The sequence below is a fragment of the Panthera pardus genome, unplaced genomic scaffold (assembly GCF_024362965.1).
Source record: "Panthera pardus isolate Hobbes unplaced genomic scaffold, ASM2436296v1 HiC_scaffold_25, whole genome shotgun sequence".
Taxonomy (NCBI): Eukaryota; Metazoa; Chordata; class Mammalia; order Carnivora; family Felidae; genus Panthera; species Panthera pardus.
The window spans coordinates 93,834,418-93,978,596 of NW_026526821.1; the positions used below are offsets into that span (position 1 = coordinate 93,834,418).

The window sequence follows — 144,179 nt, forward strand, 5'->3', positions numbered from 1 at the left end:
TTCAATAAATATTTGTTAATAAATAAGTGCATGTATTAATCCACCCTTTTAAATCACATTATTTTCAATTCGATAAATCAAAATGTTTCTGTGATGAAGTTAGGTATGCTCTTTTCATTTACATTAAGTTGTTTACCACTTACATTCCTTTTTCTTTATCTGATGTGTTTTATTGAATGTTTTCATTAACTTAGCCAAGACTGAGACTGCTCACCTGCAGAGTCAAGGGGCATGGCCATAATCTATGGAACATACCCTGCCCACTCCTGTTTTCTCTCTAGCCTCTGAGCTCTGCACTCAAGTTTTGAGCAGCATACTGCATGCACACATGCGAAATGAATTTACAGGGGTGCTCCAGGCCATTGGAACAAAATAAATTATGATGTTTCTCTTGGAGAAGACTTCTTTTTTCCTCCCCTTTCCTCTCCTCCTCTTCTAGAATTCCTTTCCCATCTGCCCTGTGATTGTCAACTCAACCCTGCCAAGGTATATCTTGATGAATATCATCACCCCTCCCATTGCCCAAACCTACCCACACTGTCTTTGCTCATGGGAGTCTCCTTGGACTATAGTGATCTTTGACATCTTGACTGCTTGAAAAATTTCATCTCATCAATCAAGACCCATATTAAATCCCAGTTCCACTTTAAAACTCTCCCAGGTAGTCCTACTTCATTATTTTTTGTATAGTACTTTTGTTTCAGTAATACCCATTCTCTGAGAGCTGTTTACACACATATGAAATCCTCTCTGGACCATGAGTCCCTCAGGGTCAGGAACAAGCCCCCATACCTAGCAGAGTGCCAGTTCCAATTAAGTGCATATATATTCACCTATCATTTTATCTTTGCTTATAGTTGAAATGATTTAAGACTGGACCTTCAAAGAGCATTGGTGTGTTAAATAAGAAACCTTGAAAGCAGTAAGCCTTAATCCCTGGTATAAGGGGAACTCTGCTTGATGACATCAAGACTCTTGCTAACCCACTTTCAAAGGAGGCAAATGAATGGACATTATAGACTCTTGTCTGACTTATTCGTGAGACCTTGATCCCCTCAGAACGTACAACAAAAATTTATCAGCTCCAGAAATATATTTTGGAAATCAAGAAATCCTTCTCATGAGAGTATAGTAACGTTGAAATATTTCTATATCATATACCTGGTGGGGATGAGGCACTGAAATATGGAGATTAGGTATATAAACATGACCTGATACAGACTGAAGTTAATATATTTAGGCATATGATATAAAACAAAGATCTAATTTATGCTTTTCTAAATAGACCAAAGCAATTTAATTGACTAACAAAAATATGTAACTTTTAATAAGAACTTACTATGTGTCACGTGTTTTACAAGCTGCATTTAATTTAAACTTCATTGTATGTCTAAGGTAGGTAAACAGTATTTCCATTTTATAAGTTAAGCCAGTGAGGCTTGGAAGGTTATAACTACTCCAAGGTTACATGATTAGTGACTGTCAGAGCTGGCACTCACATCCAGGCCTAATTATGTTATGTATTCATGAGAGATGAAAAAGACATTGTGCACTGATGCAGTGGAGCTGCCCCAGGTGCCAGGGCCAATAGAGCTTGGACTGGAGTGGGATCAGATACTTTTTGGAATCAGTACTTGCTAAACAATCCCCCTTACCCACTAGACAGAACTGGACTAGCCTGTCTGGGCTAAAAATGGACAGAAAATAAACATTCCATTTTCCTTCTATTGTCCTAGTGCAGGGTTTCTCAACTTTGATATTATTTACATTTTGTTGTGGGATACTGTCCTGTACATTGTGCTAAACTAATATGTAGTAGCCTCTGTTGTCTTTACCCACTCAATGCCAGCAGCACCTCTCAACCAGTTGTGACACAACCAGTTGTAACAACCAAAATGTCTCCAGACACTGCCAGATAATCCTGTAGGTGTGGGATGGGGTGGCAAAATTACCCTAGGTTGTCCTAGTAGAATAAACACTGAAATAAGACTAGAAGATCTAGATTCAAGTCCTCCCATCTAATCTTTCTCTTTTTTAATATTTTAAATTAAAGCATTTAATAATGTAAATGTTATACATTTAATATGTCAGTACTAAATATTAAATATGGAAATACTAAACAAAATACTACCGCACAAGCAGTGGGCCAAATGAGAAATCAAATGGCAAATCAAACCTTGTCTCAAAATAAAATAAAAAGAAAACACAATATTCCAAAACCTATGGGATGTAGCAAAAGCAGATATTAGAGTGAAATTTATGCTGTAAATGCTTGTATTAAGAAAAAAAAGTTCAGGAATGCCTGGGTGGCTCAGTTGGGTAAGCATCTGACTTCGGCTGAGGTCATGATCTCACAGTTCATGAGTTTAAGCCCTGCATCAGGCTCTCTGCTGTCAGCACAGAGCCTGCTTCAGATCCTCTGTCTCCCTCTCTCTCTGCCCCTCCTGCACTCTCTCATGCACACTCTTTCTAAAAAGTAAACATTTAAAAAAAAAGATTAGAAAAAAATTCAAATAAGCAACTTAACATTACTCTATCAGGAACTAGAAAACAAAGAAATGTAGCTGCAATTTAGTAGACAAAGAAAAAAAGAAAAATCAGAAATAAATAAAATAGAGATCAGAATAAACGATAACATAACATTGAAAGTAATGACCTATTTTTCCAAAAAATAAACAAAAATGGCAATGCTTTAACTACATTAAGGGGGAAAAAAAAGACTCAAAAACCAAAATGAGAAATGGAAAAGAAAACAATACAACAGATAACCACAGAAATACATAGTATGATAAGATTACTATAAACAATTATATACTACTAAATCAGATAACTTAGAAAAAAACAGATAATTCCTACATATGCACAAATTACCTCAATTCAATCATGAATCTTGAATCCAAGAAATAGGAAATCTTCTTAGACCAGTAAAAAGAATGAAAGTTGAATTAGTAATGAAAAATCTCCCACCACAGAAAAGCCCAACACCACATGGTTTCACTGGTGAATTCTACCAAACATTTAAAGAAATAATTAATGAAAATCTTTATCAAAACCTTACATATAATGGAATGGAGGGACATATTCAAAAACATTCCATGAGGCCAGTACTATCCTGATACCAAAGCAGGATTAAAAACAAGACAAGAACAAAAAAGTTTAGTTTGACCTATATAAGTAGTGCTACTCTGACTTTCTTTTGACATCCATTTGTGTGATAGATGTTTCTCTACACCCTCACGTTCAATCTGCTGGTGTCTTTAGGTCTAAATGAGTCTCTTGTAGGCAGTACATAGATGGATCTTTTTTTTTTTTAATGCATTCTAACACTCTATGCCTTTTTATTGACGTGTTTAGTCCATTTACATTAAAATAATTATTGATAGACAGGTATTTATTGCCATTTTAGTATTTGTTTTATTGTTCTTTTTGGAGATTTTCTCTGATCCTTTCTTGTCTTTGTCACTTTTGGTCTCTCCTTTGCACTCAAAAAAGAGTCCCCTTTAATATTTCTTGCAGGACTGGTTTAGCGGTCATGAACTCCTTTAGTTTTTGTTTGTCTGGGGAACTCTTAATCTCTCCTATTCTGAATGATAGCCTTGCTGGATTGACTATTCGTGGCTGAAGATTATTCCCCATTCAGCACTTTGAATATATCATGCCCCTTCCTCTGGCTTGCCAAGTTTCTGTTGAGAAATCTGCAGCTAGCTTTATGGGTTTTTCCTTGTAAGTTATGGACTTCTTTTTGTCTTGCTGCTTTTAAGATTTTTTTCCTTTATAACTGTATTTTGCAAATTTAATTGTAATGTGTCTCGGTGTTGCCCTGGTTTTGTTGATTTTAATAGAAATTCTCTGTGCCTCCTGGATCTGGATGTCAGATTCCCTCCTCCAATCTCACTTATTGCATTCTTCATCTATGATTTTAGTTCATTTTTAGCTCCTCATCTTTTTTTAAGATTTTTAAAAAAATCTCTGTTGTAAGGGTTTCACTGACGTCTTCTATTCTTTTCTCAAGCCCAGTGGATATCCTTATGATTGTTGCTTTAAATTCTCCATCAGGCATGTTACTTGCATCTGTTTTGCTTAGATTTCTGGACATGGCCTTATCTTGTTCTTTCATTTGGGGTAAATTTCTCCATCTTGGCATTTTGGTAAGTCCCTGCCTTCTTCCATGCGTTAGAAAATCCAGTTATGTCTCCTGCTCCTGAAAATAAAAGCCTTATGAAGAAGAGGTCATATAGTGCCCAGGGCCTGGTGGTTCAGGGAGTGTCTCCCATATGTGTTGTGTATTTTCATCTGTTGGGTTTTGGCTGCTCTGTCCTTCAGACCAGTTATCGGCAGAGGTATTTTTTGCCTGTTGTGGGCAGTATTTGGTCCCTGGCCTGAATGTGGTAAGATTTAACTAGGTGTGCTCACGTCTGCTTGGGACATGAGACCTGACACCAACTCCACCAGAATTGAGGCTCTGCAGAACTCTCTGGTCAGGAAACATGGTGTGGGCAGGGGTTTGTGCTGGTTTTATGGAGGAAGGACCCACTACACTGGGACTGAGGCAGGCTTGACTGAGAAGGGCAGTCCTGTCAGAGTCCTGAGGGATGAGACTTTGGTGTAAGCCAGTTAGGCAGCTAGTGTCAGTGTCACTGAGCTGCTTCCCTTAGGTGGCTCTGTGTTTATACAGAGGGGTGGGGGAAGGAAATGGCACTAACCAGCTCCTTTGTTCCCAGAAAGGCATCTCCCTGAAGGCTGCCTCTTAGTGCTTGTAGAATAAGGAATAATCTCTCCCCCATGTGCCCCAGGCATTTTTCAGATCACTGTTTCCATGCTGTCTGCCACTAGTTGGTTTGCTTGTCTTCTCTTGAGGAGTAGGGCAGTGCCCTCCAGGTTCTGTCCCAGTCAAGCTGCTGACCTTTAAAACTCCAGGCTTTAAGCCCTGCTTGTTGCAAAAATTCAAAAAATTTAGCTCCTCTCATTTTCCAAGCCAGTAGCTTTGGGGGAAACGTCTCTGTGCATTCCCCTGTGTGCTCCTCTCAATCTCCCTCTCTCACTCTATCTCACTGTCTCTCTTGCCCTTCTTTGTGACCATGGCTCTCTCCTCTCTGCAGCCCCTGTGATTCATTTTTCCCTTAAAGCATGTCTCCACACTTCCTACTACTTCAGTGTGGCATCTTCTTTTCCTTTAATTATGGAGTTTTTCTGTTAGTCTTTTCAGGCTGATTTTTGAGGTATTTAAGGATGATTTGATAATTATCTAGTTGTGTTCATGTGACAAGATGAGCCTAGGGGCCTCCTACTCTGTTGCCATCTATGATGCCTCTTTGCCTAATCTTTCTTTTTTTTTTTTTTTTTAATTTTTATTTATTAAAAAAATTATTTTTAATTTACATCCAAGTTAACATATAGTGTTATATTGATTTCAGGAATAGAATTTAGTGATTCTTCACTTACATATAACACCATCCCAACAAGTGTCCTCCTTAATACCCCTTGCCCATTTAGCCCATCCCCCTACCCAAAACCCCTCCAGCAACCCTTAGTTTGTTCTCTATATTTAAGAGTCTGTTATGTTTTTCCCCCTCCATATTTTTATATTTTTGTTTCCCTTCCCTTATGTTCATCTGTTTTGTGTCTTAAGTTCCACATATGAATGAAGTCATATATTTGTCTTTCTCTAATTTCCCTTAGCATAATATACTCTAGTTCCACCCACGTTGTTGCAAATGGCAAGATTTCATTCTTTTTGATCACTGAGTAATATTCCATTATACATACCTAACACATCTTCTTTATCCATTCATCCATCGATGGACATTTGGGCTCATTCCATACTTTGGCCATTGTTGATAGTATTGCTATAAACACTGAGGTGCATGTGCCCCTTCAAAACAGCACATCTGTATCCTTTGGCTAAATACCTACTAGTGCAATTTCTGGGTTGTAGGGTAGTTCTATTTTTAACTTTTTGAGGAACCTTCATAATGTTTTCCAGAATGGTTGTATCAGTTTGCATTCCCATCAGCAGTGCAAAAGTGTTCCTCTTTCTCTGCATCCTCACCAACATCTGTCTTTGCTTGAGTTGTTATTTTTAGCCAATCTGACAGGTGTGAGGTGTATCTCATTGGGGTTTTTATTTGTATTTCCCTAATGATAAGTGATATTGAGCATTTTTTCATGTGTCTGTTAGCATCCAGATGTCTTCTTTGGAAAAGTGTCTATTCATGTCTTTTGCCCTTTTCTTCACTGGATTATTTGTTTTTGGGTGTTGGGTTTTATAAATTCTTTAGAAATTTGGGGTACTAACCCTTTATCAGATATGTCATTTGCAAATATCTTCTCCCATTCTGTCGATTGCCTTTTAGTTTTGTTGATTATTTCTTTCACTGTGCAGAAGATTTTTATCTTGATGAGGTCCCAATAGTTCATTTTTGCTTTTGTTCCCCTTGCCTCTGGAGACATGTCAAGAAGTTGCTGCAGCCAAGCTCAAAGAGGTTGTTGCTGTTTTCTCCTTTAGGATTTTGACAGCTTCCTTTCTTATGTTTAGGTCTTTCATTCATTTTGAGTTTATTTTTGTGTATGGTGTAAGAAAGTGGTCTAGGTTCATTCTTCTGCGTGTCGCTTCCAGTTTTCCCCACACCATTTGCTGAAGAGACTGTCTTTTCTCCATTGGATATTCTTTCCTGCTTGTTAAAGGTTAGTTGGCCATACATTTGAGGGTCCATTTCCATTGGTCTATGTGTCTGTTTTTGTGCTAGTACCATACCGTATTAATGATGACAGCTTTGTAATACAGTTTGAAGTCCGGAATTGTGATGACTCTAGCTTTTTTTTTTTTTTTTTTCAAGGATTGCTTCAGCTATTCGGGGTCTTTTCTGGTTCCATACAAATTTTAGGATTGTTTTTTATAGCTCTGTGAAGAATGCTGGTATTGTTTTGATAGGGATTGCATTCAATATGTAGATTGCTTTGGGTAGTGTCAGCATTTTGGCAATATTTGTTCTTCCATTCCATGAGCATGGAATGTTTTTCCATTTTTTTGTGTGTCTTCTTCAATTTCTTTCATAAGCTTTCTATAGTTTTCAGTGTATAGATTTTTTACCCCTTTGGTTACATTTATTCCTAGGTATTTTATGGGTTTTGGTGCAATTGTAAAGGTGAACAATTCCTTGATTTCTTTCTCTGCTGCTTCATTATTAGTGTATAGAAATGCAACCAATTTTTATACACAGATTTTATAACCTGTGACTTTGCTGAATTCATGGATCAGCTCTAACAGTTTTTTGGTGGAGTCTTTTGGCTTTTCCACATAGAGTATCATGTCCTCTGCAAAGAGTGAGAATTTGACTTCCTCCTTGCCGATTTGGATGCCTTTTGTTTCTTTGTGCTGTCTGATTGCTGAGGCTAGGACCTCCAGCACTATGTTGAGTAACAGTGGTGAGAGTGGACATCCTTTGTCATGTTCCTGACCTTAGAGTGAAAACTGTCTTTTTTTTCCTATTGAGGATGATATTTATGGTGGGTCTTTCATATATGGCTTTTATGATCTTGAAGTATGATATCCCTACTCTCTTGAGGGTTTTTATCAAGAAAGGATGTTGTATTTTGTCAAATGCTTTCTCTGTATCTATTCAGAGGATCATGTGTTTATTATTCTCTCTTTTATTAATGTGATGTGTCACATTGATTGATTTGTGGATATTGAACCAGCCCTGCATACCAGGAATGAATCCCACTTGATCGTGGTGAATAATTCTTTATTGTTTAATCCTTTTGGCTAGTATCTTGTTGAGAATGTTTGCATCCATGTTCATCAGGGAAATTGGTCTGTAGTTCTCTTTTTTAGTGGTGTCTTTGTCTGGTTTTGGCTTCAAGGAAATGCTGCCTCGTAAAATGAGTTTGGAAGTTTTCCTTCCATTTCTATTTTTTGGAACAGCTTTGAAAGATTAGGTGTTAAATCTTCCTTAAGTGTTTGGTAGAATTCCCCTGGAAAGACATCCAGCCCTGGAATCTTGTTTGTTGGGAGATTTTTGATCATCTAATCTTTCTAAAATTTGGTCTCCTCACCTGAAAAAGAATATTGGTATATGTTCCATCTATACAAGACTGATGTAAGAACCAAAAATACAGAATGAAAGTGAGATGATGCCTGTTAAAGTAGCAGCAGGAAGAGTAGTATCTTAGCTCTCTCTGAATTTACAGTTTAGATGGAGTTAAAAAATGGGAAGGTCACTGGACTGGATATTGAATCCTACTCCTGTCTCTATCTCTAGCTATCTGTTTTCTTAGGCAGATCACTTATATTGAAAGTCTGTATTACTTGTATTATAATTATTGCTGTTATTAATATTAATGCCTTTGGGGCTCCTGGGTGGCTCAGTTGGTTAAGCGGCTGACTTCAGCTCATGTCATGATCTCACAGTTCGTGAGTTCAAGTCCTGCATCGGGCTCTGTGCTGACAGCTCAGAGCCTGGAACCTGCTTCATGTTCTATGCCCTCCCCCACTCATGCTGTCTCTCTCTGTCTCTCAAAAGTAAATAAACATTAAAAAAATTACAAAAAAAATATTAATGCCTTGAAACATATCTTTCTCACACAGCAGTGCCTCATTTCTTTTTGATAATTCTTTCCTTCATTAGGTGTGGTCACAGTGGGATGGTAAACCCAGGTGCCAACTAATACCGTAAAAGTCCAATAGGCAGATTCCTCCTTTCATTACCTCTGCACAGCTACGAGACCAGTATATGACCCAGGCTTGGCCTATGTGCTGCTCATGCCCAAAGCTTGACTCCTGATCAAGGGAGACATGGATGGAGGTGTTGGTTGAATCCCATTGTACCCTTCCTAAGAGAGCATCCCCTAGTTTTACCTTCTAGCCTTTCAGAGTTGCCTTTTTCCATGCCTGGTCCTCCATTTTTCCTCTCAATTCTATGTAACTACTCATATCCTTCTGTCTCAAAGCTTGCTGATTATCCCTGATGACATGTCCTTCCCTTCTTCAATAGTAATTGTAGTCCAAGTTTTAGTTTGGCACATTGCCATCCAGAATAAAACATATTTCTCAGGTTCTTTATTTAGGCAGTTATATTAGGTTGTTTGATTAAGTTCTGGCCAGTGGAATATAAGCAGAAGTGATGTGTGCAAATTCCAAAAAGTGTCCTCAAGAAGAAAGGTCATGAATTCTTTTCCTTCCTTTTCTCCACTGATTACAAGTTAGGCTTAATGCCTGGAGCTCCAATGAGCATCTTAAACCATAAGGTAATATCTGGGATGGGAGTTTTGCATGGTGGAAAGATATTGGTTCCCTGATCAGAGCACTGTGCTAGACCTGTATTGATTATTTTGAAAATTCTTGAACTTCAGAGGAAGAATAAACTTCTGTCTTTATTACTAGGGTTGGTATTTCTGATCTTTGCACTGATCCTAGAAAATGCAGTACTTTGTTTCAGTTAGCCTTGGTTACTGTTTATTGCTTATGCCTCTTTAAGGTGAAGGTGATAGAAAACTCAATTCAAACTGGCTTAAACAATAGGAAAAAAAAATATTGGCTTACAAAACTGCAAAGGCTGAGGTAGCCAGGATCCAGGCAAAATTCAATCAGCATTTCAAACAATGTCACCTAGAGACCAATTTTTTCTCCCATCCACACTTCTACATTTCAACTTCACTTTCAGTTTCTGTGTGTGATTGTCTTTTGTCTCAGGAACTTCCTATGAACTCGTGAGAATGGCTGAAACAGTTTAAGACCTTACATTTCATGCCACACCTCCTCACTGAGGGAAGACGAAGGATCTCCTGCAGTAGTCTCCAAAGAAAAGAGGACGCTTCCCTCCCTCTTTTCCTTCCTTCCTCCCTCCCTCCCTCCCTCTCTCATCCCTGTCAACGCCACTGAATAATAAGAACAACAAACCTCAGGAAATGTATCTTTATATTTCATTGGTTCTAACAAGCTTACAGGCCTATCCCTGAGCCAATTACTGTGGACAAGGGTTTAGAAATATTTATTGATTTCTATTAATCACACTCTACTCCTGAGACTGGAAAGTAGGTCATTCCCACACAAACTATGCACCTTAGAGTAGGTGAGGTGGTTCCCCACAGCAGAAGGTGGATTTATTTACCTATAAAATAGGAATAGGAGTATTTATCCTGCCTGGGAAGGTTGATATGATGATTAAATCCAGTAACTCAAATGAAGGTGTTTTGAAAATTATGAATTACTACATAAATATGAGATACTATTTTTGGTATTAGAGTGCATTGCTCTCTTTATTTTTTACCATTGAACTTTTTCAGAGTGTGAGGCACTGCTTTAAGAGCATCAGTAACCTACAATTCTATAGGCTTCCTCAATTTTTCAAGGCAAACATTTATGATATTATAATTTAATCCTTTCAACTGCAACTGAAAACATCTCTTCCATTTACTCTGATTGTAGTTTTCATAACTATAATAATGGTATGGCCTTTCTCTCCCATTAAAGTTTTAGATGTACTTCACTAAGTCAAACTTTTTGGGATAAGAATGTAGCCAGAAAATAAGAGTGAGCAAGGGGCACTGCCCTCTATTCTTTTCCCCCTTTCCTGCCCAGACTATTCATTTAAGATAAAGGTGTAGTTCTACCATACATGGAATTAAAATTCTTCAAAGACTTCCCAACACTTTGGAGGTAAATCCAAGCATGGCTCAGGTGGCCCTGTGTCCTGGGGCTCTGGCTACCACTCCACATTCATCTCCCATCTCTCTCTCCTTGCTTTCTTTTCTAAGGTCTTATTGAATTTCTCCAGGATTTTCATCTGCACCACAGTCTCTCTGTGGGCCAGAACGTTGTCTTAATATTCCTTTGTACCTGTAAAACTCATAACAACCCTACACACTTGCCACTGATTGCACTACCCACCGATTTGTTAATCCTCATACTTGTAGTCCAGCTTAAATATCATTTTCTCAAGTCAGCTTTCTCTCTGGAGCTGTAGACCTAAGTGGGTCTCCCATCTGGCCCACTAGTATATTATGCTTCTGCTTTCACAATGCTGATAGTCATTTGTTTAATTCTTATGACTCCTAACATTTTCCTAAAACTCTGAGTTCAGGGAGCATGTATTTTTCAGCAATGTATCCTCAAAGAATAGTACAATGTCCAAAACATAATGACAATAAATACACATGTATTGAATCAGCCTATTAATCAATGAATTAACGAAGCCTTAAAGAATTTATTCCTTGAAATGAAAATTGCAGAACACTACATAATAAAATGTAATATCATAAATGGCCACATACTAACAGAAAAATGAATAGAAACTTTGATAAAGATTTTAGAGTATGAGGAGTATTTGAGCATTAAGTTATAGTTCTGACACCTTCAGCTTGATGTGCTGTGTTTACATCTGTGACCTTCACCTTTTAGAATTTGAAAATGTTACAATTTGTTTGATTTCATGATGGTCTCATCTTTTAAAATGATATTTTTCTAATACAAGAGATTGAGGATTATTTCTTCTTTTGATAACATTTATCAGCATTCCCTGAGATAACTGATAACTCCCTGGGTTCAAAAAGCTCAGCACTGATATTCACTCAGCGAAATCTTAAGATATCTATAATCCAGCAAACCGAATGCAGCCCTGGGAGGTGTGGATCCATGTCTTGGTTCTTTGATCTTATACCTCTACAGGGAAGGATGGCAAAGAGATAAAGGTGGGGCTGCAGGAACAAGCAGACCAGAGCGGATCATAAAAGAAGTCTGGGCTATTAACATATCTTGAAGTTGTCATTAATTTCAGTTCAAAATAAGACAGTTTTTCTTTGTCAAAGTTTTGCCTTTAAAATGGGGTTTAAAGGTTTCTAATCCTAGGACAGAAATTCAACCATGATGGATCGATATTTTGAAAAACCATAATGAGACAATCTGAATAGTAAGGTTGACTCAGGCTAATCCTTCAAGAGTCTATTGTGACCCTTTAAATCTACTTTATAAGAGGAGCATTTTGAGTTGATTTAGTGAGATAGCTAAAACTTAATTAGTTATCAAATAACTACCTAATGGACCCTTTTTGAGATATAAGGTTGAGCCACAGCTTTAGCTGATATGCAATTAATTTTAAATTTTATAAGTTATAAAAGGTAATCACAGCCCTACGAATCAACTTAGGTAGGAAGATGTTATTTAGATGTTGCACTGACACTAAGACACCTAAAGCAGGTTAATTAGGTGGCAATTAGTAAGAAGAGTGTTAATTACCATACTAGTCTTATATTATGCAAATGAAATTGCATTTTAATTAACATTTAAGAAACCAAAAAATTCAAAATGTATAGGCACAAACTGAGGGTTGATGGGGGGAGGGGGACGGTGGGTGATGGATATTGAGGAGGGCACCTTTTGGGATGAGCACTGGGTGTTGTATGGAAACCAATTTGACAATAAATTTCATATATTGAAAAAAAATTCCTAATAACAATAAAAAAATGTATAGGCAATAATAGCAATGGTCATGTTTCACAGAAGCCAAAGAAATACTCTCCTGAGTGGGAGATTTTGACCTTGCTCTCAGTTCAGTAAGGTTATGATCACTCTCATTTCTGTGCATGGATTTAGAAGTGCAGTCCCATATTTTAGAGTTGACACCTGCCATACCAAAGGTAATTTATAACAGTATATGCTAGGATTATGTATGAAAGAAGAAACTCGTGGTTCATTTAATTCCTTCTCCCCCTTAACACCAGAGGAAACTAGGACTGAGAAAGCATAAACAACTTGGCTAAATTCAAATGGTTAATTGGGGGAAAATCGGGATAAATATTTCAAGATACTGATATGATGGAGCATTACTTGCTATAATAGAATAGTATAAGTTTTAAGAGTCTGTTTGTGGAGTTAGACCTATCTTGGTTTTTCACTTACTAGCTGTTATGACATTGGGCAAGTTACTTAATTTCTCTAAGCTTAAATTCCCTAACCTGTAAAATGAGGTTGAGTACTTCATCATTCATTTGGAAGTATTTATTGAAATAAGCTACACAGTTTGGCTCAGTGACTAGCACACTGTGACTTTCAAATCATTAGCTATTGTTATTAGCACTGGTTTCATAAAAAAAAAAAATAAGTTGGTCTAATATGAGGAACTCAGAAAAGTAATCCTTTTCCCTTCCAGGAAGTCATATTGCTCAAAATTCTCTTATTAAAGATCATTATTTTTTTACTTTTGGTTAAATGCAATGGAAGCAATGACACTTAACCTTTTTTCTAGCTAATACCTTAGTGGGAATTAAAGTTCTAGTGATAACTGAAGACAGAGGGTCCAGTGACTTCAGACTGCTAGGATAAGTGAGTCAGAGGCAAAGAAAAATGGGAAAAGGAGAAAGCTAGAAAAGAAATAGGACAGAAAGTAAATGTTACTGTCTTTATCATTTTGCCAAGGATGTCTCACTGGGAAAATCTAGGTTGAAAGCTTGCCTCTAAAGGTATAACCATTGACATAGGAATTATTGGGTTCGATTGTTTTGTTTTCAAGCTGTGTAAGTATACACAAGGATAGATAGTGATTTTTGGTTATTTTGACCACTATAAATTACTTGGCTAAAATCATACACAGTTTAGGCAAAGGGAATTAGGTTGGTCATGCTTCTGGTTTTGCCTGAATTATCAGTATAAATGCAGTTTCCACTGCTGGCAGGGGTCTGATGCATTATAAAGAACTTTGCCCATGAGTGAAAGTGACAGAGGAGAAATGAGCAGCTGAGGCTTTGCAGTGTTTTTTTCTGCACATGTAGGAAACTGGCCATTTGAAAATCTTGTAAAAACTGTGACTTACATGATTGTAACAAGGGATTAGGTTCAAGAAGGGAATGAGGGAACTTGGCACAGGAACTCCTTAAAGAGAGCAGCACAATTTGAACAATGCATGTATAACTGCATTTTCCCTTGACATTGACATTGCTCAAGGCCAAATAAAACTGGAGGTTTTAAATGTGGTTGCTTCCCTCAATTTATTCCACCTTTCAGCTTCCTTCAAATCCCACCACTTACCCTCTGTTATTCTGCAAATTCTTCAAGTGTATCTCATGCCACCTTCCTTTCTAGCACACTGTATCACATATTCAACAACTTCCCTGATTGAAACACCCGAAAGATACTATGGTGTTCCCTGCTTCCTGATACTTTTCTCCTGTGTAATCCTCTCACCTGTAGTGTGGACAGGATCTGTGATTTGCTTCTTACCGATAGGATATGGCAAATCACTTCTGTGATTATGTTAACCATCATTGTAACATTTGTTTGCTAGAAGTCTCTTTCCTTTGCTGGCTTGAAGTAAGTGGCCATGTAGGGGAGATCCATGAGGCAGACAACTGAGGGCAGTCTCCAGGCAAAAACTAGCTGAGAAGTGAGGTCAGCTTCCAATTTACAACCAACAAGAAACTGAAGCTCTCAGTTCTGTTTCACTCAAGACCTGAATCTTGCCAATGGCTGTAGGAGCTGAGAAGTAGATGTTTCCCCAGATAAGCCTTCAGATGAGAACTAGCCCTAGTTGACACATTGGTTGCAGCACTGTAGGGGACCTAGCTAAACTAACTTTCTCATGACCTACAAAAATTGTGAGATAGTACATGTGTGTTGTTTTAATCTACTGTCTGTGATAATATTGTTATGCAGCCATACATAACTAACAAAGTGATACTGAGTGAATCATTATAAAAATTACAGTTTATAATGCATTGCTGAGCTGACATAAAAATAAGAAACCCAAAGACCTGAAAAACAAAGTGGAAATAAGAACCTTAGGAGATAAACTAGCCTTAAAGCCAGATTTCACTGTAAGAAGTTATTTTATACCCTAAAAATGTTAAGTTTTGCTTTGACTGTTGCACGGGGCGTTGAGAGAAAACAAAACAAAACAAAAAATGTAGGATTATGCCACATAGAGAAATATAGTAGGACACCCTTTGGAGTAGGGGGGAGAAACTAGCAACATCTGCTATGTTAAAAGAAGAATAAAAAAGAAATAAGAAAAACAAGGATGCAATAGGAAAATTGCTTTTCTCAAACTTGGCATTTAGTGGAATGAAAACAAACAATCTCTCCTAAGAATTCATAAACACAAGTCTGTATCACATAGGTTTTAGGTTTACTTTTATGGCCTGAAAAGTCTGAAATAGACAATGTAATTTATGCAATATAGGTAGTACTACAGGAGATTGTCAGAAGTAAATGTTAATCCTGAATTAAACTTTTTTTTTAATATTTATTTATTTTTTGAGAGACATAGGGAGACAGAGCACAAGTTGGGGAGGGGCAGAGAGAGAAGGAGACAAAGAATCCAAAGCAGGCTCCAGGCTCTGAGCTGTCAGCACAGAGCCCGACACTGGGCTCGAACTCAAACCGTGAGATCATGACCTGAGCCAAAGTCAGATGCTTAACCGACTGAGCTACCCAGGCACCCCTATTAATCCTGAATTTAAGTCTAAGCATTAAGGAATTCCAATAGATAAAATTCCAAAGGAAATGAACAGTCACATTTTAAAAATTAAAAAAATCATACTAGGAAATGAAATATAGTGAGGAAGAGCCAGAGAAACAATTGCAATACAAATAGGAATACAAAAGCTTCAGATATAAATATATTTTAGTTAGAGATGTTAAGTAATGATTAATAGAGTTGTAAGACAACAGAAGAACTTGAAAATATGAACAGAGAACAAAAAATAAACAAATATATTTGAAAAATAACAAAATTGACTTTCTAGGAGTGAACCACATTAAACACATTAGATGAAGAGAGAATTCATGAACTACAAAATAGGTCTAAAGATACATTCACAATGCAATCTAGTGAAAAGAAAAAAAAAATATGAGAGTTTAGTGATCTAGAGAATAGAATTGGGTACATATTATATAAAAATAGTGGTATGCAATTAAAACTACTTTAGGGTTGCCTGAGTGGCTCAGTCAGTTAAACAACCAACTCTTGATTTTGACTCAGGTTATGATCTCACAGCTCTGAGGTCGAGCCTTGTGTTAGGCTCTGTGCTGGGCATGGAGCCTGCTTAAGATTCTCTCTCCCTATCTCTCTCTGCCCCTCCCGTGCTTGCTCTCTCTCTCTCTCTCTCTCTCTCTCAAAAGAAAAAAAAGAGAAAGAAAAGAAAAGAAAAAAAGCCACTCTGGAAAACAGTGTGGAGGTTCCTCAACAAATTAAACATAGAGCCACCCTGTGACCCAGCAAGAGCACTGCTAGGAATTTACCCAAGGGATACAGGAGTACTGATGCATAGGGGCACTTGTACCCCAATGTTTATAGCAGCACTTTCAACAATAGCCAAATTATGGAAAGAGCCTAAATGTCCATCAACTGACAAATGAATAAACAAGATGTAGTTTATATACACAAAGGAATACTACTTGGCAATGAAAAAGAATGAAATCTGACCATTTGTAGCAACGTGGATGGAACTGGAGAGTGTTATGCTAAGTGAAATAAGTCACACAGAGAGGGACAGATACCATATGTTTTCACTCCTATGTGGATCCTGAGAAACTCGACAGAAGACCATGGGGGAGGGGAAGGGGAAAAAAGTTAGAGAGGGAAGGAGGCAAACCATAAGAGACTCTTAAAGACTGAGAATAAACTGAGAGTTGATGGGGGGTGGTAGGGAGGGGAAAGTGGGTGATGGGCATTGAGGAGGGCACTGGTTGGTATGAGCACTGGGTATTATGTGGAAACCAATTTCACAGTATATTTCATATTTAAAAAAAAAGAAAAGAAAAAAACTAAAACACAAAATAAACTTTAAAAAACTACTTTAGAAACATTATGGCCTTAAACCTTAACTTATAGACAAAAAGTGTTTCAAAATTTATAAAATGATCATCTAGTATATGAAGTTTTAAAAATTACTTCACAGAAGACAGGAAATAGTAAAGATTAGAGCAGCAATCAATGCCATTGAAACCAAAACTAAAACCAAAACCAAAACCAAAACAGTAAAACAGATCAATGAAACCAGAAGCTGGTCCTTTGAAAGAGTTAACAAAATTGATAAACCCCTAGCCAGTTTGATCAAAAAGAAAAAGGAAAGGACCCAAATAAATAAAATCAAGAATGAAAGAGGAGAGATCACAACCAACACAGCAGAAAAAAAAAAAACAAACAAACAAACAAAAAAAAACAGTAATAAGAGAATATTATGACCAATTATATGCCAACAAAATGGGCATTCTGGAAGAAATGGACAAATTCCTAGAAACATATACACTAACAAAACTGAAGAACAAATAGAAAATTTGGTCAGACCCAAAATCATTAAAGAAATTGAATTAGTAATCAAAAATCTCCCAAAAAACAAGAGTCCAGGGCCAGATGGCTTTCCAGGGGAATTGTACCAAACATTTAAGGAAGAGTTAACACCTATTCTCTTGAAGCTGCTCCAAAAAAATAGAAATGGAAGGAAAACCTCCAAACTCTTTCTATGAAGCCAGCATTACCTTGATTCCAAAACCAGACAAAGACCCCACTAAAAAGGAGAACTATTGGCCAATTTCCCTGATGAACATGGATGCAAAAATCCTCAACAAGATATTAGCCAACTAGACCCAACAATGCATTAAAAAAAAAATTATTCACCACAACCAAGTGGGATTTATACCTGGGATGCAGGGCTGGTTCAATATCTGCAAACAATCAATGTGATTCATCACATCAATAAAAGAGAGGACAAGAACCACATGATCCTCTCAATAGATGCAGAGAAAACATTTGACAAAATACAACATCCTTTCTTGATAAAAACCCTCAAGAAAGTAGGGATAGAAGGATCATTCCTTGAGATCATAAAAGACATATATGAAAGACCCAATGCTAATATCATCCTCAATGGGGAAAACTGAGAGCTTTCACCCTGAAGTCAGGAACAAGACAGGGATGTCCACTCTCACCAGTGTTATTCAACATAATATTGGAAGTCTTAGCCTCAGCAATCAGATAACACAAAGAAAGAAAAGGCATCCAAATCGGACAGGAGGAGGTGAAACTTTCACTATTCACAGATGACATGATTCTCTATATGGAAAACCTAAAAGATTCCACCAAAAAACTGCTAGACCTTATCCATGAATTCAGCAAAGTTGCAGGATATAAAATCAATGCACAGAAATCGGTTGCATTCCTATACACCAACAATGAAGCAACAGAAAGAGAAATCAAGGAATTGGTCCCCTTTACAATTGCACCAAAAACCATAAAATACCTAGGAATAAATGTAACCAAAGAGGTGAAAAATCTATACACTGAAAACTGTAGAAAGCTTATGAAAGAAATCAAAAAATTTGTAAAAATATTGCATGCTCCTGGATAGGAGGAACAAATATTGTTAAAATGTCAATACTACACAAAGCCATCTATGTATTAAATGCAATCCCTATCAAAATAATACCAGCGTTCTTCACAGAGCTAGAACAAACAATCCTAAAATTTGTATGGCACCAAAAAAGACCCCAATAGCCAAAGCAATCCTTAAAAAGAACCAAAGCTGGAGGCTTCACAATTCCAGACTTCAAGCTGTATTACAAAGCTGTAATCATCAAAACAGTATGGTACTGGCACAAGAACAGACACTCAGATTGATTGAACAGAATAGAGCACCCAGAAATGGACCCACAAACATCTGGCCAACTAATCTTTGACAAAGTAGGAAAGAATATCCAATGGAGAAAAGACAGTCTCTTCAGCAAATGGTGGTGGGAAAACTGGACAGTGACATGCAGAAAAATGAACCTAGACCACTTTCTTACACCATACACAAAAACAAACTCAAAATGGATGAAGGACCTCAATGTAAGAGAGGAAGCCATCGAAATCCTCGAGGAGAAAGCAGGCAAAAACCTCCTTGGCCTTGGCTGTAGCAACTTCTTACTCAACACATCTCTGGAGGCAAGGGAAACAAAAGCAAAAATGAACTATTGGAACCTCATCAAAATAAAAAGCTTCTGCACAGCAAAGGAAATGATCAGCAAAACTAAAAGGCAACCTGTGGAATGGGAGAAGATATTTGCAAATGACGTGCCAGGTAAAGGGTTAGTATCCAAAATCTATAAAGAACTTACAAACTGAACTCCCAATAAGCAAATAACCCAGTGAAGAAATGGGGAAAAGATATGGATAGACACTTTTCCAAAGAAGACATCCAGATTGCCAACCGGTACATGAAAAAATGCTCAACATCACTCATCATCAGGGAAATACAAATCAAAACCACAAGGAGATACCCCTTCACACCTGCCAGAATGGCTACCATTAACAACTCATGCAACAACAGAAGTTGGTGAGAATGCGGAGAAAGAAGATCTCTTTTTCACTGCTGGTGGGAATGCAAACTGGTGCAACCACTCTGGAAAACAGTATGGAGGTTCCTTCAAATAGTTAAAAATAGAACCACCCTACGACCTAGCAATTGCACTACTAGGCATTTATCCAAGGGATACAGGTATGCTTTTTCGAAGGGGCACATGTACCCCCATGTTTATAGCAGCACTGTCAACAATAGCCAAACTATGGACAGAGCCCAAATGTCCATCGATGGATGAATGGATAAAGAAGATGTGGTATATATATACAATGGAGTATTACTCGGCAATCAAAAAGAATGAAATCTTGCCATTTGCAATTACTTGGATGGAACTAGAGTGTATTATGCTAAGTGAAATTAGTCAGAGAAAGACAAATATCACATGACTTCACTTATATGAGGACTTTCAGAAACAAAACGGATGAATATAAGGGAAGTGAAGCAAAAATAATATAAAAACAGGGAGATGGACAAAAACATGAGACTCTTAAATATGGAGAATAAACAGAGGGTTACTGTAGGGGTTGTAGGAGTGGGGATGGCCTAAATGTAAGGGGCATTAAGGAATCTACTCCCGAAATCATTGTTGTACTATATGCTATCTAACTTGGATGTAAGTTAAATAAATAAATAAAAATTAAAAAAAAAAAAAAAAAACTACTTCAAAATAAATCCAAAGAACATAACAGGAAAGAAAGATCAAAGTTAAAAATTAATGGCATAAAAAATAAGCATAGAAAGGATAAAAAATCTAAAAGTAGGTTGTCTTTAAGAGATAATAAGCTTGATGTTGACAAAATTAATAACCTGAGCATTGGCAAATTCCACTTAGATATATTCTTTAGAAAAAAGTATTGCATCTCATATGCCTATACCTTAGGAAAAAATCTTGCAGATGTTATCAGGTGTCATGTATAAAGAATGTCTATAGCAGCAGTGTCAATAAAAACATAAAAACTTGAGGGGCATCTGGGTGGCTCAGTTGATTAACCATCCAACTTTGGCTCAGGTAATGATCTCATGGTTCATGGGTTTGAGTCCTGTGTCGGGATTTGTGCTGATAGCTTGGAGCCTGGAGCCTGCTTCAGATTCTGTGTCTCCTCCTCTCTCTGCCCCTCCCATGCTTGTGCTCTCTCTGTCTCTCAAATACAGGTAATAAAACATTTTTAAAAATTTAAAAAAAGAAAAAAACATGAAATAATTAAAATTACCACCAGTGGTAGAATGAATAATTAGTTTGAGTATTTATTCAATGGAAAAATGAATGGACTGCTTAGTACATGCATCAACCTGGCTTAACCGTAAAAAGATGTTCATGTATAAATTTTAAACAATGTTGAGCAAAAGAAGCATATCTCAGAGTAATATAGTAAGAGATTTAAAGAGAAGCAAAAATAGAGTAAACTAAATAATATATTGGTTAAGAATACCTACATAAATGTTAAAACCTGTTAAAAGGAGTGTGAAAATGGTTAACAGAAAACTCATGATTGTGGTCGACTCTGGGAGATGGGGTAGGGGAAATAAATACACAGGAAGCTGTAAGGTACAAATAATGTTCTGTCTCTTAATCTGGATAGTCAGAACCAGATGGTCAGCTTTAAAATAATAAGACATATTTTAAACCTCTTTTGTAAGTGCAATAGATGTAAAATTTTTGGAAAGTTGTACTGTAACTGTATCTACTACCGCTAGGGACAGGTTACACTCTTACCTTCATGATCCTTTCTCTTGTACTTTCTAAGTATTCAGCTCTCTGAGAATGTAATTGGAGAGAAGTTTTGATATAATTCCAGGTACTTTGATGAGATGCCTATCTCTGGGCATTGTTGTCATTTCCCAGGAACTGATGTACTGAGGTGGATGAGCACCAAAGGTGCCTTGTAGATTTTGTTATTTTCCTATTCCTATAGTAGTGTTCTCCGAACAATATTCAAAGAATATCTTTCTCCCCTACTTACCTATACTCATCCCCTCTGAATATCCAACAGTGTTGCTTTTCCCAGTGAGATTTAGTAAAAATAACACCTGTATTTTGTGTTAACATCCTCTTCCTAGAATTAAACCCAGAATCCATGGGGTGCACCAGGGGAAATATTTCAGTCCAAAGAACTGAATTTACTCTGATTCCCCTTGACATCAGAAACATTTGTCCTTAACTGGACCATGCCTGTCTGCTTCACTCCCTTTTTCCTTGTGTTACTTTTTATTCTAGGGGATTTTAGTCTCCAAGAGGCACTTTCTTCTTCCATCAAAAATGTCCAAGGAATGGAGCACCTGAGTGGCTCAGTTGGTTAAGCATCTGACTTCAGGTCAGATCATGATCTCATGGTTCTTGAGTTGAGGCCCACATCTAGCTCTGTGCTGACAGCTCGCAGCCTGGAGCCTGCTTCAGATTCTTTGTTTCCCTTTCTCTCTACCCCTCCCCCACTCGTGCTGTGCCTCTGTCTCTCTCTCTCAAAAATAAGTAAACATCAAAAAAAATTTTTTTTAATGTCCAAGGGTGCCTGGGTGGCTCAGTCAGTTAACTGTCCGACTTCAGCTCAAGTCATGATCTCATGGTTCATGGGTTCTAGCCTCGCATCAGTCTCTGTGCTGACAGCTCAGAGCCTGGAACCTGCTTCAGATTCTGTGTCTCCCTCTCTCTCTGCCCCTACCCATTCATGCTCTGTCTCTCTCAAAAATAAATAAAACATAAAAAATGTAGGAAAAAAATGTTCAGAGCTTTCTAAATGTTGGAGAATGAATCTTTTGTTAAAAATAGAAACCTGAAATATTTGCAAAATACCTTGATCCATTATTTTCAGTATTAGAACATCAAAAATGTTCCAAACATCAAAGAATAGGGAATTAGTGAAATTAATTATGGAATATTCACATAATAGAGTTTCCACATTAATATTGGGTAGGAGAATTTAAGTAAATTAGAATATTCAGTCACACAGATTTAAGTGTAAGTACAGTTTTTATAGTATGAAATCCTATTTGTAAGGTTGTGTGGGTATATATGTGTACAGGTGTGTGTGTGCATGTTTGAAAGAATGTACACAGAGATATTAACAATGGTTATTTCTGGGTAGTAGAATTATGAGAGATAATTACTTTCTATTAAAGCATAATACTTAATTTGTTATTTTATCTTTAATTTTTCTTATAACAGTAACATTTCTTAAAGATATTAAAAGTTGAGTTGTAACTCCTACAATCTAATTTATGTATTTGGCTTTAATAAACACATAACAATTAATGCTGGTTTAAGTATAGTTCTTATATCTGACCATTTTTATTAAATGGATGAGAATAGTTGAAAGAAAAATAGATAACATAAAATTCTAAACTGCCAGTCATATTCACTCAAAGGTTTAAAAGAATATCTAATTTTGGTGTTGCTCAACATAAGAAAGATATTTTTCACTATTTAATTAAAAAACAAATAAAGACCCAGTGCAAACACTGAGATTAGAATGACAGCATCATTTTTACTTTTTCTCATATAAAGACAGGAAATCATAGCACAAAAGTATTTTACTGATTATGTAAATAACATTGATAATAAGGTGTTTTTGCCATTATCAAATATATGCAAAACTCCCCACAAAAACAAACCAGTAAATTGGAATTAAGCAAATCTCCTGTTTATCAGCCTTCCCTAACCAAGACAATGTATATTATTAATATTGCTTTTTATGTTTTTCCTTCATTCTTATTATTTTTTTTCATTTTATTCTAGCAAGATCTTAATCAAGTCAAATATAGAAAATAAGATTCTAAAGAAAAACCATGATTGCAAACTCACACCCAATCACACTGTTCTCAGGTCGAGTGGATCTAAGGAGAAATTGAAAAACCTGCAGCTATACTCGGACACATTTTGCCATTGTGCGAGAATAGAAGGTGCCAAATTAAAATAGAGGGGAAAAAAACCCAGAATTTTAGAGCTTTGAGATGTGAATTCAAGTAAATATCTACATTTTGTAGTAGTATATTAGATGCTTGAGCCAAGCAGGTGACATGTGTCCCATGATCTAGGGCAAGCCCTGCCAGAATTTCCTATTAAACTGTCAGTCACCATACACTAGATGTCAAAGAGGACGAAGCTGCACATTTTGTTTCCTAATTTGTTATTCCCCAGAATCATAGCACAAAATGTGCTCCCAAACATGTGTGTCTAGTAATCATAATAAAAAATAACTTAATTTGTCAATATGTAAGTAAATACATCAGAGGAACGCATACAATTAGGGAAATAAAGCTTTGGCTCCACCAAGTATAAATATATAAGCATTAAAGCATAAATGAATAAAAATAAATAATACTGTTCTCAGTGTCTCTTGACAGTGCAAATCATAAACTGAAATTAATTTAGTTAATAAGATATGCCCTCCTTTTAATTACCTGTTTTTAGGAAAGATGTTTTTAAAAAGAGCAAGCTGTAAGATAATTCACTTTGGATCACAGTCAATAGTTGTACAGACAAGTCATTCCATATTTACTAAGCCACTAGAAAAAGTCTTCTTCTTATCAGTCACTGTGCTGTATACTAGATACAAAATGGCTAGAAAAATAGAGAGGGTCCTTGTCCTCTATTGTAGCAGGGAAGGCAAAATATTTCCAAATCAGTTAAAGTCTGTAATAAGTGTACATAGCAGGGTGAGATCTTTTTCTTCCTCAGTTGACTCTTTCTTTTACATTCCCATTTTCACTGCTCCTCAACTCAGTCATTTTTTTTTATTTGTGAGAGAATATATTCATAAACTAGAAAAAGAACACAAAGTAATGGCATAAATATTAGGAAAGGAAACATTTCTCTTACAAATGATTCCCTCTAAAAATTTTGGACAAACTAGAACCTCCTCCTACAACCAAACCAAGGAGCTGCTGCTGTCTTGTCTCTGTGGGGACAGAAGCACAGAAAAAGGTGGGTACATAACAGATAGTATTTTGACGGGGTGGAAGCAAGGGAAAGGAGACCTTAGAATGGGACTCAGAGATACCCAGCTACAGTGTGGGCAATACAGTGAATCATCTTTGTACATTCTCTGGTTTCCATGCAATGTTATATTACAACATTGTTTCTTGGTTTTGTATCAAACATTGGAGCATACCCAAAGGCATCAAAAGCCTAATCAGAAAGTAAATAGCTAAGACTTAAATTAGTTGGTTTTAGCTAGAGAAGTCAGGGAGTGACCTTTGAGGAAGGGGTGTTTCAGCTAAGACCCGAAAATAGGAAGATTTCATTAGACAAATAGCAGTGAGTTTTCTTTTGCAAAAGCTAGAAGTGACAGAGAAGGACAAGTTGAAAAACTAAAACATGTTGGGAGTTAGGGAGATGGGCATAAGTTGTGGTCACTGAGTCAGATAGGGACAAGACCATACAGTGCCTTGAGGACTACATTCAGGACTTTATTCTTTACCCTGAAAACAATGGGAAGCCTTTGGAGATTGCACGAAGGGATGGGCCAAGATCATTGAAACAATAAATGAATATGATCATTCCACTACAGATGAAGATAACTACAGAGGGAGCTATTTGTAGAAACAGGTAGGCAAAGCAGAAGGCTATAGCATTGTCCAAGAGAGGTAATAGCCACTTGTTGGCAGTAGAGATGAAGAAAAGTAGACTCAAGAGGTTTTTTGGAGGTTACTTTGACCCAAATGAATTTGGGATATGGAGCATAAGAGAAAGGGAGGATTTGAAGATGATTCATCACTCCTGGCATGTGTATTTGGATGAATGCTGGTGCCATTGGGTAAGATGGGGAAAATGAGGCCAGAATAGATTTGACAGGAGATCTTCAAGACAAACTTAAATACACTGAGTTGAGATGCCTTTGACATAAGATACCCAAATACAAGTGTTGACTCTGAAGTAGAACAGTCAGGTCAAGGTTTATAGGTACAAAATTAAGATGTTTGAGATCAGTTTGAGATCTGGGACTTGGCTGCTGTCCAGGCAGCACCTGCATAGGCTCATGTGCAGACACCAAGTAAGAGGCCAATGGAAGAATAATGTAAGAGTTTCAATAGGTTCTGCTCACTCTCCTTACCTCTGCCATCTCCCTACAACTTCCATAACATCCTCCCTAAGCATTAAGGATTATTTGAACAGGGTTGTTTGAGACTTATAAGGCATTATTTAAAATAATAATAACAACAATTCATCCATGAAATCATCTAAAGTTAGAGGCAGAGCACATTTGCTAAATCAAAAAACAGGATCAAGTACATGTGAGAAATTCAGTTAAGGACTACAGGTAGATTAAAAGATATGATAAAAGCAAACATTTGGTTAGTCCTTCTTTGTAAGTCCCACTGTTCTGAGTATTTTATATGTAATAACTCATTTAGTCCTCAAAACTCATGAGGTAAGTAGAATTGTTCTCTTCATTTCACGGATGAGAAAATAGAGGAATAGGGTGTCTCTGTAACTTGGTCAGTTGTTCAATAGCAGATCTGATATGTGAAACCAAGCAGATTGCCTTTGGAACCCATACTTGCAATCACTGTACTATCATGTAAAATAAGACTTGATGTGTCTAATGATCTAGCTAAGAATATTATACAGAAAAAAATATAAAGGGCACAATGAATTGGAAAGCACCTAATTACTTAGATCTCGGAAGCTCAGGAGACTCATCACATGTACTGAAGCTTAAATTCTCAAATGACTAAGGATTTATCAGTCAGAATAGGCTAAGATAAGCTGCAATAGTAATCAACTCCAAAATATCAGCCACTTAACAAAGCAAATGTTTTTTTTATTATTAACAGTACATCTCCAACATGAGCATGCAGAGTTCATGTATTCATTGACGTAATCCAGAAAACCAGGCAGGCAGTGGCTACATCTTGATGTGGGTTTCCAGTCTCTCAGAAAGGTAATAGTAAGTGCAAAATCATGCATAAGCTTTTAAAACAGACACGTAGGGGCTCCTGGGTGGCTCAGTCGGTTGAATGTTTGACTTTAGCTCGGGTCATGATCTCATGGTTCACAAGTTCGAGCCTGGCATCAGACTCTATACTGAGAGCTCAGAGCCTGGAGTCTGCTTCAGATTCCATGTCTCCCTCTCTCTCTCTGCCCCTCCCCCACTCATGCTGTGTCTTTTTCTTTCTCATAAATAAATAAAAACATTAAAAAAATTTTAAACAGATGCTTAAAACAGACAAACATCACTATAAATTCTATCACATTTCGGTGGCCAAAGCCAGTTATATGGCCACACTTAACTTCACAGGGAATGGACAAGTAAGATAAATGATGTATTTGTCAATGTCCATATAGACTGCATCATTGGATTCACTATAAATTCTCATGACAGTGTCTCCCATTGCCAGATAACCCACAGTCAAAGGAGAAGATAGTGATTCCCATACATAGTATTTCCTTCCTTGTTTCCTTCTGTTGAACTCACTTCCAGCCATAGCACTTGAACAGAGTATATCAGAGAACTATCACCTGGTTTGGTGCCACTGGAAGTCCAGAACATTCATTATAAAAGAAAAGAGTACTCCAAGATGTAATATCGAATATCAATTCAAAGACAAGAATAAACGGAGAGATAGAAGCAAAAATGAATGTATTAAAATGCAGAAAACAATAATTAATGTATCTAAAAGATGCTTCTAACTGCCAGTGACAAGACTTATTTTACTGTTGCCATGGTCCTTAGGAAGTATTAGAGTAGATTTAGAAGAAGGAGAAGCCCAGCCTGATTCTAAACTTTATAACAGAAAAGTTGTATTATGCTACCATACCACTTCTCTATACTTTTCAAATCAGAGACATTGAAGGAAAGAGTCCTTCCAAACTCTTATTATCCGAGAACACCAGAGTGCACAAGGATCAGAGTTTTACTGACCATTATGGCCTGTGGATCCTTTGCCATCCAGTACCAAGAGGTCAGCAAATAACCATGAGATAACATAATTGCTACTTTGCAACTAGGAGAAAGGTTGAGTAAGACTGAGAAAGTGAAGCTTCTAATTAAGCATTTTTCAGTAAAGTTTTGGGTTCTTACTCCAGTGTAAAGGGCTATGCTAACATTTTATATAAAATTTTGTGTTGAAGTCTAACTGAATATTTAGTTACAATAATAATACTAATATAAACAAACTTCTGACAATTGTAAAGAGAAACAAATTATAAAAATAAAAGTAAAAAACAAAAATTCTGCTTTCTGTTTCCATTTATAAGGAGCTTAGAAATTGCCATTTCACCCAAACAAATAAAATCCTAAACAAAATGAAAAATCAACAACCTTATTTTAGATCTGTAAAAAAAGTGAGGTCACTGGGCAAACCACTGTCCCACAAATTGGAGAGTTAGGCAGGCAATTACAGAGAATCCAACATACCTAAACAGAAACCTCCACTTACTTTTGTGTATTTTACCTCCAGGCCTCAATCATGTTCTCAAAGTAAATATGGGAGAAAAATCTTGGTGTGCTTCTGGAAGGGAGTGGAGGAGGAACAGAACCCTTTTAACATACACCAGAGCACTCTGTTCTTCTTAACAAGGAGAAACTCATTCATTCATTCATTCATTCATTCTTTCAGGAGAAACTAATTAACCACATCCTAACCTACTGGTGTTCTTATCAGACCCTAATGATCTAAGGGAAGGGCAACACCCAAATCCAGCCCACTCTAGCCATCCTATCCCAACTAAGGGGAGAAGGAGAAAAAAAACTGAGAAGTTTGTAGTCCACAGGTAAAAATTCACTAAAAGATTGAGATCTAATCATAGGTCTATAGAACATTTTCCCTCTCCCAGCAACTAACCACCGAATTACTAAAGGCCTATTGATAGGAGAAAAAAAAGTATTTGACAAAATCCAACACCCATTCATGATTTAAAAAAAAAAAAAAAAAAAAAAAAAACAAAACCAAAAAAACCCAAAACCTCTCAGTGAAATGGGAATAGAGAATTTCCTTTACTTAATAAAGAATATCTATAAAAACCTACAGTTAATATCATACTTCATTATGAAAAACTAGAAGTTTTCCAAATAAGATCAGGAACAAGGCAGGAATGTTTCTTCTCACTACTTATTTCAGTAGTGGACTGGAATTTCTACCTATTGCAATAAGAAAAGGAAAAAAAGATGGATAAATTTAGAAGAAAGAAAACTGTCTTTGTTTACAGATGACATGAAGGTATGTAAAAAAATCCAAAAGATTGATGAAAAATCAATTCATTCTGCAACAATTATACTAAGGTTGCAAGATATGAGGTTAATATACAAGTCAAACACTTTCTAAATAACAGCAAAGAACAAATAGAATTTGAAATTAAAGGTGCAATACTATTTACATTAACACCCCTCAAAATGAAATTTGAGGTATAAATTTAATAAAATATATGTAAGAATGGATCTGTCCCACAAATTGGAGAGTTAAACAGAAATTATAGAGACTCCAACACACTTGAGCAGAAACCCCCACTCACTTTTGTGTGTTTTACCTCCAGATATCAACCAGATTCTCAGAGTAAATAGATCTTATACATATTTTCTTAAATTTATGAAAGCATGGTTCTCAGGTTCACACAGTTCTCCTTGGGCAAGTGCAGCTGTGAGCAACACCACCTGCATAAAGTAAAGATTTTGCTAGGCTTTAAAAGATGCTTTTTTCCATTCTTACTTTGATTTTTTATTTGTTTCTGTTTTGTTTTGTTTTTTGTTTTTTTAATGCTCTCTCTCCTAGTTCCATCCACCTATTCTGCAGACTCTGGCTACAAATCTACCTACCTACCCAGCAGAGACAAATAAATGATCTCAATTTCTTCACATTCCTAAGTATTTAGGGGGAAACTAGGTGAGGGGAAGGCCACTTTCCTGAAGACATCTGCAAGCAGGACAGGGCTCAGGCCTGTTTGAGGTTTATTCCTGCAGGACTATAGCGTTGCTTTGGAAGATGGTTCGACTTTGTTCTGAAGTAGTAAGACCTTGGTTTTAAATTAGAACAAAAGATCTCTAGATGGTATAGTTTTTTACTTAGAAAATGCTCAATATAAAACAGTGCAATCAGTATGGCAGTGACTAAGTAGAAAATTCAATGAGCATGGCAATGTCTAAAGTGGAAAAGTGAAAAATCCATGTTCCTTCATCCAATCTCAACCCCATAGATAGCCACTGTCAACTCTTTGTTGTGTATCCTTCTAGATTTCCACCATCATATATAAGTAAACATAGTCCAAAAAAAGAAAATATGTATAGGATGTATTTGAGAAAAACTATAAGACGTTGATGAAAGAAAACAGAGAATTAAAAAAATCAAGAATTAGTTCATGTCTATGGATTTCAGTATTTTCAAGATACCAGTTCTTTCCAAATTGACCAATAGATACAATGCTATCCCGATCAAAATCTTAGCAAGTTATTTTGTGGATATTGACAAACTGATTCTAAAGTATTTCTACAAAGGCAAAAGACCCAGAATAGCCAACATAATACTGACTAGGGAGAACAAAGTTGCAGGACGGACACTACTCAACTTTAAAACTTATTATTAAGTACACTAATCAAGGTAGTGTGATATTGGTAATATCATAGAAAAATAGATTAATGAAACTTAATACAGACTCAGAAATATAGCCAATTGAACCTGACACGTATAGCCAACTGAACGCTGGAACATATGGACATCCACATGCAAAAAAAAAAAAAAAAAAAAAAGAATTTAGATATAAAAAATTAAGTCAAAATGTATCATAGACCAAAATGTAAAACATAAAACCTAAAACTCCTAGAAGATAACATAGGAGAAAACCAAATGACCTTGACTATAGCATTGACTTTATAGACACAATGCTAAACGTATATAAATAACTTTTAAATCTAGTATAGAATTTTTTAAAAAGTATTAAAATGAAATTATAAATGTATGTGCAATACAAAAAGATCATTTGTGCTATCAGTAACAAAAAAGGCATGTCAGAGATGTCAAGTATTATAGTTCTTAGCGGTTTAAAACAGATTGTTATAAGTTTAAGATATCTTAAATAATTGCAGTAGTAATCACAAAGAAAGCATCTATAGAATATATACAAAGGTAAATAAGAAAGGAATAAAAACATATCACTACAAGAATCAATGAAATACAAAAGAAGACAGCAAGGGAGGAGAGAATGGACAAAAAAGCTATAAGACATACAGAAAGCAATTAACAAAATGTCAGTAGGAAGTCCTCTATCAGGAATTACTTAAAAAAATTTTTTAATGTTTTATTTATTTTTGAGAGAGAGAGAGAAAGAAACAGAGCTCTGCCCTGGGGAGAGGCAGAGAGAGAGCCAGACACAGAATCCAAAGCAGGTTCCAGGCTCCAAGCTGTTAGCACAGATCCCGATGCAGGGCTCAAACTCATGAACTGCGAGATCATGACCTGAGCTAAAGTCAGATTCAACCTACTGAGCCACCCTGGTGCCCCTATCTGGAATTACTTTAAACATAAATAGATTAAATGCACCAATTAAAAGGCATAGATTGGCTGAATGAATTAAAAAGTAACAAATCCAACTATATGCTGTCTATAAGAGATTCACTTTAGATCTAAGGACATACATAGGCCTAAAAGAAAGGGTGGAAAAAATTATTTAATGAAAATAGGAACCTAAAGAGAGGATCAGTGACCATAGTTATAGTTGTATCAAAGTAGACATTAAGACAAAAACTGCCACAAGACTAAAATAAGGACATTATATGATGATAAATGAGTTAATTTACCAGGAAGAATAACAATTATAAATATTTATACACCTAATGTTAGAGTTCCCAAATATATGAAGCAAACATTGACAAAACCAAAGGGAGAAATAGCAACACAATAATAAAAGGAGATTTCAATACTCCACTTGCATTTATGGATAGAAGAACCAGGTAGAATATTATAATATTCTAATATGCATAATATTATAGACCAATTGAACCTGAGAAATATACAGAACATTCTACTCAACAATAGCAGTATACAGATTATTTTCAAGTGCACATGGAACATTCTCCAAAATAGACCATATGTTAGGCCACAAAACAAATCCCAACAGATTTAAGAAAACAGAAATATTTCAAACTGTGTTCTCTGACCACAACAGGATGAAGTGAGAAATCAATAACAGAAGGAACAGAGGAATTCTCTTAAACAACCACTGGGTAAAAGAAAAAGTCACAAAGGAATTTAAAAAATATATCAAGAAAATGGAAACAAAGGCACAACATACCAAAACTTATGGGATGCAATGAAAGAAATACTAAGAAGAAAGTTTATAGCAGTAAACACATTAAATAAACAAAAGGGGGTGCGTGATGGCTGAATTGGTTGAACATCTGACTTTGGCTCAGGTCATGATCTCACAGTTTGTGGGTTCGAGCCCTGCCTCAGTCTCTGTGCTGACAGCTCAGAGCCTGAAGCCTGCTTCAGATTCTGTGTCTCCGTCTCTCTGCCCCTCCCCTGCTCACACTCTGTCTCTCTCTCTCTCTCTCTCAAAAATAAATAAATAGGGGCACCTGGGTAGCTCAGTTGGTTAAGCTCCAACTTCAGCATAGGTCATGATCTCACCCTTCTGGAGTTTGAGCCTCGTGTCAGGGTCTGTGCTGACCCTGTGCTGACCTGACAGCTCAGAGCCTGGAGCCTATTTCACATTCTGTCTCCCTCTTCCTTTCTGTCCCTCCCCCACTCATGCTCTGTCTCTCTCTTTCTCTCTCAAAAATAAAAATAAACATTTAAAAATAAATAAATATTAAAAAAATTAAAAAAGAAGGTTTCCAATCAATAGTATAACTAAACTTGCACTTTAAAAAAGTATAAAATAAAGAAAGTAAACCCAGAGTTAGCAGAAAATAAAGCTTAGAGCAAAGATAAATTAAACAGAGAATAGAAAAACAATAGAAAAGTCAATGAAGTTAAAAGTTGCTTTTTATAAAGATCAACAAAATTGAAAAAATCTTCCCTAGGCTAACAAAAACAAGAGTAAAGAGTAAAAAAAAAAAGAGAGAGAGAGAACAGTAAAATAACTAAAAATGGAAGTGAAAGAGGGAATATAACAACAAATGCCACAGAAATGAAAAGAATTATGAGACCAATATGAAAAGTATATGGCAATAAATTGGATACCTCAGAAGAAATGGATAAATTCCTAGGAACACAAGACTGAATCAGGAAGAAATAAAAACCTGAACAGACCTAAAACTATGGATATTGAAGCAGAAAAATAATGAAGTAGGAAAAACACACACACACACACACACACACACACACTTCCAAGGAAGAAAAGTCCAGGACCAAATGGCTTCACTGGAGAATTTTATCAGACATCTAGAGAATAATTAATACTTGACCCCCCTCAAATTCTTCCAAAGAATTGAAGAGGAGATAACACACCCAAACTCATTTTATGAGGCTAGAATTACCCTGACCTCAAACCCAGGTGAAGATACATAAAAGAAAACCTCAGATCAATAGCCCTGAAGAATATTGATACAAAAACCTAAACAAAATACTAGAAAACTGAAATCAAAAGCACATTTAAAGGATCATACCCCATGACCAAGTGGGATTTATGCATGGAATACAGGGATATTTCAACATATTAAATAAATCCATGTAATATACCATAATAACAGAGTGAAGGAAAAAAGTCACATGACCATCACAATTGATGCAGAAAAGGCGTTTGACAAAATTCAGCTAACTTTCATGATAAAACCTCTCAATAAACTGGGTATAGGGGAATATACCTCAGTGCAATAAAGGCCATATATGACATACCACAGCTAATATACTGAATGGTGAAAACCGCAAGCTTTTTCTCTAAATTAGGAACAAGACAAGGATGACTACTTAAAAAAATTTTTTTTAATGTTTATTTATTTTTGAGAGAGAGACAGAGACAGAGCTTGAGTGAAGGAGGGAAGAGGGAGGGAGACAAAGAATCTGAAGCAGGCTCCAGGCTCTGAGCTGTCAGCACAGAGCCCAACATGGGGTTCGAACCCACAAACCATGAGACCATGACCTGAGCCGAAATTGGATGCCCAACCAACTGAGCCACCCAGGCGCCCCTAGGATGACTACTTTTGCCAGTTTTGGTCAACATAGTACTGCAAGTCCCAACCACTACAACTAGACAAGAAAAAGAGATAAAAGACATCCAAACTGAAAAAGAAGATGTAAAGTGATCTGTATTCACAGATGACATGACTTATGTGTAGAAAGCCCTAAAGATTCCACACATCAGGGTTGCCTGGGTGTCTCGGTTAAGGGTCAAGACTTCATCTCAGGTCATGATCTCACGGTTTGTGGGTTCGTGCCCTGCGTTGGGCTGTGCTGACAGCTCAGAACCTGGAACCTGCTTCGATTCTCTGTCTCCCTCTCCCTCTGCCCCTACCCTGCTCATACTCTGTCTCTGTCTCAAAATAAATAAACATAAAAGATTAAAAAAAAAGATTCCAGGGGCGCCTGGGTGGCTCGGTCGGTTGGGCGTCCGACTTCGGCTCAGGTCATGATCTCACGGTCCGTGGGTTCAAGCCCTGCGTCAGGCTCTGTGCTGACCACTCAGAGCCTGGAGCCTGTTTCAGATTCTGTGTCTCCCTCTCTCTCTGCCCCTCCCCTGTTCATGCTCTGTCTCTCTCTGTCTCAAAAATAAATAAACGTTAAAAAAAAAAAAAAAGATTCCACACATCAAAAAAATACATTACAACTAATAAACAATTTCAGCAAAGTTGTAGGATGAAAAATGAATGCACAAAAGTTGGTTTGTTTCTACACAATAATAATAATCAAATTGAAAGGGAAATTAAGAAAATAGTCCCATTTACTACAGCATCAAAAAAGATAAAATGCTTAAGAATAAATTTCACCAGGAAAAAGAAAAACTTGTCTGAAAACTATAAAAAAATTGCTAAAACCAAAAAAAAAAAACAAAACAGTACAAATAAATGGCAGGACATATGCCTGAGGATGAGAGGACAGAATATTGTTAAAATACCCATATTACCCAAAATGATCTACAGATCCTTATCAAAATCCCAATGGCATTTTTTTCAAAAACCATTGTTTCAAAAACAGAAAAAAATATATTCTAAAATTAATATGGGACCTCAAGGAATCCCAAATAGGCAATCGATCTTTTAAAAAATCAAAGTTGGAGCAAGATACTTCCTGACTTCAAAAAATACTGCAAAGCATCAGTAATCAAGATGGTGTGGTACTGACATTAAGATACACACACCCACACACCCACACCCCCAACCCCCACACACACCCCAGTGAAACAGAGCTCAGAAATAAACCCTCATGTATATGGTAAAATGATCTCAACAAAAGTGTCAGAACTAACCAATGGGGAAAGGAGAGTCTCTTCAACAACTGGTGTTGGGAAAACTAGATATCCACATGCAAGAGAAAGAAGTTGGACCCTTATATTACACTATATACAAAAATTAACTCAAAGTGGGTTTAAGAGAAAGAAGCTGGACCCTTATATTACACTATATACAAAAATTAACCCAAAGTGGGTTAAAAGTAAGGTCTAAAACTATCAAACTCCTAGATGGAAACATAGAGGAAAAGCTTCAGGATATTGGGTTTGGCAATGATTCCTAGGATATGACACCAAAAGCAAAGGCAACAAAGTGAAAAATAACTGCATAGGGCTATATAAAACTTTTAAATTTCTGCATATCAAAGGAAGCAATTGACAGAGTGAAAGGCAACATACAGAATGAAAGAAAATAATTGCAAGTCATATATGTGATAAGGAGTTATGATCCAGAATATATAAGAAACTTCTACAACTCAATAATAGCAGCAACCACCCAATTAAAAATGGGCAAAGGAATTAACTAGACATTTTTCCAAAGAACATACATAAATAGCCAATAAGCATATGAAAAAAATGTTCAACATCATTAATGATTAGGGGAATGTAATTAAAAACCATTATGAGATGTTGCCTCCAATTCACCAGGATGGCCACTATCAAAAAAAATTGAAAATAACAAGTCTTGGCAATTATACAAAGGAGTTGGAACTTATGTGCACTGTTAGTGGGAATGTAAAATGGTGTAGTCATTATGGTAAATGATATGGTAGTTCCTCAAGAAATTAAAAATGGAATTAGCATATGATCCTGCAATTCCAGTTCTGGGTATTTATCCAAAATGGTTTAAAGCAAAATCTTGAAGAGAAATTTACATACTTAGGTTCATTGCATTATTCACAATAGCCAAGAGGTGGAAGCAACCTAAATGTCCATTGACAGATGAATGGATATAGAAAATATGGTATATGCATACAATGGAATATTATGCTGTTTTAAAAATGAAGAAAATTCTGATACATATGGATGAATCTCAAGGATACTTTGCTAAGTGAAATAAGCCAGTAATAAAAGGACAAAGACTGTATGATTCCATTCATATGAAATATTTAAAGTAGTCAAAATCATAGAAACAGAAAAAAGTAGAAGGATGGTTTGTAAGGGCTGGGAGGAGGGGTAACTAGGTTCAGTTAATGTAGAATTTCATTGTGGCAAGAGGAAAAAGTTCTAGAGATCTGTTGCACAGTAAGGTGAATATATTTAATACTGTTGAACTGAACAATTAAAAATAGTTAAGATGGTACATCTAATAGTATGTATTTTTTACCATAATAAAAAATGATGACAGAGAAGAGAAGAAAGCATAATAAAGCATACGACATGAAATTCAACAAAAATAAATTTGGAAAAGATGATGAAAAGATTATTTTTCCATATATATACATGTGTATGCTAAATATACATATGAATGTTTATATATACACATGTATACATATATAAAGTGTTAAAATATACTGCAAAGAGTTAGATATTCTGAGTGAACCAGTTACCTGGAAAGATAGTGGAAAAAAATAATCATTTTAACAACATATAAAAGAAAATCCACTCCTAGAAAGGGCTGAAGGGCAGATGACTTAATAAGCAATTGTTCTTAAAGAGCCATGGACCAAAGAATTCTCATAATACATAAATTTATCTAGAACATAAAAGGAAATAAAGCTTTCCAATTTATTTACTCAAGCTAGGTTAATAAACCTGTTTTGAAGCATAATAAAAGAAAACTATATACAAATCTCACATCCCAGTGTAGGATTTATATTTAAACACCAGTAAATCATATCTAGAAGAATACTAAGAGAAAAATATACATTACAAAGTGGAATTGATTTTTAGAAAAGGATATTTTAGCCCAAGGAAAAATGTTGATGTGATTCACATAGTATGATTCAGATCTCCAGATCTAGCCTTAGATGGGATTTCCAACACCACTTCCACCAATTATGACTTTGTGACCTTAGGCAAATTGCCTAATCATTCTGTGCCTGTTGTGAGGATTAAATGAGATAATGTATGTAAAGTACCTACCAAAATGCTTGGAAAGTCATAAATAACTAACTATTGGATAGAAAGAAATAAAAAGGGACTTGATAGCATTTAACAACCATTTCCGATTTTTTTAGATAAACTGGGAATAAAATAATAATATCAGAATATGACAAAGACTATGTCTATCTCACACCGTAAAGATTATGCTTAGCAATAAAACACTAACAAAATTCCTAATACAGTCAAGAATAAAACAAAGGTGACATTTATTACCCAGAATTAACCAAACTGCAAGGTTAAAGGCATAGTCCTCCGGATTGCTAAGTCTGCCCATTACTTCTAATACCAACAGCAAGGAGTTTGGTTCCAACTCCCAAGTTTTCAGGAAGAGTTCATATGTGATTACCATCACTTGTAACATGAAGTTCAGATGTTTCCAGAGTCTATCCTCAGTTCATATAACTTGCTAGAAGGATTCACACAGAACTCACTGAAAACTATTATACACATGGAGTATTGCTAACCAGAAAGCTTATTTAAGCTTTATGTGCAAAGTCCTTCCTGAGGTTTCATTTATCTAGGCATGATTGATTGACTGACCATGTTGTTGAGCTCAGTCTTATCTCCCCCAATCCCAAAGATGAGGCTGATATCATATGGACCAAAGGGTCCACCATGAGTCACTTCATTAGCATAAGCTATTAGTTGTGTCCAAAGGGTTCACCATGAACAACACTCCCTCTTCTCACTCAGGAAATTCTAAGGATTTAAAAATCACCTCCTAGGATTTGGGGACAAAAACTAGATTTCTCTTTTTAGGCAAGGCTACATTCTTTACCACACATCTATTTTTGCTATTAATTTTGTTCTGGACATTCCAATCAATACAGTTATTGAGACATAGTCTAAAAATATCCACCATTGGAAAAAAAAACTATTATTTATACATGCAATTATTCTCTATCTTGAAGCCGTAATAGAGTCAGTTGTAAAATTGAATCTATTTTTCAGATCACTACCAAAAAGAAGTTATGATAAGTGAAACTGGCTCAAAACAAAAAACTCCTAGGGATTATTATGTCATTCTCATTAAAAATATACATTAAGAATGAGAGAGGGGCGCCTGGGTGGCGCAGTCGGTTAAGCGTCCGACTTCAGCCAGGTCACGATCTCACGGTCCGTGAGTTCGAGCCCCGCGTCAGGCTCTGGGCTGACGGCTCAGAGCCTGGAGCCTGTTTTCGATTCTGTGTCTCCCTCTCTCTCTGCCCCTCCCCCGTTCATGCTCTGTCTCTCTCTGTCCCAAAAATAAATTAAAAAAAAAAAAAAAAAAGAATGAGAGAGCTGACATCTTTCTATCCATTCTATATGCCACTTTGCTTCATCTGTTACCTTGAAATTGGTATTTTTTTTTTATCATGCTTAGAGACTAGTTATCTCTTAATTTACAAAGCATTTTATAAAAGAATAAATGCTAGATTTTTAACAATATATTTTTGGTGGCTATTAAAATATTTTCATTTGTCATGATGAATTTTGTTAATAAATTTTATAAATATAGTTTATTATTAGATTCCTTGGGAAGAAAGAAACTTACACAGACATACTGTATGAATTTTTTTCCTGTTTGCTTTTAAGGTTTTCTGCTTATCCATCATTTTAAGCAGTTTGATTATGATGTGACTTAGTGTAGCTTTATTCATGCTCCCTATACTTTGTTCATTAGACTTCTTGGGTCCACAGATTTTCAGGTGTTTTTATCAGATTTGAAAATTTGTCTGCTGTCTGCACTATTTTTTCAAATTCTTCTGTATTCTCTTTTTTCCTTAAGGGACTTCAGCTACACATATATTAGGCTGTCTGAAGTTGTCATATTAGCTAACTGTTCTATTCATTTTTTTTTCAGTATTTTTCTCAGTGTGTTTCATTTTGGGTAGTTTCTATTACATGTCTTCAAGTTCACTAACTCTTCAGAATCATATAATCTGCTGTATATCACAGATACTATAATTTTCATCTATAGAAGTTCAATTTGGGCCTCTTTTATGTCTTCTGTGTCTCTCAATTTTTCCTCTACCTTTTTGAATATATGTTTCATATACCTTGTCTATTTTTTACTTATGTTAGACAAGAGAGAAAATGTAACCCTCATTACTAGTACATCTGTAGTAGTAGTAATTCCTGTATAATCAATTTTCATTTTTTCTGTAAAGGATCTTAGAGTTCATTTAGATGTATAATTGAGTTATAACCTCTTGATATTCATGTTCATGTTGCCATTATGAAATCAGTTTGAAATTTTACATTTTTTAATGTTCTACAACAGTGAGGATTAATATTAAAGGAACATAAATTCTCCTTAAATCAAAATGCCACTAAGTTATAGGGTGGTGCTGGAGGAAGGTTTAACAGAATTATCCTAAAATATATTTGGAAAAAAATAATATGCAAATAAATATTGAAAAGAAAATAGGAGTAAGAGTTTACCCTCCCCACAAAATAAAATATGACATAAGAATAGAAAGATCAATGAAATAGAACAGTAAGTCCAGAAACATTTCCTAGTAAGGTAATAATATAGGGCATGGAAAATATAAATAGGTAAAGGATGGATCTTTTAATAAATGTCACTGTAATGAACAGTTAACAATAACAAAACTATTATTGCTCTACTACATACCACTAATCAAAATATATTCCAGAATGAATTATATAAGTAAATTAAAAATTAAAACATAAACTGGTAAAAAGTTCAGATGATTGCCATGTGTTATAGTGATGAATAAAACTCTAATTATAAACTCAAAACATGCAAATAATAATGGAAAATGTTAGTAGATTTGAAAACATTAAAAAGTATTTTCTCCACTTGGAAGAATACATAAATAAGATTAAAAGGCAAACTGTAAAAAATTATAAAAATGAAAGAAAAAAGAATTCTTATAATAAAAGAGAGCTCTTATAAAATCAGTTTAAATAAACTAATAAAATTATCGAAAACTCAATGTAAAAAATGTGGGCAATGTATATTTTCAACAATGCTTATAAAAACCCAAAATAATAAACATAGAGTATTTATTGTACTAGTAATACAAAATAAGAACTATAAATCAAAAAGTACATTATGACCTCAAAAGTTATAAAGCTTAAAAGAAAAATCTCAGGGTGGTGAAGGTAATAGAAAAAGTCATTCTTATATTGTTGGTGGACATAATGTTTTTAAGTTGGGGGTAGTAACTTAGCAATATGTCTATTAAGAACCTTAACAATGTTGCATCATTTAGCAAATGAAAATTATGTTCCTAAAGTCCATATAAGGAAATAGAACACTCATAATATAGTTTAAATAAAAAGACAATTTAATAAAATGCATGTGCTATTTAACATACCAATTCAATAAGAAAATATAACAGAGTGTAGATGGTGGTTGTCTCCACATGAGGGAAGTGTGGCCGATTTTTATGAAATAATAATTTTTTTTCGTCATAAAATGATCCAACATTTGTTAGTCTTTTTTTTTTACTTGTTAATCTTTAATTTATTATTTATTCTCATTATAAGGCAAGCACTCTACTGAGGTGGTGATGGGGTCTCTGTTCTGTAAGAGAAGAATACAGTAACCACTCTTCAGAATGCTGGTGCCCATTCTGGAATGACAAAAACTCTCTAAAGATATCTGAGGCTGAAATAATTTCTTTCTCTCCCCCTCTCTCTCTAAGTCTGTCACTGTGAAGTTTAATCCTTCTGCTGATAGTCAGGCAATTTCAGCACTAACTTCTTAAAGCTGGACAGGGGCGGGGGATAGCATGCTTTTTCTGGACATATGTTCCTCATTATGTCAGTCCCTTTATAGCTAGCACTTCAGGGTGACCTTGAAAGGAAACACCCTGCAGAGCCAGAAGTTGGGTAATGGTCACTGGAGAATCATGTTACAGTATTCAGTGGGCTAGGAGGAGCTATTTTATTTCTCAGAGGTGGTACTGCAACTCTGTGCCTATAAAATGAGTAGAAATACTTCTCTGTACATAAACCTTCAAAAGAAGCCCCACCACTGCAGAAAAGTGTATCAACTTCATGTGGTTCTCAAAAGTATATAGGTTAAATGCTCAGTAAATAACTGCTAAATAGATAGAATGGAGAATGAATGAAGTCCTGCAATATCCTTTACCTGGTACCTATTTCAAAGCTTTTAAACTTCATTTCCTTTAGCATCATCACTTGGTGAGATTTTTAAAAAATGTGTACGATTTTCCAGATACCTTCAGAAACATAACTGCATCTGGTTTGAATAGAGATCTATCAGGGCCTCCACTGACAGCTGTATAGGCTACTCACCGAACAAGGATGCTAAGGCGTGGAGGCAAGTGGAATCTGAAATTCAGCCTAGGCTTTTAGAGTAGGCTAAATTTGCTGAGGAAGGGATACTTTTTTTTTTTCCTAATTCACACAAAGGTGTGCCTGATGAGCAGGCCATCAGAATCCAGGGATGCATCTTCTCAGAGGTACTACCTTTTTCTATTCATATAATGATGCGGTATAAACTCTTATAGCCCTGGGTTCAGGCATCAGGATTTTGTTTAAAATTTCTCAGGTAAAACCAATAAATAATTATGGTTAAAAACCATAGCACCCCATCAGCTGTTGCCAGCACTGAGCTCAAATTCTCTGCAGTCTGGTTCCTCTGACCAGATTGTAACTGTTGCTCTCTGACCTCTGAGTCTCCCCTCCACCTGTGCTCCTCCTCCACTTGCAGATAATCCCACCACCATCCTCTGCCCACATTTTTCCTGTGAACTGTAGTTCTATAGTTTCTATATAGTAATCAAGTTCAGTGTTTTGAATAACATATTACATAGTACAACTTGCAGGAAACTGGACCACCAAGCTGCAGAAAGTTGGGATCAGGAAGGCTGTGGCTTCCCGCCAGCCCCATATTTGTCACAACATGAATGGTAGTTATCCTGGGGAGGGTAATGGGCAAAGAATCTGTTGTCACATGGCTTTTAAAAAATATTTCATTGTCCATTAAAATTAGGTAATGTCATTCAGTTCAGTCCAACCAAATATAACATATTTTTGATAATCTCCTATGTGTTAGGAAATCTGGGTAATAAAAATGGTAGGAAGACATAGCCCTTACAACAAGATCCGTACAATGTAGAGGTGCTAAAGATTAATTAAAGACATGCGAGATGCCCCATTAAGCCCCTCCCCCCCATCAGTTTCTCAGCACTATTCCTGGGAAAACCTGGGGAAAAAAAGATAATTCAAAAGCCGGGAGAAATATGCATGAAATTTAAGATATATGGAAGAGGAAATCCTCACAGAAAGTAATCCAGAAGGAATAATGATAGTACAGAAAATTATCCCTTGAATAATGTCTCAAAAGATGAAGACAGAAACAAGAAGCAGTGTGGTGGTTGTAAATACTGGACAATACATATCCAAAACTCACTTTAATAAAAGTGAAAGAAAGAAAAGAAAAATAATCCCTCCATCACGTATGAGTTGCCAAATGTGTTTCTTCCAAACAGTGGACTTGAGTTAAGAGCTGTGCATACCTACCTCGGATATACATGCATCCATGTGTATTGTTGAAGATGTCTTGTGTTTACCTGGACAACTCAGCAATTTGGCTTCCTACCCCAAGGAAAGAAGGTGATCTAGATGGATTTATTTGTAAATACATGCTCACTTTCTGGGATTAAAAAAAAGTTACGTTTATTTTTTGACAGAGAAAGAGCGAGTAAGCTAGGGAGGGGCGGTGTGGTTGGGGGAGGTGGAGACGCAGAATCCCAAGCAGGCTCTGCACTGTCAGCACAGAGCCTGACATGGGGCTCAAACTCACAAACTGTGAGATCATGACCTGAACCAAAATCAGGAGTTGGAAGTCCAACCAACTGAGCTACCCAGGCACCCCTCTGGGATTTTGTTTTAAACCATGGGGGTGGTGGGAAACACCTCCCCAGTTGAAAGTAAACAAAAAAGGAACTGATTAGATTGCTTCTGAATTCAAGATGAGCATATGGAAGTTTAAAAATAAATTAAAACACAACAAAAGCCGATATGTGAATATTAAACAAAATAGTGTGAATCAGAGAAATGAAACATATAGGAAATATAGGAAACAGATGAAATACAGGAAACAAATGAAATATAGGAAACAGAAGAGAAACACAACAATGAGATAAACACACACTCATTATACTGGCTAAAGTTAAAAGTCTTGATAAGAATGTGGCACACCCAGAATTCTCATACATTATTAGGGGGAGTATAAAGTGGTACAACCACTTTGGCAACAGACCTGGTAGTTTCTTCTAATTTAAAACATGTAATTGCCATATGACTCAGCCCTTCCACTCCTACATCTTTAATCCAGAGGAATGAGAACATATTTATTTATTTTTTCAGTTTATTATTTTTGAGAGAGAGTGGGGGGGGGGGGGCAGAGAGCACGTGCATGACCAGGGGAGGGGCAGAGACAGAGGGAAAGAGAGAGAATCCCAAGCAGGTTCTGCATCATCAATGCAGAGCCTGATGTGGGCTTGAACTCACAAACAGTGAGATCATGACCTGAGCTGAAATCAAGAGTCAGATGCTTAACCAGTTAAACCACCCAGGCACCTCAAATGAGAACATATTTCTGTAAAAAGGGTTGCATGAGAGTGTTGATGACAGTTTCTTCATAATAGCTGAAAACAACCCAAATGTCTATCAATAGGTTAATAGAGTTTTAAAAATCATGGTATAGTTATATAGAGGGAGACTACTCAGCAACAAAAAGGAACAAACTGCTCATAAATGTAACTAATAGGTGAATCTCATAAACAATACTCTAAGTGAAAGTAGCCTTGCAGAAACAGTATATGCTGTATGGTTCAATTTGTATTAATTTCTTGACCATTTGTATTAATTATATTTGTGCCATTTGTATTAATTTTGTGTGATGAAAAAATCAGAATAAAAGTTGTGTCTGGGATGGAGCAGAAATTGACTAGGAAGAGCTATGGGGGAACTTTTTAGGTAGATAATAGGGATTTAGATCACTTGGTATATGTATTAGTCAAAATTCAATGAGTGGCTTAAGACTTGTGCATTTTATTGTATGTAAGCTTAGCCTCAGAAAAACAGAAAACAAATATAGGGGTGCCAAGGTGGCTCAGCCAATTAAGTGTCCAACTCTTGATTTTGGCTTAGGCCATGATCTCAGGGTCATGGGATCAAGCCTTGAGTCAGGCTCTGCACTGAGTGTGAAACCTGCTTGGGATTTTCTGTTTGTCTGTCTGTCTGTCTCTGCCCCTTCCCCACTTGCACTGTCTCTCTCAAAATAAATAAATAAACATTAAAAAAAGAAAAATATTGAATTCTTAATTTTCTAATTAGTTCTAAGCATGCTGAAGTCTTTAAGGATAAAATATTGTATTAGCTATCTATTGCTCTGTAAAAAATTACCCCAAAACATGGTGCCTTAAAACAACAAATATTTATTGTAGTTTCTATAGGTGAAGAATTTGAGAGCAATTTAGCTGGGTGGCTTTGGCTCAGGCTCTCTCAGGGAGTTGCAAATCAAGATAATAGGAGAAGCTATATCTCCTGAACATAGCTGAATATAGTCAAGCACCTGAATGCTTGACTGACATTGGGAAATCCTCTTCCAGGCCACTCACATGTCTGTTGGCAGGAGTCTTCTGTTCCTCATTATGTGGGTCTTTCTACAGTGCTGCTCATGACATGATAGCTGGCTTCCCCTAGAGTGAAAAAGCCAAGGAAGATTGCAAAGCAGAAAGCTTGGTGCCCGTCACAGTCTAGCCTTAGCAGTCACACACCATCACTTCTGCTATATATTTTTCTACAGACCAACCCTGATACAATGTAGAAGGGGACTCACTTTAAATGTATCCAATAAAGACAGACTGATAGATGGATAGATGAATAAATATATTGATAGACATGAAATAAAGCATATATTGCAAAATATTAACAATCCGGAATCTGCATGGTAGGTATATGTATGCTTACTGTACAACTCTTTAACTTTTGTATATGTTTGAAAATTTTCATAATAAAGTAAGATGTTGGGGAAAACCACTTAATTCTAAACAGATGTGGGAAGACTAGCCTCCTCTAGATAGAAAAGTTGGGGCGCCTGGGTGGCTCAGTCGGTTAAGCGGCCGACTTCAGCTCAGGTCACGATCTTGCGGTCCGTGAGTTCGAGCCCCGCGTCGGGCTCTGTGCTGACCGCTCAGAGCCTGGAGCCTGTTTCAGATCCTGTGTCTCCCTCTCTCTCTGATCCTCCCCTGTTCATGCTCTATCTCTCTCTGTCTCAAAAATAAATAAACGTTAAAAAAAAAATTAAAAAAAAAAAAAGAAAAGGTAATCTATAAGAAGAACTCAGTCTAATTTGAAGGCAAAGATACTGAAGAGTGATTGCTGAAGTAAGACATGGATACTATTCCAGGGCTGGAATGGAAGAAATATTTACATTGGGTGACCAGCAGACAAGCCTGAGAAGCATCAGAATGGACATTCCCATCTAACCCAAATGTCATGGGAGACAGCAAGATGTTTCCCATGTGTGTAGGTGACACAGATTGTAGCAAAATGGAAGCTGCTGTAGGGCTGAGACTCATGAGGACAGCAATGGTCTGTGTCACTGAAAACTGACATCTGAAGACCAGATAGGAACAGGGCATTTTAATGGATGCTGATGCAGATTAATAACAAACATCTGGGAGTGCCTGGGTGGCTTTAATTCGGTTAAGCAGCCAACTCTTGATTTTGGTTCAGGTCATGATCTCACTGTGTCTGGAATCCAGCACAGAGCTGACAGCACAGAGACTGCTTAGGTTTCTCTCTGTCTCTCTTCTCTCTCTGTCTCTCTCTGCCTCTCCCCTACTCACACAGATGTGTGCATGCACTCTCTCAAAATAAGTAAACAAAACAATTATGTGAAAAATAGTAGAGGCACCTGGGTGGTTCAGTCAGTTAAGTGTCTGACTTGGGCTCAGGTCATGATCTCACAGTTTGTGGGTTTCCAGCCCTATGTCCAGCCCCACTGTGCTGACAGTGCAGAACCTGGAACCTACTTCAGATTCTGTGTTTTCCTCTCTCTCTGCCTCTCCCCCACTCGTATTCTGTCTCTCTTTCTCTCAAAAATAAATAAGCATTGGGGTGCCTGGGTGGCTTGGTCGGTTAAGCGTCCGACTTCGGCTCAGGTCATGATCTCACGGTCCGTGAGTTCGAGCCCCGCGTCGGGCTCTGTGCTGACAGCTCAGAGCCTGGAGCCTGTTTTGGATTCTGTGTCTCCCTCTCTCTCTGACCCTCCCCTGTTCATGCTCTGTCTCTCTCTGTCTCAAAAATAAATAAACGTTAAAAAAAAAAAAAAAAGCATTAATTTTTTTTTTTTTAAATAACACATGTCTAAATTAGATACAAACCCATACTCACTCCTGGATGTGAGTGAGGGGGTGAGGAAGACTGACTAGAAACAGAAACTCATAAATAATAATTAGTGGTTTTCTCTGGGCATTGTTGTCTTAAATATTTGTATGAGTCTTTCAAACTTCCAAAGGAGATAAAATTATTTTTTTATAATTGGCATTGATAATAATTTAATTAATTTTAAAGACCTGATGGGAAAAAAAAATCATACAGATAGAGAAGTATCTTTACTTGGAAATTACTATTGGTGTTATCACAACCATAGGTTTTTTTTAAAGGTAATACGCCTTTTCTCAAAGGATACATTTCAAAGGATTTTCCTGGGAGCAAAACTGTTCATACATAAAACACAACAAACAATGAAGTGCAACTCCAAGGTCTATATTTGACTCTGAGTGCCTATTATAAAAAAAGAAAGTAACATGAATCATTCCATATGATTAAACCACATATTAATAGAGACAAACAGAAGCTCAAAGCACGTGCACCCACACACAGGCTCAGAGTTTGAAATGGGAAGAAAAACAGCAAGCCCAGAATTGGTGAGAAATGGGGAGCCACAGACACAAGCTAAAGAGAGTGCTTGAGCTTTTGTTCTCTGCTCTGCCCCCATGGCCTCTCCAGATAGTCTAGATGACAGATCTTGGGGACAGACAGCAGAAGGAACCATATGTAGACGGAGCCATTCAGAAGAATATGTTCAGGACAGTGTGGAGACTTGAACTGCCCCACCCCTGTAATTGTTAGCAACTTAGATGAAACATCATGAATCTGGGGTGATGTTGGTTGGGGTGAATGATGGCTCACCTACCTCTAAGAGGCCAAGCCCAGCTGCCAGAGGTCTGTCTCTCACTTTTCAAGCAGGATTGCCCATCTTGATCTGATGTATTTTAGGGAAAGTTTAAGCATAAAATGAAAAACAACCACTGAGTCTATGTTAAAGCCATGGTTTACTTTTTGAATTTTGTTCATAAAATATTTTACTTCTCTTTCTACTTTCACTTTTATTCTTGGTCAGAGGGCCTGCATAATCTCTTTTTGAACAAGTAATGGAACCTCAGGGGTTATCTTTTTCGTGTATTACCCTTGATAAAATGCATAGCGAGATGAAGAGGGGGTCAGCCTGGTACTGACCAGGGAGCAGTGTGCCCATACAGCTGAGAGAAAATTCAGCCTCCAGCTGGATTTGTTGTTCTGCTCATAATCTGAAGCCCTGTAAAGACAACATGTCAAGGTGTGGCAGAATTTCCTGGAGCTCAGTGAGCATGTCGCCAGAATAACTGAGAAAAAAATAAACCCTTACTAATGAAATTATTCTATGGAAATTTAAAGAGGTGCACTATTCTAGGAATCTCATTTGTTTAATTAAAAAAGTAGATTCTTCTTGTAACATAAGAGACAGTTTGCACATTAACATTCTCTGGTTTTCAGATGCTAGGATTTCTTAAAGCAGGGCCTACCTGTTTTTAATGATGCTGGTTGCTACAGGCAAATCCCACCTCCTCACACCAAGACAAGAACAAGATCTCCTGAGGAACATCCTAGCTTAGAACTCTAGTGTCTAAGGACACATTAAGGCAGCTGTCTGTTCAGAAGACAAGCAATAAAATATTCTATAAAGATACCCAGTTAAATTTCCAATTAAAATGATTTAGTGCCTTCATTTTTTAAGTTTTCCCAAGGTTTCCCGATGACTAAAATTATGTAATGAAGCTTTCAAGGTTTTAAATCTGCTAATTAATCTCTGCACCTTTACAATAACCCAGAGCAATAAAAGGCACAATGAAAAGAAGCAGATTAATGTACAAGTGGATTAACCCTTAGGAGACGGGTGTCTTGCAGCCTTGCCAGCTGGTGGTTTAAAGTGGGTTCAGAATAGCATTTGGTCCTGTGAGGAAGGAGCAGCATCAGTGGTCTCTCCTGTAGCACCTGGGTCAGAACTAATTCTGCTTCTACTACAATCCCTACTGTGATGCCTGCTAATGGCCAAACTTCTGTGATTCAAAGTACCAGGCAAGTAGAGGTGGGAGGGAAGACAGGAGCACTGGGGAGTCCTGAAGGGTAGAACTTTCCCGAAACAGTTCAGTGACTGATTTAAATGATTCTGAAAAAGCACAAGGGTGAAACTCTGTAAGGGATATCCGGAAACCTCAGTCTATGTGTTGAACTCACGCAGATGTGAAGTGGAAAGCTTCTGTGAACTGGCCAAACAGGTCTGAGGAGTGGAGACACATACTTTAACGCAAAAGAATATTGTATAGTTGTGGCAAGAAACTGAGTTGTACCCAAAGGGAACGTTTGTTATCTCAGACTGGAGTTAACAAGGGGCTCAGATATATTCACTTAACTGTGTTACGGTTATTTGCACTGGATGTTTGCAATGGGTAGATACCTGTGCCTATTTTTACCTATTGTTTCTCAGCTTCAAGACCAAATTCTGTGCTTCTCTGGGATGCTGGGGCTGGAGTCTGCAATATGTACTTCTTAGATTCCCTTCCTGGAAACTACTGGCTTCCATTTATGTGCTGCTAATGGAGGGTACTCAAGTAGACAGAAATGGGGAAGTAGAGAAGCTCCTTTGTATTTTCCAGCTCCTGCCAGCATCATTCAAGCACAGATACAAGCTACTTGTGGATTATTCCTGCTAAGAAACAGAGTGGGAATTAAGACTTGGTTCTGTTTGACTACAAATATCATATGGTTTCTCCAGTCCTACACTTCCTCTCTGGTAGGGAAGTGGGAGATAGCAACATCAGAAAACCCTAAGAAGAATGAGGAGCATGTTTAGCAGTGCCCCATGCCACTGAGAGTGACAGCTGAGAGGAGGCTGTGGGACTTGGCAATTAGGGGGCAACAATAGCCCTGTGATGACAGCTTAGGGAGGGTGATGGGGACTGTGATAGGCAGAATTGTATGACTGCCCCCATGATCTTTGCCCCCTAGTGTTGTACCCTTGATTGCTGGTTAGAACTTATAATTTGCTTCTGGCCAACAGAATGTGGCAAAGGTGAAGATATTTTGCAAATATGATTAAGGCAGTGATCAGTTAGATCTGAGTTATTCAAGAAGGAGGTTAACCAGGGTGGGCCTGAACTAGGTAGGTGAGGCTTTTAAAAGGGAACGAAGATCAGAGATATTCTCTTCCTGCCCTGGAAGAAGAAAGCAAACTGCTATATTGTAAACTGCCTGTGTAGAGCTGAGGGTCTCAGTCCTACAACCCTGGGAAATGAATTCTGCCAACAACCATGTGAGTTTGAAATACCTAAAAACCCCAGATAAGATGACAAGATTGGATGACACCTTGAATTCTGCCTGGCAAAACCCTGAGTAGAGAACCCAGCTAACTCATGCCTGAACTGACCCATGGAAACTGAGAGAAAATAAATTTATGTTGTTTTAAGTCCCTAAGATTGTGGTAATTTGTTATGCCATGATAGAAAACTAATACAGGGACGGAGGCCAGACTGCAAGCAAACACCCATGCACACACTCTGTTCCTCCAGCCACTGGCTGAATGGAATCCTGACACCAAACAGATGCATCATTTGAAATCACGCTGCCTAAAACAACCTACTGTTAAAACCCAGTCAGCAGACAGGGTCCCACTAGCCTGCAGTCTCATCCCAGATCATACCTGGGCTCACATGTCCTTTTGAAAATTTATGTCAAATTTCTGGCTTTACCCTCTTATGCTTCGGTCCCATATTCTTACCATTACAACATCTTAGGAAAAAAAAAACAAACAAACAATGTAGTGTCATCTGAATAGTTTTATTGCTGTTATTTGTTAATTACTATAGATAAAAAAACAGACTAAAGAAGTTCTTTAATTCACTTATGTTATAGAGACTCTTGCTAAACAGTAACAAAATAAAACCTGTGAAAAGAGAATCAGCAATAACAATACAGAAACAAAAGGTCACCATTACAAATTTGAAGTCTCAGCAATTGAAATGGAAATTAACGGTGTTCACGAAGCTTTCCTAGATGGCTGGTTAGTTTGTTTTCTCTACCAGACACTACTTCCCATGCTAGGCATGATGGCGAAAGTATCCATGACAAATTCACAAAGGGATACACAGCTACCTCTATAATAAACAAGCTGAAGCAGAAACTGGTAGCATCATCACGTACAGCTGAGCTGAAACTCCTTAAGAAAGCAATCTGAATAACCTTGTCACATCCATTTTCCACACTTTTCCTTTGGCAAGCGCTCTATGTCCCCGTGAAGCCTCATTTCCCCATCTATTGCCAAAGGCTACCATTTCATATCACACATCAAAGCGTGAGAAATGTCAAGGTAATGAAAACTGACACCGTGGTAAAGAGAAGGTGAGCCACAGCCATTGTGGGGAAAGTGAGGTCAAGGTCCTTTTCAGAAGAGCAGTGCATCATCCTGGCTTTCCTGCAGCTGTGTTTGCCCAAGAGCTGGACTCTACAACAAGAATATGCCTCTTGAATAGCAGCCACAGAACACAACTTGGGATTCAAAATGAATTCAATGGCAAGATAGGCAAAGCAGCTTCTATATTCAAAACCAAAATCACCCTTGACCTTGAATGGTTTATTATGTATTTGAAATATCCCTGGCTTAACTTAATAAACTGACCATTGAACTTTTATCCATACATCTGGCCAAATGCATTTAAATCTTCTCAAAGAGAATTATATGTTAAATTATGAATTTGGCTTACTAGCTACCTCTTGCAGAAACAGAGCCATATAAGTAAAGACTTTGGGAGTCTGAAGGCTTTGGTTCTTATACAGATCAAACTCTGGGTCTTTGGCCAAGTCACAGAATTTCTTTCTCCAGTTTTCAATTTCAAAGAGTGAACTCTATTTCAGACCTTGAACTTTTGTGTAGTTCTATTGCCAGGGACTCTCTTATGCAAAGACAAATGTTGGTGCCAAGTCCAAAAAGGACACCAGGAATAGTGATGTAGTTGAGGTAGTCAAAGATGGTCATTTATAATGACTGATTTCAACAGTGTTACAAAGCCTTCAAATGCTGTACAGGTGAGATACTTGTGTTTGCTCAGAGGCAAAATAACTCCAAAAGGAGGATAATTTTAGGACAAAGAAGATTAGTATTCTTATTTAGGGTGAGGAATACCTCTTGATTGAACATTCAGAGGTTGTATCTGGATAAAAAAGTATGCAGTAACAGGAGTGAAGATAGAAACCTAACCAGCCAAGGAATATGTGCTTTTATAAAGAGGGTCTCATGCCATCCTTTTCTTTAGACTTTTTTGCACTATTGTTATTTGGTACTTTATCAGGATTATAAAGTAATTTTTTTTAATGTTTATTTATTTTTGAGAGAGACAGAGACAGAATGCAAGTGGGTTAGGAGCAGAGAGAGAGGGAGACACAGAATCCAAAGCAGGCTCCAGGCTCTGAGCTGTCAGCACAGAGCCCGATGCGGGGCTCGAACTCACGAGCTGTGAGATCATGACCTGAGCTGAAGTTGGATGCTCAACCGACTGAGCCTCCCAGGCACCCCACTTTATCAGGATTATAAATAGTACCAAACTTCCTGTCTTGCTCTATTTCTTATTCTGTTCTGGTTTAAGTTCAAATTCATATCCCTACATCGTTGATACTGGAGGTAGAACAAGACACTGGAAAGCATCCCACCCCCTGTCATCTATACTAATTACTAATACTAATAATTACTAACTAGTAATTCACCATTACTCAGTTCCCCACCCATGCATGAGCTATGACTTCAACAGTGCTATGTACTCGTTTGTCATATTCCCTCCAATTCTGAATTAGTCCCTCTCACCAAAGACCAAGTTATTTTTTTTAAAAACTTTAGTTTTTGGGGTGCCTGGGTGGCTCAGTTGAGTGTCCAACTTCAGCTCAGGTCATGATCTCATCATTGGTAAGTTAGAGCCCCATGTTGGGCTCTGTGCTGACAGCTCAGAGCCTGGAGACTGCTTTGGATTCTGTCTCCCTCTCTCTCTCTCTCTGCCCCTTCCCAGCTCAGATTCTCTCTCTCTCTGTGTCTCTCTTTCTCTCTCTCTCTTTCAAAAATAAATAAACTTAAAAAAAAAAAAACCTTTATTTTTAGAACACTTTTAGATTCACAGCCAACTGAAGGAAAAAGCAGAGTTTCCCATAAACTTTGTGCCCCCATGCAATGCAGAGCCTACCCCATTATCAACACCCCCCCACTAGAGTTGCATATTTGTTATAGCTGATGAACTTCACTGACACATCATTACCACCCAAAGTCTATAGTTCACATTACAGTTCACTCTTGGTGTTGTATGTTCTATGGGTTTGGACTTATGTATAATTACATGTATCTATTATTAAGGTATCATGCAGAGTATTTTCACTGTCTTAAAAATCCTTTGTTCTGTGCTTATTCATCTCCCCCTGACAACCTTTGGTGACCACTGATCTTTTACTGTCTGCACAGTTTTGCCTTACATATTTGGACTCAGAGAGTATGTAGTCTTTTCATATTGGCTTCTTCCACTTAGTAATATGCGTCTAAGGTTCTTCCCTATTTTTTTAATGGTTTGGTAGCTCATTTCTTCTTAGCACTGAATAATATTCTATTGTTTAGATGTACCACAATTTATCCTACTGAAGGGTATCTTGGTTGCTTCCAAGTTTTGGCAGTTATGAGTAAAACTGCTATAAAAATCCATGTGCAAGTTTTTGTATGGACATAAGTTTTCTTGTCCTTGGAGTAAACACCAAGGAGTGCAATTGCTGAATCCTGTGGTAGTATGTTTGGTTTTGGTAAGAATATGTCAAATTGTATCCCAAAGTGGCTGCACCATTCTGCATTCTCACCAGCAATGAGTGTTCCTGTTGTTCCACATCCCCATCAGCATCTGGTGGGGTCATGTAATGGATTTTGACCATTCTAATAGATGTGTATGTCATTGTTGTTTTCATTTGCATTTGTTGCTTTCATTTGCATTTCCCTAATCTCATATATTAAACATCTTTTCATATGAAGTTCTGTACTCAAAAGTAGAAAATTTTTAAAAATTTTTTTAAAGTGTATTTATTTTGAGGGAGAGAGCAAGCAGGGTAGGGCCAGAGAGAGAGGAGAGAGAGAAAATCCCAAGCAGGCTCCACACTGTCAGCACAGAGCCTGACATGGGGCTTGAACTCACAAATGTGAGATCATGACCTGAGCCGAAATCAAGAGTCAGATGCTTAACTGACTGAGCCACCCAGGCTCCCCAAAACTAGAAAATATTGAAAATAAAAGAGTAGTATTAATGTTCTCTTCAGGGATGTGTCCTATTTTTGTAAACTCCAACTAGCTACTTAAATATTTAATTCATTAGTCCATCAAATATTTAGTGACCACCTATTTTCAAACTGGAAGAAAACATCTTTTTACACATGAAGAGGTAACTGTTTCTTAAAGACAATAAATGATATGCCTGATGAGGGGCACCAACAATAAATAATACATTTGTTCAGAGGATTAAGAACTTCAAATTGGAGTTCAGAGAATGTTTTGTGGGAGGATTCAAACATAAAAACAGTACTGGAGGAAGTATTCCATGAAAGGCAGAGTGATATTTGCAAAGACAAAGGATGAGTCATTTTCCCTATGGATCCTCTACTAATCCTACTCTCCTCCCTACTCAGTGCTTAACAACCTCCAAAAACCAACTTTTGCTTCTCTTCATTGGTGTGGAACATAAATCTCAACCACCACTTACTAGCTGCATGCCCTTGGGCAAGTCGTTTAACCCCTCTGAGGTTCAGATAATAAGTTTATAAATTGAAAGTAACATTAGCTACCAGTTTGTTCCAGGGATTAAAAGACTACATGTATACAAAAGAAACCAGCACAATGATTTGTTTAGAACATAGAAGCCAGTCAAAAAGTATTTCCTTTCCTTTTGCCTATTCAGAACTTTTGTTTACCTAGTGCCAAGGCATTATAAATGTACAGGGAAAAAAAAAGAGTATGTGAGTGGGAGTAAGCCCCAAGTTCTATTTTTGACTTATCACATAACCAGCCGTGTGGTCTGGGGTGAATAATTCTGGTTTGCCTCAGTTAGTTTCCCTGTGAAATGAGAAGGATGGCCATGAACTCTAAGGTTGCTTCCAGCTCAGTGATTCAAGACTTTGTACTGCTGAGCATCACCTAGGGAATGTTTTATCATAAAACACAATGAAGAAAGATAAGCAGCACCGCCAGAGGCCCTGTGTTCCCCTATCACCTTTTCATTACCCGAAGCGTGTTTGGAAGATACTATTTTTCTGGAGAGGACACATTTCAGACTGGTATAGCCTCTGACTCAGACATCAGACCAGTGGTCTCCAGCAGGGCTTTCCAAAATCTGGCTCCGTGAGAAGGCAAGGACACCACACCTTGCCAGAGGACAGGCAAGCTGGCAGGATCATGCCACCCCAAAAGATAAGGATTCTGGAAGCAGATACTTCACCGGCCTTCTGCAGCTGTATGGAAAAAGGAACATGGTTGATGGATTTCCACCTTTCACAAAGCAAGGAAACATTTGCCTTTTACTTGTTTTTTCAGCCTGTGTGGGGGCTTTTCCTGAGCAAGAGTGCCTCCGTCTCAGGTGGGGACACACTGCCACCTGCTGGCTCCATGCTTTTTTACACCAAGGCGTGTTTTCTTAGGCCAAAGCGATGTAGACTGTCCCAGACAGCCTATTAGACATATCAGAAAATACCAATAGTTTCTAATCTACTAATTATGAGTGTATGATCAAAAATTGAGATCCTCAAAGAGTAAAAAAGCACAAGGTAATTCCTCTGTGGATATTCAAGGTCATATGTTTGAAAGAGATCTTCACTAAAATTAACAGCCAAGGATAACTGAGGATTCCTTCCATAATTTCAGCATCTCATTTATATTTAATAGGCATTTTTTAACATGGATGAGTATTTTGAATACATTATGTCATGTGATGTGGAAAGAGCTTTATGACACGTGGTACTTATTCATTTACTATTTACATATACGGCAAGAGACAGTTAAACTGCATTCTTGTTAAGCACTTCTGGCATTTGGTACTATCAGTAATTCATAGTTGCCCTCATTAATTTACACGATTAGGCTCCGTGATTAATCTTCTACTATTGGAATGGTGCAGAGGTTAAAAGTTAATACCGATATAAATGGAACAAGCTCTGTAATTTTATCAGGAAAGTGGTTTGAGGCTAAGAGTTCAGGAACATTTTATTTGAAATGGCTTTTGTGTTTCTCCATCACTGACAGTATTCTTTGGGTTTGGAACCTTTAATTGCCTTTACCCTCTCCCCCTAAATTGTTCAGGGTGTGTGATGGGTATTGTTGTCAATGTCCACACTAGTGCTTGATATTTAATAGTGAAGTGGTCGTCTTCCCTTTTCACCTTGAAATTTGGTCCACAGTGGAAATGATACTGAGATTTTTATGCCAGGCAAATCATGTAGCTCCACATTGCTTTGACTTCTCCCATTTTGAAGCTAGGTTTTTGCTTTGTGTTTTCATAACCAAAAGGTCCATTAAAATGCTGTATTTGGCTCTCTTTTTGGTCCATCTCAAAGGAACAAGAAGAAAAAGGCATTTCTAGCCAATGAGGCTTTTAAAAATGTTGATGTCCAGTCTCAGATCACCCCATTATAAACCTGATGGGGCAAGAAGCAAACTTACCCACCCACCACTCTTCCCTTGGTGTCCCCTTCCTCTCTCTTTCAAGAGACAGTGTTGTCCAAAGTATGGAAACATTAAAAAAAGAGAAGAAAAGAAATGAAGGAAAGAGGCAGATTGATAGATGCTCCTGACATGGACGAAGAAAGGCCAGTGGGACTGAGATCCTACTTCCCACATGGCAGAGCCTCCTCTGAGTGCCCCAGCAAGATGGGGACACTCACAGTGGATGGTCAAACTGCCGGCTGGACTCATTTTGCATATACAGCTTTTACCCACATTGATCTCCTTATGTTTTCCAGCCTCTTATTTACCAGACTAGGCTGTTCTCTAGTTTGGAGAGGCAGTGTAATAGAAGGGACATAACCCAGCCTTTGGAGAGTCACATACAGGGTAGGCACCCCCTTCTGCCATCTTACTATCTCTGCATTCCTGGGGAAGTCACTTAGCCCTTTTATGAAAATGGGACTCATAGTCCCCACCTTGTTCAGTTATTAAAAGCACAAAAAGAATGTAATTATATATCCTATCTGTGGAACACTTGTGTGCCAAGGACTATGCCAAACACCTCGCACAAAATAACTGATGCTCGCAACAACCTCTTTATTACCATCATCCCCATATTTCAGATAAGGAATTGAAACAGAAGACAGACTCAGTAATTTCCCCAAGGTTAAAACGCTGAGAAACAGTAGGGCCTCCCACCAAAGCAGATCTGTCTCCAGAGGTGTAGGTCATTTCATGACATGGACTCCTTGCCTGGGTACTGGCTGGAAAACAGCAAATGAGAAATACATCATAAACATTATGTTAGCTAAGCACATAGACCAAGTCTTATATATCTGACTTCCCAGCCCCCTTGACATTGTATTCTGCACATAGCAGGCTTTACAGCTTTATGGATTATGTGTGGCTTGCTTGCTTGCTTTAATTGCCATTCTAATAAATACAAACACATGTACATATGCCCTTAACCCAAGAGTTTCCTAGGGTTGCTATCACAAAGCACCACAAACTGGGTAGCTTAAAACAGTAGAAATTTATCATCTTACAGTTCTAGAGGCTCAGAGTCTAAAATCAAGGTGTTAGCAGAGCCATGCTGTCTCTGCAACTTAGTGGTTTGTGGACAACCTGTGTCATTCCTTGGCTTACAGATGCATCATTCCAATCCTCCGTTTTCACGTAGCATTCTTCCCATGTCTCTTTTCTCATGGCTGTTTTCTTATAGGACACCATTCATATTGCTTAGGGGCCCACACTATTTCAGTATGACCTCATCTTAACTAATCACATCTGCAATGACCCTATTTTCAAATAAGTTCACGTTCTAGGGTAGTGGGGGTTAGAACTTTAACTTACCTTCTTTGGGGGATATAATTCAACTCATACCAAGAGCCGTCTCTCCTTATCCATACCCGGATGATCTCAACTGAGCAAATGAGCCCTGAGAATCCAGGATCAGATAGACCTACATTCAAATGAGGCATGTATCTTTGGGAAAGTTATTTAATTGACTGAGGCCTAGTTTTCTTATCCAGAAAGTGAGGGTATTTACAGCACCTATCACAGAGTGGTTGTGATCTTTAAATGAAATAAGACAGAATTCTGAGCACTGTTTCTGGCACATGAAAATCCTTCAGTCCGACTAGTAGTATTGGGTGCATTCTGCCTGGAGTCTCTAGTGGGAAGCACCGCCGTGGAGATGGCTCTCTAGCCTTGCATTGACTGATACTCAGAGCCGTTAGTTAGGCAGTCACAAGCCCAGCCCTTCCTCCAGCCTTCTCTGCTGTCTTTTGAAAACCAGCAAATGGCATCTGCTTGCCCATAACACAGAGTCAGAATACTCTCTCTGATCTAAAAGTTAGAAACTTCACTAGCTTGGCATTATCCTTGGAAATCTAGCGGCCCAGACTAAGTTGACTTTGCCTCTCATCATTGTCAGATTTGGCTTCTGATCACCCCACCATGTGGCACAGGAACTGGCTGCAGCTAAAGGAATCACTGAAGCAATTGCAAAGCAAGGGAAAAAAAACAGTGGCTGCAGATATGCTGCTGTAGAAGCCAGTAGAGCAAAATTAACCCACCTCTTTAATCACAATTTTGCATCCCAGAATCTTCAGCTGACAGAAATGATAATCATTTGGTTCATTGATTCTGGGATTAATCACTGAAGTTAATCCTGGCATGTATTGATTCCATTTCTGCTGGCTGTAACTAAAGTGTTCAAATTACTTACTCCAACTCTGACAGCAATGGGTTCCCAAAACAAAGGAAGTCAAAGATGAGCTATTACACCTGACAGTTCTGCACAGCACCTAGTGACAGCGTTGAGTACCCATCTCTCAGCAAGAGGAGCCCCTAATAGGGTAGGATCAAGTACCTGTTCTTGCTATTATACACTGGTGTTTTATAAAGTTGATCCATCAGTGTCTAGAAGAATTGGAAGTAGTTTTACCTCAAAGATTCTAAACTCAAAATTTGGCTGCAAAGACAAGCAAATCGTGTAGGCAACACAGTAAAACAGGTCCATTTCACCAACTTGACTTCTATCAGAAAACACCAGCATCTGTTATGCTGAGGTCCTCCAGAGTTTCACAGTACTGACCATTAGCCAACAGAAACTTCATTGCAAAAGTAACATTTGCAAAAGGACAACACAGTGTACTCATCCCTTCCTTAACCTGTCAACGTGAACTGCTGGTCTTATAGAAGCAATGGACTATCTTTTACTAAGCACTCTTGTACGGCCTCTAAAAAGAGAAAAAAGGAAACTTCCAGCCTGGTGTTACGGCTGACTAGTGGTTCCAAGTAACCCTCTCACTGCAGCACAACTAAAGCCTAGAAGAGATACAATATTAATGGCATGGCTGATTTCACAAAAGGTAGGGAAAATCTCAAAACATGATAATATATAGGGGAGAGAGTAATAAGAATAGTGAGGTGGAAGGGGAAGCTGGGTGGCTCAGTTGGTAAAGCCTCCAACTTCAGCTCAGGTCATGATTTCACGGTTCGTGGGTTCAAGCCTCGTGCCGGGCTCTGTGCTGACAGCTCAGCACAGATGCTGTGTCTCCCCCTCTCTCTGTCCCTCCCCCACTTGCACTCTGTCTCTCTCTGTCTCAAAAATAAATAAACATTAAAAAAAAGTTTAAAAAAAAAAGACCTGGGGTATGAGTGGACAGGTCTTTGGTATGAGGGTCTGTCCTATGTGTCACAGGATGTTTTAGCAGCATCTCCGCCCTCTATCCATCAGAGGCAAGTGGCACACATTCCACTCCATTTTAACACGGAAAATGTTTCCAGTCATTACCAAATATCCTCTGAGGGGTAAAGTCACATCCAGTTGAGAACCACTAATTTAACTTTATACTTTTTTAAATCTTATTTTGAGAGGGGGTTGGGGAGAACAAATGGGGGAGGGGCAGAGAGAGAGAGAGAGAGGGAGGGAGAGAATCCTAAGCAGGCTCCGTGCAGAGCCTGACATGAGGCTCGATCCCACAACCGTGAGATTATAACCTGAGTCAAAATCAGGAGTCAGATGTTCAACTGACTGAGCCACTCAGGCACCCCTAACTTTATACTTTTTAAAGCTAAGCATATATGGTAAAATTTCAAGGATCGCCAAAAATAGAAATACATTATATAAATTCCAAACACATTGAGAGAAAACAAGCAAATATTTTTAAAAGCCCAAAATAAGGCAAAACACATAAAACTGGGACAAGTACGCATCATAAAAAATAATGACAGTAAACCAATCTGAATATGTCTATCATAATATAGAGTTCCACTTCACAAAGGCAGCACGAGGAGCTGTTGTCTCCAGCAAAGCAACCATAACTGGCAAAACTTATTTAAAAACAAACAAACATTTAAAGTCTCTGGAAAGTGTCTTTTTTTTTAAAGTTTATTTATTTTGAGAGAGAAAGAAAGAGAGCACAAGCAAGAGAGGGGCAGAGAGAGAGAATCCCAAGCAGGCTCCATGCTGTTAGCACAGAGCCAGACATGGGGCTCGAACTCATAAACCGTGAGATAATGACCTGAGCTGAAATCTAGAGTCAGATGCTTAACCGACTGAGACACCTAGGCACTCCTGTGGAAAGTGTCTTAAAAACATACAGCAAATAAGAAATATTTATTAAATAAAATCTCTATCATGGTGAAAACAGTGTGAACCACTTGAGCCCTCCCCCTCACTTCCCGAATCAGCATGGTGGAATCATAAAGTATCAGAGAGCTTGTTAAATAACACCTTAGGGATGCAATCAGCCAACTCCAAAATGTTAGGAATTGCAGGACAAATGGCAGTATTTCTTTAATGTGTAAATGGCAAGTGACAAAGAGGAAGGCAACATCCTGATTTCCCTGCCCCACCCATGCTGTTTCAGGGAATTTGATGTCATTGTCAACTGCCAGAATAGAGCCCTCAGCTTTGGTGTAGCCAGTCTACTAATCCGTCCCTTTGGTTTCTGTGCATGGTTCACAGGTGATCATGTGATCCAAGGATTCTAAACAAGAACCCAAAATAAAGAACCAAAATAAACTTTGGGACTTCTACTGGGAAATACAAGTCAAGAGTACACTTTGTTCACTTGGACATTTCAGTATTCATTTGTGCATTGCAGTATGCACATGTAAGATAGGGAATTGCTGCAAAATTTGGACCATGGCAAAACAATCTAAGGAATAAGCTAAGCATAGAGAAATGGTCGATCTGAACCTGCAAATAAATTTTCCCATAACCCTATAACACAATTCTTTTCAGTTAACGTTAGCTAATACATCCCCTTTATTTCACAAGCCAGTTTGACTTGAAAGGTCCTATACCTTGCAGAAATCTTGCTACTGGCATTTGAATGTAGTCAGAGGGACTATGTCATAAACCATTAGGTCATAAACCACCTTTCCAAGGAATAGGCCACTTATCAGATGCTAGTTTTCTTCACTGATTAACTCACTGGTTCAGTGAATGACTGTGAATGACTGTCATTCAAAGCCATGAAAAACAGTGAAATAATCAGATATTAGATTCATTGTTGTGTTTTTAATTAACACATGTATTTGATAATTTTTAAGCTTTTGGTCCTCCTTATGATTATGCTTTACATCTCCTTTTCTGGAAATTTTTCATTCCCATTTTTAGATCAGTCCAACTGTTTAGGTCAGTCAATGGGTATTGCTTTTCTGCTTTGATGAAGTTAGCAATATCCAAAGTACTGTCAGTTCCAAGACAAACATAGCTGGGCTCTTCCCTAAGGGAATTTGTGGCCTAAAAGAGGACACAGACACTATACTAAAAAATGCTCAGACTGTATCCTAATGTTCATGAAAGTTGCACATAGAGGAGAGGAGGAGAGGAGGAGGTGGGGATCCTGACAAGTGCCCATCACCCCAGCCTAATAGTTTATGTCATTTTCCCACAAATTGACCATCAGCTGATTCCAACAAAAAGCACTACATTAAAAATATGATATATATTACACGGCATGTTTTTCATTTGAATCAGAGCAACCTCTATTACTCTTATTAGTTACAATGTAATTAGGCAAAACAAAATTTTACCTTAGAAGTGCAGGAAAAAGGAGAGGCAACAGCATATAGACATGCATCAATTCCCAGGTTTCCTCTGTTATCAACAGTGTCACCGACCATTTGGACCAAATGTTTATGCTCTGCCCTACCCTCTGCTGTATTTTCAGTTTCTGAGTCTTCATTTTGGGTCCTGTCCCCCTGAGGTCAAAAGACGTGTAGTTCTTACACTTTCATTCAGTCTAGTAATAATAATACTAAGCTTCACCCTACCTTCCCAAAAAGAAGGGCCCAACTCTGATGTCTATCTCAATTCCTCTTTGTCCGTTCTTGAAATATCTCAACCATGATATAATAATTTTGTAGAAGTCGAACAATTGATTAATTGGTAATATTTTCTAATAATTCAATTTTAGTGGATAATTTATAATCTATCCTTTCTAAATGTCACCTCCCTAATATAAGTTAATATTTTTTTAAACATTTGAAAGCTACAGTAGAATATTAGTTTTACTTCTCAACACTACACACACACACACACACACACACACACACACACACACACACATGAAACATTTACTCTGTTACTCTGATATTTGCTGTCCTTTTTGATGTTTTTAAATTCTGGTTGCAAACCACCACATGATTTCTCTACCAAAAATGTTTTCATGTAACAGCTCAAATGAATCTAATAAGCTACAGAACTGCAGAAATATTTTCTAAGATTTTAGTTTCCAGTTTCAACTTGGTTATTCCTCTTCTCTAATTCTGCTGTCAACAAGTGGGTATGTGGGGAATTTATCAAATAACATCTGGAAGTCTATCAAATAAAGAGATGGTGTTGTATTACTGAATCCTGTCTACAGTGAAATATTTGGATATACTCTATATATGTAACAAAATTTGTTCATTCTATTAATTTCCTACAAATGTTTCTGCTGATTTCCAGTTACTCATTACTCCCAGTTGCTCACAATATTAACTCACTGTCCCTTGCTATTGAATTGTTTTAACATTGCTAGTTTTGTGCTTGCTTTTCCTCAGTGCCCACATGTTACCAGTGACACCAACACGGAATCCACAGGGTGATTTTCATTTTCATAATCATTGCCTACAGTTGTAAAACATTGCTGTCATAAATTTAATTTACAAATATTTCAGAAATTCTCCAATTCACAGTGGCTGCCCTTTTTGTTTTTAATTTCATCTAACTAGATGTATATATAGTCCATAAATCTGACAAAGTACACAGAATGAAATATTCATTAGAAACCCAAGTAGTATGCCAAACTTTGTTTTTTAGCCATATGGTCCAAGATTAGCATTCTTATCTTCATGTACATTCTAATATTGTATCCAAAGAAATATACCAATCTATTTCTAAATTAAATTTAAAAATAAATAGAAATCTGTCAACCTCATTCTTGGCTCCTAGTCATGCAGAGTAAGCAGTAGTCAAGCAGACTTGCAGCTGATTGGCTAAGCAATGGGTCAGGTGGCTCGTACAATCACTAAGAGTCTACCGGACTCCAACATCCTGGTCCCTGGAGGAGATCCAGAAATATGGAGTATCTGAGGGCAGGTTCAGATGGATCTCCAGCTGTATCTATATCCCTTGAAGACTTGCTCCTCTATTCCCAATAACATCATCCCAAATTTTTACCTTTTCCTTGCAGCTCCAACTTACTTCTTTTAACAACCCTCAGCAGATGATCTAGTCTTAGATTTTAACAACAGTGTTTCTAATGGCAACTGACATATATTGAAGGCCTAATATGGCTAGGGTCAATTTTAATTAACATACATGTATTAATTCACTTAACACTCCTAACAGCCCTAAGTTCCTAAGGTAGGAACTTTAGTATCTCCCTTTTAAAGGTGAGGAAACTGTCACCTTAAGGTCAACTACTCAAGATCATACAGCTACTACATGGGAAAACAAGAGATGTAAATCAGAAAATGTGACTCCAAAGGTAGAATTTTGACAGTAACACTAAAATAAATTCTCCCAGTCAAAATCTTCCTCAATCTTCCTGCTTGCATTTACATATATCTAACCTGTACCAGTAAATATATGTCACCTATAGCTGGCTGAATACAACCTTCAACTTCTGTTCTAGAATTGGCCCCCTCCAATAGCCACTTGTTCCCTTTTTCTATCCTTTCCTAACTCTTTCTTATCAGCTCCTCAATGTAAAAGGTAACACTCTCATTTGGTTAATGTGGTATATCGTATTGATTGATTCAAGTGTGTTGAACCATCCTTGCATCCCAAGCATAAATCCCACTAGGTCAACGGTGTATGATTCTTTCAATGTGCTGTAGAATTCAATCTGCTAGTATCTTATTTATGAATATTTTTTGCATCTGTATCCATCAAGGATATTGGCCTATAGTTTTCTTTTCTTTGATATCTTTGTCTGACTTTGGTATTATTGTGACACATTACAAAGAAAAATACCACATTATTACCCCAACAGATAGGGAAAAACATTTGACAAAGTTCAACATTCATTTATGATTAGAGCTCTCAACAAAATAGGAACATACTTCAACCCATATATGAAAAGCCCACACATATAATAATTGATGCAGAAAAGCTAAAAGTGTTCATTTTAAGATACAGTACAAGGCAAGGACTCTCACTGTTACCACCTCTCTTCAGCACAGTACTGGAAGTCCTAGTCAAAGCAATGAGATACGAAAAATAAATAAAAGGAATCCAGATCAAAAAAGAAGAAGTAAAATTATCTCTGCAGATGACATCTTCATATATGTAGAAAACTCTAAGAACTCAACAACAAACCTGTTAGAACTAATAAGCAGATCTGTTAAAGTTGCAGGATACAAAACCAACACACAAAAACAATTGCATTTCTTTACACAATGAACTATCTCAAAAGAAACTTGAGAAAACAATCTTATTCACAATGCAACAACAACAAAAAGATACTTAGCAATAAACTTAACCAAAGAAGACTTGTATGCTGAGAATTATAAAACATTGAGGAAGGAATTAAGACAGATCAATGGAAGGGTATCCTGTGTTTATGGATTGGAAGATTTAATATTGTTTAAAAATTCAATGCTACCCAAGAAGACAAGAAGCTGAAGATAGGACATGGAGGCCATCAATATAGTTAAGGAATTGGTAGAGCAAAAGGGACAAGAGGAATCTGTTAATAATCAACTCTTTGAGAAACAAAAAGGGAATAACTAGAGAGGATTATGAGAATTAAAGGAGCTACTTTATTTAAAAAAATTTTTTTAATGTTTATTTATTTTTGAGACAGAGAGAGACAGAGCATGAATGGGGGAGGGTCAGAGAGAGAGGGAGACACAGAATCTGAAACAGGCTCCAGGCTCTGAGCAGTCAGCACAGAGCCCGACGCGGGGCTCAAACTCACGGACCATGAGATCGTGACCTGAGCCGAAGTCGGACGCTTAACCGACTGAGCCACCCAGGCGTCCCAAGGAGCTACTTTTAATAGGGAGCTTCAACTATGCCTGATTCTGCTGACTGTATTGAAAAGTTAGAACAGGACAAGAACACTGGGTTCAAAAGGAAGAGATTTTTAAGCCCTTTGAAGATTGTTTTCTGTGAATTTAGGAGTAACTTTGAGGAAAATACACGTAGGCATCCATTGAGGATGGGGGATTGGACTGCTTTCTTAAAAAGCTCAGTATGAATGGAAGAAAGATGCACATCTAAACTCAGGATTAGGTGAGGCTTAATTAAGGTGGGTCTCATTGTTTCAGCTTTATCTCTTCTTTCCCCTGCTTTACTGAGGTACACTGATGTAATGAAAATTGTGTAATTTTTTAAAAATTTTTTTAACGTTTATTATATTTATTTTTGAGAGACAGAGAGAGTGTGTGCAGGAGAGGGCAGAGAGAGAGAGAGGGAGACCCAGAATATGAAGCAGGCTCCAGGCTCTGAGCTGTCAGCACAGAGCCCGACACCGGGCTTGAACTCATGGACCGTGAGATCGTGACCTGAGCCGAAGTCGGCCGCTCAACTGACTGAGCCACCCAGGCACCCTGAAAATTGTGTAATTTTAAGATGTATAACATGATGTTTTGATTGTGAAATAATTACAGTCAAGCTAATTAACATATTCATCACCTAACATAGTTACAACTTTTGGTTTGTGCGGTGAGAACACTTAAGGTCAACTCTCTCAGCAAGTTTCCAGTATACGATACAGTATTTATTAACTATAGTCACCATCCTGTACATGATACCTCCAGAACTTACTCAGCTGCATAACTGAACCTTTGTACCTGTTGACCAACATCTCCCCATTTTTCCTACCTTCTAGACCCTGGCAACAATCTTCTACTCTTTGTTTTTATGAGTTTGACATTTTTAGATTCCACACATAAATGAGATCATTCAGTATTTGTCTTTCTGTGTCTGGCTTATTTCGCTTAACATCATATCCTCAGGGTCCATCCATGTGGTTGAAAACAGCAGAATTTCTTTCTTTATTTTTAAGATTGAATGATATGTATATGTGTGTGTGTGTGTGTGTGTGTGTGTGTGTGTATGTGTAGTATTTATATATGGTATTTATATATTTATATGTATCTTCCCATTTTTTTATTCCTTCCCTCTCTTCCCACCCCCAAGTTCTAGCTCTAGTGAAATACATCCCCTTTTTTGTATGAACTACATATTTTTCACTCTTATGTGCTATTCCTTTATTGGAAAATGCTCAGCTTCAGAATTTTACACTCATTGCCTTATATTCATCTTTCAATATCCAGTTCAAAGTGTCTGCATCTCTGAGGTCAAGTCATACCTCCAAGACAAATTAAGCTCTTTCCTGACACCAGCTTTTATTTGTACGTCCCTGGACTGGTTCATGCATCACATCTTATTGCAATTTGTTTATACTTCCCTCTCCCTCACTAATTTTCTAACCTCAGTTCCTAGTCTGTGAAAAACACAGAGTCTCGGTGTTTTAAAATTTAAAGCTTATTGGGCACATGGGTGGCTCAGTCGGTTAAGGGTCCAATTCAGCTCTTGATTTTGGCTCAGGTTATGATCTCCTGGTTTGTGGGATGGAGTCCTGCATCACACTGCTTGGGATTCTGTCTCTTTCTCTCTCTCCCTCTCTCTCCCCCTCCCTCTGTCCCTCACCTACTGGTGTGCACACTCTCTCAAAATAGATAAACTTTTTTTGTAAGTTAAAGGATAAATAAATGGGGTGATCTCAGTTGAAAGAATTAAAATGACAAGGGCTACGATGTTAAGCTGACATTAAAAGCATCCAAGAAAGATTACCACTTACCTGAAATTTATAGAGACAGTGAGAGAGAAAGAAAATGAGAATGAAAGACGGAGGGGGAGAAAGAGAGTGATTGAGACACTTCAGGTGATTCAGCATATCACTCAATGCCTCATTTCTGCAAAGTGAATGTTTAAGCTTCTAGATTCTGCGGTGCAGACAGTAAAAAAGGCAATTGACTAAAATTTGGAAGAGTTAGGGGTCTAGTCCACAGAGCATCACTGATGATTTTTATCTCTTTAAGAAAGTGATCTAATCCACAATTCTCAGTTTTATCTTTTGTGACATGTGGACGTTACCTCATGGTCCTGAAGGGTCCAGGAAAAAATAGTAGGGAAATAGTACTAGCTATGTTTTCACCTGCTCCTCCTGGAGCTCCTCACCTTTAAGATGCAAAGTGAATACAGAAAGGTAAAAGACTACTGGATCAGCACCAGAAACAAGGAAGTTGACCCACCTCTGCCCTCTCCCCACGCCTGAGTTCTTCCTGCAAACCATGGCTTGAGGAGAAACTTCTTTCTCAAATTGTGATGCGTATTACAGCAGTAGCATGAGCCCTGAACTGAAAACTGTCCCTTATATATTCCATGTTATTTGGCCAAAAGTTGTTCGAATGAAAGGGAATTGGTTAACGCTCACAATTTAAATGGCACTTTGATCAGAAAATAAAGTCCCCAGTGACTTGTTTTAGTCCCATCAGTGTACTGTAGTCACTGTACCCAGTGATGGTACAGTTTGGGGTGTCCGTTGGGGTTTGGGCAATGGTTTTTGCAACTCCTAAATATTTTGGCTCTTTTTCAGAATGAATGAAGTCTACTTATTTTTGTTTTTTTCTTAAATTTCTAATTCATTCTCAACCAGCATTCTGTTCTGTGTTGTAATTGTTAAAACTCTGAGCAACGTATCGGAGCAGGTCCCCGCAGTACTGGGTACTGGGGGCACTGCGCGGGGTTGGCTGAACCTCAACTTCTGATTAGCCCAGCCTCCAGCCTGTCAGGCTTGGCTGAGGGCACGTTGGGCCCCGCCCCAAAACGGATTGGCTTCAGAACCACTACTCCCCGCATGTTTTCTCTCTTTTCCTCCCAGAGTTTTTTCCTTTCTCCTTCGTAAGTCTCCATCTCTCTCACTCTGTACCACTGTTCCTATTTCTCTGTCCAGCCTTCAATCTTTCTCTTTTTGCAAGAGTTTTTATGTGCGAATATTGGAAATGTTTCTGCACTCTTCCAAACGCCCACCAGAGGGGGCCCTGTAACCCGGCGGTCCTGTCTCCGTCTCTGCGCGCCCTAAAACGACCCTACTTTCTAGGGCTCTAAACACTCAACCGATTCTCAATTCCCTAAATTTCCGTCTCTCCCAGCCCTTAAGGGGCTAGGCTGCTGCCTCTCTAATCCTCATTCGCTATTCTCCTCCCCAGCGCCCCGCCCCACCCCCAAGACCCTCTGTTTTCGGCTTCCTGGAGGGACCCAAGTTCCCCACGCTGCTTTCCCCCTCTCTAACTTTTAGCCTCCGATCCTATAGTCCCCGTCTCTGCCACTTCCTGCCCCAACTCTCCAAAGAAATGTCCTTGACAGCTGTCAAAGATGCACATCGGTAGGGTCTCCTTTGTGGGGCTGAGCTCCCGTCCCGCATCGCTCCCCTTTTGGTGACTCGACCCTAAATGCCTACCTTTCCTCTCCCAGGGGAAAGGGCCTAGGACCCATCTAGGATTCACCTTGAACAGCTCTCCCTCCCGGCTTGATGTTACTCGAAACACCAAGAACAACCCTCCTCCCCCCCCCCCCCCCGCCCCCATTGCTACCCCCCGCCTCCCTGTACCAGGCCACTAGGGTCTCTTGGGTGGGCGGATCTAAGCTTCTGCACACCCGCGCCAGGGCCGCGGTTCCGAGGCCCTCCCAGGCCCTTCTGCGCGCCTCGCACTCCTGAAGACCCCCATTTCGTGGGCTCTGGTCATCACCCCTGGTCTGCCCGACATCCCCACTGATTGCCTCTAGTCTTGTAAGCCGGCCAAGGCTTCCTAGAGGACCGCCCCGTTCGCATCCTGGGCGAACCCGCCTTGTCCCCCGCCCGGTTCCACCAGCAGCAGAAACCTGGGGTAGAGACCTCCTTTTCAGGGCTGAAGGCTGGCGGGGGGGGGGGGCGGGGGGAAGCGGAGCGAACCCGACGTGGGAAGGGTTCCACGTTCTGATGTCTTGCTCTCCTTTCTGACCACCGCCCCCACTGTCGCACTGTGGTTAGACCTCGGATGCCCTTTGATCCTGCCCCCAATCCCACCTCCACCCTCCACACCCCCTGTCTGCGTTGTTCTAAGAGCCTCGCTTTACCAGCTTCTCGCTCTCCTGTCTTTCTACTCAAAACCTGTCAAGGACACTCTAGCCTGCTCTTCCCTGGAGGCCCAGCCCCCGTCGTCGGCATCCGAGGGTCCCCAGTCTCTTTTCCTAGAGGGATGGGGTTGTGGTTTGCATCCCTCGTCTTCGTTTCACCGAGTGGGCTGTTATGAGTATCCCCTCATGCCCAGCTTAACAGCCTCTGGCGACCCCCAGGACACCCCCCGCTTCCCAGCGCTTCTCCGGTGCTCTTTTCCGCAGCCTGAGAGCCTCTGACCCCTAAGCCCGGGCCTCTGCACCGTTTTCATTGGGCCCTCTAGGTTCCCTCGCTGCTCTTTTACAGGCCCTAACCGTCATTGCTGTTCCCCAAATCTCGCTCGCTGACCCCGTCCGGGAGGCACCGTTTAAAACTACCTTTCACAACACCTTTAGCCCTAAGATACCGGTCTACTGAGCTGTGCCTCTACCCACAACCCATCCCAGGAGATCAGTTTTCTCACCTGTATTTAAATGGTATGACGTAACTCCTCCCTCATAAGGTGACTAGGAAGATTAAGTGGAAGTAATTTGCCTCAAGTTTACAACAGCCCCTGACACTTGATAAGTATTTAGCATGTGTTAGTCATTATTATTGTATGTTAGTGCCCCCAACCCCACAGTAACATACTTCTTCGATCTTCTACCTCCAACACTAGGGGGCGTCCGGGGGCCTACTTCCAGTTCTAACCTAAAACACCAGAGCTTTTGATGAGTGACTCCCTTAGCTTACAAAATCCTCAGTGCCCATCTGCAAGAACTTAATCCTCAAATCTCACTCCAGGGAAAATTTTGATGAAGATTTTGATGAGAAACAGGAGTACACCCCTCTGGTTCTCATTCCGAATCTGATTCTGATTCTAAGAAGGTCCTGTCCATTCATTGTCTTTGGAGCTATTTTACATCTGTGTGAAGCTTTAGATAACATAACGATGTAAATATTTGTTGTCTGTAGACATGCCAAAAAAATACTGTTGGGAACAACCCCTCAATCATTTGTAAATATAACAGTTTTGCAACCACTTGCAAAATTCATTTCAGTATTAATTACAAACAGCTTTCTTTTTTTGGTTTCTTTAAACTTCTTATAATATCTTCCTGGTTCTATCACTTAATAATTAAATAAAATATTTGACAGGTTCATTTTATGTCTGTAGTCATGATTTTACCTGTTTTCAGTATACCTTTAACAAAACCTATGAGCCCATTACTATTAATTTTCCCTTTTTATGGAACTTAAAACCGAGATTGTGATTCTCTCTGGCTGACGCTAAGAGAGACTCTCCCCAGGTACTTCTTCACAAGTCCAAACCTTCCCCTTAGCATAACTGCTTCTAAAGGACCTCTCAGTGATGTCCTCCCAGGCTGCTGCCCTGGCCACTGTGGGAAAACAAGCACCTGCAGCTTGCTCTGCTCCCCAGTCAGTCCCACAAGACTACCCCCAAACATGCATCCCAACCCAACCTTTTCCAAGGTGGCCCTGCATCCTGCATAGCTGAAAGCCTGCTCTCCTGCACAGGCTTTAGCCCCAATCCAGCCACATCCAGTTCTCAAAAGGCTGTGTGGATCTGGGCCTCCAGAAGAGGGCGCCCTAGACCCCGGCTAACAGTGGCTGACCACCAGTTCCAGGGACTCCCCTCTGTAGAAAAGGCCTTGCCTGCAGTTCTAGATTCCCGCTCTTCTCAGCTGCTGCGGCACCCAGTGCACTTCCTGCCCAGTGTCTCCTCTCTTCCGGCCACTCTCCCCACTCAACTCCCACCACCTGATTTGAGACCAGGTCTGTTTGATTGCTAATCCTATGCTCTTTTCTGCTCGAAGACATCTAAATGCTAGAGGCCCATGGAGTTTGATTAGTGGAGCCTCTCCAATAGTAAATAATGATAATAGTAATAAAAGAGCAAAGCTTAACTCTGTCGTGGAGGGTGTAAATGGATAAGATGAAACAATCCTGACTTGAATTATGCCAGCATCTGACAATTTTGTTCCTGTCTCACATCGGCTGGTAGGGTGGGCATTCCTCTTTTGATATTAAAAAAAAATGAACATAATATTTTTGACAATATAAGGAACTTATTCATATTTGAAAATATATTCTTATAAAACTGATTCTCTCTTTTATCCACCCTTCAGTCTTAAGCTACAAGTAGTAGGGAGTTGGAATAGAGGCAAATCCAACTCTCCTTCAAATAATTTAATAGGAGAAAAAAGCTGATTAAACAAATAGTTACAAGAAACAAGCACATTGACGTATTCAATTTTAGCAGATTAACCAGGTGAATTGCCTTTGCCTGCCATAGGAAGGCATTTCGTGAATGGTGGCCCAGAGCTAAATCTAAGGGGGTGCTGTGTTTTTCAAGGGCTGTTGAGGTTCAGAGTTTGGTGATTTGCTCACTTTGAGTTATTACATCTATATCCTTCATTGATTTGGGGGCTGGGGGACAGGTTGCATTAAATTGCTATGAAATGAAAGAATCACAACATCTTAAATTTGGGGGGGTTTCTAAGAAGCAGTGAGCCCATCCTCTGCAGGAGTCCCATCTCAGAATCACCTCTAGTGTCACCCAAAGTCTGTTCAAAGATGCAGGTTCAGGGAAGTCACGCTCTGGACACCAGACATAACCTCAAAGGATATGAGTGGCTAAGCTGATATTCTTGTTGGAGGCTCTGTCTCATTCTGAGCCAAAAATGGACTATAATTCTCATAGAGCCATCTCTGGTATAGCAATAAAACCATTAGTAAATGTAGAACAAAGATTTATCATTAGATTAAAAGACAATATATGTGTGTGAGAGGAAGTTAAAGCCCAAGAAGACAAGTCAGTAAAACCACCTCCTTCGTTCCTGCCGTGTCCTTCCTTTAGGTAACAATGATGTTACCTTAGGTTCTGTGTTCCAGGCATTGCTGAAATTCTTTCCAAAGTGGGTGAACAAATACCACAATAATTAATCTAAATTGTAGGCTTTTGGCCTGCTGTTCCTTTCTAGATAATTAAAGAAGCAGGAGAGAAGGTGTATGAGCTTAGACTGGCATTGTAGTGAATTCAACTCACAGGAATCCCTTGGCAGTCGTGTGCAAGGTCCCCTTTCTTTTCTCGTCACTGCATCCTGTAACCAATACAAAGATTTTCCCTCTACCTCCAGCTTCTTCTTTTGAAGAAGGTAGTTCTACCAGGCCTCCTATAAGAAGAAATCACTCTTTTTCCAGATTTGAGGTACTTGAGAATCATACCTGCCAGACAGGGCCACCTTTGTGATAAGAGAAGTGAATCTGGATATGCTCCAGGAAAGGGGTCTGTAGATCAGAAATCACACATGTGTGTACATGCCCTCTCTTGCTGGCCCAGGCCTAGGTGCCTTCTGAGGGAAGATGACTTCCTCTCTTGGAGAATTGTGGGACTTAGCATCCAAATACATGTGGGATATAAAATCTATTCAGCACCTGGCTGACTCGAAATTTACTCTCATCTCTGTTTACTTCTGGCTGGGCCCCTTCATCTCTCTGACAGTCAGTCTCCTCATCCTAAAATGAGGTGTTAGACTAGACCTGGAATCAGCTCAGTTTTTATGAAAAAGGCCAGATATTAATATTTAGACTCTGTGAGCCACACAGTCTCTGTTGTACCTCCTGGACTCCGCCTTGGTAGCACCAACAGCAGCCACAGACAACACATAATGGAGTGAGGGAGGCTATGTTTGCAGGCCATAGTTTATGGGGTACTGGACTAAACGGCCTCTTCGCTTGGGTCAGCCTTATATCCTAGGGTTCAGATTACATGAGGCAGAGCAGAACTTGATGGTCTCCGATTCTGAGAGCTCGGGTCTGCTTCTCTACTTCCTGCTCTGACAAGGTTGTCAGAATCTTGCCGAGACTGACAGTTGGCCACTCTCCTGCTGGGTCTCCTGCCCAACCAGACTAGGGTACACTGTTACTCACCTGATGCTACCACATGCACACCTGCTCCCATCAGGCAAGAGAAATGATAGCAGCATACTCACTTCACCCTAGAATCGGCTCTACCCTGAACTTAGCTCCGCTTTGTTCCTGCCCTCAACCGGGGCTGCTGGGACCATTTGCTGCTGTGTGTTGGTTTCTCCATGTGGAAAGAAAGTCTGCCCTATACTCCACAATTCCAGTTGTCAAACCTGACCATTCTTCAGCACTGTGTTTATTGTATCTCCTACCCAGGACCTACCCCAGATAAGGCTTGGTTCCACATCTTAGATCCTTATTCTCCTACCACTGCCTTGCTTAGAGCACCAGACCTGGCTCATTCAAGTGTTAAGATGTATCAATTATCAGGATAGAGGCTCAGATTTCTAGAACTGGAAAGAGGTTTTGAAAACAGGCAAAAAAAAAAAAAAAAAAAGCCCACTTATTAGAATTATTGCACAAGGTCAGAATTGGATCAAGAGTCAAGCTGACAAGCCCGTAGTAAGCTGTCCCATGTTAACCTCTACATGGAGAACATCAGTGAAGCAGGGTGGCATAGAAATCTAAGCGTTAAAATTGAAATGGAAATGCCTAGGCCTTTGGACTCCTTGGCATGGGCTTATGGTGCCCTCTTGTGTTTACTTCTGAGAAGTGTAGACTTCTGTCTGAAATCTAAAAAAACTTCCATTTAAAAAAAATCATTTAAACTGTCTGATTCATTCCCCAGTGAAATTGTAAAGAAGGAAAAATTTCTAAGCATACATATTAATCCCACATTGATCTCAAATCTACATATTATCTCATTTTATCTTCAAAATGTTTATCTGAAGAAGGAGGCCAGACAGGTGTTGACTCCATTGGACTTAGTGGAGACAAAGAGCCTTGTCTGAGGTCACATAGCTAATCTGTAACAGAGAAGCCAGTGACATCAACCAGGGCTCCTGACTGCACTAAGTCTCATATTTTCACTGGTTATTTCTCAGGGCTTTTCAAGTTGAGCACAAACATCCCCAGTTCCCATCTCTCCTGGGGTCAGAATACCTCCAAAGCAAGCAAGAGTCAGTGGCTTCACAGAGTGTGGGGTGTAAAGTAGGAAGCTGGTGTCAGAAACAAGGGTGGGCCAGGATTAATGCCAACCAGGTAGACTTCTGCATGTGCTAAGTAGCTCAGTAGCAGTGTTGTCTGTGGGCAGTGGCAAAGTGGGGCTGGCATTTGTGTTCTGTGCCACTAAGGGGCTGGGAGTCTGGAGCGGGGGCTCCACTGATGAAAGCTGAGGTACTTACAACACATGGAACCTTATCCCTAGACCCTCTGCCTATGCTCCCTCTGTTCCAGCCACTATCTGCCTCTTCGCCACAGCCATCTGTGTGTCCATACCTGTGCATCTTTTCTCATGCTGTTTGTACTGCCTAGGAGCTTTTCCTGCTCAAGCCTTCGAAATCCTACTCATTCTTCAAGGCCAAGTTCAAATGTCATCTCTTGCCTCTGGCTTTCCCTAATTTTCTCTTTTTCTGTTACCTCCTTCCCACATACCTCTCCTCCCTGAACTCATAACTGCTTGTGCACCTGTTTATAACGCATGCATTGTTCAATGGTTATTTGTCTCTCCTATACTTTGTGAGCATCACTATAAAAAAATACACCATACTGGGTAGCTTATGAACAACAAAAGTTTATCTTTCACGGTTCTGGAGACTGAAAGTCCAAGATCAGTGTGCTGGCATGGCCAGGTTCTGATGAGGGCCCTCTTCCTGGCTCACAGTTGGCACGTTCTTGCTGTGTTCTCATGTGCTGGAAGGGACTCAAGATCTCTGTAGATCCTTTTTTATAAGCACTAATCTCATCCATGAGGATTCGCCTTCATGACATCAGCACCTTCCTATAGGCCCTACCATCACTTTGGGCATTAGAAGTTCAACATATGAATTTTAAGGGGACACAAATATTTAGACCATAGCATACTCTATACTATATCTCTGCCTCTTATCATTTCCTTCTTTAAAATGAATTTGACTTCTCCAAAAACAGAGACTGGCTGTTCCCCTTTCCCTATTCTCTCCGTGGCATGGCCTAGCATAGGAAGAGGCCCATGTTAGGAACTGAAACATTCTTGAAAAACTGTGCATGATCCCTAGTTTCTTCAGTTTTCCTCAGCTTTGGTATCCACATCATCGTCCTGTCCTGTGCCAAGCCTAAATTTCACATGCTCTCCAAATCCCTCCACCTTCCCTTTATTCCTTTTGGCACTGAGTTTATGCCTAATCCTTTCTCTCCTGTATCTGTCTGGTCCTCTGAGGGAGACAGCAGCCATCCATAAGGGTGGACCCTGAGGACAGGGCAGGACCAGGGAGGTACTGTCCTAAGTGGACAGGTATTGGAAGCTACTTTTTAAGGTGAGGTCTAAGGAATAACATCATGGCTGAAAAAGGAAAAACAAAGTAAATTGAAGGGCTCCTGGGTGGCTCAGTCGGTTAAGTGTCTGACTTTGATTCAGGTCATGATCTCACGGTTCATGAATTTGAGCCCCATATTGGACTCTGTGCTGACAGCTCAGAGCCTGGAGCCTGCGTTAGATTCACCCTCTCTCTCTGTTCTTCCTCAGCTTGCACTGTCTCTCTCTCTTTCTCTCAAAAATAAAGGTTAAAAAAATATTTTTTTAAGTAAATTGAGTTAGTGGCCAAATTGACACAGAGTGGAGAAGGGAGTGAGTGGAAAGTAATGGTTACAACTGGGTCTAGGGAGATAGAGCCACTTTTTTTTCTTTACTTTTTTTTTTTTTTTTGGCTGTAGTCCACATGGTAAATGAGTGAACTAGCCTGAAAGTGGCCTAGAAATGTTTCTGTTCTAAATATTGCCAGCAGACTCCATGCATGACCCTGTCCCTAGGAATACTGTCTTAGAGAAAAAGAAGAGAAGGAGGGAGGGAGGAAGGAAGGGAGGAGGGAAGAAAGGGAAGGAGGGAGGGAGGGAGGAAGGAAGGAAGGAAGGAAGGAAGGACAGATTATGAAAGAAAGACAAACCTCCACCTTCTCTCCGTCATTAGAGCAGAAATTACTCCAGGTCCAAATCATTTTTTGTTTTTCAAATCATTTTGGAGTCAGGTTTCTGTGTCTACACCTTGCTGGAAGTGCAGCCAGACTGTCTTTTTTTCCAACCAGTCTTAGTGTTTCCGGCTATAATACCGGAATTTTCCCAGAGAGGGCCACTTCTCAGTCATCATTGTGGGCACTGAGCACAGCACCATACAGGCAGCTAAATTGTTCCCTAAGCCCCATCCTGACCCTGTGGCCAGGATTCCATCCATGGTCTAGGCATAGCATGGGCCCCTGCATCCTACAGTTTCTAGGATTTTTCACTGGTCTAGTTCTCAAGGTGGTGGTAGGAAAACAGCAACCCGAGCAGCCTTCACCGCTGGGTCATGTCTCCCTGCTGCATAAGTGCACTCACATCTCCCCAAATTGGACATGGCAGGACCTCACCATGGCAGCCAACAGCCCAAATGTATGGTGTCCCCTCACTGCCATGAGTGCCCAATTTGCTCTTGTCAGTCTTCCCAGGCCTGGCATCCTCTAGCTCCTGAAACGACCAAGTCTGTGGCTGAATTAAAAAGTGAGGTCTTGCTGAGATCTAGCCAACCTCCCCTCAGCTTTTTATGCTTTTTTGTATTTCCCAATTATTTTTAATGGATATTTATGGCTCATGTAATTGAGGAGAAAGCAACCAGAGCTGCTGCAAAGACCAAGATTATTTTTAAAGAACGCTCCTGGAGACAGTTCTGATTTTCTCAGAATAGACACCCAGAATTGTTGGTTACAGTTTGCTCTCTGAGCAGTTCACAGTAATGGGATCCAGAACTTAAATGACAGTCCTCTGGTGTGGCAGCTCCTGACATCCATTGCAGAGGGCACAGGAGGTCACCAGACAGCAAAAGACTAGAGCTGGAGGCCAGTCATCACTCCCACATCTTGTCAGACTAGAGAAGTCATGACGAGAACAGCAGAACTATTGATCATCTGGCTCTGTGCTTGAAGCCTGACCTTTGAAGACTGCCAAAGAGATGGAGACATTTTTTGCAATAGTAAAAACGATAAGCATGTATTGAAGCTTTATTATGAACCAGGTACTCTGCTAAAATATCTTACTGAAGATAATACTGAGCTTGTGGGGTAGGTATAATTTCCCTTTTTCTTTTAGACAAAGCCAGTATGCAGACACCAGTCTGACAGATTGCAAAGCAAATTATTTCAAACAATATGCTATATTATCTGTCTTACAACAGCATCTGTATAAGAAAGAGCTAAGCCAGCATGAATCCCAAACACACACACACACACACACACACACACACACACACACACACACACAGAATCACCTGCTTACTAGATCATTAAATGAATACATGATAGATAGATAGATGGCACCATCTATGTTTTGGTCTCACCAAATTCTCACCAACTACTAAAATAACCATTTCAGTTGGGCTTCAGGTTTAGAAATTGACATTAAGATATTAATCACAAAGGTGGTCCCCTTCTAGAAGAGTTTGATATTTGAGATCTGATGAAACCCAGTGGTAGGATTGCAGAACTCCTGTTGACTGTGAGGTAGGACTAAGGCTATACCCCTTTTCAAACATCAGTGCTCTGAGGGAAAGGGACAGGCAAAACTTCAGGATCCTAAAATAAATCACCAAACTGCGGATCCTTCCTCCTGGTTAATATGACCCACCCACACTGAACTTTGAACTCCTTTATCATCATCAAAGTTTTCCAATATGGAAGAGACCTCTTTCTAGAGTCAGTTTTCACAGGAAAAGCTATCAATGGATAACCAAATGAACAATTATCTCTTTGGAAGCAACAACCAAGCCCTGAATCAGATGAGCTTTGCCTTTTTCTCCCCCATTCTTTCTTTGTCCTCATTAAGGGAAGCATATTATGAAAATGTATAATTTTCCCACTTTGTTCCTCATGCTTAATTGATTTCCAGCATTAAAAAAAAAAAAAAAAAAGATTATTAGCCAGGAAGAGGAAACCTCAAACCTCATGAGTGTCCTCTTAATGACCATTTAATCTTAAATTGTGTTCACAAATGCTAATTATAAACATCTTTAATTGTGCATGCCACCTACCACGGTTGAGTGCAATTCAATTTCTTAGACTTTGACATAATACTCTACTACATCACCAGCCAAGGAACTGTCAGGAGTTGAGCCTTTTTGCTTTCTACTCAGGGAAGCAAAAGTGGTCATCAGTTCAAGCCTAGTAAATCAGTATCCATCAGTGAGGAGTATCTTAGGAGGTAGCAGTCCTTGCCAGGACATGGGATATGGCCACTTGCAGCAACAGCTCTATGTTAATTAATAAATCAATGGAATTAATTAATTCACTTACCATGTGCTGTGAACTAGTAGTAGTTCTGGAGACTCAGAGATGAGTTAAGATTTAGTTCCTGCCTTCAGAGGCAGTTTATATTATGGAGAGAGATACTCTCCAACTTGCTAAGGCAAACTCTGCTAAAAGCTGTGGTACTTGTTCAGGTAAGCAGTGGTGGAGAGCAGAGAATTCTTCAGGCAGATAAAAGGAGAGAGGGAGATGGAGAGAGACATTCTAGGCGGAGGGAACAGCATGGCCAGAATCTCAGTGGTATCAACTGGTTAGGGGTATTTGGGAGGGGCCTGTAGCCCTGTACAGAGGTGAAGAGGGTTCTGTCAGACAGAGTCACTGCAGAGGCAGGGTGAGATCAGAATGGAGAGGAGCAGCAGTGTTTTCAAAGGGGTCAGGACTTCATCACTCAGACAGGGAGTCCCTGAAGAGCCCTTAAGATGAGAAGTGATCTTACCTACAATTTAATGAGACCATGCTTCCATTTACAAATGCTCCAGATTGGCCTGTGGCTCAGTTTTGTAGGTAATGTTTGTCACTAAAGCCTCAAGGCTCTCATCCGTCTCTTTTTGTGTCCTTCTCTTCAGACCTGGTACCCCCTTCTCCCTTGCAGGAATCCAGCTAGAGCCCCTTTCAAAATAGGTAGGCTCTCAGGAGATCTTGGCTCATCACCTCCAAAACAGTAACAGAAAACAGCTCAGGGGTTCCTCACCTTCTCCCTTTCTGAATGCTTTCACATCCCCATTGTGGAAGAAAGCAAACCAATAAGCAAACTGTGGGCAGCAGCTGCTGTTATGTGTGAAATCAGAGTGCCTCAGGCCACCCTCCAACTTCAGGGGAGAGTCAGAAGCAAAGCCAGAAGTGCTGATGTCCTGGATCTGGGACTGACAGCCACTACCACAGTGTGGGAAGGGGGCAGATATAATGGACTTGGCACAAGTGGAAGCCCAAGAGAGGAGACACAGGGACCTTAGAGGAAGAAAAGGAGCAGAGAAGAAGGCTGTGGAGCACAATAATCAATTTACTAAACACCTGTTCTGCAGTGTTCATTGACATTCTGTGAACTACAGCTCAGACGTAGAAAACCAGGTGGCTTTCTTTGTAAATTTTCTCATCTTGCTCTTGACCTTTCATTTCCAATGATAGCGGGGGGGTAGAGGGGGAGGAAAGCTTACCCAAAGATTTGCGTTTATTTCTAGTTTAAAATTTATTTTCTAGGTAAAGAGGCAATCAAGTTGTAATGATGTAAAAGACATTTGCTTTTAGAGAATATTCATTTTTATTATTGAAGATGAATTTTTGTAAGACTTACTCATCTCTGATAAATATTTTAAGTTATGTTAAGTATAGATAAGTGGTTGGTAAGTGGAGTATATGTGTGCTAAACATAGGAAGAGATGGAAGGAGCAAAAGACGTGTAATGGTCACGAGTCACCTGGGTACTAAATGATTGTTGTACACTAATTATGCACGAGACTTATGAGGCACTAAATATATGTGAGCACTTTATACACACGAGGCCTTAATTCAGCTGCCCATTGGAGACTCCCACTCTGGCCCCATGTGTCCTCTGCCCAAGGAACACAAGTAAGACAGATTAACCAACTGTGTGGCTAATTGGCAAACTTAGATGTTGACCAGAGGTACTTTCCCTGAGTCTTTTTGATAGAGCAAGTGTGTGTCATTGGCCAGAGCAATTTCCATCTGTGGGCCTCTTGCTTGAACTTCAACTCTGTCCCTCATAACCACACTATCAGTGAGGGAGGCTGCGGCTGACAAAGACAGGACATGAGACTTTGTAAATCCCATCTTTGTACTACCCCATGCAGGTAGTACGTTCCTTCATCTCCACCTGCAGCCTCTCCAGAGTGTGTTAACTTACCCCAATTTTTCCCTTGCTTCTTTTTCATTGTGTTTCCATTGATTTAATGAAGATTGTGAGTTGAGCATTTAGATTTGGTCTGTTCCATGACCTCTAGGATAGCCTGGTAGTGTGTGAGTCTACTGCAACATCAGACTAATTTTCTACTCACTGCAAGTCAAAGTTTAAACTAAACATGATTCTCCTACTGTCTCCAGAAATCACTTTCTATCCTTGATATCTAGGTGTAGGCTGCATAGGGAGGGCTGCTTGACTACATGCTGCCTTTGGATGTGCCCTGCCCACCTTGTCTGGATATTAAGTGTCCTCTCCCAGTGACTAAAGAGGTGTGGCTGCCTTACTTGCTCTCTCTAGAGTTAAACTGGCTCCTACTGATGGCAACCGTGTTTTGAATTTGCCATTTGCCTTCACTGGTCAGGTTGCCACACACTTGAACATCCTCATCCCAATCCCAGGCATCTTCCAGTCCACTCAGGCTCTTTGCACATCCTGGGTTTCCTTTCACAACACAGACAGAGGGCATCAGGAGGACCCTGTGAGGACCTTTTACAGACATGTGGGACTGCTCCTGTACCATGTAGAGAATGGCAAGAGAGAGCACCACATTGAGTAATTTCATATCACTTCTCATTTTTCTGGGTTTTCCATATGAGATTTCTTTTATCTTATCCCTAAAAACAGTCCGTGGGGAAGGCCTGGGGGAATGGGTACTACATTTTTTCACAGGGTTCAGACATCATAATAACTTAGTCTCTGCTTGAAGATTTAGTATACTATTCAATTTTGGAGAATCTGCTCTGATATTATACTCTGTATCTCTCTATGCTATTTCTTAAAGTGAAATTTGTCTTTAGACGTTTGGTGGCTCAATTGGTTAAGCATTCAACTCTTGATTTCATTTCAGGTTATGATCTCACAGTTGTGGGATCAAGCCCCGTGTCAGGATCCACACCCAGCACAGAGTCTGCTTAAGATTCTCTCTCCCTCTCCCCCTGTCTTTCTCTCTGCCTCTCTCTCTCTCTCTCTCTCAAAACAATTTTGTATTTAGAAAATCCTTTTCAATTAATCTTAGACCACAGACTATGAAATTGCCATAGACCTTAAGCTTCAAAATGGGACAGTCATTTCCCCAATTCTAGGCTGGTTTTTCTGCCCTAATGGCCAGGGGATGCTCAATCACCTGATTACATACCTAGATGACCTAAAGATGATCAGGAATGAAAATACATTATGTTAAAGTTCCATTGATTTTGCCCTATTTCAAAGGTACATCGTATGTTGGTGTATACACAACACCATTTAGATAAGTTCATTTAACAAATATTTCTTGCAGGGCTATTATGTTCCAGGAAATGAGCTAAATATATAATGGCAAATCCAATGGTCAGGGTTACCTTCCTAATGGAACTTACACTCTAGTAGGAGATGTTGATCAAGACTAAGTAGACATATAGATAAGATAATTGAATTTGTATTGATAAGCAAAATAGTTCAACAAATAACCCCAGAAATCCATTCCTGATAACCTGGCAAGGAATTAACTGAGGAAAGACTCTCTTCCCAGCAATGGGAGGGGACTGCTTCTGATCATCTCTGATAATCCCCATGGGGCCAGGCACACCTAGACAGCTGGAGTTTTCCAACAGTTACCTGAAGAACTCATTCCTCAGTTCAGACTGCTGGTGCCCAAGCCAAAGGCTTTGCCCCACACTGTAAAGTCACCCTTATGTCCAGCCAGTAAAAAGGCAAAATAAAGGAGAGGGGTTTCCACAGGGGCTGAGAAAACAAAAGACTCATTCCCTGCCTTCGAATGCCAGCTGACATCAAGTGATGTTGCCTATACCACATGAGCCTTTTACACAATAGCTTTAAAATAAAGAAATAGAGTAATGTGATAGTGAGTAACCGGAGGCAGAGACTACCTGCCAAGAGAAGGAAAGTCCAGCAGAGCTTCACTGATAAGCCACATTTAAGTACCTGAACTAAAAGACTAGAAGGAACAAGTCATGCAAATAGTAGGAAGGGCCCATGCCAGCCCAAAGAAATAGCCCAGTGGCAAAGCCCAGAGGTGGGAGCAAACTTGTGTTCCTCAGAACCCAAAGCTGGTAGATGTTCAGGAGCAAAGTGATAAGAGGTGAGGTTGGAGCCTCAGGTTAGGAACAAACTAAATCAGGCTGTTTTTTGTTTGTTTGTCCCTCCAACCCCCAAGTACAGAAGCCATAAAAATGAGGTAGACACATGGGCTAATCTGATAAAATTCTTTTAGAAACTCCCTTAGCATCTATATAAAGAACAGGGATAATATGAATAGAAGGCAAAAGACCTGACTGGCATCTTTAGTGCAAGTTTGATGCGATGTTGGTCTGGACCAGATAGTTGCGCTGAGGATGGAGAATGATAGGCTGATTCTTGATCCATTTGGGAGTTGACAGTGGTAAAAATAAGGGGCATCAAGGAACCCCCTCAGATTTTGGCTTGCGCAACTAGGTGGACGGTGCTATTGCTTATTAGGTGGATGAGAAATACTGGGGGAGAGACAAGTCTGAAAGCACTGGGGTGGTATGGAATCAGGATATTTTGGAATACCATCTTTGAGATGACCTACAGACATCTGTATGCTGGGGAGGCACTATATGAGAGAGCTCCTCTCAGCTGTGACCCCTACGGGCCCCTGGCACATAAGCAATAGCCCACTCCAACTGAGCATTGATGGTCCCTTCCCCCCACACTGCTCTCTACTACTTGAGGGTAAGTCAGTTGGCAGTTTGCACAGATGGCATCTCTTCTCATGATCTCTCCAGAGCTTGGCCACTTCCAGATTATTTCCAGCATTTTTCCTTTGTCTGCCTAAGAGTGGTCCATCTTCTGGCTGCCAACCTGGCAGGCAGTGAAACCCTGTGTCTTCAGGCCTTCACTTGAAAGAAAAGGCAAATGGCAGCAATATAAATTGAAAGCCATTCTTCACCATCTGGAAGCTAGTTTCCTGTTGTCCAGGAGGCAGACGGGTAGGGGTTGGCTCGCCAGCTGCCTTGTCTTGCCTGGATGAACTGCCAGCAGAGGACTGAGTTTACATTTCAAATGTAGGGCCGTTTTCCTTCTCTTCTTGCAGGATCTGGAGAGAGGAGCAGTTACATGATAGAAAGCGATAAAGAATTGCTACACACCCTTTATTTATTAGGTTCCTCCTGCCAGGAATTCAGAAGACTCTCCCCTCCCTTTATATGACCCCCTTTTACACTTGTGATCTCAGTGACCCAATGGGGCCATTCACCTCTGTCAGGAAATGCGTTACTAACTACTTTTTGATTATTTCCTTGATGAGCGCTTTCCTTTGTGAAAAATATATTTGCTGAGCGTTAGCAGGTTCAAGGCACAAAAGTCCATGCTAATGACATGGCATTACACAGGCCAGGCCTTGCTGTCTTGGAGTTCTTACTCTAGTAGGGGTCAGGCAACAGAGAAAGAATCAAGCAAATGCAAATAAAGGTAATCCTGGATAGTGATGACTGTTGTGGAGAAAATAAGGCAGGGAAATGCAGTGTGTCAAATTATACAGAGGAGACAGCGGGGAAGTTGCTGAGGAGGTGATAGTTGAATTGAGAAGGAACTACTGAGCACAACTCTGGGCAAAGTGTGTTCCAGGTCTTGGATCAGCAAGAGCAAAACTCTTCAGATGAAATTAGATTTAGAACGATGTGGGCGGTGTGGCTGCAGCCTGTTGAATGGTGGAGATTGCAGTTTGAGGTCTGGTCAGAGCCCAGAAGGTATCACATCTTGAATCCTTGCATGTTCTCAGGGCACCCTAATTAGTGTGGGATTAGGCCAATAGCATAAAAGACATGGTTGGAATGGAATTGAACCAGATTTAAAGGGAATTGGTGAGGACCCAGTTGGGTCCAAATAGCAAATTATAAAGTTTCTCCTCCTTGCTTTGTGTTACACTCCAGCTTTGCCAGTCAGCTTGTTGCCACCTGCATACACCTGCAGTGTGCTTGATGCCCCTTGGGATGTCTTCCTTCTCTACCTCTCTTTGGATGGCTAGCTTCTCCTCACCCTTGAACACTTCTCTCAATGTCACTACCTCCAGAAGCACCTCTCCATGAGTTGTGATAACCAAAAATGTCTCAAGTCATTGCCAGAAATCTTGGTGGGGGCATGAGGGGATCTTCCCAAGCTGAGAATCCCCCTACCCCCGATACACCTTTCTCTCTTGTTAGGGAGAGAGGGAAGGCAAGAAGCAGCAAAATGTCAGGAAATAAGCAGCCTACATCAAGTTTTGTTGCATTGTTATAAAGCTGTCCTGGGCTAAACCCACCTTAAATTAGTGCAGCCTGTAGTATTTCAGGCGCACCAAAGACACAACTAATGAAAAACCAGAGAAAGAGTCAGATCAGGAGACCCATTAAGGAATTAAGGTTCTATTTTTGTACTCATCAGCCTAACAACACTGTTAAATTTCAGGTTGGTGAAGTCAGGACTACACTAAAAAATGTTACTACTTTTTAATTACTGTTAATTACTGTCACTATTATTTGCATGTTGGTTTGTTCAAATACCTCAAAAATGTGAGGACTTTGCCGCCTGGCCTTGATAACATTTTTGTGTTTATAACTTCTTGCCAACCCGTGTTCTGGGAGGATGTTCTTCACCCTTACTCAGAAGGAAGACAATACCCCAGAAGCAGCTGTAAGTGTGTATCTAGAGGATACAGAGTCTGAGAGGCTGGAATTAGAACCCAAGTGCAGATAAAAGCTCCAGGGTTCTGCCCCTGATGATTGAGTTGGATAAGGCAGGCGTTTAATTCAAGCCTGGCAGGTATTCCTAGGAGTCAGGCTGTGTTTAGGCTAAGCTGTTCACTTTTTCCTCCAGATTCGCTGGAGAATACGTCCGTGTTCAGCCAAAGGTCTGTGGGTCCTCAGGGAAGTACCTCCTTTAGGCCTCTGAGCAACATATGACAGGTTTGTCAACAATGGAATGTTGGCAGGTTTTTCTCTGAGTCCCCAATCTGTCTTTTTTGTGCTCATTCCACATACAGGCTTTCTTCTCCTCCCAATATTTTAAGGTCATTTGCCTTTTTTCCTCAACATTCTGGCCCCAAAACCCAATTGCAGGAAGAGCTTCTAGATTCTCATTCCATGAGGAATTGAGGGCTGCTAATGGCCTAATATACTGTATCTTCCTAATGAGCCTACAAGTTAATCTCCCGTAGTAGAATTTATCAGCTGGAGGAGGAGGGAAAATTTCCTTTCCTTTTCTTTCTTTTTCTTTGTTTTTAAATGTTACATCTACATGGTATTGGTAGTGTTTCATCTCTTTGCAAGGTCGTACTATGTTTAAAAAAAAAAAAAGCATGATTAATAATTGCACAGAGCTCTGCTGTTTCACACTGTAGCCACTAGTCAGCTGTGTCTGTTGACTAATTGAAATATGGCCAGTCTGAATCGAGATGTCCTGCAAGTACAAATCAAACTGGTATTTGAAGAATTAGTGTGAAAAACGGTAAAATGTATCACTAACAGTTTTTATATCGATTACATGTTGAAATGATATTTTCAATAATATTAACATTATACATAATAATATATTAGGTTAAATAAAATATATAATAAAATTAATTTTACCTGTTTCCTTTTATATTTTTTAGGTAGTTACTAGAAAATTTGAAGTTACATAGGTGGTTTACATCTTATTTCTATCAGACAATGCTGATCTAGAGATTTGTACACCATTAAAGTACTTCTGTAGTCATTTAATCCATTAGGGGATTGATCATTATTCCATTTAACCAAAAAATAAAAACTAAAAATGTAAGAGGTTGGCAGTTTGTTCTTGATCACAGCTAGCAGTAAAAATAGATACTGAGTCGGCTAACTACAAAAATTACCCTCTGTGTTGAAATCCAAGGACAACATCGTCTTTTTTGATAAAAGACTGGACTTGGGGTTCGGACAAACAAACTTCAACACAAAGCTCTCCTTTCTAAAACTTTATATTTCCCTTAAAGCAGCGTTTCCCTTTTTAAGTTGGAACAGCAAAGACAGATAGAAGGGTCAGGAAATCTCATTGCTCTGGGGGCTCAGAGTGGTTCATGCCTGGTAAGTGGTACTGCGGGACAATAAAACAAAAAGTACTGGTAAATAAGAGTCCATAATACCCCCCCCCAAAAGAAAGGAAGAATTAAGTCCCCTTTTCAGGGAAAATAATTTAGCTGACTGCATGGTTATTTTTCCTCAAATACTTCTTCCTAAGCTTTGCAGAGATTAATTACTCACACCTTGCATTTTGCTATTACAGACTCTGAGTGGAAACACGCCCTGCTTTTCTTCCCCAAAACACCTGCTGCATCCTCCCTGCATCAACAGCGATGAAAATAAGATTAGGCTGTTGGTATCCCTTCTCTAAAATTATCTGCATGTTGTCCTGCATTCTGGCCAGAACCTGTGATGTCTGTGATCCATTGTAATGGGTGAGCCCAGAGTGCGGGGCAGCAAAAAGACTGGGGCTGGAATGAAAACACTTGGCTCAGGAAATTCCCCATTATCAGAGGTACTTAGACTTTAGGTAGAATTGATTTGGATCAAATTTTGTATATCTTCCAATCCCAAGAGTCAATAATTCTATGGCAAATAAATTTTCTTTTTTAATGTTTATTTATTTAGAGAGAGAGAGTACAAAGAAGGGAAGGGCAGAGAGAGAGAATCTCAAGCAGGCTCCATGCTGTCAGCACACAGCCGAACCTGGGGCTTGATCCTATGAACTGTGGGATCATGACCTGAACCAAAACCAAGAGTCGAACACTCAACTGACTGAGTTTCCCAGGCACTCCTATGACAAAAAAATTCTGTAGAGGAATAAAACCCTTTAGAACCCTTTCTAGTTGGCAGCCTAACCCATTCTCCATTCCCTCTGCCTTTAGCCATTGCTGTAGAGATGACCACTTCACTGCTGTTGAAGTGTCTCTTTCTGATTCCAGAATATTTGTGTCTGAAAGGCTGAAGATAAATGCAGCAACTCAGTCTGATAAACAAATAGTCCTGATAATGGAGCTCAATGGAGATAGTTGTGCCAGGAAATATTTAGGTGTTGAATGTAATTTCAAAGGTCAGTAAATATGCCAAGTGAATGCAGTCTGAAGCTGAACACACAGTGAGAGCAGGTGAGGGACTAGACTGTTTTCCCACCTCCCTTGCAGAAAGAGCTTAATAGTCTACCTCCAAGTTGACATTTTATTTCTATATTTTTGCTATAGGCTAGGACCCTTTTCCCCTTATGTTTCTTTCTTTCTTTTTTTAATAATTGAAGATCTTTGTTGCAGAATGGCAGGAACAATAAATCACAAAGCCTTTATATTTATTTACATTATTTTACTTGTCACAGACAGCTGGTTCTAGAAAATTTCCAGGAACTGAGAAGTTATCTAGATGTCTATTTCCCCCCCCCCCATTTGGAAGTCTTCTGTACCCAGCCCCACACTAGGTGGTATATTAACAGGACAAAGACACAATCCTCACCCTTAAAGAATCTTGATGTAGTTGGAGAGACATGAACAGATGAATTTATGAACAGCACAGCATAAATGTGGCAGAAGAGGGGTATATGAGCTGCTTTACCTGTACTACAGTCTTCCATGCCTTCTCACTGATTCTCAGCCTCTGGCATTTCACTGTTCCCATTTAATTTTCTCCTCACCCACACCAAGGGATTCAGGGGTCATCTCAAATAAATGACTCCACTGTGAAACTCGAAACCTGACCTTATTCCTAGCCTTGAGCCTCACATTTCCTCTTGGAATTCCTGCTAAAAACTTAAACTAACATATCCAAAATCAAAATAATCTCCACTTCCCATAATCAAAATTGTCATCCAGGTGCATATATTACTGTTACCTAGACTCTAACTAGGTTTACATCTCACTAAATGTGTACACTTGGAAAGGCCATGTATCCTCCCTGAGGCTCAGTTTCATCACATGTAAATTTGATTACTAACATTCGTTTCTTATACCAAGGAACCATTGGAAAAATAATAAAATGATAAGATCAGGTGCATGTATCAAGCATCACTAATACTCTTGTGTTAGTAGTTTGGGTATACATTCTTTTTTGTCCATATAGCATTTGCAACCCCTGACTGGTCTCCCCATCTCTATCAGCTCTATCACATTTTAACTCCTATTCTTACCATTCCTATACTGAAGTAAGCACATAACATTTTTCCTGGATTCTTAGTTTTAGCTTTATCCTCCAAGTATCAGACTGAGCCTAAGCTGTGTCTAGATCTTGGGTTCAGGTATGTTTCAGAATATATCTGGAAATGCTCCAGCCAGTCATAATATTATTTGTTTGTAGGAGGTTGAGGAGTCTTTTGGGAGAGAATTTACCAAGAAAAGAGGATTGGGCAGACAAGTCTGACTGTCACAAAACCTGAGTTATGAGAGAAGAGGAGCGATTCTGAATAAGGTGTCATAATCATCACACGAAACCTGCCCCAGCCCCATTGCTCAGATCCATGTCTGTTCCTCAAGAGAGAGAGATAGCTGTCTAGCCAGAGACAGAAATGGCTGGGTCAGTAAACATCATTGGAACAATGGGTCTCAGGGGCACCTGGGTGGCTCAGTCGGTTAAGCATCTGACTTCAGCTCAGGACATGATCTCACAGTTCATGGGTTCGAGCCCTGCATCGGGTTCTGTGCTGACAGCTCAGAGCCTGGAGCCTGCTTTCGATTCTGTCTCCCTCTTCTCTCTGCTCCTCTGCAGCTCATACTCTGTCTCTGTCTCTCTCTCTCTTTCTCTCTCTCTCAAAAATAAATAAATATTAAAAAAATAAAAATAAAAAAAAAAAACAAAAAAACAGTGGGTCTCAGGCACGAGAGATCCCAAAGCAGTAAAGATGTTGGCACTGCATTGGAAATCCTCCCTCAGTGTATACCATGAAGTGGGAAGGTCCATCTTCCCCTCCTCTATCTCACACACACTTTTTGGCTGCATGTTATAGGCTGTCATGTGAGCATTAGTGACATCGCCCCTTTGAAAACTATGCATCAGTGTTAGTGCCTGGTGGGAGACTTCAGTGGAGACCCTCTCTGGAAATTGGAGTTGCAATATCAGAAGACCTGCCCACAAGCACTTTTGAGGTAACCCCATGAACCTGCAGAAGGTCTTGAGGTGACATGAAGGGATAGAGAGATTTTACAGAAGGCTCTATATCAGCAAGAGTGGTCAAAAACCAGTGAATTTCAAATTTTTGTTCCTAAAGGGACTCCATTCAAATCCACAATTAGAGAAATTTGGGTTATAGTTATGTGTACCCTCAAACTCCTAGAAATTCCCACATACAAATGAATATAGTTTGAGTATGATGACTTCCCATACATTAGCTAAGTAAATGTTGAATGAGCTCCAAATCTCTAGTATCACATGAATATTTCATGTGGACCATTTTTAAGGTCCATGGAAAACCGTACCCTTCATAAATACCTACATAACTAATACACACACACACAGAGAGAGAGAGAGAGAGAGAGAGAGAGAGAGAGAGAGAAGAAAGAAAGAAGAAAGATTTTCCTGGGTAGCTTGCCATGGTGCACAGAATGAGCACATTTGCTCTTGCTTAAAGAATAATGTCTCCACGGGGAGCCTGGGTGGCTCAGTCAGTTAAGCATCCAACTTTGGCTCAGGTCATGATCTCATAGTTTGTGGGTTTGAGCCCCATATCAGGCTCTGTGCTGACAGCTTGGAGCCTGGAGCCTGCTTTAGATTCTGTGTCTCTGTCCCTCCCCCACTCACTCTCTCTCTCTCTCTCTCTCTCTCAAAAGATAAATAAACACTAAAAAACTTCTTTTAAGAATAATGTCTCCATAAAGGTCTTATAACATCTCATTAAGCAGTTAATTTGAAAAATTACTTAATTTTTATCTCAGAGAAACAAAGTAGGGGTTTATAATTCCAGGGTAAGGAATAAACAAATTCTGGTCCTCAAGATGGATTTCAGCTGGAGTAGGTTGGACCGGGCTTCATGAGAAGATGAAAAGTAATAGATAGCTGTGGGCCTCAATGAGGCATCTTACACTTACAGGCAAAAGGGATTTGGGAAGGAAGAGTAGGCATGGAAAGTGGTCATGATGTAGAAGCTATTAGGTAATAGCAAATATTTGTTCATCCTATAAAAAAAAGCCTGGGTGTTAGATGTTGCCATCACCATTTTATGGAGGAAACAAATTTAAAAACTAAGGCTGAGATGAGGTTAGCAGCATTCAGACACACAGTCAGTAGGAGAATAAAGTAGAATGTGAACTTACAGATGACTGGATCCAAAGACTACACCAGCCTCATTACCCTCGTGCAGTGCGGAGAAAGTCAGTGTTTCTCTTTGATCCTCAGAAGAATCTGAGATTTGTCTCCATTTTATCACTGAGAAAAGAGATGCAGAGAAGTTAAGTTACTTGACTTTGTTCACGTATCCAGAAACTGTGAATGTTCAGGTGGATACTGTTTCTGACCTGAAACTCTCAGTTTTTCACTCTTCTTCAAAACTTCACTATGGATAGAACCTGATGTTCCCTCAGAAAATAGCACCACATCCATGACGATCACTTGCTACTGGGAGAAATTTAGTAAATATGCTGTTAAATAACAGCTCCATGGTTGCCTTGCTTGTTGCATTCTGATTTTATGAGGTGAAAGAAAGGACCTTAACACTTTATCTAAAGCATATATAAAGTGTATAACCACAGGGACAAAACTACTTAGTTGCCACCAACCATTCCCCCTGTGAGAGGATTAAAATCCATTTTAGGGTATCATGAGACATTGGTTATGGTGGGGAGAGGGGTGATTAATGGTTATAATCACTGGTTCAAAGATCTCTGCTTTTGTCTTGAGCTTAAGCCAACACCAAGGTAAGCATGTTCTGCTAAATAATTCAAACACTTGGAGCTTTTCCTGCTGCCTTCTCCATTTGAAAGCAATGTCCCTGACCACTCTTTAGTCCCCATTAGTAGTGCTGAACTGTGACTCATATCCCCGGTAAATATAATGTCTTACTGAGTTATGCTCACCCCCTGAAAGTTGAGTGCTTGCATTTATGAACAGCTGGTGGGCTACAAAGTCAAATCCTTGACTTTCCTCAAACCATATATACTAAGCCGTAGTGCACTAAGGAACAAACATCCAAGGATTCAAGTTCCTACTGGTCTTTCCTCTTAATAAAATAGAGTACGTAGAGCTGTCCACCTGTTCATTTAATAGAAAAATATAAATGTTCACCACAATGAGCATCACTAAAAGTTTATATAGGAAAATTTGTTTTGAGGGTATTAGACGCCAGTTTCAGCTCTGCTGCTGACTTTGAGTGAGTCACGAGTTGTTTGGACATCAGTTTGTGGGATTTCAGTCCAACTGATCTCATTAGAAAGCAAGATGAAACTTGAGATGCAGAGCACTTTGAAAAAAATAATGTTAATATCATCTGTTTATCCATGGTTACATCATAGTTTTCTCAAATCATCTTTATATCATTAATCACTAGATTATTGTATCATACCTGTGGATTAGAATGGGTCATGAGAACACTCTTTCTCAGGAATGGACAATTGACACCAAACACATTAAGAGTAAATTCACTGATGATCTAAACAAGCCAAATGGTGTATTAGACTAATAACACCAAATCTTCTATTGGAAAATTCTTTCTATCTATACTGAATACCAATGGATTATAAGTCAGGAAACCTGGATTTTAGCCTCAGCTCCAACAATACAGTCATATGGCCTGGGTCTTTAACTTGTAAGTCTTAGTTGGCTGAGATTCAGGCCAGACCCAATGCTAAGGATGAAGACAGCAGTAAACAAGAAACTGAAGTCTTTTCCTTTACTGAGCCTAAAGCCTAGAGGGGAAAATAGAAAAATAATTGCAATAAAGTGCAGACAGTTAGTATGTTATGGGAACATGTAGCAGAAGAACCTTATCTAGACAGGACCTCAGGAACACTCTTCCTGAAGAACTGATGTTTAAGCCAGAACCTAAGTGATTATTAGGAATAATCTGGGGAAAATATGAAGGAAGGAGCAGATGAGTGTTTCATAAGGAAAGATGAACCTGTGTCGAGTGCCTGAAGCTGGAGAAAACATGGCTTGGTGAAAATATCATTTCTCCGCACTGGTTTCATCCATCTCAGACACAGAACCAGTCCTAACAAAGGTAGCCACTGTTCTCATAGATCTTCCCACTATCTTATAGAATTTGAATTTACTCTTCCAGCCTAGAAGCTACCGACTGTGGAGTAAATCCTCAGGTTACCCTTGAGAAAAATTACTTTCCCACAAACCATTAGGCTATTCAGTTTGCCTGGGTTTCAGCCTTCATTTCATTATTTGCACCTGAGCTCAGCAGGGGCTCATAGTTCAGTTTTGAATATCTATTCTTTATGACTGACGATACCTTTCCCTAATACTCCTAATATTTCCTTGTATAGCCTCAGATCTTCCAAATTCTGAGGCCTAAAACTACTTCAGCTCCCAGGGCTTAACATTTATCCTCAATCCATCCCCTAAGATGAAGAAAGCTGTGTCTAATGGACTTCTGTTTGTACCCATTCCTTGGATTTGCTGTCCTGGATTTGGAAGAGCTGTTCTCTTAAAAAGTTTTCTCTGTACTCTTTAGCCATGTTGATTATCATACCTTCCCAGTCCAGAAGGATTTCCCGGAATATACTGCAATCAAGCTCTTGTATTACCTAAAACCAGAACAATTGTAGAAAAAGTTACCACCTGAAAAAATCTTGAAACACATGTCTTAATTTTCGTAAAGCAAGACAACCTTTCTCAACTGATGTTTGCACATATGTGTACCTAAATTCACATATGTTAGCACCTATACTTACCCAATAAATCCCAGTGACATTATTAAGACTCACAGTGCAACTTAATGACAAGAATGACATGGAACAATTCCTAGTTGCAATCAAAAATTAATTAGACTAGTATTCCATGCAGTAAATATCTTTGTATAGAATGACATTTAAACTCTGCATGAGGCTTAGAAAAGGTAACCAACCAATCACCTTCTGAAAATTCCATTAGCGGAAAGCAAATAAGATGTTCTGAAATTAATGAATCCATCAGCTGAGGTGAAACCTTTCAAAAACCTATCATGTCAAAGAGCAATTAATTGGATCTTTTTCAGAATTTAGCTCATTGCTGATGAGTGTCTGAAGAATTTTAGTTAAAATATAGTGCAGGGTCTAGTGTCAAGAAGAATGAACTCAGGAGTAGAATTAAGTTCTCATCCTGACTTGGTCACTAATGTGCTGTGTCACAGACTGAATCAGGCTCCTTCTCTGTTCCTGAATTGTTCATTGTAATGTGGAAATAATTAATTAACATCTGTCATGCCTAACATACAGGGTGGTTTTGAGGATTTATTGAAAATATGGGGCGCCTGGGTGGCGCAGTCGGTTAAGCGTCCAACTTCAGCCAGGTCACGATCTCGCGGTCCGTGAGTTCGAGCCCCGCGTCAGGCTCTGGGCTGATGGCTCGGAGCCTGGAGCCTGTTTCAGATTCTGTGTCTCCCTCTCTCTCTGCCCCTCCCCCGTTCATGCTCTGTCTCTCTCTGTCGCAAAAATAAATAAAAAACGTTGAAAAAAAATTAAAAAAAAAAAAAAAAGAAAATACGGGTGGTATTGGGATTTTAGACAAATGTCGACATAAAGGGAAATTGGAATTCTCAGCATTTGGGTGATTTACAGGGTGAGCAGGAACAATATCAGTTCTTTTCTAGAAATAAGGATTGATGGTTTTGTATTTTAAGTAAGTAAAGACAATCTGATAACTCTACTGAACACATTCTTTTTCTTAGTGTCCATTAGGTTAATGTAGCTTAACAAGTAATCACACATGGCTGTTGGTCACAGAATTTCCCTGGTGTATTCAATCTCCTCAATGCCTGATTTTCTGGTCTTCTAAATGTCAGGTCCATCCCAATAGTAAATTGAACATCTTAGGAAAAATATTTCCTGTCTCGTGGTGCAGAAGTTAATGGCCTTACAGCAAAGGCCAGTGCTCTATTTTCTTTTTCTTTTTTATAGAAAAACAACATCTTTTCCCTCCACAAGATGTGTGTAATGGTGATTAAAAGCATAGCTTTGATGTTTGGGTTTTAATCCCCATTCTGTTACTTTTGGGAAACCATAACCAAATTGTTTAACCTCTCCAAAGTTTTGTTTTCTTATGTGAAAAATGAAGGAAAACATAGCTCTTTCATAATGATGATATGAATATGATATAGGATAATTTATGTAGAACTCTTAGCACAATGCCAGACACAAAATTAATGCTGAAAAAAATAGTAGCTATTATTAGATGAGTTCCTGCACAAATTAGTCTGGCAGTTCTCTGATAACAATGAATTTATGAGTAAAGTGCTCTCTTGAATTAATAACATCTGAATACTTTTTTAAAATAAATATTAGTTCATTGTATTTAAGGATATATAGAGAATGAAGAAGGCTGGACAAACATTGCTCTCCTGAAGTTCTCAAGAGAACATTGTTAAAGGTTAAAGAATAGATCAAAATGGTTGCAACTAATAGCTAAGCTATGAAATGATTCAGAGGAGTCACTTCTCTGAAACCTCCATCTGTAGATCATAGTTATGCATTTATGCCATTCCACTGAAAATTATTGGGCATCTATTATGGCACTACCAGACACTGAAGATAAAATTGTTAGCTGCCACTGATTATGTGATAATATGTGCTAGGCACCATGCTTAAAGATATCCAGACATTATTTTAATTCCCACCAAAACCCCATGAGGTGGGTTTGTTTTCCCTGGGAGCCTAAATAGTGAGGCACTATGCCTCACTGATTTCCCTTCCACTAGCCCATTATCTGGAAACGTACATGGGAATGAGTATCTTGAGGCCCAAGGAAAAATCATGAGTAGGAAAGAGAGTACAATAACCTTAAAGCATCCATATTCTCTCAGAAAATTTCAAGCCTAGAAATCCTACTGGGAATCCCAAACTCACATTTTCCCCTACTACATACACCCAAGGTTCCCTACTCTGGTTGAGTCACCTCATTCCAAGTACTTCCTGAGGGCTGGGACTGGTACTTCTTACCATATCCTGAGAGCACTGTCCATGTGAATTTGTCTTACGAGTGTTTCTTTATCTGACATTCCCAGTTGTTTTAGATCAATCCCAGCTTTGAGACATGCCGTTCCTTTTCTGCCTACAACTTAGTTTGGGGTGTCTGGTTATTTACCTCCCTTACCTAGAAGTCCATCTCTATCTAATCCTCTGGTTGGTGTCTCCATATTGCTTCTGCCCTCTTGATCTTTCTTTTGATTACAATGGAATATTATTGATGTTTTCTTTTTCTCTCATAAGCAACTAAGATTGATCTATGAAACATAAAAAGGAGGGAGGATGTGTGAAAAAAGGAAAGTCTTGGATATCATTCATTGTGCTTTGAGTAGAATTTTTTATGAAATTCCTTTCCTCTTTAAACTCAATTCAGACCATGAAACATGAGGCATAAGGAGCAAAAGCTTTCTTTACTCCAGGTTCTTAACTCTAGCTAATCCACAAGATCACCTACCTTGAGGGATTTCAGATTATCTATTTTCCTTCTGCTTTTGATATTTCTTTTCTTTTAGTAAACTGGTCTCTAAAAATAAACCTTCAGAACACTCTCCTCCATAGAATATATTTCTGCATTGACCTGTGGTCCCTATTCTGCTCTTTGTCATAACCCAAATTGCTATCTTTACTGGACTCAAATTAATTCCTAGAACAAAGAAGAATTAGAAACAGCACCATCAAGTTTTACTAATTTTTGAAAGACTTTGTGAAAAAAATGTGTCCTTCTAGTGATCAGATTCTCCCCTGGTAATTTTTCACATATATGCCAGTAGCAATTTTAAGTACTTTAAGCAAAGTGTTCTTTCTTCTGAAGCCTCATAGATTCTGAGCTCACAGAACTTAATAAATTATTGTAATTTGAATACAATTATTTAACTTAAAATACTATGTGATAGTTATTTATATTAATGCAAATATGAACAGACAGCTAAGTGAATGCATGTTTTCATTTTGGAAATAAGTTGTTTCTAATAGCTGATACTAAACAATAGAGTGAAAATTCTCTGTGATGGCTTCATTTCCAGACTGGTTTCATGCTAGTGTACTCCTCACAAAGCTTGCTCAGAAATGGAATAAGATGGAATCTTGTTCTGAGGGAATAATATATGAAGATGGCCTTCCCAAAGATTATCTGATATTTTAATATGGGAACAATAACTCTATTTTCCAGAGGCTCTCTTGCCCCATACTCATGATATTCCAGCGTTCCAGCCAACAATAGAATTGTAGAATGTCCCCCAGAGAGCTCTTTGTCCAACATCCTCATTGGAAAATTGAGAAACACAGATCCAAGGAGGGGAATATAAAGACGTCTACTCAAAATAAGACAATAATGGGAGAAATAAAGTATTCTAAACCATAAAGCATTATGAAATTAAATGCAGTTGTGATAACTATAAAAATTATTATGCATTAATATATTAATTTATTCAGTAAACATTACTGAATGTTTAATGTTCTTAATGCTGGGGAATATAAACTCATGCTTGACCTATAGAGTATGGTAGAAATTGTATAATGGCATTGCTCAACTTAGGTCTAAGAGGACTGACAGCTTCTGCTTTGCCCTCTGGGATCCATAGCCAACAGTGACATAAGTCCTACTATTCTGAAATTTCCATGCTATAAGAAGTCCAAGTCTCACACAAAAAGACCCTGTATTGACACTCTAGTTAACAGCCCTGACTGAGTTCTTGACCAACAGTCAGCATCGATTACCATCCATCTGTGTGATCACATTTGGAGTCTGTTCCATATGATCCTTCATATGACTTCAGCTCCAGCTATTATCCGCATGAGAAAGCCCAAGGGAGAACTGCATAAGTAAACCCAATTAACTCACAGATTCATGAGAAAAAATAGTAAGTTGTTTAAGCCACTAACTTTGGGATAGTTGCTATGCAGTAAGAGGTAATCACAAGAGTATGTAATGAAGAAATAGTTTAAAGATTTTAAACAAGAGAATGATGATAAATTCAGTTTATAATTGAACATGTTGGCTAGCTAGGGCCCTAGGGATCAGACTCTTTAGATGATAGGAAATAAGCATTCTATCTTCTACTAGTCTCTTCTACTAGTGAGACTAGTAGACTAGTAATACATCCAAGTTTAGTTGGAGTTTGAAGGCGCTGGATGGAATTGAGTGAAATTCCTCCTCTCATGTACAAATTATACATGTTACATAGATTCATAAGAGTCTCCTGGGGAAAAAAAAGTACCAGGCCCCTTACACATGATTTTTGGCTTGTGACTGATAAAGTATCAGATTCCAACTCTGATAACAGGCTATTAAGGTAGCGCCCAATGAACCCTGATTCCTAGTATTTATGCTCTTGTGTAATTCCATACCATATTGGAGAGGGGTGACCCACTGTGAACCAATAAGATATTGCAGAAATGACCATGTGCAATGTCTGAAGCTGTTTTAAATGGCATTGAAGTTTTTGCTTTGTTCTTCCTTGGGTCACTCATGCTGGAGGAAGCCAATTACCATGCTGAAAGGATACTCTGAAAGCCTTATGGAAAGATCCATGTGATGAGGAAATGAGCCCTCCTGCCAATGGCCAGCACAAATTTAGCATGTTAGTGGAGTCATCTTGGAAGTGGATATTTCAACCCTAGTGAAGCCTTCAAATGAATGTAGACTGGCCAATATCTTCATGAACCTTTATCTGAAGTTCAACAGTTGTTTTAGATTGATTTCTATGAGCTAACTCCAATAATTTAAAGGCCATTTGAAATTATTTCTAGTCTCCCTACATTACTTAGTTCAATTAAAATTAAGTATTTTATCTTTAATTTCTATTATATATTTTATGTGTAGAAGACAATATATATAACATGTATATGATTAAAAATATTTTTTTAAAGTTCAAGTACATTTAAAATATATAAATATATATACCTACTAATTTAAAATATATATAACTACTAACATATTTTAATCTTCCTGTATCCATATTCTACTAATTTTTTTCTCCCTTGATTTAGATGTAACAGTTTGGAATTACGAATTTACCATTCCCCTACTTAGTATAACTTTATTACGCATATACATATACCTAAATGATATATTATTGTCTTATTTTGTTTTGGGCCTTTAAAAAAATGAAATTATACATTATATAATCTTCTATATTATATTTTGATATTTTTCATCAATATTATATCTTTGATATTAACCTTACTGATGCTTGTAACTGTGATTCCCTCATTTTTACTGCTGTAATGTTTTATTTTTCTTATTTAAACCACAAAATATCCAACTCTGTTAATGGACATTTGGCTTGTTTTTTGTTTTTTTGCCATTGTAAATAAGGATGCTATGAACATTCCTGGATATACCACTTGGCATGCATATTAAAGTTGTAAAATCCTAGGAGTTGAATGATTAAGAATCAGAATATAAGACAATGCCAGTTTTCCCAAGAGCTTCTATGAATTTATACCACCATCTATCAAAAATACAGAGGACTCATTGCTTCAAATCTTCACCAAAATTTTGGGAAATAAAACTTTCTTTTTTGGCAATCTAGCAGGTGTATTATGTTTTATTTTATTTTAATTTGTTTAATTTATTTTTATAATTTAAATTTAAATTTAATTTGAATGTCACTCATTGCTAATGAAGTTGACATAGTGTCATATATGTATTGTTTACTTTGCTTCTTCTTTAGTGAAATCCATGCTCATGTTTTGTCACTTTTCTAATTAATGGATTATTCTTGTTCTTGTTGATTTTTAATGTTATTAACATACTCCAGATATCACTTGTGTCAATTATGTGTCTGAGGCATTCTTTCTCATTCACGTTTATACATTTACTTTAATTTTGTATTTTATTTTAAGGTGGTCATATTTAGCAATATTTAATAATGTGTGCTTTTTGTGTTAAGAAATACATTCCAAACCCAAAGTCAAAAATATTGTTTTTAAATTATCTCCTATATAACTTTACATTTTTGGTTTTTTGTATTTAAGTCATCAATTCTCTTGATTTTTTTTTCTTGGAATGGGGGGTTGTCGTTTTATTTTCGTGTTTTAAGAGATAGATTCTAATTACTTTGGTTCATATGGATAACCAATTAACTGAAATCATTTAGCCCATCCTCTGTTACTGATCAGCAATGATCTGTTTATATTTACAGTTTCCATTAATCATAATTATATTTTTAGGCCCTCTCTTCTATTCCTGGTCAAATTTGCTATTCCCACATAATACTTTATAGTAAAAAGTCCTCATGTATGGTCAAACAAATTTAATTTTTTTATGTTTATTTATTTTTGGGGGGGGCAGGGAGAAAGAGAGACACAGAATTGGAGCTCAAACTCACTCATGTATCGTCAAACAAAATTACTAATCTCATTGTTTTTATTCAGAAATTTGTTGACTATGTTTATATTAGTTTATCAAATTACCAAGAATATCCTGTTAGTATTATAATTGCACCTCCATTAATCAATACAGATAGACAAAGCATCTTTAGGGTATTGATTGTTTCTCTTTATAAACATGATAGATTTCTCCATATATTTAGGTCTTCTTCACTGCTTTTTATTGGATATATTTCTTGGTAGGATATCTTTCTTAAAAATACCTTTTCTAACTCTGTTACTGGAATACAATTCAATCGGAAATTATATGTTGATTTCTTTCTTGCTTGATAAATTCTCTCATTGATTCTAACAGTTTGGAGATTCTTTGGGGTTTTCTATGGAGAAAATATATCATGTACACAAATAATAATTCCCCTTGTTCTCCTGCATGTTTAAATATTCCTTATCCTTTCCAAGTGTACTTTTTTGATGTTTATTTATTTCAAGAGGGAGAGAGAGAGCATACAGAGGGGAGGGGCAGATCAAGAGGGAGAGAGAGAATCCTATGCAGGCTCTGTGCTGTCAGTGCACAGCCCAGTGCAGGGCTCCAGTCCATGAGATCATGACCTGAGCTGAAACAGAGAGTTGTATGTTCAGCCCTTCAACTGACTCTGAGCCACCCAGGCACCCATCAGGGTACTTTTTATAACATGGTATTGTTGAATATAATCAGGGAATATAGAATGTTTTTTCTCCTGATTTTTAAGGAAATGGTTCCATTGTCTTATTTTTGAATCCCTGTAGGTTTCTTTATCATCTTAAGGAATTACTATCTATCCCTTCTTTGTTAAGAATTTTTATACCAGGGGCACCTGGGTGGGTCAGCCAGTTAAGTTTGTGACTTCAGCTCAGGTCATGATCTTTCAGTTCATGGGTTCCAGCCCCATGTCGGGCTCTGTGCTGACAGCTCAGAACCTAGAGCCTGCTTCGGATCCTGTGTCTCCTTCTCTCTCTGCACCTCCCTGCTCACACTCTGTCTCTGTCTGTCAAAAAAAAAAAAAAAAAGAACCAAATAAAAACATTTAAAAAAACGAATTTTTATACCAAAGAGAATAATACCATGAACCTCTGTATCTACCACCAAGCAATGATACCTTCACCTCATGGGCTCTCATTTCACCTATATTTCAATTACACTGGATTATTGTGCATCTTTTAAAGTTTATTTATTTGTTTTGAGAGAAACAGAGAGAGAGCAAGCAGGGGAGGGTCAGAGAGAGGGAGAGAGAATCCCAAAAAGGCTCTGTGCTGTCAGTGCAGAGCTTGATGCAGGGCTTGAACTCACAAATCAGGAGATCATGACCTGAGCTGAAATCAAGAGATGCTTAATGGACTGAGTTACCCAGAAACCCGTCACACTGCATTATTTTTAAGTAAATTTTGAACAACTTATTTCGTCTGTTAAGTATTTTATGTATCTCTAAATGATGAGAACACTTAAATAATATAATTATAATTCCATAATCACACCTAAAAGCAATATAATCACATAACATTTTCAATGTTCACTTTTAGTCAGATGTCTAATAATTATTTTTCCCATTCGATTTGTTCAAATTAGGATTTAAACATAGTTCATACATTATATTTGATTGGAACATCTCTTAAAACTTAAGTGTGTTATATTGCATTATTTTCTTAAATTCCATGTTTAAGAATATGGAATCATTTGTCCTGTAGAGTTTCTAGACTAGAGATTGTATCCCTGTGTTGTAACGTGAAATCTGGGTCCAGATTTTCTAGAAATTGATAGCTTAATGTTAATCAGAAGTTCTCAAATTGTTCTGATCTTAGGATACTTTTACATTCTAAAAATTATTGGATTCCAAAGAGTTTTTATTCATATGATTTACTATTTATAATACTACGTATTAAAACAGATATTTTAAAAATATTTACTAACTTGTTTTTATCATATTTGAAAAAATATCAACAATATGCCCATATGCATATAACTAAAGTTTTTCTGCTAGTCCGTTTTTCAAGACTTGTGTTCCATGAAAACGTGGAGTAAAACTCCATGTTACAAATGCTTTTCTTCAAGACAACCATTATAGTTTAGCACGCAGATTCCCATTTAGTCACACAAAATAGTAAGAGCAATGTATTCAAGGTTTGCAATTACTAAAATTAAATGTATTTACTGTTCTATCAAATTCCTCAAGGATAGTTTTAAGTGAATGTCTTTTTTGTTTCTTGTAAATGCCTGGAAATGAAGGATACAGGTTGATGCCATTGCCTTGATTAATGCCATGTCACCAGAACTTTTAACCACCATTGCCTTTGCTCCATCAATGCAAATGTCAGCACAGTAAAAAAGGCAAATACCATTTTAGTATTGTTATGAAAATTACAACTTCACAGTCCCTCTGAAAGGGTCTTGAAGACACCCGTGGGTCTGGAACTCACAATGGAAATGCTACTTTGATGTATCAGATTACCTACAGAGTACCTACCTTCTGAGTACAGAACTAAACTGAGGAACTATTTCTCAGTCTTCCTACACAGAGACAGCTAGATGGCAAGTCTACCTGCTGTTCCTTATGAACCCGGCTTTCCTTCTGACTTAGACACTATCGCTCCACGCTTCCTTCACACCTTGCCATAATATTGAGGAAGCAGCTCTGAACTTGTTCCTGTTCGTGTTCTTGGTTTCAATTCTTTCTTTTCCCTCAACTTTCTTTTCCCAATACTTGGCACTCACCAGCACTTCCAATTCCTATACCCACCGATTTATACTTACTAGTTTTTTTTTGTTTGTTTGTTTTTTTACTGGACAAAGTTTTTACTCTTACTGGCCAAATTAAAAAAATTCATATATATGCTTACAGGAATGAATTTTTGACTGATTAATCAAATACACTCTGGACATTTTCCTTAACTATCCAATGCTACTATATTTTCTAAGCTATGTACATCAGAATTTCTGCCGTAGGGCTGCCTCCCCTGCCTTAAGTTTTTCAGAACAAAGTATTTGGCAAAGAACAGGGAAAGTTCAAACTTCACCTGTTCTTGGGGAAAGTGCTGGCGTGTTAACAGGAAAGAGGCAACATCTGTGGCAATTCCCAGGCTTTACTGGGAAGACACTTCTCCCCATGGCGGGAATCTCCTGGAATACAGGCCAAGCCCTTCCCCATGACCCTTGTTCTGGTTCCACATTCCGGTTATTCATTTGAGTGCCCCTCCTTCTAATTTTCTTATAAAAGCACAGTCTTCTATGACAAGACAAACCACTGCAAATCCCTGCAAGACAGGTGAGTGGAAGCTGACAGAAGATGAGACCATGGCAAGGGCTATACTGTACATATTTGGGGGAAGATACAGGAGGATCTCTGTCAGATACAGGAGCTCTGAGACTCAGCACAGGCAGGCTTGGGAGGTCTCATGGGGTAGGAGCATGTACAGATTTTCTAGTTCTTTCCAGAGCTATACAAGGGGATGGATGTCACTAAGATGAACTTATTCCTAGGAGACTAACAAAGGAAAGACAAGGATCTCTATATGTCCTCTCTCTGATCACACTTCTCTTAGTGAAATCTGATTGCTTCCTCAGGTCACAGACATGATGCGGCCTCACACGGACCTCCCCAGTATGTCCTGGATGCTGTTCTCCTGCCTGATGCTCCTGTCTCAGGTCCAAGGTGAGATTTCTCTGCCTCTAACACTGGGTCCTTGCGAATGCTCAGGGCCAAGAGGAGAAGGAAGACTCTCGTGGTACTGGTGACATATATCCCCACACCATGAAATGGCCTGTAACTCGTCCATCACCACACCATCCTTCAGGGTAACCAGGGGTGGCAGGCATCACAGTGGTCCACTAGCACCGCAAGGAGGTCCTTTGCTTCTTGTCAGTGCACTCTCATTTATGTTGGTCGGCGAAAGAGGAAAGTGTGAAGGGACAGAAATTAAATAAGGGGAAGGAAAATGAGGACCCAGGGCAAGAATATGTATCCTAGAGCGGGGAAGGGTTGGACTGTAAATGGGAAAGATGAAAGGAAAGGAGAGGTTTCCTCATTTCGTGGGGCTGGTTCAAGAACAAGAAATCCTGAAAGTGTTGGCAGTGGTGAGAGGCAGTCAGGACTTTGGCATCACTTCCCAAAGCACTGACCCCATAGATGTTCCTCTAGGTCACCTCCCACCCTGATCCCCAGTCTCCTATTCACCTCTTCTCTCTCTTTTGTGTCCTTCCATCCTAGGTGAAGACTCGCCCAAGGAAGTGCCCACTCCACGGATCAGGTGTCCCAAAGGCTCCAAGGCCTATGCCTCCCACTGCTATGCCTTGTTTATGACACCAAAATCCTGGATGAACGCAGATGTGAGTACTTGGATTTGCAGGTCGGGGTTTTAAGGGAAAGTACACTGGAGACCTGGTGGGTGGGGGGGTCCATTTCCCAGAGTTCCTTGGGGGTGACGGTGAGTATCCTCATCTTTTGCGTGTATACCTCTTCTCCCCTACCCCTGCACTGCCCGTCTCCCAGTGATGTCTCAGGCCTCCCCTGAGTCTCTCCCTTCCCCACACAGATGGCCTGCCAGAAGAGACCCTCGGGACACCTCGTGTCTGTGCTCAGTGGGGCTGAGGCATCCTTTGTGGCCTCCCTAGTACAGAACAGTGCGAACACTTACTCAAACATCTGGATGGGGCTCCATGATCCCACAGAGGTATGAATACATCTTCTCTCTATAACCTCTCAAGCTGCTATTGCCACCCGAGCCCACTCCCTGTCCCCTGTGTCTGCCCAGTAAATGCCCTAGAGAGCCTTGGAGCTCAGAGATACAGGAGGATATTAGGGGAAAAGGGAGGACCTTGTGGCCAGCTGAACAGCTGAGTTCTGTGGAAGTCTCTTGCCTCTGCTGAAGTTAATCTGCTTCTTAATTTGCACGTGAGGCCATGTAATTCAGTTCTCTGAGCTTCACAGAGTCTACACATATTGTGCAGAGTGATTCCTAAATGAAGAGAGGATCCATTTTTGCTCTATGGAACAGACACTGTCTTTGAGGTTCAGAAGCTAATCACATATGCATCACTCGTTGCTGTTCAGTCAGTGACAGGTTACTCTGAATGGGTCTATTGGTCTTTGTGTTTATGGGCTTCAGGATTTGTCAATAAGAGCAAGGAGTTAGGAGGAGTCTCCCAGAGGAGAGCTTTGGCTCGCAGGCAGCATCTAGAGGAGCAGACCAAATTCCATGATGCTGGGGAGGGGTTCCTGCAAGGAGCCCTTTAATGGCCATTCAACCTCACTAGACTCCATCCTCTCTAGGGCTATGAGCCCAATGCAGGTGGATGGGAGTGGAGTAGCACGGATGTGCTGAATTACCTTGCCTGGGAGAGACACCCCTCCACTAACCCAAACCCCGGCTACTGTGGGAGTCTGTCAGCAAGCACAGGTAAGTAACAGAGGAGCTCCTTTCTGCCAGACCTCTCCATCCTCTTTTTCCCTATTTCTCAGTGTGACCGTCAGAGAATCCCCTTGAGCAAGAAAATGTAGGGTTGGTTTATCTTCTCCCACCCCTTCTCATCTCTCCTTTCTTTGAGTCCCATTCCCCCGGAGTAGGACACTGCTGAGGATGAGGGAGAGGCTGTGAATCCTACGCCAGAATCTGGGCTGCCTGTACCTTGGGTTCATGAGCTCCACCAGCCACATCTACCTGAGCTCCTCTGTCTCTCTAGGATATCTGAAATGGAGAGATTATAACTGCGGTGCGATGCTACCTTATATCTGCAAGTTCAAGGACTAGGTCTGGTGGGACGTCAGGAGCCTGAGTTTTGTGTGCAGCTCATCATGGACATATGACCAAGTGTGAAAACCTACCCTGGAAAGGAATAGTCTCCCCCTACGCTCTAACCTGACCCTTCCTTCTGATCATTTCTCCTCCCTATTCATTTAACTTTATGTTCTTTTTGTGTATTACATGGCCTGAGATTGCAGAGAGCAATAATAAATACTTCATTCCATGTTGTGTGTTTTTGTGCTCCTATCTCATAGCAAGAATATTAAGAACAATGGGTATGGGAGGAGTTCTAGGTCTTGCCTCTGTCCAATGTTATTTATTCCCCCAGGGAAAATGCTTAAATGTACATCCCCACCAGTGTGTTTATGATCAGTATATAGTCCCTGTTCATGTACCTTTGTGTTGTTTATAGAAAAAGACATTACTCACCTACACATTCTATTACACATTCCTCCTATTTGTAATACTAACAGCCTTAGTGGTATCTGAAGATCTTAGAAGAGCACATCTGTAATCATTTGCTATCATTGATATTTTTTTTCTTTAATTTACAATCTTCCTTGGACCCTGACTTTTATAAAATACATTGAAAAATGAATGGGTTTATGATTATAGTGCTTACAGGTAGAGCATTAGAAGTTGTCACTCTCTTCCTTAAAACAGTTCTATTCTTAAACTAACCACCAGAAAAATGTTTGAAATTGCGATAATTTGTGGTGACCAATTGGGATTCATCTCCTGGGACTGGACTTAATTGCCTTCCATACAAAATCAGATTAAAAAAATTTTTTTTAACCTTTTTATTTATTTTTGAGGGACAGAGAGAGATAGAACACGAGTAGAGGACAGAGAGGCAGAGAGGGAGACACAGAATCTGAAGCAGTCTCTAGGCTCTGAGCTGTCAGCACAGAGCCCGAAGCAGGGCTCAAACCCACGAGCTGTGAGATCATAACCTCAGCCAACGTTGGACACTTAACTGACTGAGCCACCCAGGTGGTCCTGATTTTTTTTTTTTTTTAATGTTTATTTACTTTGAGGGAGAGAGAGACAGCATGCGAGCAGGGGAGGGGCAGAGAGAGAGGGAGACACAGAATCCCAAGCAGGCTCCAGGCTTCGAGATCTGAGCTGTCAGCACAGAGCCCAGTGCAAGGCTTGAACTCATGAACCACCAGATCATGACGTGAGCCTAAGTCGGAAGCTGACTGAGCCACGTAGGCACCCCCAAGATCAGATTTTTTTTTCAGAATTTAAAAATAATGGCTTTTGTCAAGTCAGTCAATATTGTCTACTACACCTAGAGCCATGCTTGAGTTCCTAAAATACTAATCACGGAGGCTTTGTTGCTAAATTCATAGTCTGTATTCATAACCATTTATATCCTGAATAATCATAAATTTATTTCTTCTAGTGAACTCTTATGAACTTTTGTATCTAGAAGTCTAGAACAAAGGTAGGCAGGCAGTTTTTATCTCTTCTCTCTCTATCTCTTCTCTCCCACTGAACCTTCCATAATATAATGCCCTCTGGGTAGTTCCAATGCAGTTGATAAAAAATGCTTCTCTCTCCTAATAATAACAACAACAATGATAATAATAATAAATAGTAATAAATAATCTCTTATTTTCTTTCACTAAAAATTACTCCTACACCAGGGAAGAAGGTGTGGGTTCTCCAATTTGTGTTGGAGTCCTGGATGCCTAACATGTATGCAAAAAACTTTTTGTTATATCCAATATCTGAATTCCCCATAATTTCTTCTTTCAGAGTCCAACTGGGTTGCTGACAGCTTGTAAGTGCCTTGCCTGAGACACACATAGGCTTCTGTTAGGCTGACTCAGTGTAGACTATTTGGATATAAGCTGCTGACATGCATTCTAACTCACTCAAGCAAAGGGGGAGGTTTTGGGAAGTATGTGGATTTATCTCAGTGCACCAAGATTAGGGAAGATAGCTGAAGGACTAGGAAAGGGAAAAATAAAGTTAGGAAATGAGGTTAATTTCTTCTTCCTTTTCTCTATTTTATTTCACTGGGTGCGATTTCTTTTAGCCAATCAGTTTCCTTGCCCTTAGGATAACTCAAGGTACCAAACTTTTCACTCCAGGGATTCAAAACTTTAAGTACATTTTCAGTAAACAAATTTGTTTTCAGGAGAATATCTGATTATTCCAGCTAAGACTGGGTATTCACCTCAGTCTAGTCAGCTGAGGGAAAGAATTTGAGTCATGTAGTGTTACTATGGGAGCCTAACTCACCTCTTAAGTAGGATCTGTGGATGTGACCCAGTTTTTAGTGAAGGGGGGCAGGAAGGCACTCCAACAGAAGTTTGCTGCAATAAACATGACTTAATTGTCTCATTGTTTTGTTCTGACCTTGGCCTGTTTTCTGATTGAATCTTATTCTTTGGGTACTCACACATTGCCACAGGTACCATACCTGCCTCTGTTCTTGGACTGTCTTCCAGACTTTCAGTAGTTGTCAGCTGGCTATTGTGCTTACTGCTTTCATTGTATTTACCCAATTCCTGTTTGTTTTGAGGACTGTGAATAACCTGTCATGATGTGGATTTCTGCCAGTCATTGTAAGCCAATGAATTGGACAAAACCTTCCCATTTGGATCAGCACATCACCACAGGCTCCTGGGCCTCTTGATGGTGTTTCTGTCATGGACTTTACTCTCATCTAGAGTTCAAGAGGCAAAACAATTTGATAGAAATAGCACCTACAAAGAACATCTGGATAAGAGTTAGGTGAACTGAGGCACCCTGTTTCCTAATATATCTGAATGTAACTTGGCGATTCATCCCTTTAGTTTTTTTTGTAATTTATTTTTTAATTTTTTTTAATGTTTGTTTATTTTTGAGACAGAGACAGACCATGAATGGAGGAGGGTCAGAGAGAGAGGGAGACAGGGAGACACAGAATCTGAAGCAGGCTCCAGGCTCTGAGCTATCAGCACAGAGCCCGACGCGGGGCTCGAACTCACAGACTGTGAGATCAGGACCTGAGCCGAACTCGGAAGCTCAACCGACTGAGCCACCCAGGCACCCCTCATCCCTTGAGTTTTAACAGAGTTCTTCCCTTTCCACCTCCAAACCTCCTACCACCAAACCACCTTTGTCCATTCTTCTTAAGTAGTTTTTCAAGTGCACCTCCAGGGTACCATAGCACATCAACCATGTAGATCTCTGCAATTTATGTGTATATTTAAAACATGGATTTATTTATAGATTTCTCCCACATGTCTAAAACAGAATTCTCTAAAATTGCTTTCCTTGCAATACTCATTTCGTGAGCTACTCATGGACAACAATTTTGTTGTGTGTATACATTTTGGAAATACTCCTTAGGAAGTTCTAAAGTATACAGAGTTAAGTAGGTTTCTTTACTGCATGGCTTTTCCAAGTATTTCTATGCAAATGTATGAAAATAAAGTCATAGGGTTGTCAGCTCATCAGGCATTTATTTGGTCACACGTTTCTGTGTGCCTGTTTGTGTATCTATATTTGGGAGAAATACCTATTAATAGATCATAAGTTGAATTCAGTTTTAATAATAGTCAAAAGTACTGTTTTTTCAAAGCAGGGATTGCAACTTACAGTCATTCGAAGTCATTAAATCAATTTAGTGGGTAATACAAATATATTTTCTTAAAAGAGAGGAGAGTAAAATAGAAAATTCTGCAGGATATTGCGCAAAAATGTTTAATACTGTTTGAAATTTTGATTCGTTACATATATGTGTGTGTGTGTGTGTGTGTGTGTGTGTGTGTGTATGTGTGTGTGTGTGAAAAGCATTGGAATATAAAATATACTTCATACTGTAAATAGCAGTCAACATTTTGAATGCTAGTCTGAAGCATAGGCTTTTAGCTAACCATAGGAGAATTAAATGAAGTACCACTAGGGGGAGAGGTGGCCTAGCAGAGAGTGTAGTACTGGGAAGATAATAAATAAGAATGATCTGGCTGCTTCCCCAGAGAGGGTTAGAAAAAAGACATTAGGGAAAGGGGGGAAAACAGGTTTATTCCTACATCCTCTAAGATGAAATGTCTGCTACACATCCCTGGGAACAGAAGAAACAAATCTTGCAAGTGAAAATGGACAGAATATAAATAGCGGAAGATTCAGGATTGGGTAGTTCATTGTGTCCCTAATTAATAGAAAGCCAGGAATATATATACAGAATGCTGGACACAGAAGTAAGACAGAGAGAGCTGGGACTCAAGGGCTCCTTATACCATCAGAAACTGTGAGTCATTTGTGGTTTTGTCTTCTCTTGGCTACTCAGAGTGAGAATGCTTCCCGTGTGTTGAAGAATGTCCCCTTGATATGGTTCATGGTGAGAGCAGAGTCACAGCTCCCATTATAGAGGCAAACGTGGCAGATATCTAAAGGTGGTAGATAGTTCTCTGGAGGTTAGGGGGTATGTTCAAAGCATGACAATAGGATACCTTAGCCAGGTAGTAGTGCAAAAAGAAACAATTAGAGATTATTCACAAAGGCTATGGAGCTTGGGGTTCTGCAGAAACAGCAGTGAGGGTTCAATGGTTATGACTCACATGGAGTTTCATCATCAAATTTTTCTAACTGTATGGTCTTGCCTGTAGTTTTAGCTATTAGACTTTCCTGGTTCCTTCTTGTTGTACAAACCTGGGGCTCCAGGCTCCCAATGAATCTCTTTTTTCTTTTAAGTTTATTTATTTATTTTGAGAGAGAAAGAGAGCGTGCACCAGCAAGGGAGGGACAGAGAGAGAGGGAGAAAGAGAGAATCCCAAGCAGATGGTGCAGAGCCCAATGTGGGGCTTGAATTCATGAACCATGAGCCAAAGTCAAGTTTCAGAAGCTTAACTGACTGAGCCACCCGATGAATCTTTGATCTAATGAAAAACCTTTATATTTTATTTGTTTTGATCTTTATAGTTCATCAAGGTGTATTTGAGATGCAGTAAATTGCAGTATATATTCAAAATATAATTGATGTTTTGACATACATATACACCCATTAAATCATCAAAATCCAATAATAACCATACTCGTCACCACTAAAGACCTCCTCTGCCAAGCCCACCTCTTACCTTCAGCTTCTCCAATCCCTCAAACCAAGGCAACCACTGATCTGTTTTCTGACACTATAGATAAGTTAAATTTGCATTTCCTAGAATCTTATATTAATGGAATGATACATTATATACTTTTCTCTCTGGTTTCTTATATTCAGCATAATCATTTTGAAATTCACTTATATTATTGCATGTATCCATACTTCATTTACTTTCATTGTTGAGTGATATTCTATTGTTGAGTGATATTCTATTGTGTGGATATGACATAATTTGTCTATTCTGTTGGTGAACATTTAAGTGATTTTCAGTTTTTATCTATTATAAATAAAACTACTGTGAACGTTAGTATACAGGTTTATGTACAGATAAATCCTTTCCACTTATCTTGGGTAAATATCTAGGAGTGGAATAGCTGCACTGAATACTAGGCATATATTTAAGTTTTTAAGAACAGCCACACATTTTCTAAATTGATTTTATCATTTACATCAACACCAGTGGTGCATAAGATTTCCAGTTGTTTTACATTCTCAGTATGGTCAGCCTTTCTAATTTTAGTCATTTAGATAGGTATAAAGTGATATCTCATTGTGATTTTAATCTGCCTTTCTCTAATAATGAAGTTGAGAAATTTTTCGTGTGCTAAATTCCAGTCTTATGGTACAGCGAAGTGTCTTGATTGTAGTGATGATTACAAAAAGAAACACATGTGATAAAAAAGTGTGTGATACAGCTACACACACACACACACACACACACTAAGTATATGTATAAATGGTAAAATTTGAATAAGTTATCTAGATTGTGCTGTCAGTTTCCTGGTATCAATACTCCAGTTATGCAAGATTTAACACTGGAAGAGGCTGGTAAAGGGTTCTGGAACCACTTGTATGCTTCTTTGCACATTCTTATGAATCTGTAATTATTTCAGACTACAAACATTTTTCAAATTAACCCTTTCTTTTTTTTAATTTTATTTTTGATGTTTATGTTTTGAGACAGAGAGAGAGAGAGAGCAAGCGAGAGCGGGGGAGGAGCAGAGAGAGAAGGAAACACAGAATCCGAAGCAGGCTCCAGGCTCTGAGCTATCAGCCTTTTGTCTCCCCAAGCTCCTTCATATTTAATTCCTCACCTTACCTAATTTTTTTAAGTGTTGCCTGTGTAACCATGTTCTATTTCATATCTCCATTTTACTCTTAATGTGTTAGAGATTCACTGTTGCCGAACTGTGCTGTGTTCTGAACTCTCCTGATACCACCAAAGTATTCAGTGAGCCAGCATTTGTATAATTATTTTTCTATCCCTCATGTAACCAGACTTACCTCTGTGGTACTGTTAATCACTTTTTCCTTCCTGAAGACCTCTAACTTCCTTGACTTTTTTAACACCACACTTTTCTGGATCTTCACATCTGTAAGTCTCCAACTCCTATATAAACACTTGAACTCTATCTAATCCTTAAATGTGTGTATGTTCATTTAGATGCCAAAATACAGATACAAAATATTAAACACAACATAAGTTTATTTGCCTCTCATATCAGATTTTGGATCCCAGCTTTTTCATCTTCTTGCTGAGGCGTCTAATTGAATTGTTCTTGTCTGCTTAACTGAAGCAGAGACACAGCTCTGTCTACATTTCAGCTAGTGGGAGGGAGAAGAGTGGCATCCTGAGCCAGCCAACTTACCTCTAAGTTAGAAATGACCCAGCAGTTGTGCACATCACCTCTCCTCTCCTCCTCTCCCAGAGCCTAAACTCAGTCAGTCAGCCATGGAGCTACAGATGCTGGAAAATGTGGTCTCTGGCATGATGGGCATGAAAACAGCTATAATTTTATTACCATGGGACAGTGGGAGAATGGATTTGGAAAGACCTCTAGCAGTCTTTTATTGGTAGTATTCCTCAGGATTTCATCCATAGTGAACTTATTCTTTTATTTTGTACATTTTTCAAAAGGTAATTTTATCTATTTTCTTGATTTTCACTCACTTTATTTTAGTCCCAATTGTGGATCTCCTTTGCATCACCTTCACTAGCCTTTGAAATCAACTATCTACTCACCTGCTTGACTTCTGTAGGTAATCACTTTTCTATCCCATTTAGAATGGTGGTTTTCAAATGTAGCCAATTTGCAACTCTGAGGACATTTGGCAGTCTCTAGGGTTTCTTCATTGCCACAACAGTGGTGGTGGTGGGGGGAGGTATTCCTCCTGGCATCTAGTGGGTTAAAGTCAGGATGTTGCTAAACATACTGCAATGCACAGTGTTGCCCTCTACAACAAAGACTTAGATGCCCCAAAATGTCAAATTGCTGCTGTTTAGAAACATTGCCCTAAAATATTGCCAGTTACCTAGTACATGTCAATAGATTTTGAGAGAATAAATGAAAGAATAATTCAGTAGAACATGTAGAAAATGTAAACTCAGTAGTCTTTATGACATAAATAGTAAACATGAGGATATCATATGTTCTCACTCATAATCAACTACTCAGTAATGCTTACAACTTATTGAGCTTTGTGTATCTCATCCCATTTAAAATGAACAAAAAGTCTGTCGGGTATTAAAACATTGCACAGATGAGCAAAACAAGGCTCAGGGAGCTTGAGTAATTTGCCTATAATCAAAAAGCTATGCCTCAAACCCAGGATTTCTGTGGCCATGAAAGCACCCCACAGCCTCTAGGATTCATCTTCCTTCCACTATACACTCAGTCCTTTAACCTTGAATGCTTGAACAGTTAGGAGATGGATTGGACCTCTTCTTCTTTCTCTACTGGTGGTCACCCCAGGCAAGGATAAACTCTTGTGTCAGCATTTATGTTCCTCCCCTTGACAAAGTTGTAGTATCACTTTAGCCTAAAATTTTCAGAAGAGGGAAAACTAAGAAAACCCTTACTTATAACTCTGACCTTAGTAATGTTTTGAGCTGGCTGAAAAATTTCTGAAGACCCTGGTGACCCCACCCTAGCTCAATCTCATTTGGAAATCCTAAGTGCTTGCTCTTCTCACCTCTGAGATTCTCCAGTCCTCAATTCAGTGAAAGGGAAGCATCTATAAAGTACTTTTTTTGGCATGTAAAACCTTGTCATCTATCTTTTCCTTACTCAAATCCATACTGTGTTCCTCAGAAGTGTTAGAAAAGTTTTTCCTTTTAAAGAAAAATAGGAAAATATTTTCTATGAGAGATGGTTAAGGAACAATATGGCATAAATAGAGAAAAATAATAATCTTTCCAGGGATATATGCATCCTGAGAGAAGGGAAAGAACAGAAATGCCTTTATAAAGTTCTCTTCTTCTGTCTTCTGAATGCCCTCAATTATTCACTCAAGAGGCTGAATGGAAGAAAAGGAAGGATTCTGTAGGAAGACATGCTGAGGTATTAGAGAAGAAGTCATAGTACAGACAAAGGGATTTTTGTTCATTAGCAATTTTAATTATGTCAAGTGATAATTATCAGAAAAGGACAGTAGAAATTGTAGGGGGGCATCCCATTACATTAAAATTGACATGCATGAAATTATCCTATATTCTTTTAAGCTAATCCTGTGTTTCCTTTTTATCTTGTTACCATATTGTCTTTATAATTCTCAGCTAACTAAAGTCAAGTCAACAAACTACAGAGCCCCTATAATATCTAGTATACTAGAAATTATGTCAAAAATACCCTAGAATGCTAGTGTTGGAAGGGACTGTAATACTGACTGTTTAACACTTTTACTTCATTCCTCAGAGTTCTGCCCTGAAGGGGAGTAGCAGGCAAGGGAGCAGTTACCCATAAAGATAGTTAATGTTAGGTGTTTTCAGGTAATGATGAGATGAAGAAATCAGTTGAAGTTACTGACTTATGATTCTTATTTTTTTAACTTGATCAATAGTCAGAAAACTGATATTTTCAAATGGTTGACATCTACTGAGATGTCCTCCAATGATCCCTGCTTCCTGGTATTGACACCCTGTGTTTAATCCCTTCTCCTGCAGGTGGGATGGCCCTGGTGACCTGCCATTTACCAACAGAATATAACAAAGATGATGGGATAGAGTTCCATGATCAGGTAACAAATAACTGTGACTTCTCTCTTACTTGCATTCTTTCTCTCTTGCGCTCTCAGTCAACCACTCTGATGAGGAAAGCTGCCATGTTGTGAGTTGCCTACATGGAGATAAACTTGGAACCTACATGGCAAGGAACTGAAGGAAGCCTACAGCTAGCAACGAGCAAGGAACTGTGGTCTCACTCCAGCAGCCCATGAGAAAATGAATCCTTCCAATAATCATGTGAGTGTGAAATCTAATCTTTTTCCTGCCAAGCCTTCCATTGAGTTTGCAACCCTTGATGTTGCCTAGTGAGAAACTCACTAATTTCATAGCTTGTAGGTCAGCAATCTGGATCTGACTCACAGAAACTATGAAATAATAAGTGTTTGCTTTTAGGTTACTATGTTTGGGATAATGTATTATATCACAGGGGATAAGTAATACAGTCAATTTCCTAGCATAATATAAAGGCAAACATGAATACAACTTTAAGGCATGTGGTTATTTTTTTAAAAGAAGGACCAACTTGGGTATATTCTTTATGCAAATTAAAACAGCTCGCCATTGTTGAACTTGAATTCAAATATTTTAAACTAGAACTGAATTGGGGTACTTGAATGACTCAGTCAGTTAATAGTCCAACTTTGGTTCAGGTCATCATCACATGGTTTGTGGATTCAGGCCTCGTGTCAGGCTCTGTGCTGACAGCTCAGCTTGGAGCCTGGGATCTGCTTCAGATTCTGTGTCTCCCTCTCTCTCTCTCTCTCTCTCTCTCTCTCTCTCTCTGCTGCTCCCCGACTTGCGCTCAAATGGAATGTATGTTGTAGTGGTTATATTTTCTGGACATTTTTTTTTTGGAGATGTGTGTCTGTTATGGATGGTTGGTTTGATTATCCTATGTGCATTTATTATTCTTGTCCATATGTAAAGGAGTGAGGATGGGAGGGTGTTTTGTTCAACAAGTTTGTCCAAGAATGTCATAAGCTGATCTTCACTTTAAGTTAGAAGTGACCAAAGACTAGCTTGATCTTGGCTAAGCACAGCCAAAATCAAGGAATGGATGTTTCATGTCTGAGTAAGTTAATAATGAATAATGCTGGGATATGTCATGATTTTCTATGTTATTGTATTGTGAATCTCCTTAAGGTAGAGATGGGGCAGCTATTGTCAACTGTCCCAGGTAAGAGTGGACCTAATAAAGGAAATAAGTAGTAGCAGACCTTAGCCTTAAAGGAGAAGAATTTCCTTCCCCTTCCTAGGTCTCTTACTACACGACCTTAAGTTTGAGCAAGAAGGGCATGCTCTAGGCCTTGGTATTCTAAATATGGTCTTCAGTAATACCCTGGAGCTTGGTAGAAATGTAGAACCTTATGCCCCACCTCCAACCAATTGAATCATAATGTGCATTTAAACAAGATTCCCAAGTGACTTAAATGCACATTAAAATTTTAGAAGTACTGTTCTAAAGTACATTTGAGTTAGATAAACTGGCCCCTAGCTCAGGGCATCAGACTGCAGACCAGGCAAGGAAGTATCCTCTGGGGATGAGCTATGATCCAGGCTTGTAGGATACAACCTTTAGTTGTTAACTTTCCTCATCTGCTAATAAAGTCTTTTAAAAAACATAGCCTGGTCCCAGCTATAACTGAGGACACTGAAAGAAATTTCTCTGCTTATGATTGCCATTAAGCCACACAGTAGATACCAGTAACAACTTGAAAGAAGCTGGTCCAGATTTGCTAGAGAGGGCCCCCGGAAGAATAAACAGAAAATGTAAGTGATGCAGATGGAAATCGTTGACTGAAGAGGCAAGCAATGCCAGTAGGGTTCTGTGGAACATGCAGGCATCCCCTGAGAATTCCCAGAATGACACAAAGTGGGGACATTATAAAACTTGGGTTCCACAGAGTCAAGTAGGGTGAGAGCTTCGGTATTAGTGAACTAGGCATTGCTACCTCATCTGATGGTCACATATTGATTGGTGAGATCCTGTCAGTCTGAGGGCACAGACAGATAGCCCCTACTTCAGAAACTTTTCATTTCAGCACCAGGTTCTATTCTTGCTAGTTACACCCTTAGTGTGCTCCCTGTCCCTGTGTGGATTTGGCTGTCAGATTTTTTAAGTCTTTGCTACCCACTCCCTTGCAGCCTCTTCCACTGCCTTTCTAATTGGAATTTAACAGGGCTTGTCCCTAGTTCCGGATATGCATTGGATTCTTTTGTTTCAGAGCCGTTTCTGGCCTATTTTCCTACTCCATTCCCATTACAGAGCTCACAGCAGAATCTGCATCTACCTTTCCTCTGTATCTCCTCACAATGCCTATTTGCAGGATAGTGAGGGGCAGGGTGGTAGAGGGAGGGCTAGGGTATGTGCAGGAAGGTTCTGGGCATGGCATATGGTGCTAAGTTACTGATCATAAGCAAAACTCACTCAGAAGACATAAGATTTCACTAAAGAACATAATAGCTTACCATTAAAACAACAAGAAGTGACAAAGCATATGCTTGTGACTTACAAAAACTGCTAATTAAACAAAATATGCGCATGCTGGCAGCTTACTAAATGTGGTATGTCACCACTTAGATTCCTGGCACCCTCAACACCTCTCCACCCCCATCTGCCAACGTAATCTGAGCTTTGCAGACCATACATTCCATCTGTTCTTCCATCTCAGCAATGCCAGATCTCTCTTGAGAAAAACTCAGGAATGCTCACCAACAAAGACATGTGGGAGATCTCATCAGAAGATCCTAGCCACTCTCTGGATCTTGGTATGAAGTGAGAACAGCTGGTATCCAAATCTTGCTAGCTTCAAGCTGACAGCTCTCGACACCATTGGACTCCAAATAAGCTGTCCTCTGACAGGAAACAAGCAGTAATTGGAAGTGTTTCAAATTTGACACAGTCTATTTATTCTCTCCCAGATCTAAATGCATCCACATCCAACTGCCAAGTTTCTAAGATGTATGCAAACCTACAGATTCTCTCAGGTAGAAAACTAGTTCCCTACTGAACAAAAGCTATTGGGTACTTTGCTTCTTCATATTTCTCTATGGTTTCCAGTGTTTTCATGACATTCTTCTCTTTCTTTTACCTCATTCTGCTTCCCCACTATCAAACCTTCGGTTTAAACTTCTTCCTGTCTTAGAATAAAAATAAAAACATCCTTATCTCTGGAAAATGGAGTCCATACATCAGGGGTTAGGCCTGGGAGGAGATGGTGCGTAGATCAGGGTTAGGGAAAACTTCCTAAAGTAAATTCCAGTAAATTCAGAGGATTCAAAGCACTGAGATCCAAAGGTAGTACTGTAACCCATCTTGTGGAAAACTAGCAACACCCAAAGATAAAACTTTACTCTGGTTACTGAGTGACCCTCCAGCAGATCCTTCTCTTCATTCTTCAGACATTCTTTCAGAAATGATTTTCAATTGACCCTGAAGGGAAAAGAATCCGGGATCTTGAAACTCACTCTTCCAGAAAGTACCATAATCCTATATGAACAGTGGCCTGCCCCTAAATTCTGGCTTTCCGGACCAAGTGTGTTAAATCACAGGAAGGAAAAATCCTTTCAACATTGTAATATTGGTATTTTGTGTCTTCCCTCATCCTCCATATCCTCTTCCTCCTTCCCCATGTGAGGCTATAGTTTTTGAATTAATATTCCTAAAGGAAGCCACTCATGTAATTATTCACACACACACACACAAAAATATCCTGAAACCTTTTCCTGTAGACTGAGAACAACTGGCATAATTTTTAAAGTTCTGCTTCAGTAGTCATCCTATTACAATTGATGTGCTTATCCTCAAAACTGATTGTCTCACAGATTCCTTTAGGCTTTGGACACACAAGACTTACCATTTATGAAAAGGGATTCATTTGGATATTACTTCAGAATGGACACTGCTCTTATCCAAATAATAGCCAACATTTATTAAAGTTGCCCAAGGGCAAGACATTTTTATATAGTTTCTATATATATTAACTTATTTAATCAAGAAACCAATGCTATAAAGCAAGTACTATTACTATCCCAATACTATGTATAATATGCAGGAAGGGGATATACTTAGAGCATCTAGAGTGAGGGTGACCTTGCCTACACCTTGATTTTTGTTCCAGTGACATTAATATCCTATTTTTGGCCTCCAGAACTGTAAGAGAATACATTTCTTTTGTTTTAAGCCACCAAGTTTGTGGAAATTTGTTACAGCTGCCATAAGACACTAATACAGTATGTAACAAATGAATGGGCAGAAGAAATTTTCCTTGGTCCAAGGTTCTTCTAGCTGGACTAAGAATTAAACTGACAAGTGACAGATTAAAAAGAAAAAAAAAAGTTTTATTATGTGTGAACAAAGGCTCAATAATGAAATTAAGACCTAAAGAAAGGAATAAGATAAGTAGTTTTTATACTTTTTAGACAGACAATAAATCTGTGAAGCACTGACAGGATAAAGAAAGCTTAATTTTGGGACCTTCAATTAGTAAGGAATTCTAAACAGAATTTGGGCTGGGGTAGTAAATTGGTAAAAGTAACACAAGTTGTTTACATGGGTTTCTTGGCTCCAAATTTCCCATCTCTGGTGATAAGAATATGTCTTTACCTCCTTGTACAGAGAGGGTATCTTTCATGTGGAAGATTTATTTCCTGCTTTGGGGGGACAAGGGAGGTTCTGAATATCCTTCTTGTACAGGGTGTCTCTTAAAATAACTTTAATTTAAAATATTTAATATACCAAAATGGCACATTTTGGGGTGGCCAGCACTTGGCACCTACAATAGCTGAATAGAATCACAGAAGACCCTCAAGTGTATGCCAGTTATTTCCAAGATTTGGACAGACTAGAGGAGATTAAGAAAATCTGAAGATTTCAGTTATAAAATTTACCATCTGCTTAGTTCACCCCTTCAGGCTTCTTTCTGCTAGAATCACAGATATTTTGTATCCAAACTGCTTTGAGGCATAGACAGGTGGGATTTCTGTACCAAGGAACTTGCCCATTCCTCTACAGAGACCATTTCTCAGATAGATGGGAAGAGGCTATTATGGAGAAATCACGGATAACATTCTGAAAGATAGCAACAGATATTTGTAAAGTGTCTGTGACAAAAAGTGACTTTTAAGCTGATGAGGGAATTTTCAGGGGGATCTTTAGAAAGTTTTGCCACTAACAGCATTTTTCAGTATAAACCATACCCAGCTGGCCTAGTTTGAAAAAATGAACTAGCTGAATCCTTCTAAGGGAGTCTACTGAGAATTAGTTACTTATGATTCAGTATATTGCTTATGACCCAGTACTCAGCTCCTTAGACCCAGATGATGCTAATATTTCATTCAAAACTGTCTTCCTCCTTAATCCATCTTTCTTCTTCCAATAGTACATTGATAGATTTCCTTCTACTCTCTGTAACTATGGAGTCCTTTCTTTGGTATTAGGCATGGAGAGTAATTGTGGGGGCGGGGGGGGCACGCGAGTCCAAATGACTAAGAATAATTTCTGGTGGCTTTAAGTGGTTCCTCCATTTCTTTTCCAGCTCAGTAACCTCTCAAGACCCACTTTAGGAAGCAAGAGTTAGTTCCATAAATTTAAAGATGGCCACTAAGTTTGAGCATAATAGCATGACACAGATGTTCTCAAAGTATCTAGCAGGAACTCTAGAGACCTGATGCCTGAGGAAACACAGTGTAGTTGGATATGAGCCTGGGTTTCTAGGTTCATCAGAGCTGTTAGTGTGAATTCATTGCCTCTGAGATGAGGCACTGAAATTGAATACTTACAGGAATCACCAAGAAATATACGCATGAAATCTAGGGAATATAAGCCAATACAGAATGCAAGTTTTGGGGGATCCATTAAATGTCCATTCAAAGAAGGATGGGTATATCGAGATAAATGGATAAATAAGATATAATGGAGTACTAAACAAAAGTTCAGTCAAATAAGCTAAATTTTGACATAACATTGAATGAAAAAGAAGTCATTTGTAAGAAGTAACTACTTGATAAAGTTTTTATATTATATTCAGACATAGATTCATGCTACATATTATTTATTGATTAATTGACATGTAGTTTAAAAATAAAAAAAAAAACCAAAGTAGAAGAATATACAGAGAAATTTATTGTGGCATTTGCCTGGAGAATTTACAATGAGGTTTCTTTTTCTTTTTATAAAGATTGAGGATTTTAAACAAAGGAGACATTTTATTCTGACTGGTATTTGTTTAATTAGTCTCCATTTATTGAAAATAGTTTACTTTTTAAAGAGCTTGTAGACAAGGAAAAATAACCTTTTTTCACACAAGAAGGGAGTTAGTGCAAGTAAGAAGAATCCAGTACATTTTGTACCATGATAGGTTTCTCTTGCTAAAAATGAACAAAGGAATTAATTGTTTAAAAATTAAAACAAACAGTACTTTGTGGCATATTTCTTTTCAAAGTGAGACTTTCCATTCCTTCAAGAAGACTTCAAACAAGCAGTGAGTTTCTAGGTACAAAAGACCTAATACTTTACAATGCATGATAAAAATCTGTTGTAGCTAGCATGATCTAGAGAGGGAACAGCTGCAAGATTTTAAAAGGGAGATTTAAAACAAATAACTACTGACATAGTTCTCTCATCAAAATCTTTATTGCCCCTAATAGCTGCATGCATATTGAGATAGTTATCCTTATTGTTTACATAAATGGCTGGCCAAATTCCTCATGCAAAGTAATAAAAATCAAGGACTTTTGCTATGTCCAGAGCAGTGCTGTTTTCAGGGAGGCCTTATTTCCCACTCCTTCAATATCATCTTCTTATCCTCACAAGCCTCAAAGTTCTGCCCCCTGACCTCACTTTGCAAGGTTCACAGGAGCTCATTTCAGGTCTTCCCCATCATATGTCCTCTGGAAGTCTTCTGACAGCTGGAAAGCAGTACCTGGCCATCTAGTGTTAGTGTGTCTCCAAGTGGAGTAATTCTTAGTAAGTCTCCAATAAGGCTTAGGACGCTTCAAGGCTATGACTGATACATGGTGCTATTAGCCTCTTCCAGTAGCTGTGTACTACTTTCTACCCTTGTACTAAGTATTTTTATAGAGATGTTATCTCCCTCTTGCTTTAATCCTTGGAAGTCACGTGGATAAGAGTCTGTCTACCACACATTAGACTGTAGAGAAAAGGGGTGAAGGAAGTACAGGATGGACTGAGATCTTCCTATTGGTTCTTTCTGCTTGTATTCTGCAGGTATAAGGAAACCTATTTATAACTTAACTTTGTACTTAAAAAGAAAACTCTAAATTATTTAATACATACTTTGTTTTTGTTTTTTGGGTTTGTTTTTGTTTTTATTCTTCCTAGCACTCTAACTTAAAAAAAAAATTATTTAATATAGGAGTGCCTTGAGTGGCTTAGTCAGTTGAGCATTCAACTCTTAAAAAAAATTATTTATTTTTGAGAGAGCAAGAACAAGAAGGGGAGGGCCAAAAAAGAGAGAGGGAGACAGAGAGTCTGAAGTGGGCTCCACACTCTGAGTGGACAGCACAGAGCCCGATGCAGGACACGAACACACGAACTATGAAATCATGACCTGAGCCAAAGTTGGACACTTAACTGACTGAGCCATCCAGGCACCCCAAGTGCCCAAGTGTCCAACTCTTGATTTCAGCTCAGGGTCATGATCTCTCATTTCGTGAGATTGAGCCCTGTGTCAGGCTCTGTGCTGACAGTATGGAGCCTGCCTTGGGTTCTCTCTTTCCCTCTCTCTCTGCCTTTACCCCACTCTCACATACATGCTTTCTCTCTCTCTCAAAATAAATAAAATAAATATTAAAAAATGTATTTAACATACACTTTCGTTGCATGTTCTGTGTGCCAGGTAGCATCCTAACTTCTTTACAAATAGCAACCTATTTAATCTCCATAACAGTCTGATAATATAGGTGCTATTATTGAATGATTTAAAAGATGAAGGAACTAAAGATCAGAGGCTAAGTAACTTAAGATCAAATAGCTACTAAGTATTATAGCTGGATTCATTTGAACTCAAGAAGTTCTACTTCTGGATCATTTTTTTAAATTTTATTTTTTATTTTTTAAAATTTATATCCAAATCAGTTAGCATATAGTGAAACAATGATTTCAGGAGTAGATTCCTTAACGCCCCTTACCCATTTAGCCCATCTCCCCTCCCACAACCCCTCCAGCAACCCTCAGTTTGTTATCCATATTTATGAGTCTCTTCTGTTTTGTCCCCCTCCCTGTTTTTATATTATTTTTATTTCCCTTCCCTTATGTTCATCTGTTTTGTCTCTTAAAGTCCTCATATGAGTGAAGTCATATGATTTTTGTCTTTCTCTGACTGACTAATTTCACTTAGCATAATATCCTCCAGTTTCATCCATGTAGTTGCAAATGGCAAGATTTCATTTTTTTTTTGATTGCCAAGTAATACTCCGTTGTATATATATACCACATCTTCTTTATCCATTCATCCATCGATGGACATTTGGGCTCTTTCCATACTTTGGCTATTGTTGATAGTGCTGCTATAAACATGGGGAAGCATGTATCCCTTCAAAACAGCACAACTGTATCCCGTGGATAAATGTCTAATAGTGCAATTGCTGGGTCATAGGGTAGTTCTATTTTTAGTTTTTTGAAGAATCTCTATACTGATTTCCAGAATGGCTGCACCAGCTTGCATTGCCACCAACAATGCAAGAGAGATCCTCTTTCTCCGCATCCTCGCCAACATCTGTTTTTGCCTGAGTTGTTAATGTTAGCCATTCTGACAGGTGTAAGGTGATATCTCATGGTGGTTTTGATTTGTCTTTCCCTGATGATGAGTGATGTTGAGCATTTTTTCATGTGTCGGTTGGCCATCTGGATGTCTTCCTTGGAGAAGTATCTATTCATGTCTTTCACCCATTTCTTCACTGGATTATTTATTTTTTGGGTGTTGAGTTTGGTAAGTTCTTTGTGGATTTTGGATACTAACCCTTTATCTGATATGTCATTTGCAAACATCTTCTCCCATTCTGTCGGTTGCCTTTTAGTTTTGCTGATTGTTTCCTTCGCTGTGCAGAAGCTTTTTATTTTGATGAGGTCCCAGTAGTTCATTTTTGCTTTTGATTCCCTTGCCTTCAGAGACATGTTGAGTAAGAAGTTTCTGCAGCCAAGATCAAAGAGGTTTTTGTCTGCTTTCTCCTCAAGGATTTTGATGGCTTCCTGTCTTACTTTGAAGTCTTTCATCCATTTTGAGTTAATCTTTGTGTATGGTTTAAGAAAGTGTCCCAGGTTCATTCTTCGGCATGTTGCTGTCCAGTTTTCCCAGCACCACTTGCTGAAGAGACTGTCTTTATTCCCTTGGATTTTCTTTCCTGCTTTGTCAAAGATTAGTTGGTCATACATTTGTGGGTCCATTTCGGGGTTCTTTATTCTGTTCCATTGATCTAAGTGTCTGTTCTTGTGCCAGTACCATACTGTCTTGATGATTACAGCTTTGCAGTATAGCTTGAAGTCCAGGATGGTGATGCCTCCTGCTTTGGTTTTCTTTTTCAAGATTGCTTTGACTATTCGGGGTCTTTTCTGATTCCATACAAATTTTAGGATTATTTGTTCTAGCTCTGTGAAGAATGCTGGTGTTATTTTGATAGGGATTGCATTGAATATGTAGATTGCTTTGGGTAGTATCGACATTTTAACAATATTTGTTCCTCCTATCCAGGAGTATGGAATCTTTTTCCATTTTTTTGTGTCTTCTTCAATTTCTTTCATAAACTTTCTATAGTTTTCAGTGTATAGGTTTTTCACCTCATTGGTTAGATTTATTCCTAGGTATTTTATGGTTTTTTGTGCAACTGTAAATGGGATCGATTCCTTGCTTTCTCTTTCTGTCACTTCATTGTTGGTGTATAGGAATGCAACCGATTTCTGTGCACTGATTTTATATCCTGCAACTTTGCTGAATTCATGAATCAATTCTAGCAGTTTTTTGGTGGAATCTTCTGGGTTTTCCATATAGAGTATCATGTCATCTGCGAAGAGGGAAAGTTTGACCTCCTCCTGGCTGATTTGGATGCCTTTTATTTCTTTGTGTTGTCTGATTGCAGAGGCTAAGACTTCCAATCCTATGTTGAATAACAGTGGCGAGAGTGGACATCCCCGTCTTGTTCCTGACCTTAGGGGGAAAGCTCTCAGTTTTTGTTTTTGCTTTTGTTTCCCTTGCCTCTGGAGACATGTTGAGTAAGAAGTTTCTGCGGCCAAGATCAAAGAGGTTTTTGCCTGCTGAGGATGAGCAGCATGAGGATGATATTAGTTTGGGATCGTTCATATATGGCTTTTATGATCTTGAGGTATGATCCTTCTATCCCTACTTCCTTGACGGTTTTTATCAAGAAAGGACGCTGTATTTTGTCAAATGCTTTCTCTGTATCTTTTGAGAGGATAATATGGTTCTTGTCCTTTCTTTTATTGATGTGATGAATCACATTAATTGTTTTGTGGATATTGAACCAGCCCTGTATCCCAGGTATAAATCCTGCTTGGTCGTGGTGAATAATTTTTTTAATGTATTGTTGGATCTGGTTGGCTCATATCTTGTTGAGGATTTTTACATCCATGTTCATCAGGGAAATTGATCTATAGTTCTCCTTTTTAGTGTGGTCTCTGTCTGGTTTTGGAATCAAGGTAATGCTGGCTTCATGGAAAGAGTTTGGAAGTTTTCCTTCTGTTTCTATTTTTTGGAACAGCTTCAAGAGAGTAAGTGTTAACTCTTCCTTAAATGTTCGGTAGAATTCCCCCTGGAAAGCCATCTGGCCCTGGACTCTTGTTTTTTGGCAGATTTTTGATTACTATTTTGATTTCCTTAATGGTTATGGGACTGTTCAATTTTCTATTTCTTCCATTTCAGTTTTGGTAGTTTATATGTTTCTAGGAATGTGACCATTTCTTCCAGAATGCCCATTTTATTGGCATATAATTGCTCATAATATTCTCTTATTATTGTTTTTATTTCTGCTGTGTTCATTGTGATCTCTCCTCTTTCATTCTTGATTTTATTTATTTGGGTCCTTTCCTTTTTCTTCATAAAACTGGCTAGTGGTTTATCAATTTTGTTAATTCTTTCAAAGGACCAGCTTCTGGTTTCATTGATCTGTTCTACTGGTTTTTTGTTTTTTTGTTTTTTTGTTTTTTTTTGGTTTCGATAGCATTAATTTCTGCTCTAATCTTTGTTATTTCCTGTCTTCTGCTGGTTTGGGGTTTTATTTGCTGTTCTTTTTCCAGCTCTTTGAGGTGTAAGTTTAGGTTGCGTATCTGAGACCTTTCTTCCTTCTTTAGGAAGGCCTGGATTGCTATATTCTTTCCTCTTATGACCGGCTTTGCTGCGTCCCAGAGGTTTTGGGCTATGATGTTATCATTTTCATTGGCTTCCATGTACTTTTTAATTTCCTCTTTAACCTCTTGGTTAGCCCATTCATTCTTAAAGTAGGATGTTCTTTAGACTCCAAGTATGTGTTACCTTTCCAAATTTCTTCTTGTGGTTGATTTAGAATTTCATACCTTGTGGTCTGATATGCATGGTATGATCTTGATCTTTTTGTACTTACTTGGGGCTGATTGTGTCCCAGTATTTTGTCTATTCTGGAGAACGTTCCATGTGCTCTGGAGAAGAATGTATATTCTGCTCCTTTAGGATGAAATGTTCTGAATATATCTGTTAAGTCTGTCCAGTCCAGTGTGTCATTCAAAGCCATTGTTTTCTTGTTGATTTTTTTGATTAGATGATCTGTCCATTGTTGTGAGTGGGGTGTTGAAGTCTCCTACTATTATGTTATTACTATTGATGAGTTTCTTTATGTTTGTGATTAATTGATTTATGTATTTGGGTGCTTTCACATTTGGCACATAAATGTTTACAATTGTTAGGTCTTCTTGGTGGATAGATCCCTTGATTATGATATAATGGCCTTCTTCATCTCTTGATACAGTCTTTATTTTAAAGTCTAGATTGTCTGATATAAGTATGGCTACTCTGGCTTTCTTTTGTTGACCATTAGCATGATAGATGGTTCTCCATCCCCTTATTTTCAATCTGAAGGTGTCTTTAGGTCTAAAGTGGGTCTCTTGTAAACAGCATATAGATGGACCTTGTTTTCTTATCCATTCTGTTACCCTATGTCTTTTGATTGGAGAATTGAGCCCATTGATGTTTAGAGTGAGTACTGAAAGATATGAATTTATTGCCATTATGATGCTTGTAGAATATTTATATATATTCATCTTTTCTCCCCTCAGAGAGTCCCCCTTAAAATTTCTTGCAGGGCTGGTTTAGTGGTCACAAACTCCTTTAATTTTTTTTTTTTTGTCTGGGAAACTTTTTATCTCTCCTTCTATTTTGAATGACAGCCTTGCTGGATAAAGAATTCTTGGCTGCATATTTTTCTGATTCAGCACACTGAATATATCTTGCCACTCCTTTCTGGCCTGCCAAGTTTCTGTGGATAGGTCTGCTGCAAACCTGATCTGTCTTCCCGTGTAGGTTAAGGACGTTTTTTCCCTTGCTGCTTTCATGATTCTCTCTTTGCCTGAGTATTTTGTGAATTTGACTATGATATGCCTTGTTGATGGTTGGTTTTTGTTGAATCTAATGGGGGTCCTCTGTGCTTCCTGGATTTTGATGTCCGTGTCTTTTCCCCAGGTTAGGAAAGTTTTCCATTATGATTTGCTCACATAACCCTTCTACCCCTATTTCTCTCTCTTCCTCTTCTGGGACCCCTATAATTCTGATGCTCTTCCTTTTTAATGAGTCACTGATTTCTCTAATTCTTAAATTGTGCTTTTTTTGCCTTAATCTCCCTCTTTTTTTCTGTTTCATTATTCTCTATAAGTTTGTCCTCTCTATTGCTGAGTCTCTGTTCTGCCTAGTCCATCCTTGTTGCAACTGCATCCATCTGTGATTGTAGCTCAGTTGTAACATTTTTCATTTCACTCTATTTTTTACTTCTTTTATCTCTGCAAAAAGGGATTCTAATCTACTTCTAACTCCAGCTAATATTCTTATTATCGTGATTCTAATTCCTGGTTTAGACATCTTGCTTGTATCTGTGTTGGTTAAATCCCTGGCTGTCATTTCTTTGTGCTCTTTCTTTTGGGGTGAATTCCTTTTGTTTTGTCATTTTGAAGGGAGAAAAGGAATTAATGAGGTAGAAAACTTGAAATTAAAAAATGAAATTAAAAAATATTAAAATAAAAAATTAAACACACACACACACACACACACACACACACAAATCGAATAGATGATGCTAGATCCTAGGTGTGTTTTGGTCTGGGTGTTGAAAGTGGTTTGACAGATTAGAGAAAAAAAAAGTGGGGCGGGAGAAAAAAAAGGAAATCATTTGAGAATTTGACAAAATGAATACACTGAAGTAGACTAAAATGAGATGATGTGGGTAAAATAGAATTTGAAAAAATATACACAAAAGGAAAGAATATAGTAGAAAAAATTAAAGAAAAATATTTTTAATAAAAATTAAAAATAAATATGATTTTTTTTCATTTTCTGTATTTAAGAGAAAAGAAAAGAAACAAAAAAGAGAAAAAAGATTTAAAAAAAAAAGAAATCATTTGAAAATTTGAGAATGTGAATATACTCTGGTAGACTAAAATAAAATGATGGAAGTAAAATAGAATTTGAAAAAATTTACATAAAAGCAAAAAATATAGTAATGAAAATTAAATAAGAATATTTTTAATAGAAATTGAAAGTACGGGTGCCTGGGTGGCTCAGTCAGTTGAGCGTCTGACTTCGGCTCAGGTCATGATCTCATGGTTTGTGAGTCTGATCCCCACATCGGGCTCTGTGCTGACAGCTCAGAGCCTGGAGCCTGTTTCAGATTCTGTGTCTCCTTCTCTCTCTGACCCTCCCCGTTCATGCTCTGTCTCTCTCAGTCTCAAAAATAAATAAACGTTAAAAAAAATGTTTTTAAAGAAATTGAAAGTAAAAATGAAGTTTTTCTCTTTCTGCATTCAAGGAAAAGAAAAGAAACAAAAAAGAGAAAAAAAGAAAAAGAGGAAAAAAAGGAAATTGTTTGAAAATTTGAAAAGGTGAATACACTGAAGTCGACTAAAATAAAATGATGGAAGTAAAGTAGAATTTGAAAAAAATTACACAAAAGTAAAAAATAGAGTAATAATAATTAAAGATATTTTAATAAAAAATGAAAATATAATGAATTTTTTCTCTTTCTGTATTCAAGAAAAAGAAAAGAATTATAAAAGAGAAAAAGAAAAAAGAAAAAAAAGAAAGCAGCATCAATAGATGAACCTGCTGACAGATTGAAGTAGGACTGAAGTTGCTTCGTTTTCCCCTAGAAGTCAGTCTACGTAACTTTTTATAGTCCATAAATTAAGCTGGCAGTGAGACTTGTTTTCTTGAAAAGCGATGTTGGCCCCGTTGGGCGGGGCTCAGTGTAACATCTCCGCTCTCCACTAGATGGCGCTGCTAGCCTACTGGGGTGGATTGTTGCGGAGCTCGTAGGTGCATGCGTGGGAGTGGTGAAAATGGCGCCACCCAGCTACCCAGTCTGTTCTCCAGATCAGTAATCGAGTACCCGTACTCTTTCTTCAGCTCTCCTCCACTGCCTGCTTTTTCACTCTCCGTGACCAGGCCCAGGCAGTACCTCTCTCCCAAGTTTGGTCTCAGATGCGGCTGTTTTCCCCAGCCACTTACTTCCGAAGGACTGCATCTTTGACCTGTTCTGCCCCTCTGTGGGAGGGTGTCACTGAGCAATGACCGAATGAGCGATGGCTGAATGTCAGCTGCACCCAGGAATGCCCGCTGGACCCTGTTGTTGCTGAGACTGCGGCCAGGTGCCAGCCCATCCCAGAAAAAGTTCACGAGATAGTGTAGCAGCAGTGTTTCAGGGATTATGGAAAATCACAACACACATTTGGCACCAGGCTTCACCCTTAACGACCTTGCCTAAGCACCAGCAAATGTGGCTGCCTTCTGGGGTCTGCTGGGACCAGGTGGCTTCAATAGTCTCTACCAAATGTCCTTCCAGCAGTGGATCCGCTTTTTCCTGTGTGGCCTGAGAACCTCCTAGACCCCACTCTGTTCCTGGGGATTCTCCCTTCCCACCAGAGCACCGTCAGGTATCGAGCTGCAGAGTTGCAGCCTTTGAGCTCCCCTTGTTTACAGTCTTAATGGAATTTAAACCCTCTCCTTTCTCCTTTCTCCCTTTTTAGTTTAGTCCCTGTGACTGTTTCCAATTTTCCACCTTCTCTCCAGCTGCTTTTGGGGAAGGGTGCTTTTCCCATATTTTCCCCCTCTCCCCAGTCTCCATCCTCTCTCCTCCCGCATAAGTGGTTCCCTACCTTTCGCGGCTTCTCGCTCCCCAAGTTCAGCTCTCTGTGCCGTGTACCCGCTGAATTCTGTGGTTCAGGTTGTGCAGATTGTTGTGTTAATCCTCCAATCAGTTTTCTAGGTGTGTTGGATGGTTTAGTGTTGGTCTGGCTGTATTTCATGGACGTGAGACACACAAAAAGCTTCCATGAAGTTTGCTATCTTGGCTCCTCCCCTGGATCATTTTTTTAATAGATACAGAGCTTGCTGATCTCTTTAGTGTCTTTATAATCAATACATCCAGCTCTCTGAGGCTTGACTGACTTCAATAATTTACTACCCATCATTGATCATGGCCATAGTCATAAAGACCCCACGAGAAGAGCTCAAAAAGTAAATAAACGGAAGACAACAAGCACCCAATACTATTTTTATTGAAGTATAGTTGACATACAGTGTTAATTTCGGGTGTACAACTTAGTGATTCCACAAGTCTATGTTATGCTATGCTCACCACAATGTAGCTACCATCTGTCACCATACAATGCTCTTAGAGTATCACTGATATTCCCTATGCTGTACCTTTCATCCCCATGACTAATTCATTCCATAACTGGAAGCCTGTATCTCCTACTCTCCTCACCCATTTTGTCCATCCCCCTATCTCCCTTCCCTTGGGCAACCATCAGCTTGTTCTCTGTATTTATGGGTTTGTTTCTGCATTTTGTATGTTTGTTTGTTCATGTGTTTTGTTTTTTAGATTCCACATATAAGTGAAATTATATGGATTTGTCTTTTTTTGTCTGATGTATTTCACTTAACATAGTACCCTCTAGGCCCATCTATGTTGTCACATATGGGAAGATCTCATACAGCTCTGTTAGAAGGGATGCATAATATTGCATTTCATATATATACGACATCTTTTTTCTCCATCCATCTTTTGATGGAAAGCAATTACTTTCACTCACAATTTGTCTTTCACATACAGCAGCATCATAAATGTGTATGTGTGTTTCGGAGGGGTGTATTGTTCTTCCTCATCTCAACATAGGTATAAGCGAGGCCCACCCATGGTCACAAATGCATGGGGTCACATAAATTGAAATTAGGATGGAGGCTAGGAGGGACAGAGAATAAGTCAGACCCTCCACCTCTCCTTCTCTCATAGCTCAGTTTGTGTCCAAGGAAATAAAAGGACACAAAAACTTTAGGGAAAGAACTAGCTATTACAGAAAAGTGTCCATGATCTCTCCCTCCTCTAAATCTCGGATCCTTGAATAGTTAGAAAAGCATATTCTATCAAGCTACCAGCTATTTTATTTAGTTAATTTCTGTATGGGGTCTCAAGAAAATTTGTATATTCCTTAAATCCAGAAGCAGCTCTTTGCCTCTAGATTCCTCTTCTGTATAACTTTGAGTTGCAAAGGGAAAGGCAAGGGTAGAAGCTCAGAGGCCCTACAGAGGACACTGACATAAGGAAATTGTGGCATCAGGAATAGCCTCTTCCTGGTACACCCTGGGAATTGTCACAGATGAGGTGTGGTTGCCCTTCCAGTAAGCAGGTTGGCAGACTGTACAAGTTGAAGGAGGCTTTGCCCTTCCCCAGCAGCAATCAGATGCCCAGTTCCCATGGCCCTGAACAGCCCAGGAAGGAACAGAGTCCTTCCAGGAATAGTGACGGCTGGATTTGGGGGATAGTATGAGGAGACAGGCAGAGAGTGTGTGAGTCTGTAATAGGATAATCTGAGGAACACAGGGACAAGGGAGGCAGAGAGATAAGATACTAGTGACCCTGCTTGCAACAGTGGAGAAAGCACTTTGAGATTCATGTAACTGACTCATTCAACTTTATACCATGGAAGAAAAAGTGGATAAAATTCAGCTCTTCTCCCTTCCAGTCTGCCTTTCTTCCTCTTCTTTTTAAGATCATGTTGTTCTTGGGGCACCTGGGTGGCTCAGTCAGTTAAGCATCTGACTTCGGCTCAGGTCATGATCTCACTATCCACCAGTTCGAGCCCCACTCGGGCTCTGTGCTGACAGCTCAGAGCCTGGAGCCTGTTTCAGATTCTGTGTCTCCCTTTCTGTCTCTGCCCCTCTCCTGCTCATGCGCTTGTGCTCTCTCTCTCTCTCAAAAATAAATAAAGATTAAAAAAAAATTTTAAAAAAGATCACATTGTTCTTTCTTTTGTCCCTGAATACGGCCCACCTGCGGAGTCCTGCTGGGTCCTTGTTTGCTGGCTCTCTCCCGCCATCTGTTTCCTGACCAGTCCTCTGCCTGCATCACCCTGATATATCTCACTGTATTTACCAAACCACTCCTTCATTTGAACTTCTACCATTTCACAGGTAAGCTGGAAAGCCCATGCTGTTCTTCCTCTACTGAGCACCCTTTAAGATAATCAAGATCACACTCTGCCTTTTGTAGCAAGGCCTCCCAGGATCTTCTAAGCATCTTCCTGATGGGACCCTGCTTGCTTGCCCTCATATCCTGCCATCTGATAGAACTTTCTATTGGTTCTTTTCATCATCTGTGTTTTCCTTATACATACATACAGAATGCTAATTACAGAATTTTGCTAATTAGATCAGAGAATTCTCTTTCAGAATATTTTTCCTTAAGCAAGGCCTAATAGAGGCTTAGGAAATACTGGAAAATAGGTTAAGATCTGTTCAGTATTGTCTAGGAGGCACAAGGTCCTTGATTCTCAGAGGTGATTGTGGCTCACAAGAGGAATTCTAGCCTACCCCTCACATATTTCATCCCATGGAAACTCAGGTTGTTAGTTCACTTTTACTATGTAACAAACTTGCATTCTCATTTAGGTTATTTTCACAAAATTCACTTTGTTGCAGTTATAGGACTGAGGTCCCTACTTCCTTGCTGGCTGCCAGCTGAGGAGCCATTCTCAGCTCCATTTTTGGGCATAAGGTCACCTCTAGCTTCTAAGCCAGCAATGGCACAATGAATCTTTTTGATGCTTTGAATTTCTAGACTTCCCCTTATGCTTCCAATCAGAGAATTCTTTTAAATAAATGGCTTATATATTAGATAGAACCCACTTTGATAATCTCCCAGAAATCTCCATTTTTATTAATTTTCAGTCAACTGATTAGTGATTAATTGCCTCTCCAAGACTTTAACTCAGGGGTTGATAGCATATCTACAGCCTCTAAACACAGATGAAGGGAGATATTATAATAAGAACAGGGATCATTGGGAGTCATTAGAATTCTGCCAGACTTCTCTGCCATTCTTGCTTTCCTGAGATGGACCTCATGCAAACTTGTATAATGGGAATAATTCCCCTGTTTCTTATATGAAAGCACCTGAAGTACATGAGACCTGAGAAATTTCCTTTCTGACTTTGCATCTACTTACCCCTGTGGCCATTCTCCCAACCAGCATCCATTTTTAAAGAACATCAACCCCTAATTTCTTCTCCCTTCTCCTTTAGTGAAGATTTAGGTTGTGCAAGTTATGGCTGCTAATCCTCACAAACAGTTCCTTTATTTTTTATAGTAACCGAACTTCAAGTTTCCTTCCCATGGTAAAGCCTCGTAAAACATTCCACCCTCTTGCCCCATGTCACAATGTTCCTTGGAAGGCTTATCCAGCGAGGCATTCTCAAATAAAAGCTAACGGTTCTTGGCATGATTTTTTTCCCCACTGTTTGGTTCATTGACTTGGATAGGATTGGACCCTCTACCACTCAGCTCAGCCACTTCCAGAATCGGTTTCATGTGTCCCCACCCTTGAGTCTCACAGACTGGCTGGCTGAAGAATGCCCCTGCTGAGCAGCACTACACTTTTAACATTAAGGCGTGGTCTGTGCCTTTATACTCTCTCTTTGTCCTTAGTAAAAACCTCTTGATTTGATTTGTTTCACTACTCAGTGTTATCAGGACAAGGTGGGACTGCAGTGCTGAGGAGATCTGGGTTTAGTTTCTTATATATTTTTATCATTTGAATATGAACAGCTACCAGTTATTTAATGAAATTCAGAGTCATTGTCTGCCTTTTTTAAAATTTTATGTTTTTAATTTACATACAAATTAGCATATAGTGCAACAATGATTTCAGGAGTAGATTCCTTAGTTCCCCTTACCCATTTAGCCCATCCCGTAACCTTCAGTTTGTTCTCCATATTTATGAGTCTCTTCTGTTTTGTCCCCATCCCTGTTTTTCTATTATTTTGTTTCCCTTCCCTTATGTTCATCTGTTTTGTCTCTTAAAGTCCTCATATGAGTGAAGTCATATGACATTTGTCTTTCTCTGACTGACTAATTTCATTTAGCATAATACCCTCCAGTTCCATCCACACAGTTGCAAATGGCAAGGTTTCATTCCTTTTGATTGCAAGTAATACTCCATTGTATACATATACCACATCTTCTTTATCCATTCATTGGGCGCAGCCACTCTGGGAAACAGTATGGAGGTTCCTCAAAAAACTAAAAATAGAACTACCCTATGACCCAGCAATTGCACTACTAGGTATGTATCCAAGGGATACAGGTGTGCTGTTTCAAAGGGACATATGCACCCCAATGTTTATAGCAACACTATCAATAATAGGCAAAGTATGGAAAGAGCCCAAATGTCCATCGATGGATGAATGCATTCTCTGCCTTTTAACATGACAAGGATTATGGTACCAGTAGCACTAAACATTTGAAGTTCTGGTAGGATTTTATGAAAGACAATTTAGAATGTCAGTGGCCTTTGAGGGGAATTTGTGATATCAATAGGACAATCTCTTTGTATAGTACTTTATAATCAAATGTTCAAAGTTTCCAAATATTTATAGACTTATTTATTTTTAAAGTTTATTGAGAGAGAGAAAGAGAGAACAGGGGAAGGCAGAGAGAGAGAGAGGGAGGGAGAGAACCCCAAGCATGCTCTGCACCATCAGCACAGAGCCTGAAGTGGGGCTCAAACTCATGAACTATGAGAGCATGACCTGAGCCGAAATCAAGAGTCGGACACTTAATCGACTGAGCCCACCCAGGCATCCCCCAAATTCCAAATATTTAATCATTAGTTTCATTAAAATTGTTGTGAAGATGCTTTAGAAACATAGAAAAACTAAAAAGATTATAATATTCCTTCCATTAAGTATTACTGAGAATAGGATAATAAAAACATGGACAATCTAACTCCCAAACTTCAATTCTGGTTGGCTTTCTTCCTACTTGTTTTCTTACAAAATTCCTCAGTCTATGACCCTCTTGAAGTTCATCATATTTGATATTAGCAAATATTGCAGAAAAGTATTTGACTAAGATTCAGTTTTCCTTTGGAGAAGGAAAGAATGCTCTTAAGGGAAGAATGACAGGACTATCCTTGCAATCATGCAGGACTAGACACTGTAACAGGATAGGGTCAGTAGCACTTGAAGATCTATGAAGGCAGGGAAAGAAAAAATCATGGTAGGACATGGAGGGAAGGGTAGCAGGGGAGGGAGAAGGCCAGGATAACACAGTTGACAGGTGTAAGTAAAAAAACAAGAAAACAAAACAAAACAAAAAAACAAGGAACTGCATTTTTCTGAAAGCAACGTGCAATGGAAACAGCAGTAGAAATTAAGTGAGACCCAAGACTCTTTTGTTAAGTTTCTTCCAGTGTGTTACAGGAGAAAAGTTACTTAATTTCAGGTCAAGAACTATGACTTCTCTGAAATATTGCCCTGCTTACAAGCTAAGTTGGACTTTGTGTTTCACTGATATTGGCCAAAGGCAAAGGACTTGACTACTTAAGGAGCATGAGCTCCCACTCAGTGTGGTCCCCCTCACTCCCAAGTCCCAAGTCCCATGGGTGTGGGAACATAGATGGGCTGGCACAGATGCCTCTATATGCACTGGGTTATATTATAAGGGAGGACTATTTTTATAATTATGCTATAGGAGCTTAGGAAACCTGAATCTTCATAGTGGGCTTAAATGTAGTCTTTATTTCAAGGGGAGACATCTTTATTATATTGGAGAGTAAGTATACCTTTCTTTCTTTTCTCTGGATGGAAACACTATTTCTATTTTCCAAAAATGAAAGGAAGCCTGTCTTTTGCTTTGGAAGAAAATGATATCTCAACTTTTTTTTTTTAATTCCAGCATAGTCAATGTACGGTGTTATATTAGTTTCGGGTATACAACATAGTGATTCAGCAGTTCTGTACATTACTCAGGGCTCATCGTGATGTGTACTCTTAATCCCCTTCACCTAGTTCACCCATTCCTCCACCAACCTCCCCTCTGGAAACCACCAATTCATTCTCTACATTTGAAATTTTTTTTCTTTGTTCATTTGTTTTGTTTCTTAAATTACACATTTGAGGAACTTACATACTGTCTTCCACAGTGGCCGTATCAGTTTACATTCCCACCAACAGTGCACAAGGATTCTTTTTTCTCCACATTCTCTCCAACACTTGTTGTTTCTTGTGTTTTTGATTTAGCCATTCTGACAGGTGTGCAGTGTGCTTTTTGGCTTTTTTTGTTTGTTTTTATTTCTAGGTTTATTCACTTATTTTGAGAGAGAGAGAGAGAGAGAGAGAACACAGAAGGGGCAGAGAGAGAAGGAGAGAGACAGAATCCCAAAAGAGCCTCCACACTGTCAGCACAGAGCCTAATGAGAGGCTTGAACTCATGAACCCATGAGATCATGACCTGAGCTAAAATCAAGAGTAGACACTTAACCAACTGAGCCACCCAGGCACCCTGCCTTTTGGTTTTGTTTTGGTTTGTTTTCAAAAATTTTTGAAAATGGTTATTATGAGAGAGAGAGAGAGAGAGAGAGAGAGAGAGTGTGTGTGTGTGTGTGTGTGTGTGTGTGTGTGAGCAGGGGAGGGGCAGAGAGGGAGAGAGAGAGAGAGAGAGAGAGAGAGAGAGAGAGAGAGAGAGAGAGAGAGAGAGACTCCCAAGCAGGCTACGTGCTGTCAGCTCAGAGGCTGATGTGGGGCTCAATCCCACTAACCACGAGATCATGACCTGAGTTGAAATCAAGTCGGATACTCAACCAACTGAGTCACTTAGGCGGCCCTGCCTTTTTTTTTTAAACAAATAGACATTCTTGAGAAGATAGCCAATGATTTTTAGAAAGAAATTATTTGTATGAGTTTAAGAGTCTGTATGAAGTTGGCAGTGAGAGATGCTGAGCATTTGACAGTTTTTAAAAGCATGGAATTGAAGAATGAATGCACAGAATGCATTATACAACTAGAAAAATTGTATCATACCTATGACAAATTCTCAGTAGCACCTAAGCTATTACAGGCATGTCCTGCAGACAACATCTCTGGTTAATATTTTCTTAAGAGAATACCTCTTGGTGTTAGTTAACCAAATTCCAAACACATATACAATGTGTATATACCCCAGTGCAACACTTTTTAGCCAAAGCTTATATAAGAAAATTTTATATATGCATTCCCAAATCTCAATATAATTCGTTTACTAAAATTACAAGTGGGCTAAACCTTGTTACATTCCAAACACAGTGGATAGAAGATCAGGATCATGTACTCTGTGAAAAGAACCCTGATGGTTAACAAAGGGCACACAAGTCACAGATGTTGCTGGTGCAAAGAGAGACCTTGTATGTCATATCATACAAATAAAAGTTTTAAACAATACATTTATTGTCCTCCTCCTACCACATGTACATTTTATAATTTAACAAACCTGAAACATTTCAGCATAATTTATAATGGTTAATATTCAATTCAATAGTTGTACTATAATTTTTAAAACTTACCTGTTTTGTTGAATGTTTATATTATTTTTAATTTTATTTTAGAAGATAGGAATAAATACTTCATGAATGTTTGTAATGATATTTCATTGTTTTAAGACAGTACTTATTTCTGGGAAAATATTTGGCAGCAAAGAACTGGTTATGAATTTCCTGCATTGTTAAGGAATCACTAAGAAGCCATTTGGTTTATAGACTTAGAATATGGATACCAAGTGGCCTTGTTGGAGTTCCAGGTAAAAATTATAATTTTTAATACATCCTTAGGAGAACATTGGTGTCCAGTCTAAACCTGATTTGAGAGAAAAGTTTTCAAAAGATTTAGTAAGTTACAATATCACAAATTTTTCCAAGTGTCCTCTTAATTCTCTATTTTTTTCATTGTTCTGATAAGAGGGCAGTATTTTGATTATATCTTTACCAGATGACTTATTCACCTCTCTAAAATATATAGCATCACCAGCCTAGGTTTGAAAAATCATGTCATCTGAACTTTAAGTGCCAGTGGGTTCAAGAGAGGCTAAGAATAATCATAGCATATTTACATAACTATTTGGGCAAAGGAAAGTATAAAGTAGCATTCACAATGTAAGTTGGCAAAGATAACTGAAAAGGTACAACTGAAGGTATGATAAAAATTGAAGAGTGATATTTTATGACAAGAAGTCTCCAGAGAAATGACACTTGAGCCCTGACTGAACTGAGCTCAATGTTTACCTTACTTTTAGATATTTCAGTTAGGTGATCTAATACATACCTTTACCTTTACTTTTTGAGCCAAATTATGCTGGGATCTTTTCTTACCTGCAACTACAATTGTCCTATCTTGTACCATGGGATTCTCCAACTGGAAGAACATAATCTGGCCCCCAGAGTTCCTCTCCAAAGGAGGAACTCAAACTAAAATAAGAATTGGAATAAGCACTGTCACTGTGAAATTTTCTAACCCATTTTTTATGACTTTAATGACAGAAGATCAAGACCCATGGTGTTGCACATCATAAATTAATTTAAAATGATGAAAAAGTGTTTCCACCAAAAAATCCTAAATGGGCATTTATTCAAAGCAGTCTATCTTTGAAAAAGCAAAAGAAATTTACCTAATAGTTATTTAAAAAAAAAAAAATGACACTGTCCATTCACATGTCCATTCATCTATCTGTTTGAGAGACAATAACTTTGTCTAGCAATGTTGTAAAATTATTTGCTCATATAGAAAATTTTGCCAGTGGTTCTTGTGTGACAACTTCTTTCCAGATTAGGGTACTAGCCAAATACACTTTTTTGTATAATAGAAAGATGTGGCTATGGAGGAGTGGTGTTAGATGGAAGGCAGATTTGTGGTCTTGATATATACAGATACTTGACAAACCTGAATCTTGCCTTCATTCAGTTAGAGGGAATTTCTTCAAAAAAACATAACTTTTTATTCAAAAAATATTTTTAAAAACCATATCAGATGTTAAAGTCATTCCAACTCCAGTCCTGACTGAGGTCAGAATGTTTTAAGGGCAAAAACCAAAGGACCTAGTAGTGTCTTTTTTGCCCTTTAAGGACAGGGCAACACATAGTTCAGTGGACCAGTGCCAGCTGACCAAGGCAAGGAAGTATAGAATTTGAAAGTTATCAGGTACAATAATTTGACAGATCACTTATATGTCTGTCAAAACTACTAACAAAAAAATTAGGTCTCCATTTTGATTGTTTGTTTTATATATTTAATTTTTAAAAATTATTTTTTCATAGTCTATATTACAGATATTGATGAAGCTTATTCATTTTCCTTCACTCTGATAGTTTAGGAACACTATCCTAAACATTGTCTGAACCTCTAGACTGATGTGTCATACTATCAGAGACCTGGCCTGGGGGGACTTCGTGGGCAAGAGACTGTGTGGGAGAGCAGTGAGCACAATCCAAATCCTACATGAGCAATGCTGAAACACAAATGTGCTGCTACAGATGCATATTTAGTTATTTATCTAGGAACAAGGGTGAAATTGGGCAAAGAGAAATCTACAAAGACTCCTCCCTGAACCATTTCAGAGTTTTTCTATGAGACTAAAGCACACAAAAGAGGCAATTGCAGACCAAATTTCTTATTTTTTATTCTGCCTGTTGAAACTCAAGTTATAGAAGATACAGAAGAGTTTGAAATGAGGCTGAAGAGAAGGGAAGGTCAAATGAGGTGGTCAAGTTTGAAGGCATGGGAGGCTGTCCCCTTCTAGGGTGGGTTGTCACACTTGGTCCTGTGTCCACGATGAGCTGCGTGCAAAACTCAGGCTCCTGACGTCCCACCAGACCTAGTCCTTGAACTTGCAGATATAAGGTAGCATCGCACCGCAGTTATAATCTCTCCATTTCAGATATCCTAGAGAGACAGAGGAGCTCAGGTAGATGTGGCTGGTGGAGCCCATGAACCCAAGGTACAGGCAGCCCAGATTCTGGCGTAGGATTCACAGCCTCTCCCTCATCCTCAGCAGTGTCCTACTCCAGGGGAATGGGACTCAAAGAAAGGAGAGATGAGAAGGGGTGGGAGAAGATAAACCAACCCTACATTTTCTTGCTCAAGGGGATTCTCTGGCGGTCACACTGAGAAATAGGGAAAAAGAGGATGGAGAGGTCTGGCAGAAAGGAGCTCCTCTGTTACTTACCTGTGCTTGCTGACAGACTCCCACAGTAGCCGGGGTTTGGGTTGGTGGAGGGGTGTCTCTCCCAGGCAAGGTAATTCAGCACATCCGTGCTACTCCACTCCCATCCACCTGCATTGGGCTCATAGCCCTAGAGAGGATGGAGTCTAGTGAGGTTGAATGGCCATTAAAGGGCTCCTTGCAGGAACCCCTCCCCAGCATCATGGAATTTGGTCTGCTCCTCTAGATGCTGCCTGGGAGCCAAAGCTCTCCTCTGGGAGACTCCTCCTAACTCCTTGCTCTTATTGACAAATCCTGAAGCCCATAAACACAAAGACCAATAGACCCATTCAGAGTAACCTGTCACTGACTGAACAGCAACGAGTGATGCATATGTGATTAGCTTCTGAACCTCAAAGACAGTGTCTGTTCCATAGAGCAAAAATGGATCCTCTCTTCATTTAGGAATCACTCTGCACAATATGTGTAGACTCTGTGAAGCTCAGAGAACTGAATTACATGGCCTCACGTGCAAATTAAGAAGCAGATTAACTTCAGCAGAGGCAAGAGACTTCCACAGAACTCAGCTGTTCAGCTGGCCACGAGGTCCTCCCTTTTCCCCTAATATCCTCCTGTATCTTTGAGCTCCAAGGTTCTCTAGGGCATTTACTGGGCAGACACAGGGGACAGGGAGTGGGCTCGGGTGGCGATAGCAGCTTGAGAGGTTATAGAGAGAAGATGTATTCATACCTCTGTGGGATCATGGAGCCCCATCCAGATGTTTGAGTAAGTGTTCGCACTGTTCTGTACTAGGGAGGCCACAAAGGATGCCTCAGCCCCACTGAGCACAGACACAAGGTGTCCCGAGGGTCTCTTCTGGCAGGCCATCTGTGTGGGGAAGGGAGAGACTCAGGGGAGGCCTGAGACATCACTGGGAGACGGGCAGTGCAGAGGTAGGGGAGAAGAGGTATACACGCAAAAGATGAGGATACTCACCGTCACCCCCAAGGAACTCTGGAGAATGGAACCCCCACCACCACCAGGTCTCTAGTGTACTTGCCCTTAAAACCCCGACCTGCAAATCCAAGTACTCACATCTGCGTTCATCCAGGATTTTGGTGTCATAAACAAGGCATAGCAGTGGGAGGCATAGGCCTTGGAGCCTTTGGGACACCTGATCCGTGGAGTGGGCACTTCCTTTGGCGAGTCTTCTCCTAGGATGGAAGGACACAAAAGAGAGAGAAGAGGTGAATAGGAGACTGGGGATCAGGGTGGGAGGTGACCTAGAGGAACATCTATGGGGTCAGTGCTTTGGGAAGTGATGCCAAAGTCCTGACTGCCTCTCACCACTGCCAACACTTTCAGGATTTCTTGTTCTTGAACCAGCCCCACGAAATGAAGAAACCTCTCCTTTCCTTTCATCTTTCCCATTTACAGTCCAACCCTTCCCTGCTCTAGGATACACATTCTTGCCCTGGGTCCTCATTTTCCTTCCCCTTATTTTATTTCTGTCCCTTCACACTTTCCTCTTTCGCCTACCAACATAAATGAGACTGCACTGACAAGAAGCAAAGGACCTCCTTGCGGTGCTAGTGGACCACTGTGATGCCTGCCACCCCTGGTTACCCTGAAGGATGGTGTGGTGATGGACGAGTTACAGGCCATTTCATGGTGTGGGGATATATGTCACCAGTACCACGAGAGTCTTCCTTCTCCTCTTGGCCCTGAGCATTTGCAAGGACCCAGTGTTAGAGGCAGAGAAATCTCACCTTGGACCTGAGACAGGAGCATCAGGCAGGAGAACAGCATCCAGGACATGCTGGGGAGGTCCGTGTGAGGCCGCATCATGTCTGTGACCTGAGGAAGCAATCAGATTTCACTAAGAGAAGTGTGATCAGAGAGAGGACATACAGAGATCCTTGTCTTTCCTTTGTTAGTCCCCTAGGAATAAGTTCATCTTAGTGACATCCATCCCCTTGTATAGCTCTGGAAAGAACTAGAAAATCTGTACATGCTCCTACCCCATGAGACCTCCCAAGCCTGTCTGTGCTGAGTCTCAGAGCTCCTGTATCTGACAGAGATCCTCCTGTATCTTCCCCCAATTATGTACAGTATAGCCCTTGCCATGGTCTCATCTTCTGTCAGCTTCCACTCACCTGTCTTGCAGGGATTTGCAGTGGTTTGTCTTGTCAGAGAAGACTGTGCTTTTATAAGAAAATTAGAAGGAGGGGCACTCAAATGAATTACAGGAATGTGGAGGGGACAGGGGTCATGGGAGGGGCTTCTATTTGTTCAAGGAAATTGCCACCACATGGAGGAGTCTCTTCCCAGCAAAGCCTGGGAATTGCCACAGATACTTCCTCTTTCCAGTTAGCAGGCCAGCACTTTTCCCAATAATAAGTGACATTTGGTCTTTCCCTGTCTCTTCCTTGTTATGGACTGGTTACACAAATTGTGGCACTGGAAAATGGAGTCGTTCTTCTGGTGGATATCTCAAGGACTCCCTTTGGCATACATATGTATTTCTTTCTATTTTGTATAATATAATTAATATAATTAATTATAATTTCATGATAAGTAGAGATGAGTATGGGAATTACAGGTGAGGGCATAGAAGGAACTGAAACTAATAGGACAGATGGTATTTCAGGGTTTCCTCTTAAACACGGCGGCGAATTTTAATGAAAATTCAGAATCATCTGATGACTCAATAGGTAACCCACGATATTAAGGAAAATGAGATGATTAAACTTGTCTTGCCAGTCTCCTGAGCGATGGAGCTTACCTGATGGATACCCATAATGTTATAGATTAAGAAGAAATGGAAATTAAAGCATAAGGAGGACTAGAGTAAGATGAAGAGCCAAAGGAAGAAAGCATGAGGCTTAAAGAAGGGTCAGAGCAGGAATTGGTTGAAATTGTAGATATCGTCCTACCTTGCCGGTAAGTTAGAGGTGTGGCATCAAGATGCTCACTGCCCTGGGCTGCTAACAACCTCCCTTGCAAGGCTATCATTTGGCTTTAGATGAAAAGACATTTATTTCTGTTACATTCTTACTGGGAGGGGGGCCAGCTTCCTGTGGGGTACTGAGAAAAGTTCCTCAGACAGGTTTACTTTCTGAGTTGGCAATTTTGCCGCAGTGAAAAACATGTGGCTCATACGATGTGTTTCAGGGGCGTTTGGGCCAGTTCTAGACAAAGTTAGGCTGGGAGTTTCTACAAACCCTTTTTTATACTATATTTTTATAGGCAAGCTTGTGTGTAGGTGTCTATGGTAGAGCTTTGTGATGAGGTCATGCAGTTAAGTTCATCATTGATTCATCTCCTCAGAATCCAAACTCAGTGGATCCCACAAATGATCTAATAAGAAATATAGCCAACAGATTCTTTTGTTAAAACGGGAAAAAATTATTACTTTACAAACATATACAAAAATATGTAAATGCAATCCTATGACTAACAGTGAGAGCTCAGTGGAAATTGAAGTTTAAAAGTATAAAAATAGTATATCATGAAAATATGATAGTTAAGACGATTGGGAAATTAATCTTGCTACATTAAAAGAATTACTTGAGGAGAAGTTAATAATGACAATTAACAAATCTGGAATGGACTGTGGTCCTGAATTCTTGAAAAATTCAGTGTAATGGAGCAAAAAATCCATTAAAAAAATTTTTTTAATGTTTATTTATTTCTGAGGCAGAGAGCGACAGAGCATGAGTTGGGGAGGGGCAGAGAGAGAGGGAGACACACAATCAGAAGCAGGCTTCAGGCTCAGAGATGTCAGCACTGAGCCCGACGCGGGGCTCAAACTCACAGACCGTGAGATCATGACCTGAGCCAAAGTCTGATGCCTAACCGACTGAGCCACCCAGGCGCCCCACAAAGAATCCATTTTAAATTAAAAGAACCTAAAGAGATATAGCAACCTGATTGAGTGAGTAAATTTTAATTGG

At 39.0% G+C, this 144,179-nt stretch overlaps 2 protein-coding genes and 2 long non-coding RNA genes across 4 annotated transcripts; 1 reads left to right on the top strand and 3 right to left on the bottom strand.

Moving 5' to 3' along the window:
* Positions 1-56,361: 56,361 nt before the first annotated feature.
* On the bottom strand, positions 56,362-68,342 carry LOC109264841 (uncharacterized). Its single transcript, XR_002078898.2, has 4 exons — positions 68,264-68,342; positions 61,338-61,505; positions 57,138-57,222; positions 56,362-56,548 (listed from the first exon to the last, which is right to left on the bottom strand). It is a non-coding gene; the product is annotated as an uncharacterized LOC109264841 (long non-coding RNA).
* Positions 68,343-90,453: 22,111 nt separating this feature from the next.
* Positions 90,454-117,547, bottom strand: LOC109263556 (uncharacterized). Its single transcript, XR_002078272.2, has 3 exons — positions 117,225-117,547; positions 92,834-92,888; positions 90,454-90,564 (listed from the first exon to the last, which is right to left on the bottom strand). It is a non-coding gene; the product is annotated as an uncharacterized LOC109263556 (long non-coding RNA).
* Positions 102,938-105,630, top strand: LOC109263553 (lithostathine-like). Its single transcript, XM_053890876.1, has 6 exons — positions 102,938-103,066; positions 103,231-103,318; positions 103,874-103,992; positions 104,199-104,336; positions 104,936-105,062; positions 105,346-105,630. The coding sequence occupies exons 1-6, from the start codon at positions 102,953-102,955 to the stop codon at positions 105,411-105,413; spliced, it is 654 nt and encodes a 217-aa protein (XP_053746851.1). The 5' UTR covers positions 102,938-102,952; the 3' UTR covers positions 105,414-105,630.
* A 22,129-nt stretch (positions 117,548-139,676) lies between the features above and the next one.
* LOC109263541 (lithostathine-like) lies at positions 139,677-142,418 on the bottom strand. Its single transcript, XM_019443106.2, has 6 exons — positions 142,380-142,418; positions 141,993-142,080; positions 141,319-141,437; positions 140,974-141,111; positions 140,248-140,374; positions 139,677-139,964 (listed from the first exon to the last, which is right to left on the bottom strand). The coding sequence occupies exons 2-6, from the start codon at positions 142,069-142,071 to the stop codon at positions 139,897-139,899; spliced, it is 531 nt and encodes a 176-aa protein (XP_019298651.1). The 5' UTR covers positions 142,072-142,080; positions 142,380-142,418; the 3' UTR covers positions 139,677-139,896.
* Between the last annotated feature and the right edge of the window lie 1,761 nt (positions 142,419-144,179).

Bases quoted from the DNA above. Each gene is read 5' to 3' on its own strand.
- LOC109263553 (XM_053890876.1), top strand. From the start codon at position 102,953: ATGAGACCATGGCAAGGGCTATACTGTACATATTTGGGGGAAGATACA. The intron at 103,319-103,873 runs GTGAGATTTCTC...CTTCCATCCTAG, and splicing joins GCTCCTGTCTCAGGTCCAAG to GTGAAGACTCGCCCAAGGAA. The intron at 105,063-105,345 runs GTAAGTAACAGA...CTGTCTCTCTAG, and splicing joins GAGTCTGTCAGCAAGCACAG to GATATCTGAAATGGAGAGAT.
- LOC109263541 (XM_019443106.2), bottom strand. From the start codon at position 142,071: ATGATGCGGCCTCACACGGACCTCCCCAGCATGTCCTGGATGCTGTTC. The intron at 141,112-141,318 runs GTGAGTACTTGG...TTCCCCACACAG, and splicing joins AATCCTGGATGAACGCAGAT to ATGGCCTGCCAGAAGAGACC. The intron at 140,375-140,973 runs GTATGAATACAT...CATCCTCTCTAG, and splicing joins GGCTCCATGATCCCACAGAG to GGCTATGAGCCCAATGCAGG.